The sequence below is a fragment of the Anolis sagrei genome, chromosome 4 (assembly GCF_037176765.1).
Source record: "Anolis sagrei isolate rAnoSag1 chromosome 4, rAnoSag1.mat, whole genome shotgun sequence".
In the NCBI taxonomy this organism is placed as follows: Eukaryota; Metazoa; Chordata; class Lepidosauria; order Squamata; family Dactyloidae; genus Anolis; species Anolis sagrei.
This window is the reverse complement of record NC_090024.1, coordinates 241,581,439-241,725,617: the sequence shown is the minus strand read 5'-3', so window position 1 is coordinate 241,725,617 and position 144,179 is coordinate 241,581,439. Positions and strand designations below refer to the sequence as shown.

General features: G+C 44.3%; 4 protein-coding genes across 5 annotated transcripts; 3 read left to right on the top strand and 1 right to left on the bottom strand.

Moving 5' to 3' along the window:
• Positions 1-12,000: 12,000 nt before the first annotated feature.
• NRSN2 (neurensin 2) lies at positions 12,001-18,146 on the top strand. The gene is made up of 2 exons (XM_067467068.1): positions 12,001-12,183; positions 16,414-18,146. The coding sequence occupies exons 1-2, from the start codon at positions 12,001-12,003 to the stop codon at positions 16,777-16,779; spliced, it is 549 nt and encodes a 182-aa protein (XP_067323169.1). The 3' UTR covers positions 16,780-18,146.
• Positions 18,147-44,852: 26,706 nt separating this feature from the next.
• On the top strand, positions 44,853-61,011 carry TRIB3 (tribbles pseudokinase 3). The gene is made up of 4 exons (XM_060771861.2): positions 44,853-45,420; positions 51,258-51,545; positions 54,509-54,801; positions 57,438-61,011. The coding sequence occupies exons 2-4, from the start codon at positions 51,258-51,260 to the stop codon at positions 57,919-57,921; spliced, it is 1,065 nt and encodes a 354-aa protein (XP_060627844.2). The 5' UTR covers positions 44,853-45,420; the 3' UTR covers positions 57,922-61,011.
• A 5,691-nt stretch (positions 61,012-66,702) lies between these two features.
• Positions 66,703-97,935, top strand: RBCK1 (RANBP2-type and C3HC4-type zinc finger containing 1). 2 transcript variants are annotated; one of them, XM_060771862.2, is made up of 13 exons: positions 66,703-66,940; positions 75,745-75,811; positions 78,530-78,674; positions 79,222-79,315; positions 81,236-81,434; positions 83,942-84,084; positions 84,190-84,363; positions 88,747-88,907; positions 89,646-89,757; positions 91,415-91,594; positions 95,060-95,158; positions 95,488-95,631; positions 97,267-97,935. In XM_060771862.2, exons 2-13 carry the CDS (start codon positions 75,790-75,792, stop codon positions 97,345-97,347), a joined length of 1,554 nt encoding a protein of 517 aa, XP_060627845.2. In that variant the 5' UTR covers positions 66,703-66,940; positions 75,745-75,789; the 3' UTR covers positions 97,348-97,935. The 2 variants fall into 2 exon arrangements, with proteins under 2 accessions (XP_060627845.2, XP_067324373.1); XM_067468272.1 differs by having other exon boundaries at positions 75,742-75,811.
• A 7,959-nt stretch (positions 97,936-105,894) lies between these two features.
• TBC1D20 (TBC1 domain family member 20) lies at positions 105,895-138,849 on the bottom strand. Its single transcript, XM_060771863.2, has 8 exons — positions 138,699-138,849; positions 124,011-124,196; positions 121,093-121,173; positions 116,916-117,102; positions 114,639-114,740; positions 109,693-109,834; positions 108,987-109,171; positions 105,895-107,683 (listed from the first exon to the last, which is right to left on the bottom strand). Exons 1-8 carry the CDS (start codon positions 138,739-138,741, stop codon positions 107,425-107,427), a joined length of 1,185 nt encoding a protein of 394 aa, XP_060627846.1. The 5' UTR covers positions 138,742-138,849; the 3' UTR covers positions 105,895-107,424.
• Between the last annotated feature and the right edge of the window lie 5,330 nt (positions 138,850-144,179).

Genomic DNA, 144,179 nt, shown 5'->3' with positions numbered 1-144,179 from the left:
GACATTTGGGAGTTGTAGCTGCTAGGATTTACAGTTCATTTACAATCAAAGAGAATTTTGAACTCCACCAACAATGGCATTGAACCAAACTTGGCACACAGAACTCCCATGAACAACAGAAAATACTGGAAGTGTTTTTGGGCACTGACCTTGAGTTTAGGAGTTGTAGTTCACCTACATCCAAAGAACACTCTGAACTCAAACAATGATAGATCTGGACCAATGATTGATCTGGACCACGAATCCTCAGTATGCCCAAATGTGAACACTGGTGGAGTTTGACATTTGGGAGTTGTAGTTGCTGGGATTTATAGTTCACCTACAATCAAAGAGAATTCCGAACCCCACCAACGATAAAATTTGGCCAAACTTCCCACACAGAACCCCCATGATGAACAGAAAATACTGTGTTTTCTGATGGCCTTTGACAGCATATTAAACATCCCCTCACTACCCCTCTAGGGGTCCTGACCCCCAGGTTGAGAAACACTGATTTAGTGGATGGTGAGAAGGCTGGAAGGAGGCAAGGAAAACATAATCGGTGGACATTCATGCTCAGAAGGATGAGAAAGAAGAGATGTTTGCCTCCTGGGTTGAGTCTAGGTCAATGGTTCTCAACCTGTGAGTCCCCAGATTTTTTGGCCTTCAACTCCCAGAAATCCTAACAGCTGGTAAACTGGCTGGGATTTCTGGGAGTTGTAGGCCAAAACACCTGGGGACCCACAGGTTGAGAACCACTCGTCTAAGTGATTATGGTCCTTTCTCATAGACAGGAATAAGAGAGAAGTGGCAAGTATAAACTCATGGAATCCTAGAGTTGGAAGACACTCCAAAGGCCATCCAGTTTGATCCCCATTCTGCTAGGTAGGAAGACACAACCCAAGCACTCCCAACAGATAGCAGTTCAGCCCTTGTTTTAAAATTTCCAGAGAAGGAGACAGGTCTGTAGTTTCCAGGGTCTTCTCTTTTTCTGGGGGTAAAGAAGGACAATGTTTAGCTTTCTCCATAACTTTGACAGCTCCAAGAATTCTCAGAAATGATGGCAAGTGGTTCAGAGGTCCGTTCCACATAGCCATAAAGTAAAAGGTAAAGGTTTCTCCTGACATTAAGTCCAGTTGTGTCTGACTCTTCTAAGACGAAGAGCTGTTGTTGTCCATAAACACCTCCAAGGTCATGTTGCCAGCATGACTGCATGATGCACCGTTACCTTCCTGCAGAAGCGGTACCTTTTGATCGACTCACATTTGCATGTTTTCGAACTGCTAGCTTGGCAGGAGCTGGGCCTAACAGTGGGAGCTCACCCTGCTCCCCATATTTGAACCACCTACCTTTCAGTCAGCAAGTGCAGCAGCTCAGTGGTTTAACCTGCTGTACCACCTGGGGGCCCTTATACACAGCCATATACTTACTTACTTACTTGGGCGATCCCTCGTTGACCAAGTAGGATAGTCTTCCAGGATCAGTATTCTGGTGGGTCCGTAGGTGACTGTGGAGCCCTATTCTTGACCTGCATCTTCTCCTGCAGTGAGGGCATTGGTTTCCAGATGGAAGGCGGTCTCGGTCGGGGTTGGCCTGATGCGCCTTCCTCTTGGCACGTTTCTCCCGTTCACCCTCCATTCGTGCCTCTTCAAATTCTGCAGCACTGCTGGTGACAGCTGACCTCCAGCTGGAGCAAGGGCCAGGGCTTCCCAGTTCTGAACACAGCTATATAACCCAGAATATCAAGGCAGATAACCCACAATATGTGCTTTGAACTGGGTTATCTGAGTCCATACTACCATATAATCCAGTCCAATGTGTATTTTGCACAGCTGTGTGGAAGGGTCCAGAGAGAACACCAGCAAGTTCCTGGCATGCAGTTCATTTGGACCTGCAGATTTGAATTGGTTCAGGTCAGTGGTTCTCAACCTGTGGGTCCCCAGATGTTTTGACCTTCAACTCCCAGAAATCCTAACAGCTAGTAAGCTGGCTGGGATTTCTGGGAGTTGTAGGCCAAAACACCTGGGGACCCACAGGTTAAGAACCACTGGTTTAGGTTAACTACCTAATTCCTCATCAAGGTTGATTTTGTAAAACCTGATCCTTTGCCAAGTTCTCTGCAAAACACCCGGAGGGCCAAAGTTTGCTCGTGCCTGCAATATAAGGATAAAACAATCCATCTTTCTTTCTTCTATGTGACTCGGTGAGAGTATCTGCCTGCGTTGTATGTGACTATCTGATGACTCTGAGAGGGGAAAGGAAAGGGTCCAAGGCTGTTAGAAATGGTGGGAGTTGAAGTCCAAAACACCTGGAGGACCCAAGTTTGCACATACCTGATCAACACTGTAGAATGAATGCAGTTTGATACCACTTTTACCACCATGGCTCAATGCTTTGGAATCATGAGAGATGAAATGTTTGTTTGGCACCAACATTATCTGACGGAGATGACTTGTAAATAATACCATATTTCTGTAGCACTGAGTGATTGCCATAAAATGCTTTCAAACTGCATTCATTCTACAGTGTAGATCAGTGGTTCTCAACCTGGGGGTCGGGACCCCCGAGGGGGTCGTCAGGGGATGTGAGAGGGGTCGCTAAAGACCATCAGAAAACACAGTATTTTCTGTTCGTCATGGGGGTTCTGTGTGGGAAGTTTGGCCCAATTCGATTGTTGGTGGGGTTCAGAATGCTCTTTGATTGTAGGTGAACTATAAATCCCAGCAACTACAACTCCCAAATATCAAGGTCTATTTTCCCCAAACTCCACCAGTGTTCACATTGGGGCATATTGAGTATTTGTGCCAAGTGTGGTCCAGATCCATCATTGTTTGGGTCCACAGTGCTCTCTGGATATAGGTGAACGACAACTCCCAAACTCAAGGTCAATGCCCACCAAACCCTTCCAGTGTTTGGCCATGGGAGTTTTGTGTTCCAGGTTTGGTTCAATTTCATCATTGGTGGAGTTCAGATTGTAGGTGAATTATAAATCCCAACAACTCGAACTCCCAAATAGCAAAATCAATCAATCCCCCCTCCTCCCAATCCCACCACTATTCAAATTTGGGCATATCAGGTATTTGTGCCAAATTGGATCCAGTGAAAATACATCCTGCTTATCAGATAATTACAGTACCATTCATAACAGGAGCAAAATTACAGTTATGAAGTAGTAAAATAATGTTATGGTTGGGGGTCACCACAACGTGAGGAATTGTATTAAGGGGTCGCGGCATTAGGAAGGTTGAGAAACACTGGTGTAGATGCACTCGTTGTCTCCTTCATCATTCTCTGGCCTCAGATATATATAAATAATCCTTTTGTTGCTCTTTGCTTTCCTAGCCAGATCGTATTCAATTTCCTGATAATGTTCCTGCAAGATTTAGCCATACATCCTGATGTTTGTGTGCCTGCTTTTCCCTTTTCCTCTTCCTCCTTGGGTTTGCATTGCAGCCACAATTGGCTTTTCCCCCCTGAATGTTTCCTCTTTCTCTTCCCCGCCGCCACTCCTTTCTGCCTCTCCACATGGCCATGGGATGGATGCCTCTGCTACCTTCCTCCCTCATCCCTGCGTGAGGCGGTTCCCATGGCAACAGCCAATGGGAAGGGAGGGATGCTGCCAACCCAGAGCTGGCTCAGTGTGCATGGGATGGGTTGAGCATGAGAGAGAATGGAGGGGAGCAGAAGGAAAAGAAGAAAAGGAGGAAGGAAGGAAGGCAGGAAAGAAGGGGGAAGGGTGGGGAGTCATCTTCTGCAAAAGGGAAAATGAGGAGGAGGAAGAAGAGAAAGAGATAAGCTCCTTGCTTTCCTTTCCAAGCTTTGGCACCTGGCAAAATGGCTTGGCTGCAAGCACTGGGTTGGAATTGGAGGGGTTGGGAGGAGAAGTCTCTTCCTGGAAGCCTATTCCTCTCTCACATACACACAGATACACACACACACTATCTGTCCCCTGCCACGCATTGCTGTGGCCCACATGGGGGTTCTGTGTGGGAGGTTTGGCCCAATTCTATCATTGGTGGAGTTCAGAATGCTCTGTGATTATAGGTGAACTACAACTCCCAAATGTCAAGATTCTATTTTCCCCAACTTCACCAGAGTTCACATATAGGTATATTGAGTATTTGTGTAGAGTTTGGTCCAGATCCATCATTGTTTGAGTGCACAGTGATCTCTGGATGTAGGTGAACTACAACTCCAAAACCAAAGGACACTGCCCACCAAACCCTTCCAGTATTTTCTGTTGGTCACAGGAGAACTGTGTGCCAAGTTTGGTTCAATTCCATTGTTGGTGGGGTTCAGAATGCTCTTTGATTGTAATGTGAACTATAAATCCCAGCAACTACAACTCTCAAATGACAAAATCATTGAGTGAAGGACATACATTGGGTTCTTAGGTGTCTTGTGTCCAAATTTGGTGTCAATTCGTCCAGTGGTTTTTGGGTTCTGTTAATCCCACAAATGAACATTACATTTATATATATATATATATATATATATATATATATATATACACACACACACACACACACACACACACACACACACACACGCACACTCCACAATTATAATGTATCACCCACATTCTGAACAAGCACCTGAGCTGTTAAAGCACTTGCATTGGATGGTAGAAGGCAACCACGTTTGGAAAGCATCCCTGTACCTTTAAGGTTTGTGCAGAAGTGGGAACTTTTTCAGCCTTCGTGCAACCAGGTAAACAATATAAACCAATTTTCCTAGTTTCCAACAGACCTCACAACCTCTGAGGGTGCCTGCCATAGATGCAGGCAAAACGTTAGGAGAGAATGCTCCTAGAACATGGCCATATATCCATCTAAAACACAGACATGTGCTTTTCACCTTAAGAATAGACAAGCATCCCGAGCTCTGAGGATTATTACCTGGGAAGGAATCCCACTGGAGCATTGCAGCGCACCCAAATACCTGGGAGTCACTCTGGACCGTTCTCTGACCTACAAGAAGCACTGCCTGAACATCAAGCAAAAAGTGGGCGCTAGAAACAATATTATACGAAAGCTGACTGGCACAACCTGGGGATCACAACCAGATACAGTGAAGACATCTGCTCTTGTGCTGTGCTAATCTGCTGCTGAGTATGCATGCCCAGTGTGGAACACATCTCACCACACTAAAACAGTAGATGTGGCTCTTAATGAGACATGCCACATTATCACGGGGTGTCTGCGCCCTACACCACTGGAGAAATTGCACTGCTTAGCCGGTATTGCACCACCTGACATCCGCCAGGAAGTAGTAGCCAATAGTGAAAGGACCAAGGCAGAGACATCTCCAGCTCATTCCTTGTTTGGGTATCAGCCAGCACGTCAACGACTTAAATCAAGAAATAGTTTTCTAAAATCTACAGAGACACTCGCTGGAACACCTCAGCAAACGAGAGTCCAAAAGTGGCAGGCTCAAACCCAGAACCTCAACCAATGGCTGATACCAAATGAGAGACTCCCCCCTGGGCACACAGAAGACTGGGCGACTTGGAAGGCACTGAACAGACTGCGCTCTGGCACCACGAGATGCAGAGCAAACCTTAAGAAATGGGGCCACAAAGTGGAGTCCATGACTTGCGAGTGTGGAGAAGAGCAAACCACTGACCACCTGCTGTAATGCAACCTGAGCCCTGCCACATGCACCATGGAGGACCTTCTTGCAGCAACACCAGAGGCACTCCAAGTGGACAGCTACTGGTCAAAGGACATTTATTCAACTACCAAGCATGCAATTTTTGTGTTTTGTATCTTTGTTTGCTTTGTTCTGTTAGAAATGTAATACAATTGTCTGGTTGCCCTGACACGATAAATAAATGGCCATATAGCCCGAAAAAACTACAGCAGCCCGGGTAAACAAGCTTTCAACACAACAATTAAAAATACAGGAACACCGTCCAGTGTTTAGTCTGGCAACCCAAAAATGAATTTGATGGTGTCTCCATCTGTTGAGAAGGTTTGGATTTTGTCTTCTTGTCTGGCAGAAGTGGGTTGGATTGGATGGATGGCCTTTGGGATTCCCTTCTAACTCTAGGCGGACCAATATAAGAGATATATGGGAACTCATAATTTGGGAGCCCTCAGTGGTGCAGTGGGTTAAACCATTGAGCTGCTGAACTTGCTAACCAAAAGGTCGCAGGTCTGAATCCAGGGAGCGGGGGTGAGCTCCTGCTGTTAGCACCAGCTTCTGCCAACCTTGCACTTCGAAAACATGCAAATGTGAGTAGATCAATAGATACCGCTTCAGTAGGTAGGTAATGACTCTCCATGCAGTGATGTTGGCCATATGACCTTGGAGGTGTCTATGGACAACACCGGCTCTTCGGCTTAGAAATGGAGATGAGCACCAACCCCCAGAGTCAGACACAACTGGACTTAATATCAGGGGAAAACCTTTACCTTTACCTATGAGAACTGAAGTTGTAGAATCAAAGAGTTGGAAGAGACCTCATGGGCCATCCAGTCCAACCCCCTGCGAAGAAGCAGGAATATTGCATTCAAATCACCCCTGACAGATGGCCATCCAGCCTCTGTTTAAAAGCCTCCAAAGAAGGAGCCTCCACCACACTCCAAGGCAGAGAGTTCCACTGCTGAACGGTTCTCACAGTCAGGAAGTTCTTCCTCATGTTCAGATGGAATCTCCTCTCTTGTAGTTTGAAGCCATTGTTCCGCGTCCTAGTCTCCAAGGAAGCAGAAAACAAGCTTGCTCCCTCCTCCTCCCTGTGGCTTCCTCTCACATATTTATACATGGCTATCATATCTCCTCTCAGCCTTCTCTTCTTCAGGCTAAACATGCCCAGCTCCTTAAGCCGCTCCTCATAGGGCTTGTTCTCCAGACCCTTGATCATTTTAGTCGCCCTCCTCTGGACACATTCCAGCTTGTCAATATCTCTCTTGAATTGTGGTGAATTGTGGTAATCCTACCCTGAACAATGGTGCAGCTGGGCAGTGTTTAGGTAATATATTGCCTTTTTGGACTACAACTCCCAGAATCCGCCAACTATTTATGCAGGTTGCAATCTATGTCAAAGGGTTGACTTTTAGGTTAGTGGGTCATTGAGCCTGTCCTGGGATTTAGCATAAACTCTGGTGGAGCCACCCACAGTGCCGAAGCTATAGAGTTAAGCACTTTGGGTAAACGCCTTTCAATCTAGAGTACAAACCAGAGCAGATTCGCAGGAATAGAAGACACATGCTGTGTTTACAAGTGTCTGAATTAAAAGGAAGGAAAGGAAATTCTCTGCTGGCCTAACTCTAAAAAGGCTTCCTTCGGAATGAACATAGCATTTTCCAGGCAGGTATCATTGATTCTTTCTCGAGAAAGAGTAAACAAATACTGCTTTTTACTGCAGTCACATAAAGTACCAATTTGGCAATAGCCAGAGGCAAAGGGAATACCCGTGAAATAGAGCAATTTCAAATCGTTGTGGATAGTGAAATCCAAGCTGTGGGTAGTGAAACCTGAAGTGCAGATACCGAGACCCAATATGTGGTTACTGGTACTGGCAACAGGCCACTCTAAAGATTCGTGTGCCTGGTGAGACGAAGAAGCCCAATATCTCCAAATAAATCTCACCAAATTGAAGAAGAAGCCACCGAAGTAGTGTATTAAGTCAGCTGAAGTGATGCCAGCCTGCTGTTGCACTCCAGGACAGGAAAAGCCCTCTGACTGTAAACACCACACCGTTGATTGGAAAACAATCCTTTTATTGAAGATAATTAAAAAGCAGCAAGTAAAAAGCACTTAAAAGAAATAGGTAAATCCAATTAGGTAAGAAGATTTCAGTAAGGCCTTCGACAAGGTCCCCCATGATCTTCTGGCAAGGAAACTAGTCCAATGTGGGCGAGGCAAAACTACGGTGAGGTGGATCTGGAATTGGTTAAATGGATGAACCCAGAGGGTGATTCTCCCCAATGCTTCCTCTTCATCCTGTAAAGAAGTGACAAGCGGAGTGCCGCAGCGTCCCGTCCTAGGCCCGATCCTGTTCGACATCTTTATTAATGACTTAGATGAAGGGCTAGAAGGCAGGATCATCAAGTTTGCAGATGACACCAAATTGGGAGGGAGAGCCAATACTCCAGAGGACAGGAGCAGGATTCAAAACCATCCTGACAGATTAGAGAGATGATGGGCCAAAAGTCACAAAACGAAGTTCAACAGGGACAAATGCAAGAGACTCCACTTTGACAGGAAAAACGAAATGCAAAGATACAGAATGGGGGACGATGCCTGGCTCAAGAGCGGTACGTGTGAAAAAGATCTTGGAGTCCTCATGGACAACAAGCTAAACATGAGCCAACAATGTGATGTGGCGGCAAAAAACGCCAATGGGATTTTGGCCTGCATCAATAGGAGCATAGTGTCTAGGTCCAGGGAAGTCATGCTACCCCTCTATTCCGCTTTGGTTAGAACACACCTGGAATATTGTGTCCAATTCTGGGCACCACAATTCAAGAGAGACGTTGACAAGCTGGAATGTGTCCAGAGGAGGGCGACTCAAATGATCAAGGGTCTGGAGAACAAGCCCTATCAGGAGTGGCTTAAGGAGCTGGGCATGTTTAGCCTGAAGAAGAGAAGGCTGAGAGGAGATATGATAGCCATGTATAAATATGTGAGAGGAAGCCACAGGGAGGAGGGAGCAAGCTTGTTTTCTGCTTCCTTGGAGACTAGGACGCAAAGGAACAATGGCTTCAAACTACAAGAGAGGAGATTCCATCTGAACATAAGGAAGAACTTCCTGACTGTGAGAGCCATTCAGCAGTGGAACTGTCTGCCCCGGAGTGTGGTGGAGGCTCCTTTGGAAGCTTTTAAACAGAGGCTGGATGGCCATCTGTCAGGGGTGATTTGAATGCAATATTCCTGCTTCTTGGCAGAAGGGGGTTGGACTGGATGGCCCAGGAGGTCTCTTCCAACTCTTTGATTCTATGATTCTATGATAAGCAGGAGCAAAAATAGTCTAGGGTAAAGTTCAGCGAAGTCCATAAAAACAAAGTCCACACTTCTCTAATATAATTCAGGAAAACAGGAAACATTCATCCAAGGCATGAGTAGGCATTCATGCATTCCAAAAGTCCAAACCATGGACAAGAAATACTTAGACAAGAATCTTCCAAGCAAAGCTTCCATGGAAAAAAAGGACGAGAACTACACTTGATTCCAACGATGCTTCATCTGACTATATTTCCCATACTTGAAACTTTTATCCCCTTGTTAAGCTATTCCACACACTCAGGAATTGGTTTCATTTTAATTGCAATCCCTTTATCTTTTTCTATCGGAACCTGGCAGACTGCTGAAGGCACTGTTCGGCCTGTCTGTTTGGACCTCTCGCCTATCTATTTGCTCATTAAATTTTGCAGCTGGGCCAGGTGCCCAGTTGTTTTCAAGACCCAAATCCTGGGAACCCTCTGGTAGCAATTCAGGGAGTACACTATCACCCCACACCCTTCAGGGACATTCCCTCTTTCTCTCCTTTCTTTCTCTCCTTCCTTCCCTCCCTTCCTCTTTCCTTCTCTCCTTCCTTCCTTCCTTCCTTCTCTACCTCTTTCCTTCCTTCCCCTCCCATTTCCTTTCTCTCCTTTCTTCCTTCTCTATCTATTCTTGGACTGTAACTCCCAGCAGTCTTCCTGATTGATTTGTCTACCTACTATCTATCTCTATCTATATATCTTATCTATCTGGAGGACTGCTGGGAGTTGCACTCCAGGAATAGGAAATAGGAAGTATGTATGGATTGGAATGCTCTCAAATAACTCCAAGGAGAAGAAAGCTTGCAGTTTGGAAGCAGTGCATTTGGATCATCCTCCCCTAAAGGGCCTGGTCTAGGGGATGCTGGGGGCTGTCGTTTTCGCACATGCGCTGTATTGTCATTTCGTTTTTGGCGTTTTTAAAGTCCTTTCCACTGTTTTTAGGAGGGGTTTATAAGTGATGGTCACTCACTGGTCTGTTAGGGGTGTAGTGTCCAAATTTTGTGTCAATTTGTCCAGTAGTTTTTGAGTTATGTTAATCCCACAAATGAACATTACATTTTATTTATATAGATACAGTAGAGTCTCGCTTATCCGACAAACAGGATAAGCGAGACTCTAGACTGCCAACGCATAGGTCCATAACTTCCATAACGACATAAGTTCAAAAGGCCGAAATGCCAAAACGTCTTTCCCTAAGAACAATGCCATGGGCCAGATCTCTGTTTTCCGTACAGCAGAACCTGACTCCCTGCACAAAATCTAAGACTCCAAAAGCACACTTCTTCCTCTTCCCTTGAGAAAGAAGCTCCAAAGTGACCAGACTGCTCCCATGCAAATCTGCCACTCTCCAAATACACCATCTCTCTCCTTCCCATGGAGCAGAGCATGGCGGGTGAACCAGACTCCTCAGGTCTGCCACACTTTAAGCATTATTAGATTGAGTCTTTTATAGGAATATTCTGCTGATGTAGTCCCAAAGTTGTAAATTAATAATAGGCATCTTCCATCCTGGATCCATCTTCAGTTTCCTGGCCAGATGTCGACTCTTCTTGATTGGTGTTGATCTTATGTTGACTTCCTTCTTAACATTGTAAACATTTCTGTTATCACTGTCCCAATTCTTATCAGCGTTTACTTTCCACTTCTTATTAGCAACTTTTAATTACAGTCCAGCAAGCAGGCAGATAGTCATTGCAGGTCTTAATATTATACTGGTGTCTCCAAAATTATTGGCTCCATCCAAACATTCATCTTCCATTCTTCCATTCATTCCCACACATCATATTAAATTCACATTGATCAAATCTGCGCATTGAATTTCTTATTACACACCCCTGAAATGCTGAAGGAAAAGGGGGGTGTCGGTAAGAGCTTCGGATAAGATGGAATGTCGGATAAGTGAAGGTTGGATAAGCGAAACTCTACTGTATGTATGTATGTTAGTGTGTGTATTACTTACTTACTTACTTACTTACTTACTTACTTACTTAGGTGATCCCTCGTTGGCCGAGTAGGATAGTCTTCCAGGATCAGAAGTCTTGTGAGGCTGTAGGTGGCTGTGGAGCCCTATTCTTGATCTGCATCTTCTTCCGCAGTGAGGGCATTGGTTTCCAGGTGGAAGACCCATAACGTTGGATGGACCTATGGAGCAGCTGCAGTGAATGCAGGGGGAGAAATGCACCAGAATTGGCTGCAAAGGGCTAAGCTGCAGCAGCTGCCCTTGAGCGCATGCAATGCATCCTCAGGTCAGGATGCGTTTGGCACCACCTGCAGACAAGCCTTGGAGCATCATGGATGCCACCCAAAAAAGATGCCCAACTGTCATTGGGTTGGAGAGGTCACTGGAAGGGCCCCAAAGGCCACCCATTCAACCCCCTGCCATGCAGGAAAATACCCAGTCAAAGCATTCCTGACTGATGGCCATCCAGTTCATGACCCACTCCCTGCTTCCACCCATTGAGCCTCAACATCCATTGAGTTCTGAGACTGCAGTTGACAGTACTTTGGCTACCTTTGCAACAGGTACAACTTTAGTCGTATCTGGGTTGGCTTGACGCGCCTTCCTCTTGGCACGTTTCTCTCTTTCACCCTCCATTTGTGCCTCTTCAAATTCTGCAGCAATGCTGGTCACAGCTGACCTCCAGCTGGAGCACTCAGGGGCCAGGGTTTCCCAGTTCTCAGTGTCTATATATATACACACACACACGGTTCCATGGCATTCAGCCATGGCAGTTAAAGTGGTGCCAAACTATATCAATTCTGCAGTGTAGATGTACCCCTAGAAAAGAATGTGGTTGGCTTGAGCTAACAAGAGGCATGCTTCACTCCACACTGCGACACTTCATTACAAATCCAGATCAGATTATTTGCTTCATAGCTAGCTAACAAAAGGCAATGTCACCGTCCACAAATACATTAAGCTGCTCCTGTTTCTACTTGGTCTTGAGACTACGATAAATAGGCTTTCTCCAAACGTAAACAGACTTATCTACAGTGTTGTTGTCATTCTGTATTCAATCCCCTAAAAGGTCCAATGCCCACCGCCACCTGTGAGCACCTGTGTGGCTGCCATCGGGGCCCAAACGTAGAAGAAGGGAAGTGGTATGGCGTCCGCTCCTATCTGCACCTTTTCTACGAAGACTGCGCCGGTTTGGATGATCTTGGGAGGCCCCCAAACTCTCCATCCAGCGGTGGATGGGCTTCCATTCTTTGGAAGGTAAGTCGAAATTTCGTTTCATAGTAAACCTTGAAGGAACAATTGCTTTAGAGCAGGTGTGGGCCAACTTGGGCCCTCCAGGTGTTTTGGACTCCAACTCCCACCATTCCTAACAGCCGGTAGGCTGTTAGGAATGGTGGGAGTTGAAGTCCAAAACACCTGGAGGGCCCAAGTTGGCACATGCCTGCTCTAGAACAACAGGGAAAAAATAGACTAGAAAGGTGCGTCTACACTGGGAGTTGTAGTTTGGTGAAGGACTATTTTGACCAAGAAGGATCAAGACCTTGCAAAACTACAATTCCCAAGACTCCACAGCATTAAGCCATGGCAGTTCAAGTGGTGACAAACTGCACTGATACACACTAGGGCCCCTTCTACTCTGTCATATAATCCAGATTATCAAAGCAGATAGTCCACATTATCTGCTTTGAACTGGATTATTTGAGTCTCCACTGCCAGATAGAATCATAGAATCAAAGAGTTGGAAGAGACCTCATGGGCCATCCAGTCCAACCCCATTCTGCCAAGAAGCAGGAATGTTGCATTCAAATCACCCCTGACAGATGGCCATCCAGCCTCTGTTTAAAAGCTTCCAAAGAAGGAGCCTCCACCACACTCCGGGGCAGAGAGTTCCACTGCTGAACAGCTCTCACAGTCAGGAAGTTCTTCCTCGTGTTCAGATGGAATCTCCTCTCCAGTTCAAAGCAGATAATCTGGATTTTATATGGCAGTGTAGATCCAGCCTTGATCTCCTTGCTGAAATTCCCCAGGAAACTTAGACCAAGTTACATTCTCTCAGCCACAGAGAAAGGCAATGGCAAATGTCCTCTGAATGCATCTTGCAAGGAAACTCGTAGGATAGGGTTTCCACAAGTCCAGTTTGGCTTGAAGACCCATAAGGACAGTATGGAACTGTAGAGGAGCAGCAGTGAATGCAGGGGGAGAAATGCACCAGAATTGGCTGCAAAGGGCTGAGCTGCAGCATCTGCCCTTGGGCGTATGCAATGCATCCTCAGGTCAGGATGCGTCTGGCGCCACCTGCAGACAAACATTGGAGCGTCATGGATGCCACCCAAAAAGGATGTCATTGGGTTGTAGAGGTCATTGGAAGAGACCCCAAGCGCCATCAAGTCAACCCCCTGCCATGCAGGAAAATACCCAGTCAAAGCATTCCCGACAGATGGACATCCAGTTCATGACCCACTCTCTGCTTCCACCCATTGAGCCTCAACATCCATTGAGTTCTGAGATTGTAGTTGACAGTATTTTGGCTACCTTTGCGACAGGTACAACTTTAGTAGTATCCCATGCATTGTGACTTCTCTCAGTTAGGGCTGGTAGTCCTATCTAAAATCTGATCAAAGCCTGGAAAAGTAACTTCTCTGACAATGACTTCTTAGAATCATAGAATCAAAGAGTTGGAAGAGACCTCATGGGCCATCCAGTCCAACTCCCTGCCAAGAAGCAGGAATATTGCATTCAAATCACCCCTGACAGATGGCCATCCAGCCTCTGTTTGTAATTTTGTGCTTCCAAGTCATTGTCCTGGAAAGAAGTGACGAGCGGAGTACCATCAGCAGGGTTCCGTCCTGGGCCCGGTCTTGTTCAACATCTTTATTAATGACTTAGATGAAGGGCTAGAAGGCAGGATCATCAAGTTTGCAGACGACACCAAATTGGGAGGGATAGCCAATACTCCAGAAGACAGGAGCAGGATTCACAACGATCTTGACAGATTAGAGAGATGATGGGCCAAAACTAACAAAATGAAGTTCAACAGGGACAAATGCAAGATACTCCACTTAGGCAGGAAAAACGAAATGCAAAGATACAGAATGGGGGACGATGATGCCTGGCTCGAGAGCAGTACGTGTGAAAAAGATCTTGGAGTCCTCATGGACAACAAGTTAAACATGCGCCAACAATGTGATGCGGCGGCAAAAAAAGCCAATGGGATTTTGGTCTGCATCAATAGGAGCCTAGTGTCTAGATCCAGGGAAGTCATGCTACCCATGCTCTATTAGACTACACCTGGAATATTGTGTCCAATTCTGGGCACCACAATTGAAGGGAGATGTTGACAAGCTGGAATGTGTCCAGAGGAGGGCGACTAAAATGATCAAAGTCCTGGAGAACAAGCCCTATGAGGAGCGGCTTAAGGAGCTGGGCATGTTTAGCCTGAAGAAGAGAAGGCTGAGAGGACACATGATAGCCATGTATAAATATGTGAGAGAAAGCCACAGGGAGGAGGGAGCAAGCTTGTTTTCTGCTTCCCTGGAGACTAGGACGCAATGGAACAATGGCTTCAAACTACAAGAAGGGAGATTCCATCTGAACACTAGGAAGAACTTCCTGACTGTGAGAGCTGTTTAGCAGCGGAACTCTCTGCCCTGGAGTGTGGTGGAAGCTCCTTCTTTGGAGGCTTTTAAACAGAGGCTGGATGGCCATCTGTTGGGGGTGCTTTGGATGCAATATTCCTGCTTTTTTGCAGAATGGGGTTGGACTGGATGGCCCATGAGGTCTCTTCCAACTCTAGGATTCTTTGATTCTATATGCAGACATGGGCAAATATGGGTCCTCCAGGTGTTTTGAACTTCAACTCCCACAATTCCTAACAATCTACCTTATATACCTTGCTCCTGGCATGTTCAAGCTCGGCCCTATGTCAAGCCCACCCTTCAAGGTCATTAATCACATCTTCAAGACTCAAGCATTTGGCAAATGGACATGATACATGATTTTATCAAGAAGCAAAGCCAGCATGTATTCATCTCTAAGCAGATCAGGGAGACAGAGATGGCGTGAAGGGACAACTAGGCAGCAGGCCACTATCTCTTCGAGATGACAATAATCTTCTGGCAGTTGCCTATACAAATACAAGCCAAGAGAGACCTTTTGGCTAATCTGAAAGGGCTGCCCTTGAGCTCTTCTGCAATCCGATGATGATGATGAAGATGATGATGGCATGAACCTAAAGGCTGTCCTTCTCCTTCTCCTCCTTTGCTTTCTCCCTCTTCTCTTTCCTCTTTTTATCCTTCTCCCTCTTTTCCTTCTTCTCCTGCTTCTCTTTTCCTTCTCCTTCTTTTCCTTCTTCTTCTTCTTCTTCTTCTTCTTCTTCCTCTTCTCATTCTTCCTCTTTTCTTTCTCCTCTCTCTCCCTCTTATTCTTCTCCCTTTTCTTCTCCTTTGCGTTTTCCTTTCCTCCCATCTCCTTCTTCCTGTTCTCCTTCGTCTTTTCCTTATCCCTCTTCTCCTTCTCCCCCTCTTTTTCTCCTCTTCCCTCTTTTCCAACTCCTTCTTCCTCTTCTCCTTCTCCCTCTTCTCCTTCCTCTTCTCATTCTCCCTATTTTCCTTCTTCTCTCTCTCCCGCTTCTCCTTCTTGCTCTTTTCCTTTTCCTTCTCCTTTGCCTTCCCTCTCATCTCCTCCTTCTCTCTCTTCTCCTTCTTCTTTTCCTTCTCCCTCTTCTCCTTCTCCCTCTTTTTCTTATTTGTCATCTTTTTCTTTCTCCCTCTTCTCTCTTTCTCCCTCTTCTCTCTTTCCCCCTCTTTTCCTTTTCCTTCTCTCTCTACTCTTTTTCTTCTCCTTTTCCCTCTTTTCCAACTCCTTCCCCCTCTTCTCCTTCTCCCTCTTCTCATTCTCCCTCTTTTCCTTCTTGCTCTTTTCCTTTTCCTTCTCATTTTCCTTTTCCTTCCCTCTCATCTCCTCTTTCTCTCTCTTCTCCTTCTTTTTCCTTCTCCTTCTTCTCCTTCTCCCTCTTTTCCTTCTCCTTATTTGTCATCTCCTTTTCCTTCTCCCTCTTCTCTCTCTCCCTCTTTTCCTTTTCCTTCTCCTCCTTTTTCTTCTCACTCTTCTCCTTCTCTTCTCCTTTTCCCTCTTTTCCAACTCCTTCTCCCTCTTCTCCTTCTCCTCCTCCTCATTCTCCCTATTTTCCTTCTCTCTCTCCCTCTTCTCTTTCTTGCTCTTTTCCTTCTCGTTTGCCTTTTCCTTCCCTCTCATCTCCTCCTTCTCTCTCTTCTCCTTCTTCTTTTCCTTCTCTCTTTTCTCCTACTCTTCTCCTTTCCCCTCTTTTCCAACTCCTTCTCCCTCTTCTTCTCCCTCTTCTCCTTCTCCCTCCCTCTTTCCCTTTTCTTCTCCGTCTCCTTCTTCTCCTTCTCCCTTTTCTCCTTCTCCCTCTTCTCCTCCTCTTTCTCCCTTTTCTCCTTCTCCTTCTCTTCTCCTTCTCTTCTCCAGGTGTCTCTCTCTGCTGGCAGCCTTCTCTTGCTCCTTGGAAGCGCGGCACTAGCCACCGGCTACCTCCTCCCCCCTAAACTGGAAGGCATTGGGGAAGCCGAGTTCGTGGTGCTGGACCAACAAGCGGTGGAGTACAACCATGCCTTGGGCACCTGCCGGGCGGTGGGCACGGTCCTGTGTGCCATGGCCGGAGCCCTCCTGGTCACCTGCGTCCTGTCGTCCGGTTTGGCCAGGATGACCCAAGCCGAAGGGGGCCACGAGGAGAAGGCATGGCAGGAAAGCCTCCCTGGGAAGTGGGGGGCCGCCATCACAGAGCCCCCAGTGCCCTTCCGAGCCTCATGGGTCCAGCCCAAGAGAGAGATGTGACCTCTCATTCCCACTGGGCTTCAAGCACATCCTTATCATAGATTTGCACCAAATTGGGAGGGAGAGCGGATACTTCAGAAGACAGGACCCAAAATGACCTTCATTGATTGGAGACAGGGCCAGAACTAATAAAAATTGATCTTCAACATCGAGAAATGCACAGTACTAGACTTAAGCACAGATATAGGATGGGGGGCACCAAGCTTGGAAACTGTCCATGAGAAAGGGATCTAGGACTCTTAGTAAACAACAAGCTGGACATGAGCCAACAGTGTGATGCAACTAAAAAAGCCAATGTAATTCTAGGCCAGTGTTTCTTAACCTTCCTAATGCTGCAACCCCTTGTGGTGACCCACAACCATAACATTAGTTTTGTTGCTACTTCACAACTGTAATCTTGCTCCTGTTATGAATTGTATTGTAAATACCTGATATGCAGGAAAAAGTTACAGAGAATGAATATGTCAAACCACTCTGGCACAAATACACAATACACCCAAATTTGAATCATGGTGGAGTTGGATGGGAGATTGATTTTGTCATTGGGAAGTTGTAGTTGCTGGGATTTATAGTTCACCTACAATCAAAGAGTATTCTGAACTCCACTAACTATGGAAACGAACAAAACTTGGCACACAGAACTCCCATGACCAACAGAAAATACTGGAAGGGTTTGGTGGGCATTGACCTTGAGTTTTGGAGTTGTAGTTCACCTACATCCAGAGAGCACTGTGGACTCAAACAATGTTAGACCTGGACCAAACTCTACACGAATACTCAATATGCCCAGGAATCGAACCAAACTTGGCACACAGAACTCCCATGACCAACAGAACATACTGGATGGGTTTGGTGGGCATTGACCTTGAGTTTTGGAGTTGTAGTTCACCTACTTCCAGAGAGCACTGTGGACTCGAACAATGATGGATCTGGACTAAACTCTACACAAATACTCAATATGCCCAGGAATCGAACCAAATTTGGCACACAGAACTCCCATGACCAACAGATCATACTGGAAGGGTTTGGTGGGCATTGACCTTGAGTTATGGAGTTGTAGTTCACCTACATCCAGAGAGCACTGTGGACTCAAACAATATTAGACCTGGACCAAACTCTACACGAATACTCAATATGCCCAGGAATCGAACCAGAACTCCCATGACCAACAGAACATACTGGATGGGTTTGGTGGGCATTGACCTTGAGTTTTGGAGTTGTAGTTCACCTACAACCAGAGAGCACTGTGGACTCAAACAATGATGGATCTGGACCAAACTCTACACAAATACTCAATATGCCCAGGAATCGAACCAAACTTGGCACACAGAACTCCCATGACCAACAGAAAATACTGGAAGGGTTTGGTGGGCATTGACCTTGAGTTTTGGAGTTGTAGTTCACCTACATCCAGAGAGCACTGTGGACTCAAACAATGATGGATCTGGTCCAAACTCTACACGAATACTCAATATGCCCAAATGTGAACACTGGTGGAGTTTGCAGAAAATAGATATTGACATTTGGGCGTTGTAGTTGCTGGGATTTATAGTTCACCTACAATCGAAGAGCATTCTGAATCCCATGATAGAATTGGGCCAAACTTCCCAAACAGAACCCTCATGACCAACAGAAAATACAGTGTTTTTTGATGGTCTTTGGTGACCCCTCTGACACCTGCTCGCGACCCCCCTAGGGGTCCCGACCCCCAGGTTGAGAAACACTGTTCTAGGCGGTGTCGATAGGAGTCTAATGTCCAGATCAAGGGAAGTCATAGTCCCCTTCTACTCTGTTTTTGGTCAGTCTTCACCTGGAATAGTGTCCAGTTCTAAGCAGTACAAATTCAAGAAGGAGATGGACAAGATGGAAAGTGTCCATGACCTTTGTGGCCTCTTCCAACTCTAGGAATCTGTTGGCCCTTCCACACTGCCCCTCTATACCAGAATTTGATCCCAGATTATCTGTTTATCCCAGGTTATCTGGAGGTGGGGACTCAAATATTCCAGTTTAAAGCAGATAATTCTGGGATCAGATTGTGGGATATAGGGACCCTAAGATTCAAAGTTCTCTCCTGACCCAATGTTCTGTCGCGCACTGGGCCTGTAACAGCTGTCTTTTCTATAGGACGTATACTTTAAGCCCAACGGGAAGCCAGGGTGCCTCAAAGAGAGGTTCTCAGGGATTTTTCTGAAGTGATGGTCTTTAGAGTCTTTAATGATACAACAAAGTCTTTATTATGGAACAAACAACAAATCTTCAATGGTTCAGATAACACTTCAAGGCTGTCTTAGTCTAGTCCTCAATGGACTAGACTAAACTTTCTCTGTAGGAAAAACCTGTTTAACCTCTCCCAGGCTGTTTACTATCTATGCCTCATCGGTGTGGGTCCTACTACCAATTCCAAATGCGTCTGGGTATCGAGTAGACCTACCAGCCGAGGCTTGAAGATGTTTCAGATGGGGTTCAGTGGATCTGTAGTGCTGTCCTCCCTCAGAGAGTTCTTTGAAACTTCAGGGCTGTTTTCCCTCTGGTTGCTGTGAGGCTGAGAGGCTGTGATCTTCAAACTACAAGAGAGATTCCATCTGAACACGAGGAAGAACTTCCTGACTGTGAGAGTCGTTCAGCAGTGGAACTCTCTGCCCCGGAGTGTGGTGGAGGCTCCTTCTTTGGAAGCTTTTAAACAGAGGCTGGATGGCCATCTGTCAGGGGTGATTTGAATGCAATATTCCTGCTTCTTGGCAGAATGGGGTTGGACTGGATGGCCCATGAGGTCTCTTCCAACTCTTTGATTCTGTGATTCTATGATTCTCAGCCAGAGCCTTGGGGCCTTTTCCCTGGAAGCTCTTTTTCCCTGGACAGTTTTGAGAAAAGAAGCTTTTCTATGGGACAAGCTGGTCTACGTCTTATAGTCTAGCTTCCTTGTGTGAGACTGACCAAAAAAATGGCTCCTTTCCCTCCCAGAGCCCTGAACAAGGGGCGGAACCAAAGCTTAATTATGATGGACAGGAGGCCTGCCCTATGACTGCAAACAGACAACAGAAAGAAAATGAAGTTGGAGCTCCTGGTACAGCCGTACCAGCACACCCAACCTGGCAAATTATTCCAGTGATTGCTGAAGCACAGAATTGGAAGACATCCCCAAGAACCCTTTAGCTGTGCTTCCTTCACAGAACTATGGAATTAGAAGAGACCCCCAGAGGTCATCCAGCGCAATCCCATTCTGGGTTGCTATGAATTTTCTGGACTGTATGGCCATGTTCCAGCTGCATTCTCTCCAAACATTTCGCTTGCATCTGTATCTTCAGAGGTCTGTTGGAAATGAAGCGAGTGTGTGTGTGTGTGCGCGCGCACACATACATACACACACACACACACACACACACCTCTGTGAAATAATGTCCAGGATGAGAGAAAGAATCTTTATTTGTGATTGGGTTGCTATGAGTTTTCCGGGCTGTACGGCCATGTTCCAGAAGCATTGTCCCCAGCATTCCTGGGGAATTCCAGACAAGAATAAATCATGGCCAACTAACACCTCCCAAGAAATGATCCACCCAGGCAGCAATCAGCCAGGCTTTGAAGCTGCAAGACCATTAAATGCTAATCGAGGTGGCCATGTTCTGTCACGTGCTGGGCCTGTAAAGAATTGCCTTTAAATAGGACATGCAACTTGAGCCCAGCGGGAAGCCAGGGCCCCCCGAAGAGAGGTTCTCAGAGATTTTCCACCACAAATGGTCTTTAGATGGCTTGTGATGTATAACAAAGTCCTTTATTAATGAACAATCAAACAAAAACTTCTCTTGTCTTCAGTAAAGTTAAACAAATGCTTCCAGGCTTTTATGCAACTGGTGGCTTCCTAATCTTGTCCACGAAGGACAGGCAATTGTCTTCAATAGCTGATTCTTTACTTTAAAGGAAAATCCCTTTTTAGCTTCTCCCAGGCTGACTGTAATCTAATCCTTACTGATGTGGGCTCCGCTACCGGGTCGAACTGCGTCTCGAGCACCGAGTGGACCTACCAGTAAGGCCAATAGATTCTCCAGCTGGAGTTCTTTGGTCTTCCAAACTGTTTACCCTCCGAAATTCCTCAAAGCTTTAGGGCGGTTTCCCTGGAAATCTTTGGAGATCTTTGGATGCTCTTAAGACTGTTCTCCCCCAGAAAGTCTTAAGGGTTGAAGCTTTTGTACAGGAGAAGCTTGTACACGTCCTCTAAATTAGCTTTCCTTGCTGAGACTAACTAAAAATGGCTCCCTTCCCAATTGCCCTGAGCAAGGGGCGGAACCAAATCTTAACAATGATGGACAGGTGACTTGCCCTACGACTGCAACCAAAGGAAGCCACCTTTCTGCAGAATCCCTGAAACCTTGGCCTGCAAGCAAACATTTAAAACAAAGCAAATAGAGTTGGAGCTCCTGGTACAGCCGTACCAGCACATTCACACTTGTCTCAAACAGACCAAAGATGCTTGGTAGCAGGAAAGTGAGAAGACTGAATTGCAGATGGATGGATGGAAGAAAGGAAGCTGTGGTTGCATTGACTTTGAAGGCTTTGACTGCATCTATACTGTAGAGTTAATGCAGTTTTATACCACTTTAAAACGCTCCCCAAAAGTGCTGGTGACTCAGCAAAGATACATACTTATATGAATGTGTGTGTGTGTGTGTGTGTGTGTGAACTCCAAGTCTTACCAACCGTATGTTAAAATGCACACAAACACAGATATGAAACATTTCCCATAAAACGAACCACAAAATCCCACTCAAATATGTGTATCTTTTTTTTTTAAAAAAGGAATATCCATATATAGATCTTACCATATGGATGTCTGAAGGCAAATTTAATAATATTAGTCAGCATTAGCCTGGAACTGTTGGTATTTAAAGCATTTCACATGTATTACCATAGACTTATCTAATGTCTGCAATAACACAGTTGGGCAGGCCAGATTGATTCTCAGCACATCTCCACTAGGGGGAGCTCTGCACCAAAGTCTAGAGGAGGAACCTTACAATGCAAGCTGCAGGAAAAGGGTGCACTGGGAAGTTGTGTGTTGCCAGCAAAACTCCATTCTATTTTCCTTTTCCATTGGTTCTTCCACACCCAAAACAGTTAGCATTCTGCTGTCAAGGACAGAGGTTTCCCTATACATTGTTTTCATCCACTAAATAATAATAATAATACTTACTTACTTACTTAGGCGATCCCTCGTTGGACGAGTAAGATGGTCTTCCTTGATGACTATTTTTGTGGGTTTGTAGGTGGCTGTGGAGCCCTATTCTTGACCTGCATCTTCTCCCGCAGTGAAGGCATTGGTTTCCAGGTGGAAGGCAGTCCCGGTTGGGGTTGATTTGACGCACCTTCCTCCTGGCACGTTTCTCTCTTTCACCCTCCACTCGTGCCTCCTCGAATTCTGCAGCACTGCTGGTCACAGCTGACCTCCAGCTGGAGCGCTCAAGGGCCAGGACTTCCCAGTTCTCAGTGTCTATGCCAGAGTTTTTAAGGTTGGCTTTGAGACCATCTTTAAATCTCTTTTCCTGTCCACTAACATTCCGTTTTCCATTCTTAAGTTCAGAGTAGAGCAACTGCTTTGGTAGATGGTGGTCAAGCATCCGGACAACGTGGCCGGCCCAGCAGAGTTGATGTTGGAGGACCATCGCTTCAATGCTGGTGGTCTTTCCTTCTTCCACCACACTGACATTTGTCTGCTTGTCTTCCCAAGAGATTTGCAGGATTTTCCGGAGGCAGCGATGATGGAATCGCTCCAGGAGTTGCATGTGACGTCTGTAGACAGTCCACGTTTCGCAGGCATAGAGCAGGGTTGGGAGGACAATAGCTTTATAGACAAGCACCTTGGTATCCCTACGGATGTCCCGGATTATTATTAATATTATTAATAATATTATTAATAATATTAATATTATTAATAATATTATATAATAATAATAATAATAATAATACTTTATGTGTACCCCGCTACCATCTCCCCAAGGGACTCGGTGCGGCTTACATGAGGCCAAGCCCACAGCACATCAATAAACAAAGGCGATAACAAATAATCAATACAAACAGTTAAAATAAAACTCAAAAACAAAAATACACAATAAGCAATAAACAATAACAATAACATACAGCATTTAAAAACCTATGGCCAGGCCAAATGTAATAATTAAAATTTCAAATGCTGGGCCTGAACAAGGTAGGGTAAACTAGGATAGGGTTTTCAGAGAAAGAGGAAGGCGCGCAGACAATCCTAATCAATATTAAAGTGCATTTGAGGACATATTGCTAAGAGTTTTCCTTATTCTGGGAAGGCACACTGGAACAACCACGTTTTCAGGCTTCTCCTAAAGACTGCCAGCGTTGGGATATGCCTGATGTCCTTAGGGAGTGAATTCCAGAGTCGAGGGGCCACCACCGAGAAGGCCCTCTCCCTTGTTCCCACCAATCTCGCCTGTGAAGGAGGTGGGAGTGTGAGCAGGGCCCCTCCAGATGATCGAAGAGATCGTGTGGGTTCATACACAGAAATGCGTTCAGGGCTTTGTAGGTAAGAACCTGCACCTTGAATTGGGACCGGAAAATGAACGACAGCCAGTGGAGTTCCTTAAACAGGAGGGTTCACTGCTCCCTGTAAGAAGCACCGATTAGTAACCTGACTAAAAACACAATTTTGCAATATAATTCTAGGAATATAGAATTATATAGGTCTTCCAGCACAACTGCTGGAAACTGACCATAACATAACACTAGAAGAACTAAACATGTATTCCTAGAGAGGTTTTCCTCAAAGCCATGAATATTCAACTCTGCAAATGTCAAAACTGCAAATGTGGAGGGGCAACTGTAGTGTATAGCAGCCTTTCTCCAACTATAGATCACCAAGTACTTCTGCAAAGTCAGTTCAAAATGGATGTGAAAAGCAAGCAGCAAAGTTGGTGAAAGTCGCAGCAATACTATAATAATAATAATAATAATAATAATAATAATAATAATAATATAATAATAATAATAATAATGGGTCGTTGTAGGTTTTTTCAGGCCATACGGCCATGTTCTAGAGGCATTCTCTCCTGACGTATCGCCTGCATCTATGGCAAGCATCCTCAGAGGTAGTGAGGATGCTTGCCATAGATGCAGGCGAAACATCAGGAGAGAATGCCTCTAGAACATGGCCGTATAGCCCGAAAAAACCTACAACAACCCAATGATTCCGGCCATGAAACCTTCGACAATACAATAATAATAATAATAATAATAATAATATAGACTCTGCAAGAAAACAGATGAAACAATACACCCCATCCTCAGTTTCTGCAAGAAGATTGCGCAGACAGACTACAAGCAGAGGCACAACACCATTGCTCAGATGATTCATTGGAACTTGTGCCACAAATACTATCTGCCTGCGACAAAGAACTGGTGGAACCACAAGCCAGAAACAGTTACAGAAAATGAACATGTCAAGCAGAAAATGAACACGTCTGGGGTTGGTATGGGGTGAGGGACTGCCTCACCCCCTACCAACCCCAGAGATCCCTCCGTTCTGAGGACCAAGATTTGTTGGAAATTCCCAGTGTCAAGACCTTGCATCTAACAGTAACCAGATGCAGAGCCTTTACAGCAGTGGCACCATCACTCTGGAATACTCTGCCACCTGAAGTCCGTGCCTTGCGGGACCTATCAGCTTTCCACGGGGCATGTAAGACATACCTGTTTCGACGGGCCTTTGACTTTTAATATGTCTGTTTTTAAATTGTTTTAAATTGTTTTTAAATTGTGTTAGATTTTAGCCTGTTCTTGTAAGCTGCTCCGAGCCCCAGGGGAGTGGCGGCATATAAGTTTGAATAATAAATAAATAAATAAATAAAAGCTCCTCTGGGACTTCCAAGTTCAGGCAGACAGAGTTTTGGAGCACAATACTCCTGACCTCACGATCATGTTAAAAAACAAAGTATGGATTGTCGATGTTGCAATTCCAGGTAACAACAGGATTGAAGAGAAACAACTGGAAAACCTGGCACGATATGATGATTTAAAGATCGAACTGCAAAAACTCTGGCACAAGCCAGTCAAGGGGGTCCCAGTGGTGATCGGCACACTGGGTGCAGTGCCTCAAGACCTTGGCCTGCACTTAAACACAATCGGCGCTGACAAGATTACCATCTGCCAGCTGCAGAAGGCCACCTTACTGTGATCTGCACACATTATTTGCAGATACATCACACAGTCCTAGAGACTTGGAAAGTGTCCGACGTGTGATCCAATACAACAGCTAGCAGAGTGATGTTGTTTGCTGTAGACTCATCTTGTTGTGTTTCTAATAATAATAATAATAATAATAATAATAATAATAATAAAATTTTATATCCTGTTTTTCTCCCTAAATGGGACTTACAACATCATATAAAAGACCACACAAAACATACAAAGCAATATGCATATATAAAACCATAGCCTATAAAAACAAATATACAATAAGAAATAAATAAACGTATTTAAAAACATTTGATTAATACAATTATTGCAGGCAACTCAACAAGACAGATGGTAAACATTAGCATGACTCTATAAAAGTTAGCCTTCCTGTAATTACAGATAAGTGTCTTCATCAAAAACTTGCATGAACAGGATGGTCTTTATCTGCTTTTGAAAAGATGTCAGGGAACGGGCTGTTTTAACCTCCTTGGGGAGGGAGTGGCAGCTCCAAAGAGTTGGAGCTGCCACTGAGAAGGCCCTTTCTCTTGTCGCCACCAACAGCATTTGGGAGGAGAGGTGCCCCCGTGGCGCAGTGGGTTAAACCCTTGTGTCGGTGGGACTGAAGACCAGCAGGTTGCAGGTTCGAATCCAGGGAGAGCACGGATGAGCTCCCTCTAACAGCTCCAGCTCTCCATGCGGAGACATGGAGAAGCCTCCCACAAGGATGGATAATAAAACATCAAAACATCTGGGCATCCCCTGGGTAACATCCTTGCAGACGGCCAATTCTCTCACACCAGAAGCGACTTGCAGTTTCTCAAGTTGCTCCTGATACGACAAAAAAAAAAAAAAAAGCAATGAGAGGAGGAAGTCATAGGGAGGAGGGAGCAAGCAAGCTTGTTTTCTGCTGCCCTGGAGACTAGGATGCAATGGAGCCATGGCTTCAAACTACAACAAAGGAGATTCCATCTGAACATGAAGAAGAACTTCCTGACTGTGAGAGCTGTTCAGCCGTGGATCTCTCTGCCCTGGAGTGTGGTGGAGGCTCCTTCTTCGGAGGCTTTTAAACAGAGGCTGGATGGCCATCTGTCGGGGGTGCTTTGAATGCGATTTTCCTGCTTCTTGGAAGAATGGGGTTGGACGGATGGCCCACGAGGTCTCTTCCAACTCTAGGATTCTATGATTCTAGGTTCCTCAAAATCACATAATAATAATAATAATAATAATAATAATAATAATAATTTTTTGGTTGTGTCAGGAGTGACTTGAGAAACTGCAAGTCGCTTCTGGTGTGAGAGAATTGGCCGTCTGCAAGGACGTTGCCCAGGGGACGCCAGGATGTTTTAATGTTATTATCATCCTTGTGGGAGGCTTCTCTCATGTCCCCGCATGAGAAGCTGGAACTGACAGAGGGAGCTCATCTGCCTCTCCCTGGATTCGAACGTGCGACTTCAGTCCTGCCAGCACAGGGGTTTAACCCACTGCGCCACCGGGGGCTCCAAATAATAATAATAACCACAACAACAACAGTAATAATCTTATCTTGTTAACAAGAAGTGAAACCCGGACTTCTTTGGACTCCTGGACCACAGGAAAGGAGATCTTTGTGCAACAGATTCCTTGGATTTAAAAAAAAGGTTTCCACAAGATAGATAGATCGATTGATTGCTCAATCGATCAATCGATTGATCAAAGAGTTAAATTCCACCTTGCAAAGGGTTTCAACTAGAATAACTATGGAGTGTTTCAACAGAGAGAAATTTATTTCCAAAGTCAAAATGCCATTGAGTCATGCAACCTGCCAACAGAGCGAGGCTCGAATGTCTGGAAGCATGAGTCATAATACCCTTCCTCCGAGGTTGCAAAGTTACTCAGAACAAGTAATTACCAAGAGGAAAAAGTTACAGCCGCAATGGCAGCCCGTTGCCTTGCCCACAATGGCAACATCTCCACTGCCATACATTGCAAGTTTTTTTCCCTCTCTCCTTCTTCTTTCTCATCCTTTCTTTCGTTCTTTTTGTCTATGGTGTTTATTTTGGTTGATTGTTTATGGTATTGTAGTTTCTTGTCGGAAGATATGTATCGCCTTTTTACGTTTTGGTTGAATTTGATATGTTTTTATGGATATACTTACCGTATATACTCGAGTATAAGCCGACCCAAATATAAGCCGAGGCACCTAATTTTACGACACAAAACTGGGAAAACATATTGACTCGACTATAAGCCGAGGGTGGGAAATGCAGCCACTACAGGTAAATTTCAAAATAAAAAATAGATACGAATAATTACATTAATACCAATAATTACATTAATTGAGGCATCAGGAGGTGAATTTTTTTTAATATTTACATAAAACTGTAATTTGAGATAAGACTGCCCAACTCTGATTAAATCATGACATATCTTCAATGTAAATGTACTTACGGATTCTCCCAACAATAATAGAGTAAAATAATAATAATAATAATAATAATAAAGTAAAATAATGCAAATGCAATAATAACAGTAATAGAGTAGAATAATAAATGTAATAATAAAGTAAAATAATCAATTTAATAATAACGATAAATAGTGTAAAACAATAAATGTAATAATAGAGTAAAATAATAAATGCAGCAATAATAAAGTAAAATAACCAATGTAATAATAATGATAAATAGTGTAAAATAATCAATGTAATAATAATAATAATATAATGTAATAATAATAATAAAGTAAAATAATGGAAATGCAATAATAACAGTAATAATAGAGTAGAATAATAAATGTAATAATAGAGTAAAATAATAAATGCAGCAATAATAAAGTAAAATAATCAATGTAAAAATAACGATAAATAGTGTAAAATAATCAATGTAATAATAATAATAATAATGTAATAATAATAAAGTAAAATAATGGAAATGCAATAATAACAGTAATAATAGAGTAGAATAATAAATGTAATAATAGAGTAAAATAATAAATGCAGCAATAATAAAGTAAAATAATAAATGTAATAATAATGATAAATAGTGTAAAATAATAAATGTAATAATAATAATAATAATAATAATGTAATAATAATAAAGTAAAATAATGGAAATGCAATAATAACAGTAATAATAGAGTAGAATAATAAATGTAATAATAAAGTAAAATAATAAATGTAAAAATAACGATAAATAGTGTAAAATAATAAATGTAATAATAATAATAATAATAATAATATAATGTAATAATAATAATAATAAAGTAAAATAATGGAAATGCAATAATAACAGTAATAATAGAGTAGAATAATAAATGTAATAATAAAGTAAAATAATCAATTTAATAATAACGATAAATAGTGTAAAATAATAAATGTAATAATAATAATATAATGTAATAATAATAATAATAAAGTAAAATAATGCAAATGCAATAATAACAGTAATAATAGAGTAGAATAATAAATGTAATAATAAAGTAAAATAATAAATGTAAAAATAACGATAAATAGTGTAAAATAATAAATGTAATAATAATAATAATAATAATGCAATAATAATAAAGTAAAATAATGGAAATGCAATAATAACAGTAATAATAGAGTAGAATAATAAATGTAATAATAAAGTAAAATAATTAATTTAATAATAACGATAAATAGTGTAAAATAATAAATGTAATAATAAGAATATAATGTAATAATAATAATAATAAAGTAAAATAATGCAAATGCAATAATAACAGTAATAATAGAGTAGAATAATAAATGTAATAATAAAGTAAAATAATCAATTTAATAATAACGATAAATAGTGTAAAATAATAAATGTAATAATAATAATATAATGTAATAATAATAATAATAAAGTAAAATAATAGAAATGCAATAATAACAGTAATAATAGAGTAGAATAATAAATGTAATAATAAAGTAAAATAATCAATGTAAAAATAACGATAAATAGTGTAAAATAATAAATGTAATAATAATAATATGATGTAATAATAATAATAAAGTAAAATAATGGAAATGCAATAATAACAGTAATAATAGAGTAGAATAATAAATGTAATAATAGAGTAAAATAATAAATGCAGCAATAATAAAGTAAAATAATCAATGTAATAATAATAATAAATGTAATAATAATAAAGAGAGTAAAATAATACATGAAATAAAAATAATACTAATAATAGAGTAAAATAATAAATCACCTTGACTCGAGTATAAGCCGAGGGGAGCTTTTTCAGCCTAAAAAGGGGGCTGAAAAACTAGGCTTATACTCGAGTATATACAGTAATAAACAGTCATTAGAGGGTAAAGCCAAGTTACCTTCAATAACATACTAAAACACACTAGTACTATTTGGCAGAAAAAGATAAAGACCTTGGAAACTACAATTTCCAGGATCCCATGGCATTGAGCCATGACAGTTGCACAAATTTAATAGTGTAGAGGAACCTGTATGTTACTAATAGAGCTAGTAGTTTATTTTGGTTTTAGTGTGGACTGTTTGCAGGTTGTACTCTGTTTAATCTGTATCTACCTTGAGTTTGGAAAGGCAGGATGTAAGGGGAATGAACAAGCCTCAAGGACCTGCCCAAAGTGTAATGCAACCTGTCTGCTGCGTGCAAAACGTAATCCTGGTTTGTAATCCATCTTTCCCGTGTTCCCTGCCTGACTCTGGGAGTGCAAATATAGACGTTGAACTCACCAGCAGTATTCCTTCCCATTGCAACATGGGGCTGGTTATGAATGGGATCAATTGCTATGGTGAGTCATGGCTTCCTTGGAGGGTTCGGACCTCTCCATAAATAGGAAATGTGATTCACTGAAAACAAGAAAGAGAAACCCAGGAAGGAAGGAAGGAAGGAAGGAAGGAAGGAAGGAAGGAAGGAAGGAAGGAAGGAAGGAAGGAGGAAGGGAGGTTAGGAAGGAAGGAAGGAAAGGAAGGAGGGAAGGAAAAAAGGAAGGAAGGAAACCAGGAAGGAAAGAAAGAAAGGAACAAAGGAAGAAAGGAGGGAGGGAGAGAAAGAAGGAAAGAAGGAGGGAGGGAGGGAAGGAAGGAAGGAAGGAAGGAAGGAAGGAAGGAAGGAAGGAAAGAAGGAGGGAAGGAAAGGAGAGACGAAGGAAAGAAAGAAGGAAGGAACAAGGGAAGGAAGGAATGAGGGAGGGAAGGAAGGAAGGAAACAAAGAAGGAGGGAGGGAGGGAAGAAGGGAAGGGAGGAAGGAAGGAGGGAGGGAGGCTGGTAGGCAGGCAGAAAGGAAGGAAGGAAGGAAGGAAGGAAGGAAGGAAAGGAAGGAAGGAGGAAAGGATGGAAGAAGGCAGGAAGGAAAGGAAGGAGGGAAGGAAAGAAGGAAGGAGGGAAAGAAGGAAGGAAGAAGGCAGGAAGGAAGGAATGAGGCAAGCAGGGAGGAAAAAGGAAGGAAGAAGGCAGGAAGGAAATGAAGGAAGGAAGGAAGGAAGGAAAGAATGAAGGAGGGAAGAAAGGAAGGAAGGAAGCAGGAAAGAAAGGATGGAGGGATGGAAGGAATGAAAGACAAAAGGAAGGAAGGAAGGAAGGAAGGAAGGAAGGAAGGAAGGAAGGAAGGGAAAAAGGAAGGACAGAAGGAAGAAAGGAAAGATGCAAGGAAGGAAGGAAGGACAGAAGGAAAGAAGGGAGGAAGGAAAGAAGAGAAGAAGGAAGGAAGGAAGGAAGGAAGGAAGGAAGGAAGGAAGGAAGGAAGGGGGAACTAGAAGCAACCCTCCAAATCTGGAAGTTTGTTTCATGCACAAAATAATTAACAACTATTGTGCATAAAATTAGCTGCATTATGTGCATAAGGTGCTTATGAACCTCAATATGACAGAAATCTTTGACTATGCTGGATATACATTGCCATTGCATTATATTGCAGTGTGGACTTATATAATGCAATTTTACTCCATTGAACTGTAATATATGAGAATAAAATTTGGGTCGCATCTACACCGACTTCTTAATGCAGATAGAACTGCATTATATGGTAGGTGTGGACCTATATAATGCAGCACAATACAATATGAGTCTACACCAGGCATGGGCAAACTTGGGCCCTCCAGGTGTTTTGGACTTCAACTCCCACAATTCCTAACAGCCGATAGGCTGTTAGGAATTGTGGGAGTTGAAGTCCAAAACACCTGGAGGGCCCAAGTTTGCCCATGCCTGGTTTACACTGACCATATAATGCCATCTACACAGTGGATCAAGAATAGGCCTCCACAGTTACCTACTGACCCACCACCAAGACTTTACACTTGGAAGGCTATCATACTTGGCTACGAGTGATAGGCAATGATGATTCAAACTGCATTATATGACAGTGTAGATGGGGCCTATGCCTCTGGAGACTGGGGTTCGAATCCCTACTCGGATATGGAAGTCCACCCTCTCTTAGCCTAACCCACCTTCATGCCTCCGCAGGTTGGAAAAGGCTCGAAAGTATACAATAACAATGATTTTCTAGTGAAACCACTTCTCCATCTTTCTGTGGAATTTCCTAAAAGCCCCTCTTTTCCGTCCGGTCTTTGGTGTGACCTCCTCATCCGATTCCCAAGGGCTCAGCTGGCGGAAAGCCCAGAATCTGGACAGAATGAATGCCTCCCAGCCCTGAGCAGAAAACAGGGATGGACTGCTTCCAAGTCTTGCAAAAAAGGCCCTGCCCTGAACTCCAAATGTTTTGGAAGGCAAGGGTCAAGGAAACGGATGTCCTCCCATGTGGGAGAGTTTACTTGGAGTGCAGGAAGTTGTCTCCCAAGGGACCTTGTGCTGCTGTTTCCTGACATAGAAGAGTTTGGAAATATTTGTTGTTACTACATCTCCCATTATCTAGAGGCTGTTGTTATTATTCAAGTCATATTTCACTAATGGTGGCTTTAGGGCAAACTTTCCACAGAGTTTTCCTTGGTAAGATTTATCCAAAAGAGGCTGAGAAAGTGTGAGTTTCCATGGTTCAATGGGGATTTGATCGCAGAGCCCCCAATGCTATAGGAAGGTTCTCAACCTTCCTAATGCGGCGACCCCTTAATTCAGTTCCTCATGTTGTGGTGACCCCCAACCATAAAATTATTTTTGTTGCTACTTCATAACTGTAAGTTTGCTCCTGTTATGAATCGTCATGTAAATCTCTGATCTGCAGGATGTATTTTCATTGACTGGACCAAATTTGGCACAAATACCCAATACACCCAAATTTGAATACTGGTGGGGTTGGAGGAGGAGGGGTGATTTTGTCATTTGAGAGTTGTAGTTGCTGGGATTTATAGTTCACCTACAATCAGAGAGCATCCTGAACTCCACCCATGATGGAATTGAACCAAACCTGGCACACAGAACTCCCATAACCAACAGAAAATACTGGAAGGGTTTGGTTGGCACTGACCTTGAGTTTGGGAGTTGTAGTTCACCTACATCCAGAGAGCACTCTGGACTCAAACAATGATGGCTCTGGACCAAACTTGGCACAGATACCCAATATGCCCAAATGTGAACTACAACTCCCAAATGTCATTGTCTATTTTCTCCAAACTCCACCAGTGTTCACATTTGGGCATATTGAGGATTTGTGCCAAGTTTGGTCCAGATTCATCATTGTTTTGAGTGCACAGCGCTCTCTGGACTACAACTCCAAAATTCAAGGTCAATGCCCACCAAACCCTTCCAGTATTTTCTGTTGGTCATGGGACTTCTGTGTGTCAATTTCATCATTGGGACTTCTGTGTGTCAATTTCATCATTAGCGAAGTTCAGAATGCTCTTTGATTGTAGGTGAACTGTAAATCCCAGCACATACAACTCCCAAATGTCAAGGTCTATTTCCCCCAAACTCCACCAGTGTTCACATTTGAGGATTCATGCCAAGTTTGGTCCAGATCTATCACTTTGTGAGTTCCCCGTGCTCTCTGGATGTAGGTGAACTACAACTCCAAAACTCAAGGTCAATGCCCACCAAACCCTTCCAGTATTTTCTGTTGGTCATGGGAGTTCTGTGTGTCAAGTTCAATGCCATTGTTGGTGGAGTTTCGAATGCAATTTGATTGTAGATCAACTATCATTCCCAGCAACTACAACTCTCAAATGACAAAACCACCCCTTCAACCACACCAGTATTTAACTTTGGGCATATTGGATATTTGTGCCAAATTGGGTCCTGTGAATGAAAATACCTCCTGCATATCATATATTTACATTCATAATAGTAGCAAAACTACAGTTATGAAGTAGCAATGAAAATAATGTTATGCTTGGGGGTCACCACAACATGAGGAACTGGATTAAGGGGTTGCGGCATTTGCAAGGTTGAGAACCACTACTCTACACTACAGAATTAATGCAGTTTGGCACCCACTTTAGCCACTATGTCCGAAAGCTATGGAATTGTAGGAGCTGTCATTTCAAAAAGTATTTAACCTTCTCTGCCAAAGAGTAAAAGTGCCTCAGCAAACTGCAACTCTCATGGGTTGGTGTAGGTTTTTTTGGGCTATATGGCCATGGTCTAGAGGCATTCTCTCCTGACGTTTCGCCTGCATTTATGGCAAGCATCCTCAGAGGTAGTGAGGTCTGTTGGAACTAGGAAAAAGGGTTTATATATCTGTGGAATGACCAGGGTGAGACAAAGGACTCTTGTCTGCTGGAGCTAGGTGTGAATGTTTCAACTGACCACCTTGATTAGCATATAATGGCCTGACAGTGCCTGGAGCAATCTTTTGTTGAGAGGTGATTAGATGTCCTTGTTTGCTTCCTCTCTGTTGTTGTGCTGTTGTAATTTTAGAGTTTTTTAAATACTGGTAGCCAGATTTTATTCATTTTCATGGTTTCCTCCTTTCTGTTGAAATTGTCCACATGCTTCTTGTGGATTTCAATGGCTTCTCTGTGTAGTCAGACATGGTGGTTGTGAAAGTGGTCCAGCATTTCTGTGTTCTCAGATAATATGCTGTGTCCAGGTTGGTTCATCAGGTGCTCTACTCTGGCTGACTTCTCTGGTTGAAGTAGTCTGCAGTGCCTTTCATGTTCCTTGATTCGTGCTTGGGCAATGTTGCTGCGTTTGGTGGTCCCTATGTAACAGACAAGAGATCTTTGTCCCACCCTGGTCATTCCACAGATATATAAACCCTTTTGCCTAGTTCCAACAGACCTCACTACCTCTGAGGATGCTTGCCATAGATGCAGGCGAAACGTCAGGAGAGAATGCCTCTAGAACATGGCCATATAGCCCGAAAAAAACTACAACAACCCAGTGATTCCGACAATGAAGGATTTCGACAATGCATTCAACAAAAGATTGCCCCAGGCACTAACAAGCCACACCAAACAACTTGCCAGGCCATCAAATGCTAATCAAGGTGGTCAGTTGAAACATTCACACCTAGTTCCAACAGACAAGAGTTCTTTGTCCCACCCTGGTCATTCCACAGATATATAAACCCCTTTCCTAGTTCCAACAGACCTCACTACCTCTGAGGATGCTTGCCATAGATGCAGGCGAAACGTCAGGACAGAATGCCTCTAGACCATGGCCATATAGCCCGAAAAAACCTACAACAACCCAGTGATTCCGACCATGAAAGCCTTCGACAATACATTGCAACTCCCATGGTTCCATAGCACTGAAGAATGGCTGGTAATGTGGTGTCAATGTGTGTTATTTCTGCAATGTGGATAACACCCAAAAAGTGCTACACTGCGTTAGATCTAGCTGTGAAGCAAAGTGCCAATTCCAGGCATATATTTCTGGAGGAAGGATGAGGAACAAGGCAGCATTTGTCTCCCTCTCTACCCAGTCTCCCACTTCCTAAAACATGATGTCTGAGGTTTCTGGAGGAAGGAAGCCCTCTCCGTGCGGGTCGCGCTCTCTGGCATCTGACCTCCTCGTTCCCAGGAATGTTCTTCTGACATCAGGCCCCACTGGCTGCTTGCGTAAGGGCTCCTGATGCAACTTGCATACCGCTGGCACTGCCTCCAATGGCTGCCTTTCCCAGAAAAGGAGGGCTGAGAGATCAATGTCCGGTCTTTAAAAAGGCAATGGCAGGCAGCCAGCCAGGAGGAGAGAGGAGGTCGCTGTTTGCAAGAGAAGCTGGCTCCCAACCCTTGCATGACACTTCTTTGCATCACATGCCATGGGAAGCAAAGCTGTCTGACAAAAAGGGACACTGTCCTGGCATAGTATGGCAGAGGCAGGCAATATATCGTATTTTGGATGTGATTCTCGGATGTGTCTCCCCAGAAATGCTCCTTTTTCTGGCCAAAAAAGAGCTGAATTGCATCTGCTAGGGTGCATCTACACCAGTGTTTTTCAACCTTCATAGAATCAAAGAGTTGGAAGAGTTGGGCCATCCAGTCCAACCCCATTCTGCCAAGAATCAGGAATATTGCATTTAAATCACCCCTGACAGATGGCCATCCAACCTCTGTTTAAAAGCTTCCAAAGAAGGAGCCTCCACCACACCCCGGGGCAGAGAGTTCCACTGCTGAACAGCTCTCATAGTCAGGAAGTTCTTCCTTGTGTTCAGATGGAATCTCCTTTCTTGTAGTTTGAAGCCATTGTTCCATTGCGTCCTAGTCTCCAGGGAAGCAGAAAACAAGCTTGCTCCCTCCTCCCTGTGGCTTCCTCTCACATATTTCTACATGGCTATAATATCTCCTCTCAGCCTTCTCTTCTTCAGGCTAAACATGCCCAGCTCCTTAAGCCACTCCTCATAGGGCTTGTCCTCCAGACCCTTGATCATTTTAGTTGCCCACATCTGGACACTTTCCAGCTTCCTAGTGGAAAGTGAGAGAGATGGGCCAAAATTAAAAAAATGAAGTTCAACAGTGACAAATGCAAGATACTCCACTTTGGCAGAAAAAATGAAATGCAAAGATACAGAATGCGGGATGCCTGGCTCGAGAGCAGTACGTGTGAAAAAGATCTTGGAGTCCTCGTGGACAACAAGTTAAACATGAGACAACAATGTGATGTGGCGGCAAAAAAGCCAATGGGATTTTGGCCTGCATCAATAGGAGCATAGTGTCTAGATCTAAGGAAGTAATGCTACCCCTCTATTCTGCTTTGGTTAGACCACATCTGGAATATTGTGTCCAATTCTGGGCACCCCAAGCCCTATGAGGAGCGGCTTAGGGAACTGGGCATGTTTAGCCTGAAGAAGAGAAGGCTGAGAGGAGATATGATAGCCATGTATAAATATGTGAGAGGAAGCCACAGGGAGGAGGGAGCAAGCTTGTTTTCTGCTTCCTTGGAGACTAGGACGCGGAACAATGGCTTCAAACTACAAGAGAGGAGATTCCATCTGAACATGAGGAAGAACTTCCTGACTGTGAGAGCCGTTCAGCAGTGGAACTCTCTGCCCCGGAGTGTGGTGGAGGCTCCTTCTTTGGAAGCTTTTAAGCAGAGGCTGGATGGCCATTTGTCAGGGGTGATTTGAGTGCAATGTTCCTGCTTCTTGGCAGAATGGGGTTGGACTGGATGGCCCATGAGGTCTCTTCCAACTCTTTGATTCTATGATTCTATGATTAATGCCACGACCCCTTAGTCCAGTTCCTCATGTCGTGGTGACTCCCACAATCTAAATCTGGATCATGTTTTTAATGATGAGGCGCTAGTGAATGGCTATTGTTGTTAATTGTATATTATTGTATAATGTTAACTGTTTTTATATCGTGTTATTGTAGCATTGAATTTTTGCTGTTCTGTTATTAACTGCTGTGAATCGCCTAAGGGCTGAGAATAGCGGTATACAAATAAAGTAAATAAATAAATAAATAAATAAATATTCAGGTGACCACACCTGGAATGTTGTGTCCAATTCTGGGCACCACAATTGAAGGGAGATATTGACAAGCTGGAATGTGTCCAGAGGAGGGCGACTAAAATGATCAAGGGTCTGGAGAACAAGCCCTATGAGGAGTGGCTTAAGGAGCTGGGCATGTTTAGCCTGAAGAAGAGAAGGCTGAGAGGACACATGATAGCCATGTATAAATATGTCAGGGGAAGTCACAGGGAGGAGGGAGCAAGCTTGTTTTCTGCTTCCCTGGAGACTAGGACGCAAACTACAAGAGAGGAGATTCCATCTGAACATGAGGAAGAACTTCCTGACTGTGAGAGCCGTTCAGCAGTGGAACTCTCTGCCCCAGAGTGTGGTGGAGGCTCCTTCTTTGGAAACTTTTAAACAGAGGCTGGATGGCCATCTGTCAGGGGTGATTTGAATGCAATATTCCTGCTTCTTGGCAGAATGGGGTTGGACTGGATGGTCCATGAGGTCTCTTCCAACTCTTTGATTCTATGAATATCTTTTCCTGCAATGTGGATCCATGTCTCCAATGTGTCCCAGTCTCTAGATCAGCAGAAAGCAAGCTCGCCCTCTGCTCAGCATGACATCCTTTCAAATATGTATTAAACATAAACATGGCTCTCATGATTAATACATAAGCTTTTGAACCTTCTCTCAAGGTTGCCTCTGGAGCCTGGAATAGACAATAAAGGACACCTTGTTCTTCTGAGCACTGTGCAGAATGTTTTTTCCCTGCACACTCTTGTAAAATTGCAAACCCTCTTGAAGCTTCAAGATTTGCAGGCTAGATGGGATCTCAGTTCCACTCTGTTTCTCTGCAGTCCTGATATTTTCTTCAAGGCTCCACCTTGCAGCTTCCATCCTCCACTCCAACACACAGCCGGATCTACAGCTCCCTTTTTTGGCTTCCAGCAACAAGACAAGGACGGCGTGTGCTGGCCCTGGGCCTTATCATTTGCCGTCCCCACCCTTCCCTTCCTTTTCCTTCCTGAAGTTCTTGGCCAAGACTCCAAACAGAAGCCAGAAAGCTGGAGACAGCTAAGAAGCTGGGAGGAGATTGGCATTTCTGATGTTATTGTCTTCCGCGGGAGGCCAATCTGTATCCGGAAAGGAGTGTCTCATCCTCATTGGTGATCCCTCGTGTCCAAATCTGATCGCCTTCCAAGTATAGGGTCTTGGTGGTCGGTCCGTAGATGACTGTAGAGACCTATTCTTGATCTGCATGGTCGTCTGCAGTGAGAACATGGATTTCCAGGTGGAAGGTGGTCCCAACAAGGGTTGGCTTGGCGCACCTCCTTTCTCCTGACATCTTCCTCCCTTTCACCCCCCTTTCATGCCTGGTCACAGCAAACCTCCACTTCCAATGATGAAGGGCAGGAGCTTCCCAGATCTCAGTGTCTATGCCAAAGTTTTTAAGGTTGGGTTTAAGCTCACCTTTAAATCTCTTTCCCTGACCACCAACATTCTGTTTTCTATTCTTGAATTGGGAGTAGAGTAACTGGTTTGTTGTTGTTGTTCATTCGTTCAGTCGTTTCCGACTCTTCGTGATTGGTGTAGACGCTGAACCCTTGGACAAGAACTTTCATTAGGCAGTCAATGTGTCTACTACAATTGTGTTTCTCAGTACCAAGTGTCATACACATAATGTCAATGGGCCCAGGAACGTCTTTCCTGGATTTTCTATCTGTAGCATGGACGTGTCAGGTTGTTAACCTGCAGTAACCTGGCAAGGTGCATGACGTGACTCCAAGAATGTGCTATCTTTGCATATCTCTCTCCCAGGTTGAACACTAGTATTTGTTGTTTTCGGTCCCTGATGCCTGAACTTTGACCATTCAACTGGGAGGCCATCCTAAAGCCACAGGAAAAGACTAAATGGTTTTAATGATCCTTCCAGGAGCTTCTAACTCCGGACGATGGGATCTTCCCATCTATGTTTCCAGGAATAAAAACTCTCCAGTTATATAAAGTGTGCTTTATACAGTCATCGAAAAATGGAAAGGTTGAGCTTTGCATTACACAGGGGAATGGTGTCGGAGGCCACATTTACACTGTCCTGTACTCCAGTTTCTGAATCCAGATTAACTGGATTATATGGCAGTGTGGATACAGCCAGAGACACCACTTGCATTGCCATGGGATATATCTAAAATTGAGGAAGCAAAATGGTTGAAATGATACCCTGGAATCCATGCCAAACACACACTCTGCCATCTGCAAAGAACTGGTGGGAACATATGCCTGCAAACACTGTTGATTCTGGTGGCCTTAAATCCCTATGAGAGTTTAAGGTGCAAACTGACGAGCCATTAGAGCATAATGTGCCAGCGACAGTCAGAGGCAGCCCTAGGTAATTTTCAATGGTAAGCAAACAGTATTTTGCCCCTCCAACCAATCACTGATATATATTTTCTGTTCGTCATGGAAGTTCTGTGTGCCATATTTGGTTCAATTCCATCATTGGTGGAGTTCAGAATGTTCTTTGATTTTAGGTGAACTATACATCCTAGTAACTACAACTCGCATATGTCAAGGTCTATTTTCCCCCCCAAGAGCGCCTCAAGAGCACCTCTGGGCAAAATCAACTATACTGCAAATGCTTACTTTGCGTAATGGTTGAGCCGGCCCTGGCGACAGTGCTTCAGAAAGAGAAAATTTAGAGTAGCAATATGGTAAACCCAGTGGACAGGAGATTGGAAACAAAGGATGCATCTACAGTGTAGAATTAATGCAGTTTGGGAAAGCAAGATCCTTGAGTACGTAAAAATCCATGAAACTAGGCACTTGTATCCATTAAATTAGACAGCAGGAAAATCTCATAGACAGATCTTGAGCTTGGCAAAAACTTGGTACACGAAACTCAGAGCACCTGAAGGCAAGACTGTGATAAAATAACAACGTTGACCCGAATGAGGCAACTCTCTCCCATGAAGCATTATAAAGTTTTTTCAGATCCCAAAAAGCATTTTTCTTAACCTTCTCACCAGATAATGGTTTGTTATTTCTTTTTTGCTGTAGCCAAACTGATTATCTCAGCCTCTGAAGACTTTGCCTCTGTTTACTAAAACTTTGCTTTCTGTCCGAGCTTTCATTATCTTCTCCCTCATTAATTCCTGTACCTGACAAATCATGGTTCAGACAGGGTTGTTGAAGGTTTTTCAGGCTATATGGCTATGTTCTAGAAGCATTCTCTCCTGATGTTTCACCTGCATCTTTGGCAAGCAACCTCAGAGTTGTGAGGTCACAAAACCTACATGTCCAGACAGTTGTTCTGAGAAAAGCAGAACCTCTCTCAAGAATGTGGCCTTGTGAATTTTCCTGAAACAGCTCAGGCCTCTTTTCTGAACTTAACTCAGGCCCAAGCAAACCCTCAACCCCAAGCCCATCATCAGGAATACCATCCCTATTCCCATCATGAACATCAACATGAACATCAGACACAATCACAGGCTGAACAGGCTGACATACAACATTTCATGACAAAAGTGAATGAAAAGATTATAAATGTTGAGACCTGCAAACTGTGATTCAGCATCTCTGTGATTCAACAACTGTAATCCCAGTGATGAGATGTACTTTGTGAGCTACATATTCCTAATGGACTTCCTAAATATCTGAATTAAATTACTTTAGATCAGATTGCAAAAGTGCAGTTACAAAAAAGCCAGACTGTTGAGAACGTGACCTAAGTTGAAATGAGATTTCATGAAATCCTAAATGCTTGTACAGAATCCGAATCATGCGTTATTTCCAGTCAGTAACACCTGGTACCAGAGGTATCTTGACTTTTTTTTTCAACTAGCTATCCCTTGCCATGCGTTGCTGTGGCCTAGTCTGTGCATATGTGCTTTGTCTGTGTATATGTGTATATATGTGTGTTTGCGTGTGTATATGTGTGTGTGTGTGTGAGTGATTTTGCACATGCGTTGCAATGTATTTTTTTATTTTTTTGACTTTTTAAGTCTCTTCTGTTGTGTTTTTCAGTGTTTTTATGAGTGATGGTCACTTGTTGGCCTGATACATGTATTATGTCCAAATTGGTGTCAATTTGTCCAGTGTTTTTTGCATTACGTTAATGAACATTACATATTTATTTATATATATTTTGAAGGGCCTGCATTTTCGTTTGCATTTGCTTGTTGTTGTTGTTGTTCATTCGTTCAGTCGTCTCCGACTCTTTGTGACCTCATGGACCAGCCCACGCCAGAGCTCCCTGTCGGCCGTCACCACCCCCAGCTCCTTCAAGGCCAGTCCAGTCACTTCAAGGATGCCATCCATCCATCTTGCCCTTGGTGCATTTGCTTACATAATGAGATATCTTGGAGATGGAGCCCAAGTGTAAACATGAGAACCATGTACGTGTCACATACACAAAACCAGAAAGAACCTTTGGGCACAGTCATATAAATCATTTTGTGCATGAAACAAACTTCAGCCATCCGAAAGCAAAGGTATCCTTATCTCAGCCACTCCTGTGCACAATATTGGAGTATTTTGGAATTCCAGATAAGGGACAATCAACATTTATCAGTTTAAACAGTTTAATAATCTCAAATGCTTCTTTCCCAGGCTTTTGTCCCATAAATGAAAGTCCGCAGAGGCTTAGGCCAGAAAGGTGCCCGTCCCATTTCCTTGTTGGTTTGGTCATAATCTCCTATGCAAGAGACCAGCAACCTCTCAAGCCACCATGAAACTCAGTGTAAGAGCAAAAACACCTCTGACTCAGCGGTGGGTAAGTAACTAAAACCTTTGCCAGGTTTCAAGGGTGGAAGATAAGAAACAGGAAGGATGTAAACCAGGCAGCTTGGAACTTTGTCTTCTGCAACCACCGCGGCATCTAAAGTCTCTTGGGGGTGAAGAAGCCGCTCTGGTTTTAGTCAGAACTTGAAAGGAACTTTAACCTTACTCTCCAGCACCTCAAGGCTGGGTTTACACTGCCATATAATTCAGTTTGATGGCGTAGATCCAGCCTGAGTAATGTTATGAATAACTTTCTCACTTTTGACACCAATTTGTCATGAATGACTTTTCAAAAACTCTAAAGCATAGGTTCTTTTTATTGCAATTTCCAATGTTAGAGGGTACATCAGATTACCGAACTTTTGCACAAAGAATGGCATTAGACATATAGCCATATAGATTCTATGCAACTACACTGGATTTACAATTACATGGCTAACAAACAAACAACAGAGAATTACATTTTCAATCACCATTCACACACCTGAGGATGCACCCATCCCTGTGTATCCAAATATTACCATATCCTTTTCTCCCTCCTTGGAGAAGCCCCTGTTAGGCCAGACCCTGCTTTCCTGCAGCCTGCCAATACATAATTCCAAAACTTCCATAATGCCAAAGCTTCAAAATGCATCCTTTCTCTAAGCACAGCGCCAAGGACCAGATCTCTGTTTTCCATACAGCAGAACCTGACTCCCTGCACAAAATCCAAGACTCCAAAGGCGCACTTCTTCCTCTTCCCTTGAGAAAGAAGGCCAAAGTGATCAGACTGCTCCCGTGCAAATCTGCCATTATCCATAGGTACACTATCTCTCTCCTTCCCATGGAGCAGAACATAGTGGGTGAACCAGACTCCTCAGGTCTGTCACAATTTAGGAATTATTAGATTGAGTCTTTTATAGGGATATTCTGCTGGTGTAGTCCCCAAAGTTGTAAATGAATGATAGACATCTTCCATCCTGGATCCATCTAAGTTTCCTGGCCAGATATTGACTCTTCTTGATTGGTGTTCACAAGCACAAGGCTTGTGTTGTCTTCCTTCTTAACATAAGGAATGTTGCAAACATTTTTCTTCACTTGAAAGAACCATTGTCACAATTCTTATCAGAGTTTACTTTTCAGTAACTTTTAATTACAGTCCAGCAAACAGGTTGTTAGACATTGCAGGCCTTAATATTTTACTGGTGTTTTCAAAATTATTATCTCCATCCATACATCCTTCCATTCTTCCATTCATGCCCACACATCACATTAAATTCACATTTATCAAATCTGCACATTGAATTTCTTATTACAGTAACTCATTTCAAATTCAGGTTAAAAACCACTCCCAAGGTACATCTACACCAGGCATGGGCCAACTTTGGCACTCCAAGTGCTTCTGACTTCAACTCCCACAATTCCTATCATTCTATCAAGTGGAATGGGGCTGGACTAGATGGCTCATGGGGTCCCCTTTAATTTTATGATTCTAGGATTTCTATTCATCTATCTAACTCTGGAGCCCCCGGTGGCGCAGTGTGTTAAAGCACTGAGCTGCTGAGCTTGTTGATCGAAAGGTCGCAGGTTCGATTCCGGGGAGTGGTGGGAGCTTCTGCTGTCAGCCCTAGCTTCTGCCAACCTAGCAGTTCGAAATCATGCAAATGTGAGTAGATCAATAGGTACCGCTCTGGTGGGAAGGTAACGGCGCTCCATGCAGTCATGCCGGCCACATGACCTTGGAGGTGTCTACGGACAACGCCGACTCTTCGGCTTAGAAATGGAGATGAGCACCACACCCCAGAGTCAGACATGACTGGACTTAATGTCAGGGGACTACCTTTACCATTTATCTATCTATCTATCTATCTATCTATCGCAACAATGGACAAACTTGGGCCCTCCAAGTGTTTTGGACTTCAACTCCCACAATTCCTGACATTCTGACTGGAGGAATGGGGTTGGACTAGATGGCCCTTTGGGTCCCCTCTAACTTTATGATTCTGTGATTTTATTTATCTATTTATCTATCTAGAACAGACATGGGCAAACTTAGGCTCTTCAGGTGTTTTGGACTTCAACTCCCACCATTCTTAACAGCCTCAGGCCCCTTCCTTTTCTTCTTTTCCTTCACTTAAGCGGCTGAAGGGGGAAAGGGCCTGAGGCTGTTAGGAATGGTGGGAGTTGAAGTCCAAAGCACCTGGAGGGAGGCACAAAGTGCCCTATGCCTCCTCTACAAGATCATCCCCACAAGAACCCAAGTTGGCCCGTGCCCAGGGGCGGCTCATCCATTACGCGAAGTAAGCGGTCGCAGAACACATTTTTTTGCCAGGGGCGCAGAGGCGCCTCTGTAAATGCCCCTCGATCGCCCCCTCAGCTCACACCAGCCCTAGCAGTCCGGGGGGGGGGAGCCTTGGTTTCTTGCCTCGCTACCGGGCGATCCTCTTCCCAAAGGGGCCGGGCCCTTGAGCCTCGCCTAGCCCCTCTCATTCCTGCTCCACCTGGCCACCGGGTGCGTGAGCAGAGCCGGCGCTCAATTGTTCTCTGCGTTCGATCCCTTCCCCATGACTGGCTCCCTTTCCTGATCCCCTGGCGCTCCACCCGCCTCCTCTCCTCTCCTCGCCGTGCCTGGCCAGCTTTGGGTCCGGAGGCGTGTCTGAAGACCCCAGCGTGCACACCAAAAGTCGCCTCTTCTCCTGACTTTCTCTTCAGCCATTGGGACTAAGAAAGAGAGAGAGAGAGAGAGACCCTCCGGCTGGAGGTATCTCCCACCTCCGCTCCTTCCTTTGTTTTTGCGCCTACCTTCAGGAAAGGTGGGCATCTCCAACTCTGTCTCTCTCTCTTGGTCCCAATGGCTGCAGACAAAGTCAGGAGAAGAGGGGACTCTTGGCGCACACACCGGGGTCTTCAGGCACGCCTCCGGACCCAAAGAGGGCCAGGCAAGGGAGCAAGTGTGGCAAGTGTAGTTACTAGGATGTATAGTTCACCTACAATCAAAGAGCATTCTGAACTCCACCAATGATGAAATTGAACCAAATATGGCACACAGAACTCCCACGATGAACAGAAAATATATATCAGTGATTGGTTGTTTTTTTTTGGGGGGGGGGGGCAAAATACTGTTTGCTTACCGTTGAAAATTACCTAGGGCTGCCTCTGGTCTCAACCAATTCAACTTAGTTTGTGGCATACCCAAAAACAAACTTTCTGGAGTTGAACAACTACTTTCAAAGTAAAGACCGCACTTTGAAACAGGAAATTAGACTTTCAAACCAGGAACAGAACCTTTCCAAAGCAGGAGAAAGAGAGAGAGCTGGTGCAACCAGAGCGCAATCCCTGCCGGGGAGGAGGAGCCAAGGGAGGGAAGGAAGGAAGGAAAGAAAGAGGGAGGAGAGAGAGAAAGAAGGGGGCTGTCCGACTGGTGCAATCCGCGTTGAGCTCCGCATCATCATCACCCTTTGGGCACAAGGTTACATCATCACCACCCCCGACGGCAGGAAGGAAAGAAGGAAAGAAGGATCCAGAGGCGCAAAGGCGCAGAGTCGCAAATCTCGGATCTCTGGAAGATCATGGATCCTCGATGCTGTTGGTGTTGCCTCTGCTGAGAGCCTGGGATCCCATCCCTCCCTCGGGGAGGATCCCTTGCTCTCCTGCCCCGGGTTCAAGACCCTCCAGGCCAAAGCAGCAACAGAGGAAACCAAGCTGCAACCGGGTTTGCGCCCTTGGAAGGAAGCCATCCAACCAACCAACCCAGGCGCAGCTGCTTGTGCGCCTTGCAAGAAACCAAACCAAACCCTGCTTCCTCTGGGCAAAGAAGGAAACCCTTTTTAGGAAAAGACTTGGAAGAAGGGCCAGGAAGAGAGAGAGAAGGGCCACTCCATTGAAGAAGCAGCTCAGGACACCCTTTGCAGGGCCTTTCCATCGGTGGCTCCTCATTCTCTCCAAAGGTAAGAGCAGAGGGATGGAGAGAAAGAGGGGTTGTGTGGGTCTTTGGGCTGCAAAGTCATTCGTTATCCTTGCCAGGCCCATTGGGTCTTCTGAGGGGACCCCATAAGGTCATCTAGTCCAGCCCCTGAGTGCACGAATCCACAGGATAATAATAATTATAATTATAATAATAAAACTTTATTAGTACCCCACCACCATCTCCCTCGTCCCTGTGGCTTCCTCTCACATATTTATACCTATCATATCTCCTCTCAGCCTTCTCTTCTTCGGGCTAAACATACCCAGCTCCTTAAGCCGCTCCTCATAGGGCTTGTTCTCCAGACCCTTGATCATTTTAGTCTCCCTCCTCTGGACACATTCCAGTAAAAGGTAAAGGTAGTCCCCTGACATTAAGTCCAGTCATGTCTGACTCTGGTGTGGTGCTCATCTCCATTTCTAAGCCGAAGAGCCAGCGTTGTCTGTAGACACCTCCAAGGTCATGTGGCTGGCATGACTGCATGGAGCACCATTAACTTCCTGCCGGAGCAGTACCTATTGATCTACTCACATTTGCATGTTTTCGAACTGCTAGGTTGGCAGAAGCTAGGGCTGACAGCGGAAGCTCACGCCGCTCCCCGGAATCGAACCTGCGACCTTTTGATCAACAAGCTCAGCAGCTCAGTGCTTTAACCCACGGCGCCACCGGGGGCTCCACACATTCCAGTAGTAACATGTTTATTATGGTAAACATGTTATTACAATAAAAGTATAATAATAATAGTATTATTATTATTATTAACGTATTATTATTATTTGTGTCAGGAGCAACTTGAGAAACTGCAAGTTGCTTCGGGTGTTAGAAGAATTGGCTGTCTGCAAGGATGTTGCCTAGGGTGCATCCAGATGTTTTACTATCCTGTGGGAGGCTTCTCACATGTCCCCACATGGGAAGCTGGAGCTGACAAATGGGAGCTCACCCCTCTCTCTGGATTCAAACCGCCAACCTTTCAGTCAGCAGTCCTATTGGCACAAGGGTTTAACCCAGTGGTTCTCAACCTGGGGTCCCCAGATGTTTTTGGCCTACAACTCCCAGAAATCCCAGCCAGTTTACCAGCTGTTAGGATTTCGAGGTGTTGAAGGCCAAAAACATCTGGGGACCCCAGGTTGAGAACCATTGGTTTAACCCATTGCACCACTGGGCTATTATTATTATTATTATCATTATTATTATTATTACCAGTCTCTCTTTGCAGCCCCTTGGTAGGCAGAAAGCACAACTCTAGGGCTGATGGGACACCTGGCATTTCTTTTACCGCTTGGAGGACAGTCCTTCTTGCACAGTGTTGACTTTTCGGAGCTGGGCTTTTGCTTTCTATGAGAAAACTGGTTCAGGCTTGCAGGCTTCGCTTCTCCATCCAACTTGCCCACTTTTGTAGTTGCGTGCCTTCCAAATGGTTTCAGATTTACTATTGGAGATGATGTGTGTCGGAATCCCAAGAACATATAATTCTGGGCACCACAGTTCAAGAGAGATATTGACAAGCTGGAATGTGTCCAGAGGAGGGCGACTCAAATGATCAAGGGTCTGGAGAACAAGCCCTATGAGGAGCGGCTTAAAGAGCTGGGCATGTTCAGCCTGAAGAAGAGAAGGCTGAGAGGAGATATGATAGCCATGTGTAAATATGTGAGAGGAAGCCACAGGGAGGAGGGAGCAAGCTTGTTTTCTGCTTCCTTGGAGACTAGGACGCGGAACAATGGCTTCAAACTACAAGAAAGGAGATTCCACCTGAACATGAGGAAGAGCTTCCTGACTGTGAGAACCATTCAGCAGTGGAACTCTCTGCCCCGGAGTGTGGTGGAGGCTCCTTCTTTGGAAGCTTTTAAGCAGAGGCTGGATGGCCATCTGTCAGGGGTGATTTGAATGCAATATTCCTGCTTCTTGGCAGAATGGGGTTGGACTGGATGGCCCATGAGGTCTCTTCCAACTCTTTGATTCTATGATTCTATAACTTTCAGGAAGAGCAGCTGATATGTTTTCAGGAAGAGAAGCTGTTGTATTTTCCTGCCTGGCAGAAAGGTGTTGGTTGGACTGGATGACCCTTGGGGTCTCTTCCAACTCGGTGATTCTATATATGATTCCTAAACAGGCGTCAATAGACTTGAGTAAGTTCAGGTGGATCATTCACCATTCAGAGCTGCATCACACCAATGACTCGCGCATGAATGTGCCAACTTCCTTCATTGGCTAAAAAAACACCAGTTGTGGTTGGTGAGGTGAAGCGAGGTAAATTGGAAACTGTGCCAGGCAGGAGGTTGCATTATGCATGGAGAGCGGGGAGTGGCCACACGGGACCTGGACGCATAGGAAGAGCACACAATTTCAGGGCCTGATGCAATAGTTTGGAAGAGCTGTTTCAACCGAGCCTCATTGAATTACTCTGCCTTATACGAGGGTTGAATGAAAAGTAATGCCTCCACCTTCGTAACTCCTCAACAGATGGCAGTACTGGTATGCAACAGGCACGGGCTTGTTCAGTGGACTCTCTTATACAGTTTCATTTTGCCCTTGCGCTTTGCCACTCTGCTGCTGAGTACGCATGCCCAGTGTGGAACACATCTCACCACGCTAAAACAGTGGATGTGGCTCTTAATGCAACATGCCGCATTATCACAGGGTGTCTGCGCCCCACATCACTGGAGAAATTACCATGTTTAGCCGGTATTGCACCACCTGACATCCGCCGGGAAGTAGCAGCATCTCCAGCTCATCCCTTGTTCGGGTATCAGCCAGCACGTCAACGACTTAAATCAAGAAATAATTTTAGTTTCCAATATACCCCACAACCTCAGCTTTGGGTTGTTGTAGGTTTTTCGGGCTATATGGCCATGTTCTAGAAGCATTCCCTCCTGATGTTTCGCCTGCATCTATGGCAAGCATCCTCAGAGATTGTGAGGTACCTCACAACCTCTGAGGATGCTTGCCATAGATGCAGGCGAAACATCAGGAGAGAATGCTTCCAGAACATGGCCATACAGCCTGGAAAACTGATAGCAATCCAGCTTTGTAACCGTCTAATTTAGTGGCATCAATGTGAGTAAACACTCTGTGCATGCTCAGAAGCTCTTGTTGTGTAACTCAGGCATGGGCAAACTTGGGCCCACCAGATGTTTTGGACTTCAGCTCCCACAATTCCCGACAGCCAAAACACTTGGAGGGACAAAGTTTGCTCATGCCTGGTATAGATGCACCGCTTGTGGTTGAGAGAGTGTGACTTTCCAAAGGCGAGCTTTCAGTGGCTGATTGGAGATTTGAATTCTGGTCTCTGAGTGTCTGGCCTAACTCTGAAACTGCTGCACTACATCATACTGTTTCTCCCCGTTTCGTGCCTCATTGTTCACAACTATTTCTGCAAGGAGCAGGATTGATTGCTCCGAGTTTGCATCATCCGCACTATTTGCACTGTTGGCAGGCGGTGAAAAAGTGATTGCAGGAGACTCCTCCCCTCTGGGCATTTTGGCCAGAGTTAGGAGCCAACTTGGGCACTTTCCGGATGTTTGTGGCCATTGATCTCCTTGGCAATGGAAGGAGGTCCTTGCCCTCATATGGCACATGCTTCCCGTCGTTCACAGCCTGGGCAAACAATTGACTCGGCATTTAAAGCAATGTCAATTGGCCAGCTGTGTGACTTGATTTGGGCTTTTATTCACATGATGTGCTTATTGACAAGCTGGAATGTGTCCAGAGGAGGGTGACTAAAATGATCAAGGGTCTGGAGGATAAGCCCTATGAGGAGCGGCTTAAAGGTCTGAGCGTGTTTAGCCTGAAGAAAAGAAGACTGAGAGGAGACATGGTAGCCATGTATAAGTATGTGAGAGGAAGTCATAGGGAGATGGGAGAAAACTTGTTTTTTGCTGCCCTGGAGACTAGGACACGGAACAATGGCTTCAAACTACAAGAAAGGAGATTCCATCTGAATATGAGGAAGAACTTCCTGACTGTGAGAGCCATTCAGCAGTGGAACTCTCTGTCCCGGAGTGTGGTGGAGGCTCCTTATTTGCAAGCTTTTAAACAGAGGCTGGATGGCCATCTGTCGGGGGTAGTTTGAATGCAATTTTCCTGCTTCTTGGCAGGGGGTTGGACTGGATGGCCCATGAGGTCTCGTCCAACTCTATGATTCTAATTTCAGGTGGGATGCTAGAAATCCTTTTCATATTTCCACAATTACGAATTGTTGAGGCCACTTTAAAGGACAGGGCTGTGTCCTATGCAATCAGGATGGGAAGTGTGACTTTCCCAAGACTACCCAATGTATTTCCATTGCCAAATAGGGATCTCAACACTGGAGTCCTTGGGTGCATCTACACTATAGAGTTAATGCAGATTGATGACACTTTAATAGCATATAATAACTTTTATTATCATTGTAGATTGTACAATGAAATTAAATTCCATCCCCTCCAATCACATTATATATATGTTGAATTACAAAACTAAACACACATCCTTCCAACTGTTGTGACTCAATGCTATGGGATCCTGGGATGTGTAGTTTGGCGAGGCACCAGCAGCACTCTTTGGCAAAGAGGGCTTAGACCTTGTGAAACTACAGCTTCCACAATCCCAAAACATTGAGCCATAGCAGTTAAAAGTGGAGTCAAAGTACATTAATTCTATGGTACAGATCAGCATTTCTCAAACTGGGCGTCGGGACCCCTGGGTAGGGGTCGTCAGGGGGATGCTGGAGGGGTCACCAAAGACCATCAGAAAACACAGTATTTTCTATTGCTCGTGGGGGTTCTGTGGCGGAAGTTTGGTCCATGGGGTTCAGAATGCTCTTTGAATGCTCTTTGAATGTAGGTGAACTATAAATCCCAGCAATCACAACTCCTAAATGTCAAGGTCTATTTCCCCCAAACTCCACCAGTGTTCACATTTGGGCATATTGAGTATTCATGCCCAGTTTGATCCAGATCCATCATTGTTTGAGTCCACAGTGTTCTCTGGATGTAGATGAACTGCAACTCCCAAACTCAAGGTCAATGCCCAACAAACCCTTCCAGTATTTTCTATTGGTCATGGGCATTCTGGGTACCAAGTTTGGTTCAATTCCAGCATTGGTGGAGTTCAGAATGCTCTTTGACTGTAGGTGGACTATAAATCCCCACAACTATGGGGATTTATGATCTATGTTAATTTTATCAATATCTGTATGTATGTATTTTTATCCTTACAATTTTAGCTTGTAAATCGCCTAGAGCATCTTGGATGGAGGGCGATTAATAAGTAATTAAATTATGATGATGTTGATGAACTACAACTCCTAAATGTCGAGGTCTGTTTTCCCCCCAACCCCACCAGTACTCAAATTTGGGCATATTGGGTATTTGTGCCAAATTTGGTCCAATGAATGAAACTACATCCTGCATATCCGATATTTACATTACAATTTATAACAGTAGCAGTATCATAGTTATGAAGTAGCAACGAAAATAATTTAGTGGTTGTGGGTCACCACTACATGAGGAACTGTATTAAGGGGTTGCGGCATTAGAAAGGTTGAGAACCACTGGCTTAGACCTTGTGAAACTACAGCTTCCATTATTCCAAAGCATTGAGCCATAGCAGTTAAAAGTGGAGTCAAATTTCATTAATTCTATAGCATATATGCACTCTTGGACTCTGAGGACTCTGGTTCAAATTCTCACTTGGCTACAGATAATTCAGTGGGCAAGTCACACTCTCTCAGCCTCCTTTGGATAAATCTCGCCAGGAAACAAACTTAAGGGCCATCCAGTTGTGCTCCCTGCTTTCTGCTTTGGCATGTTGTGATACTTTGTGCTTTTTCTCCCCTCCTAGATGAGCCTGCTCACTCAGGAGCACCATATAGTGGCCGCACTGCGGAAGAAACGGCTGGACATTGAGGATACGACGTCCACAGCGGAGAATCCCCAGCCCAAGCGCCGATGTCTCGATCCGGTGGAGGGACCAACCCCTTGCCTCCAGCCCTTGGTTTGCTCCCCACCTGCCCAGGATCAGGACCCGAGGGTCTCCCAGATTGGCTCCTACGTCCTTTTGGAGCCCACCGAAGGGGGACGCTGCTTCCGGGCGGTGAATAGCCAGACCGAGGCGGAATACACCTGCAAGGTAGGAAGCCCCATCAGAGAGCGTCCTTTGTCTCACCTGCTTGTTTGTAGCAAAGAATGATAAATTTGGAAGAGACCCCAAAGGCCATCTAGTCCACCTCCCTTCCGCCATGCAGGAAGACACCATCCAAGCCCACCTAACAGTTGGCCATCTAGCATCTGCTTCAAAGTCTCCAGAGAAAGAAACTCCAAGGAAGCATATTGCACGGTTGAGCTGCTCTTATAATCAGGAAGGAGCCGTGGCGGTGCAATGGGTGGCGCAATGGGTGCAGTGTGCCAGCTGAACTGCTGACCTGAAGGTCAGTGGTTCAAATCCATGAGACGGGGTGAACTCCCATGTGCCAGCTGATCTGCTGACCTGAAGGTTGGCGGTTCAAATCCACGAGACAGGGTGAGCTTCCATGGGTTAAACCCTTGTGCCGGCTGTACTGCTGATCTGAAGGTCGGCGGTACAAATCCACGAGATGGGGTGAACTCCCATGGGTTAAACCCTTGTGCCAGTTGATCTGCTGACCTGAAGGTCGGCGGTTCAAATCCACGAGATGGGGTGAGCTCCCATGGGTTTATACCCTTTTGCCGGCTGATCTGCTGACCTGAAGGTCGGCGGTTCAAATCCACAAGATGGGGTGAGTTCCCATGGGTTAAACCCTTGTGCTGGCTGTACTGCAGACCTGAAGGTCGGCGGTTCAAATCCACGAGATGGGGTGAGCTCCCATGGGTTAATCCCTTGTGCCGGCTGATCTGCTGACCTGAAGGTCGGCGGTTCAAATCCACGAGATGGGGTGAACTTCCATGGGTTAAACCCTTGTGCCGGCTGATCTGCTGATCTGAAGGTCGGCGATTCAAATCTGTGAGGCGGGTGAGCTCCCATCTGCCAGCTCCAGCTTCCAATGCGGGGACATGAGAGAAGCCTCCCACAAGATGGTAAAACATCCAGGCGTCTCCTGGGCAACGTCCTTGCAGAGGGCCAGTTCGCTCACACCAGAAGCGACTTGCAGTTTCTCAAGTAGCTTCTGACATGGAAAAAATATCATCAGGAATTTTTCCCTATTGTTAAGGTGGAATCACTTTTCCTGCTGCTGGAACCCATTGAGTCCTTGTCTCCATAGCAAGAGAAAACAAACTTGGCACCTCCTTTCAGTATTTAAACATGGCTGTCCAATGCAGAAAGGGCATTAACCAGGAAAATAAAGAAATATGTCAATATAGCTTTGTAGCAGCAAGAGTGGTTGTAGCAAAATCTTGGAAGGGAGATAAAAGAATTACTCATGAGATTGGGGAGCTGTCTAATGGACTTCGAAGTAAAAGTCATGAAGAATTTGCAAACAAAGGGTGGCTGGCTTTTGTGTATCTTGGAAAGAAAGCAAAGGGAACGATTTAGGGAACTTGTAGGGGTGAGTATTATAAGGTATAGATACCGCAATGAGCAGGAATGGAAGTAAAAAAGGCTTGTAAAACTATGATTCCATAGCGTTATGGTTAAAGTGGTGTCAAACCGTATCCATTCTACAATGTAGATGTGCACCTACTCCAAGGTTCAAAGCATTATGCCACACTGCCACAAATCTCTGGCTTTTCATGGTAATCAACACTAATATAGCTTCCAAGAGCAGCATTATGCTGCCACCTGCAGACTAAACATGGAATGTCATTCTTCTCTTTATGCAAAGGCACATCAAGTTGTATGCACCCTGTTCTAATCTCAAGAATCATAGAATCATATAATCAAAGCGTTGGAAGAGACCTCATGGGCCATCCAGTCCAACCCCATTCTGCCAAGAAGCAGGAATATTGCATTCAAAGCACCCCTGACAGATGGCCATCCAGTCTCTGTTTAAAAGCTTCCAAAGAAGGAGCCTCCACCACACTCCGGGGCAGAGAGTTCCACTGCTGAATGGCTCTCACAGTCAGGAAGTTCTTCCTCATGTTCAGATGGAATCTCCTCTCTTGTAGTTTGAAGCCATTGTTCCTTGTCCTAATCTCCATGGAAGCAGTAAACAAGCTCGCTCCCTCCTCCCTGTGGCTTCCTCTCACATATTTATACATGGCTATCATATCTCCTCTCAGCCTTCTCTTCTTCAGGCTAAACATGCCCAGCTCCTTAAGCCGCTCCTCATAGGGCTTGTTCTCCAGACCCTTGATCATTTTAGTCGCCCTCCTCTGGACACATTCCAGCTTGTCAATATCTCTCTTGAATTGTGGTGCCCAGAATTGGACACAATATTCCAGATGTGGTCTAACCAAAGCAGAATAGAGGGTAGCATTACTTCCTTAGATCTAGACACTATGCTCCTATTGATGCAGGCCAAAATCCCATTGGCTTTTTTGCCGCCACATCACATTGTTGGCTCATGTTTAACTTCCTGTCCATGAGGACTCCAAGATCTTTTTCACACGTACTGCTCTCGAGCCAGGCGTCACCCATTCTGTCTCTTTGCATTTCGTTTTTTCTGCCTAAGTGGAGTATCTTGCATTTGTCTCTGTTGAACTTCATTTTGTTAAATTACCTCTGTGTCTGTATTTATATGTTGTATGTCCAATTGGCATTGAATATTTGCCGTGGATATGTGCATTGTAATCTGCACTGAGTCCCCTGTGGGGTGGGAAGGGTGGAATATAAATACTATAAATAAATAAATAATAAGAGCTGTTCACCAGTGGAACTCTGCCTGGGAGTCTGGTGGAAGCTCCTTTTATGGAAACTTTTAAACAAAATCTGAATGACCATCTGTCAGGGATACTTTGATTGTGCTTTTCCTCCATGGCAGTGGGTTGGACTAGATGGCCCATGGGGTCCCTTCCAACTCTATTATTCTATGATCTCAGTGCTTGGACCAGAATTTCCAGTTTTTGTGGTGTCAGTCTCTCAAAGTCTGCAATGTGCTAGCTCAGCCAAAAAGTCAGGGATCATTGGCATATAATGTAAAGCCTACATTTTCCCTCTTTTGTGTGTTAAAACACTAGGTTTATCCATCCAAGAGCTATCGAGAGGTGATGGCCCCTTACAGCCTCCTCCCTCCGCATCCGAACATCGCTCGCCTGGCTGAGGTGATCATTGGGGAAGAAAATGCCTACCTCTTCTTCGAGGCAGGAAGGGACGACATGCACAACTATGTGCGGCGTTGCAAGCGCCTTCCGGAGGACGTGGGAGCGGCCCTTTTCCAGCAAATGGTGGAAGCGGTCTCCCATTGCCACCAGCACGGCATCGTCTTGCGGGACCTCAAGCTGAGGAAGTTTGTCTTTGCTGACCGGGAAAGGTGAGAACATCTTGACCACACTCTGGTGTTGCTTGTACACACACATTCTGATCTTGATAGAAACAGTTTCTTAGGGATTCCTCATCTTCGGAAGAGGAAGGGGAGCAGGGAAGTGCTCAGGAATTGGAAGGAGAAGAACAATCAGATGAGGATGTGATGTGGTGGCAAAAAAAGCCAATGGGATTTTGGCCTGCATCAATAGGAGCATCTTGTCTAGATCCAGGGAAGTAATGCTACCCCTCTATTCTGCTTTGGTTAGACCACACCTGGAATATTGTGTCCAATTCTGGGCACCACAATTCAAGAGAGATATTGACAAGCTGGGATGTGTCCAGAGGAGGGCGACTAAAATGATCAAGGGTCTGGAGAACAAGCCCTATGAGGAGCGGCTTAAGGAGCTGGGCATGTTTAGCCTGAAGAAGAGAAGGCTGAGAGGAGAAATGATAGCCATGTATAAATATGTGAGAGGAAGCCACAGGAAGGAGGGAGCAAGCTTGTTTTCTGCTTCCTTGGAGACTAGGATGCGGAACAATGGCTTCAAACTACAAGAAAGGAGATTCCACCTGAACATGAGGAAGAACTTCCTGACTGTGAGAACCGTTCAGCAGTGAAACTCTCTGCCCTGGAGTGTGGTGGAGGCTCCTTCTTTGGAAGCTTTTAAACAGAGGCTGGATGGCCATCTGTCAGGGGTGATTTGAATGCAATATTCCTGCTTCTTGGCAGAATGGAGTTGGACTGGATGGTCCATGAGGTCTCTACCAACTCTTTGATTCTATGAGGGTTTGAAAGTGCCCAAATTTCTAGAGAGACAAAAAGAGACAGAGCACCGACGGCATTCAGCCAGAATAGCTGCTAAAAACGCTGAGCTAATTGGGAGACGCCCTAGCACCTCCTGCGTGGGGAATTCAGGGTTATAAATCAGTAGCAGGAGCAGTCCGCTTTCGCTGGTAACAACGACCCTGATACTGATGTTTTCACTCCAATGGAATCTGCTTTGTGTCTGCTGCTAAGGACTTAGTTCATTGCCCGCTGTCTGATGGAAGACTGGTGTTTCTTTTGGGTCTTTGTAAGAGACTTTAATTTGTGTCTGGATTAAGACTTCCTTGTTTTCTTTTGCACTTTTCAATTGCATTTGCTTATCCTTTGTGTTTGCTGAAGTAAAGCATTTTTCTTTTACGTGCAACATTGTCTAAAAGCTGTTTTTGAAGGGCAATTCAGGAAACAGTTGTGCTTTTAACACAGTATGGGACTGAAGTCAGCTTGCAACAAACCCTTACATTCCTTGACATCTTGTATCTATCTCAGCCAGTGCTGTGAGTTGGTTGAACTGTTAGTGCTGCTAGGGCTTGGTAGGTCCTTCGGCCAACGTTATTGTTCGTTGTCTGTCATTACCAAATTTGTAGATGATACAACTGTGGTGGGGCTTCTTATCTCTGAAGGGGATGAGCCTACCTATTGGGATGAGGTGGATCAGCTGCCCTCATGGTGCAGGGACAATAATCTGGTTCTGATAGAATCATAGATAGAAGAGACCTCATGGGCCATCCAGTCCAACCCCATTCTGCCAAGAAGCAGGAAAATTGCATTCAAAGCACCCCTGACAGATAGCCATCCAGCCTCTGTTTAAAAGCCTCCAAAGATGGAGCCTCCACCACACTCCAGGGCAGAGAGTTCCACTGCTGAACGGCTCTCACAGTCAGGAAGTTCTTCCTCATGTTCAGGTGGAATCTCCTTTCCTGTAGTTCCATTGTATCCTAGTCTCCAGGGCAGCAGAAAACAAGCTTGCTCCCTCCTCCCTTTGACTTCCTCTCACATACTTATGCATGGCTGCCATCATGTCTCCTCTCAGCCTTCTCTTCTTTAGGCTAAAGATGCCCAGCTCTTTAAACCGCTCCTCATAGGGCTTGTTCTCCAGGCCCTTGATCATTTTAGTCACCCTCTGGACACATTCCAGCTTGTCAATATCTCTCTTGAATTGTGGTGCCCAGAATTGGACATAATATTCCAGGTGTGGTCTAATCAAGGCAGAATAGAGCATGGGTAACATGACTTCCCAGGATCTAGACACTAGACTCCTATTGATGCAGGCCAAAATCCCACTGCCTTTTTTTGCCGCCTCATCACATTGTTGGCTCATGTTTAACTTGTTGTACAAAAGGACTTCAAGATTTTTTTTCACGCGTACTGATCATCAGCAAGACCAAGGAGCTCATAGTGGACTCTACTCTAGGAAGAACTTCCTGACTGTGAGAGCCGTTCAGCAGTGGAACTCTCTGCCTCGGAGTGTGGTGGAGGCTCCTTCTTTGGAAGCTTTTAAACAGAGGCTGGATGGCCATCTGTCAGGGGTGATTTGAATGCAATATTCCTGCTTCTTGGCAGAATGGGGTTGGACTGGATGGCCCAGGAGGTCTCTTCCAACTCTTTGATTCTATGATTCTATGAGTGTGTTGTTTTGTGATGTGTGCTGGGGAATACTATTAATTTCGTTATACAATGTACAGTGACAATAAGGCTATTATATTTGCTTTTCTACAGTTTCAGGACTCATCCCAGATCTGTGTCTCATTAGGGATTGAGAGATCTTTCAATGATCGCTAATCCTCTGTCTTATCATCTTGTTTCCTTTGTTTACATAGGTCCAGATTGCTACTAGAGAACTTGGAAGACTCCTACGTGCTGAATGGCCCCGACGACTCCTTGGAGGACAAGCACGGCTGCCCGGCTTACGTAGGGCCCGAGATCCTCACCTCAAGAGGCTCCTATTCGGGGAAGGCGGCCGATGTGTGGAGCCTGGGGGTGGCTCTGTACACCCTCCTGGTGGGGTGCTATCCTTTCCAAGGCACCAAGCCGGCCTCCCTGTTTGGCAAGATCCGCCGCGGACACTTTGCTGTCCCTGAGGACCTGTCGCCCAAAGCTCGGTGCCTCATTCGGTGCCTCCTTCGGAAAAACCCATCAGAGAGACTGACCACCAAGGAGATATTGCTGCATCCATGGCTGGCCACGGTGGACAACTCTGGGAGCTCACGAAGTAACACTGGCGAGGAGCAGGTAGTGCCAGAAATAGGACGCATACAGAGAGCTGAAGCCAAAGAAGAACCAGAGGAAGGTCTGTACAGCTGAGTTGGACAACGTGGCCAAACTCGGACTGTGTCTTGACCTAACTTCTTCTATGTGGTTCCATCAAACTTTCAGTTCTATTGGACTGTTTCCAAAGGTGCCTTTGAAATGGGAAAGAGGTTCTCATTTGCCAGCAGGTGCTTTTGCGTCTAAATCAGGGAAGAAGGGAATCAAAATCTCCTTTGTAGGAGCTCAGCACTGTGCTCTTTCGCCTGCACCAAAGAACCATTTCTGAACTCTCAGCCAGCACAATCTCTTGCATTCAGAAAGAGGAACTCTTCTATACTTTGGACCCTTTCAGCTCTTAAGTTGGAAATCCAAGATCCAAAGTGCAGACTGTGCAAGGGTCATAAACAGGGCTGGAGGAAAATTCACCTGGGATTTCCTGGAAAGAAAGTTCTAGGTTGCAAAGGGAGGAATTGCATAAAGTGTCCTTCCATGCCCAAAGGCTGGATGTTAGCATTGTTGATTTCAGATGAAGACTCTGAGTAAATCTTGGTTGGGGCTTTTTGATCGGGTGGCTCTCAAGAGGGACCTCTGCTCCCTCCTGCCTTGAGTACATTGTAGTTTTTCTTTGTGCCAAATGGAAAGGGTTGCACTCCTTCTTGGACTGAGACTGTGTAGTGAGGAGACAAGAAATATTCCAGGCTGCCATTTCCCTTATTGTTGTGTGCCTTCAAGTCATTTCCAACTACCGTTGACTATCACAAGGGTTTCTTAGCCAGATTTGTCCCTTTGTGCCTTCCTTTGAGAACGAGTGCAACTTGCCCAAAGGCACTCAGTGGGTTTCCAAATTTTCCATCACTGAGAAAGGATTTGAATCCTTGGAATGGGTCCAGAGGAGGGTGACTAAAATGATCAAGTGTCTGGATAACAAGCCCTATGAGGAGCGGCTTAAGGAGCTGGGCATGTTTAGCCTGAAGAAGAGAAGGCTGAGAGGAGATATGATAGCCATGTATAAATATGTGAGAGGAAGTCATTTGGCCCTTGGTAACCACTGAGGTTTGATCCCAGGGACCTCCACAGATCTTAAAATCCATGGATGCTGAAGGCTCATTACATAGACTGACATATTAAAATGGTGTCTCTTATATAAAATGACAAATCAAAGTTTGCTTTTGGGAATTCCAAGTAAAAGATCTGTATTAACAAGGGCACCAAAGTTGGTATTTTGTTTAAAAAAATCCAAACTGAAAAAGAGTCTGGTTTTCAAGTCCTTAGAGAGGAGATGCAGCAATTGGGCAAATCCAAGACATTTTAATGTATTGCTGCTCCCAAAATAAAGGGAACGGAGTGAGTCATCAGGTTACCAATAACCTTGACTGTAGAATCTGTTCACAGTTGGCTGACACTGTGCTTGGATGCATTTCAGAAAGAGAGAATTTCTGAATCCTGGATGAGGGATACTCAGCGTATTTTACATCCAATTTACCTTTTTAAAAGTCATTATACGAACTGAAAGAGATCAACAAGTTGAGGCGCAACAAGTGGCCAAATCCCGCCCATTTTAATTGATTGCTCCTCCCTGAAAAATCAGATTATCTGTTTTCCCCACACTCCGTTTTTTCCTGAGCTCCCATAATATTCTTGAACAACACTAACCTCAAAGTCCAAAGCATTTCCTTCTCTTCCCATGTCCTCTGCAGTCTTGCATTGATTGGTTTTTGCTGCTCATTTCAGGCCAATATGAAGGAGTGCAAGGAAGAGGCAATGGCTGGTTTGTGGGGAAGCAAATGATACTTGGATTGCTGTCCCTATCAAGCCTCTCTGCAGTGGCCCAGCAGGGTGCATCTGTACTGTTGAATTAATGCAGTTTCACCCCACTTTAACTGCCATAGCCAGTGCTGTGGAATCATGGGAGCTGTAGTTTCCCAGAGAGTGTTTGAGGACTGGGACATCCGTTGGGAGACCAAGGTGCTTGTTTATAAAGCTATTGTCCTCCCAACCCTGCTATATGCCTGCGAGACGTGGACTGTCTACAGACGTCACATGCAACTCCTGGAATGATTCCATCAGCGCTGCCTCTGAAAAATCCTGCAAATCTCTTGGGAAGACAAGCAGATTTCCCAGAGAGTGTTTGAGGACCAGGACATAGGTAGGGAGACCAAGGTGCTTGTTTATAAAGCTATTGCCCTCCCAACCCTGCTATACGCCTGCGAAACGTGGACTGTCTACAGACATCACATGCAACTCCTGGAACGATTCCATCAGCGCTGCCTCCGAAAAATCCTGCAAATCTCTTGGGAAGACAAGCAGATTTCCCAGAGAGTGTTTTGAGGACTGGGACATCCATAGGGAGACTAAGGTGCTTGTTTATAAAGCTATTGTCCTCCCAACCCTGCTATACGCCTGCGAGACGTGGACTGTCTACAGACATCACATGCAACTCCTGGAACGATTCCATCAGTGCTGCCTCCGAAAAATCCTGCAAGTCTCTTGGGAAGACAAGCGGACAAATGTCAGCATGCTGGAAGAAGCAAAGACCACCAGCATTGAAGCAATGGTCCTCCGCCATCAACTCCACTGGGCCGGCCATGTTGTCCAGATGCCCAACCACCGTCTCCCAAAGCAGTTTCTCTAATCCGAACTCAAGAATGGAAAACTGAATGTTGGTGGACAGGGAAAGAAATTCAAAGATGGGCTCAATGCCAATCTTTAAAACTATGGCATAGACACTGAGAACTGGGAAGCCCTGGCCTTTGAGCACTCCAGCTGGAGGTCAGCTGTGACCAGCAGTGCTGTAGAATTTGAAGAGGCACAAATGGAGGGTGAAAGGGAGAAATGTGCCAACAGGAAGGTGCATCAAGCCAACCCTGACTGGGACAGCCTTCCACTTGTAAATTAATGCCCTCACTGCGGGAGAACATGTGGGTAAAGAGCAGGTCTCCAGGGTCACCTACGGACCCACCACGAGGACACCGATCTTGGAAGACTAACACAGTTTCCCAAGCTCTGCCCTATTGCATCAGTAAATATGTAGCAAACCTGTGTGCCTTTTCAGATTTGACCAAACAGAGACCTTGATTTCCTTTTTTTTAATGAATTGAGTTTGATTATGGTTGGAAAATAAATCAGGACTTTGTGTTGACTTGCTCTTCGTGTCTCATTGTCATGACTTGCAGTAACTTGGAACTCTCTCTCGGACAAAAGCAAGGCTTGCATCGAGCTCAGCCTCCCTGCAAGGCTGGACATCCATGACTCCAAAGCATGATCAGTCAGTCTCTGTGTTTGTATGTCTTTGCTCATTGCAGGGGTGGGAGTTGTAACATCTCCCAATGCGTTTGGAGGACAACTCTCAGCAGCTTTAGCCAGCATAGTCAAAGGTGAGGAACGCTAAGAGTTGCAATCCAGTATCTGGAAAGGTTGTATAAGTCCTTATTTTGCACTTCTTTTAATCTGCTGCCTTACAATTTGGGGACTCTTGCTCTCTACTAGACTCTCGACTTGGATAGATAGTATTTAGAGGGCTCTCTCTCTCTCACTGCAAGGTATCCTTCATTATTTCCTGCTTTTGGTGGGGAAGGGGTCACTCCATAAGACAGTGTTTCTCAACGTAGTGTCAGGAGCCCTGGGGGCTGTCAAAGGGATCACCAAGGACCATCAGAAAACACAGTATTTTCTGTTGGTCATGGGGATTCTGTGTGAGAAATTTGGCCCAATTCTATTATCGGTGGGGGTCAGAATGCTCTTTGATTGTTGGTGAACTATAAATCCCAGCAACTACAACTCCCAAATGTCATGGTCTATTTTCTCCAAACTCCACCAGTGTTCACATTTGGGCATATTAAGTATCCATGCCAAGTTTGGTCCAGATCCATCATTGTTTGAGTCCACAGTGCTCTCTGGATGTAGGTGAACTACAACTCCCAAACTCAAGGTCAATGCCCACCAAACCCTTCCAGTATTTTCTGTTGGTCTTGGGAGTTCTGTGTACCAAGATTGGTTCAATGCCATCGTTGGTAGAGTTCAGAATGCTCTTTGTCTGTAGGTGAACTATAAATCCCAGCAACTAAAACTCCCAAATGTCAGGGTCTATTTTCTCCAAACTCCACCAGTGTTCACATTTGGGCAAATTGAGCATCCATGCCAAGTTTGGTCCAGATCCATCATTGTTTGAGTCCACAGTGCTCTCTGGATGTAGGTGAACTACAACTCCAAAACTCAAGGTCAATGCCCACCAAACCCTTCCAGTATTTTCTGTTGGTCTTGGGAGTTCTGTGTACCAAGATTGGTTCAATGCCATCGTTGGTAGAGTTCAGAATGCTCTTTGACTGTAGGTGAACTATAAATCCCAGCAACTAAAACTCCCAAATGTCAGGGTCAATTTTCTCCAAACTCCACCAGTGTTCACATTTGGGCAAATTGAGCATCCATGCCAAGTTTGGTCCAGATCCATCATTGTTTGAGTCCACAGTGCTCTCTGGATGTAGGTGAACTACAACTCCAAAACTCAAGGTCAATGCCCACCAAACCCTTCCAGTATTTTCTGTTGGTCTTGGGAGTTCTGTGTACCAAGATTGGTTCAATGCCATCGTTGGTAGAGTTCAGAATGCTCTTTGACTGTAGGTGAACTATAAATCCCAGCAACTACAACTTCCAAATGTCAAGGTATATTTCCCCCAAACTTCACCAGTGTACATATTTGGGCATATTGAGTATTTGTGCCAAGTTTGGTACAGAACCATCATTGTTTGAGCCCACAGTGCTCTCTCTGGATGTAGCTGAACTACAACTCCCAAACTCAAGGTCAATGCCCACCAAACCCCATCCTCCAACCAATCCTCCCATCCCAACCCCACCAGTATTCAAATTTGGGCATATTGGGTATTTGTGCCAAATTTGGCCCAGTGAATGAGAATACATCCTGCATATCAGATATTTACATAACGATTCAGAAGAGTAGCAAAATTACAATTATGAAGTAGCAACGAAAATAATTTAATGGCTGGGGGTCACCACAACATGAGGAACTGTATTAAGGGGTCGCGGCATTGGGAACGTTGAGAACCACTGCTCTAGAACATGGCCATACAGCTCGGAAAAACCTACAACAACCCAGTGATTCCGGCCATGAAGGCCTTCGACAATACATCTGCTGAGATTTGGTTCCAGGATGCCACTGTGTGTGCCAAAATCTGTGGATGGATTTATATCCCTTCTACACTGCCAATAAAATCCAGATTATCTGCTTTGAACTGGATTATATGGCAGGGTAGACTCATAATCCAGTTGTGGATTATTCACTTCGATAATCTGAATTATATGGCACTGTAAAAAGGGCCTAAATGGCCAAAGAGAGGTTGGTTGTCAGATGCTCCGGCTGGAAATCCAGTGAGTAACCCAATCCTCCGGATTTTAATGTATTGCAGCTTCCAAACTACGTAAGGGGAATGGAGTGAGTCGTGAGGTTATTGAGATCCTTGTCGTAGATTTGGATCACAGCTGGCTGTCACTGTTGGGAAGCTTGGATGAATTGCAGAGACAGAAAATGTGCAAATTCTGACATTCATCAGTCTGACATGGCACTAGACAGTTGGAAGCGAGGAGAGGCAGCAAGAAAGGTCATGGATGCTATTTGTGGGAGAAGCAAAAGACATGGCCGAAGGGGCTGGGAGTGACCCATTTCAGAGACCCCAAATGCTACTTATGCTGGGTTGTTGTAGGGTTTTTCAGGCTATATGGCCATGGTCTAGAGGCATTCTCTCCTGACGTTTCGCCTGCATCTCACAACCACCATGTCAGACTAGACAGAGAAGCCATTGAAATCCACAAGCATGTGGACAATTTCAACAGAAAGGAGGAAACCATGAAAATGAACAAAATCTGGCTACCAGTATTAAGAAACTCTAAAATTACATCAGCACAACAACAGAGAGGAAACAAACAAGGACATCTAACCACCTCTCAACAAAAGATTGCTCCAGGCACTGCCAGGCCTTCTAATGCTAATCAAGGTGGTCAGTTGAAACATTCCCACCTAGCTCCAGCACACAAGAGTCCTTTGTCCCACCCTGGTCATTCCACAGATATATAAACCCTTTTTCCACAGATATATAAACCCTCTAAAATTACAACAGCACAACAACAGAGAAGAAACAAACAAGGACATCTAATCACCTCTCAACAAAAGATTGCTCCAGGCACTGCCAGGCAATCAAATGCTAATCAAGGTGGTCAGTTGAAACAGTCACACCTAGGTTCTTGTGGGGTTTTTTCGGGCTATAGGGCCATGTTCTAGAGGCATTTCTCCTGACGTTTCGCCTGCATCTATGGCAAGCATCCTCAGAGGTAGACTACCTCTGAGGATGCTTGCCATAGATGCAGGCGAAACGTCAGGAGAAATGCCTCTAGAACATGGCCCTATAGCCCAAACCCACAAGAACCTAGTGATTCCAGCCATGAAAGCCTTCGACAATACATAGTCACACCTAGCTCCAGCAGACAAGAGTCCTTTGTCCTACCCTGGTCATTCCACAGATATATAAACCCTTTTTCCTAGTTCCAACAGACCTCACTACCTCTGAGGATGCTTGCCATAGATGCAGGCGAAACGTCAGGAGAGAATGCCTCTAGAACATGGCCATATAGCCCGAAAAACCCTACAACAACCCAGTGATTCCGGCCATGAAAGCCTTCGATGCTACTTATGCTGTTCAGAAGCTTCAAATGATCTGCTTAAGCAGCTGAGGGGGGAAAGGAAGGGACCTGGGCCTGTTAGGAATGGTGGGACTTGAAGTCCAAGACACCTGGAAGAGTCACCATTGTCCGTAGACACCTCCAAAGTCATGTGGCCAGCATGACAGCAAGGAGCGCCATTACCTTCCTGCTGTAGACCTATTGATCTACTCACATTCACATGTTTACGAACTGCTAGATTTGCAGAAGCTGGGGCTAACAGCAGGAGCTCACGCTGTTCCCTGGATTTGAACCATTGACCTTTTGGTCAGCAAGTTCAGCAGCTCGGTGGTTTAACCAGGAGCACTGTGGTTTGTAAATGACCCCAAATTGGGAGGGAGAGACCATACTCCAGATGAAAGGGTCAGGTCGAAAAGACCATGAATCCCTATGACGAGCGGCTTAAAGACCTGGGTCTGTTTAGCCTCCAGGAGAGAAGGCTGAGAGGAGACATGAGAACCATGTATAAATATGGGTGTCACAAGGCAGACCATGAATACCTATGAGGAGCGGCTTAAAGACCTGGGTCTGTTTAGCCTACAGAAATGACGGCTGAGAGGAGATATGAGAACCATGTATAAATATGGGTGTCACAAGACAGACCATGAATCCCTATGAGGAGCGGCTTAAAGACCTGGGTCTGTTTAGCCTCCAGGAGAGAAGGCTGAGAGGAGACATGAGAACCATGTATAAATATGGGTGTCTCAAGGCAGACCATGAATACCTATGAGGAGCGGCTTAAAGACCTGGGTCTGTTTAGCCTACAGAAATGACGGCTGAGAAGAGATATGAGAACCATATATAAATATGGGTGTCACAAGGAAGACCATGAATACCTATGAGGAGCGGCTTAAAGACCTGGGTCTGTTTAGCCTCAGGGGAGAAGGCTGAGAGGAGACATGAGAACCATGTATAAATATGGGTGTCACAAGGAAGATCATGAATACCTATGAGGAGCGGCTTAAAGACCTGGGTCTGTTTAGCCAGAAATGACGGCTGAGAGGAGACATGAGACCCATGTATAAATATGGGAAAGGGTGTCAAAAGGAATAGAGAGTGGGCTTGTTTTCTGCTGCCCTGGGGACTAGGACTCAATAGAGCCATGGGTTCAAACTGCAGGAAAGGAGATTCCACCTGAAGAAGAGGAAGAACTTCCTGACTGTAAGGAGAGCTGTTCAGCGGCGGAACTCCCTGCTTCAGCGTCCCCTGGATGCTCTTTCTTTGGAGGGTTTTAAACAGCCGCTGGATGGCCATCTGTCGGAGGCACTTTGATTGTGCTTTTCCTGCATTGCACACCTTCTCTTCCATCCTCAGGATGAGGAAGAACTTCCTGACTGTAAGGAGAGCTGTTCAGCGGTGGAACTCTCTGCCTCAGAGTCCCCTGGAAGCTCTTTCTTTGGAGGGTTTTAAACAGAAGCTGGATGGCCATCTGTCAGAGGCACTTTGCTTGAGCTTTTTCTGCATGGCACGCCTTCTCTTCCATCCTCAGGATGAGGAAGAACTTCTTGACTGTAAGGAGAGCTATTCAGCGGCGGAACTCCCTGCCTCAGAGTCCCCTGGAAGCTCTTTCTTTGGAGGGTTTTAAACAGAGGCTGGATGGCCATCTGTCAGAGCCACTTTGTCCTTTTCCTGCATGGCACGCTTTCTCTTCCATCCTCAGAATGAGGAAGAACTTCCTGACTGTTCAGCGGTGGAACTCTCTGCCCCAGTGGCGTGGAAGTTCTTTCTTTGGAGGGTTTTAAACAGAGGCTGGATGGCCATCTGTCAGAGGCACTTTGTGCTTTTCCTGCCTGGCACGCCTTCTCCTCCATTCTCAGGATGAGGAAGAACTTCTTGACTGTTCAGCGGTGGAACTCTCTGCCTCAGGGTCCCCTGGAAGCCCTTTCTTTGGAAGGTTTTAAACAGAGGCTTCCAGGAGGAAGAAAGAGGAGACTTTGGACAGAGAGGCTGTTAGGAATTGTGGGAGTTGAAGTCCAAAACACCTGGAGGGAGGGCCCAAGTTGCCTGGTCAGCCAGACAGTGACGTCACGGCGGGAATTCCCTGGCCCCGCCCCCCAGGGGATGTCCCTGCCTGTTGGCCCCGCCCTCCTCCTCCTTCCTCCTCCCTCCCCCTCCTCCTTCGCTTTCGCTTTCTCCTCCGGATGGGTGGAAGTGGGCGCCCAGGAAAGGATCGATGCACCCGCACAGAGGGCCAGACCCTTCCTCTCCTCCCTCCCAAGAAGCCGGAGTTGGACTTTGTCAACTTTCCCCATCAAGCCTTGGCTCCATTCAGCTCCATTCGAGGGCTGTCCGGTCCGGGTTTTGCTCCCAACTTGGGACGGAGACTTGACTGACCCCAGATCGGCAGGTAGGTGTCTGTGAGGAGGCGGGTAGAATCATAGAATCATAGAATCAAAGAGTTGGAAGAGACCTCAAGGGCCATCCAGTCCAACCCCCTGCCAAGAAGCAGGAATATTGCATTCAAATCACCCCTGACAAATGGCCATCCAGCCTCTGCTTAAAAGCTTCCAAAGAAGGAGCCTCCACCACACTCCGGGGCAGAGAGTTCCACTGCTGAACGGCTCTCACAGTCAGGAAGTTCTTCCTCATGTTCAGATGGAATCTCCTCTCTTGTAGTTTGAAGCCATTGTTCCCTTGCGTCCTAGTCTCCAAGGAAGCAGAAAACAAGCTTGCTCCCTCCTCCCTGTGGCTTCCTCTCACATATTTATACATGGCTATCATATCTCCTCTCAGCCTTCTCTTCTTCAGGCTAAACATGCCCAGTTCCCTAAGCCGCTCCTCATAGGGCTTGTTCTCCAGACCCTTGCAGAAACTACAGATCCCAGGGTTGACATGGCATGGCTCAGTGCGGTGGCTTCCTGGGAGTTGTAGTTTGCCAAGCCAGGGGAGGGCTCATTGCCTTGTGAAACTGCAACTCCCAAGAAGCAACAGCATTGAGTCAGGCAGGCCATGGCACCCAGGGAGTTGTAGTTTGCCAAGGCAAGAAAGACCCAAGTCCTTGTGAAACTACAACTCCCAGAGTGACATAGCATTGAGTCAGGCAGGCTATGGCATCCCAGGAGTTGTAGCTTGCTAAGACAGGGGAGGCTCAAGGCCTTGTGAAACTACAACTCCCAAGGTGCCACAGCATGAGTCAGGCAGGCCATGGCAGTCTGGGAGTGGTAGTTTCCCAAGGTCTTGTGAAACTACAACTCCCTGAGTGCCATAGCATTGAAGTGGTGAATAGACCTTGCGGAAACTACAAATCCCAGGGTGATATAGCATTGAGTGAGGCAGGCCTTGGCAGTCTGGGAGTTGTAGTATCCCAAGGTCTTGTGAAACTACAACTCCCGGGAAGCCATAGCATTGAAGTGGTGAATAGACCTTGCAAAAACTACAAATCCCAGGGTAGTGACATAGCATTGAGTCAGGCAGGCCATGGCAGTCTGGTAGTTGGTAGTTTCCCAAGGTCTTGTTAAACTATAACTCCCTGGGTGCCATAGCATTGAAGTGGTGAATAGACCTTGCGAGAACTACAAATCCCAGGGTGACATAGCATTGAGTCAGGCAGGCCATGGCAGTCTGGGAGTTGTAGTTTCCCAAGGTCTTGTGAAACTACAACTCCCTGGGTGCCATAGCATTGAAGTGCTGAATAGCCCTTGAGAGAACTACAAATCCCAGGGTGAGATAGCATTGAGTCAGGCAGGCCATGGCAGTCTGGGAGTTGTAGTTTCCCAAGGTCTTGTGAAACTACAACTCCCTGGGTGCCATAGCATTGAAGTGGTGAATAGACCTTGCGAAAACTACAAATCCCAGGGTGGTGACATAGCATTGAATCAGGCAGGCTATGGCATACCAGGAGTTGTAGCTTGCTAAGACAGGGGAGGCTCAAGGGCTTGTGAAACTACAACTCCCAAGGTGCCACAGCATGAGTCACGCAGGCCATGGCAGTCTGGGAGTTGTAGTATCCCAAGGTCTTGTGAAACTACAACTCCCTGGGTGCCATAGCATTGAAGTAGTGAATAGCCCTTGAGAGGACTGCAAATCCCAGGGTGAGATAGCATTGAGTCAGGCAGGCTATGGCATCTCGGGAGTTGTAGCTTCTTCCTTCTTTCCTTCCTTCCTTCCTTCTTTCCTTCCTTCCTTCCTTCCTTTCCTCCTTCCTTCCCTCCTTACTTCCTTCCCTCCTTCCTCCCTTCCTTTCTTTCTTCCTTCCTTCCTTCCTTCCTTCCTTCCTTCCTTCCTTCCTTTCTTTCTTCCTTCCTTTGCTTCTTCCTTCCTTCCTTCCTTCCTTCCTTCCTTCCTTCCTTCCTTCCTTCCTTCCTTCCTTTCCTTCTTTCTTCCTTTCCTTCTTCCTTCCTTCCTTCCTTCCTTCCTTCCTTCCTTCCTTCCTTTCTTCCTCCCTCCCTCCCTCCCTCCCTTCCTTCCTTCCTTCCTTCCTTCCTTCCTTCCTTCCTTCCTTCCTTCCTTCCTTCCTTCCTTTCTTCCTCCCTCCCTCCCTCCCTCCCTCCCTTCCTTCCTTCCTCCCTTCCTTCCTTCCTTCCTTCCTTCCTTCCTTCCTTCCTCTCTCTTCTTTTCTGTCTCCCTTTCTCTTCCCTTTTCCCTTCCTTTGCACATTAGCACTCTTCGAAGCCTCAGGTGGTAAATATGGGGCTCTGATGGAGAGATTCCTGCTAAATGCAAGTTGCAGCTCGTTTAATCCCCTGCGTCCCGTTTCTCTTTTGTTTCGTTTCATGCAAAAAGCGAGATTCAAAGCCTTTCCCCAAAAAGCCAACAAAATCACTTCTTTGCAAAACTAAGAACAGTAAGAGATTCAAGGCAGATTTTCGCCAAGAGACTAAACTGTGGAACTCACTGCTGCTGGATGTAGCTTGAAGGGATTTAAAAGAGGATTTGGTAAAGTCATTGGCTTTAGCAGACATGGGCAAACTTCAGCCCTCCTGGTGTTTTGGACTGCAACTCATGGTGTTTTGGACTGCCGGTAGGCTGTTAGGAATTGTGGGAGTTGTAGTCCAAAACACCTGGAGGGCCCAAGTTATGTCTATCATTGGGAATTGTGGGAGTTGTAGTCCCAAACACCTGGAGGGCCCAAGTTATGTCTATTTTTAGGAATTGTGGGAGTTGGAGTCCAAGACACCTGGAGGGCTCAAGTTATGTCTATTGTTAGGAATTGTGGGAGTTGAAGTCCAAAACACCTGGAGGGCCCAAGTTATGTCTATTGTTAGGAGTTGTGGGAGTTGAAGTCCAAAACACCTGAAGGGCCCAAGTTATGTCTATTGTTAGGAGTTGTGGGAGTTGTAGTCCAAAACACCTGGAGGGCCCAAGTTATGTCTATTGTTAGGAATTGTGGGAGTTGAAGTCCAAACACCTGAAGGGCCCAGTTATGTCTATTGTTGGGAATTGTGGGAGTTGGAGTCCAAAACACCTGAAGGGCCCAAGTTATGTCTATTGTTAGGAATTGTGGGAGTTGGAGTCCACAACACCTGGAGGGCCCAAGTTATATCTATTGACACATACAATGTTTGCCTTGGTGTGTTTGTGTGAATAGGGATCACAACTCTCGACGCTCTGGAACTCCCTTGGAAGTCAGCCAGGTCTTGTCAATGTAAACAAGGCCATCCGCGAGTGTCTTTCTGCCAAAGTTCACTATTATTAAAGCACCTGCGTTTCGTACCTGGGCGAGTTCGGTATCAGGGGTGTGGAGGTGTTGCCAGTTCAATGTGCATGGATTCTTTTGTTCAAGGATAGGTGCAAGAATCCAGTGCAACAATGAGAAAGAAACTAAAGCAGTGTTGGTTTGTGGTAGGTTTTTTCGGGCTGTATGGCCATGTTCTAGAAGCATTCTCTCCTGACGTTTCGCCTGCATCTACGGCAAGCATCCTTAGAGGTTGTGAGGTCTTCAGAGGTTGTGAGGATGCTTGCCATAGATGCAGGTGAAATGTCAGGAGAGAATGCTTCTAGAGCATGGCTATGTAGCCCAGAAAACCTGCAACAACCCAGTGATTCCAGCCATGAAAGCCTTCGACAATACATTAAAGCAGTGTTTCTCAACTTGGAGGTCGGGGTGGTCGCAAGAAAGCTTCAGAGGGGTCACTAAATACCATCACAAACTCATATTTCTGATGGTCTTTGTTGTTGTTCATTCGTTCAGTCGTCTCCGACTCTTCGTGACCTCATGGACCAGCCCACACCAGAGCTTCCTGTCAGCCGTCACCACCCCCAGCTCCTTCAAGGTCAGTCCAGTCACTTCAAGGATGCCATCCATCCATCTTGCCCTTGGTCGGCCCCTCTTCCTTTTACCTTTCCCCTGATGGTCTTAGGAATCACTTTAGCATAGTCGTTTGGGTTCACAGTGCTCTCTGGATGTAGGTGAACCCCACCTCCCCTAAATCACTGTCAATTCTTCCCAAATACCTCCAGTATACTCTGTTGGGGTCTCTGTGTTGGAAGTATGGCCTAATTCAGTCATTGGTGGAGTTCAGAATGCTCTTCCATTGTTGGTGAACTATAAATCCCAGAAACGCCAACTCTCAAACGTCAAGGTCTATTTCCCCCCAAACTCCACCAGTGTTCACATTTGGGCATATTGAGTATTCGTGCCAAGTTTGGTTCAGATCCATCATTGTTTGTGCCCACAGTGCTCTCTGGACGTAGGTGAACTACAACACCAAAACTCAAGGTCAATGCCCACCAAACCCTTCCAGTATTTTCTGTTGGTCATGGGGCTTTGGTGCCAAGTTTGGTTCAGTTCCATCGTTGGTGGAGTTCAGAATGCTCTTTGATTGTAGGTGAACTATAAATCCCAGCGACGACAACTCTCAAATGTCAAGGTCTATTTCCCCCCAAACTCCACCAGTGTTTACATTTGGGCATATTGAGTATTCGTGCCAAGTTTGGTCAATATCCATCATTGTTTGAGTCCATAGTGCTCTTTGGATGTAGGTGAACTACATCTCCAAAACTCAAGGTCAATGCCCACCAAACCCTTCCAGTATTTTCTGTTGGTCATGGGAGTTTGCTGCCAAGTTTGGTTCAATTCCATCGTTGGTGGAGTTCAGAATGCTCTTTGATTGTAGGTGAACTATAAATCCCAGCGACGACAACTCTCAAATGTCAAGGTCTATTTCCCCCCAAACTCCACCAGTGTTCACATTTGGGCATATTGAGTATTCGTGCCAAGTTTGGTTCAGATCCATCATTGTTTGTGCCCACAGTGCTCTCTGGACGTAGGTGAACTACAACACCAAAACTCAAGGTCAATGCCCACCAAACCCTTCCAGTATTTTCTGTTGGTCATGGGGCTTTGGTGCCAAGTTTGGTTCAGTTCCATCGTTGGTGGAGTTCAGAATGCTCTTTGATTGTAGGTGAACTATAAATCCCAGCGACGACAACTCTCAAATGTCAAGGTCTATTTCCCCCCAAACTCCACCAGTGTTTACATTTGGGCATATTGAGTATTCGTGCCAAGTTTGGTCCATATCCATCATTGTTTGAGTCCATAGTGCTCTTTGGATGTAGGTGAACTACATCTCCAAAACTCAAGGTCAATGCCCACCAAACCCTTCCAGTATTTTCTGTTGGTCATGGGAGTTTGCTGCCAAGTTTGGCTCAATTCCATCGTTGGTGGAGTTCAGAATGCTCTTTGATTGTAGGTGAACTATAAATCCCAGCGACGACAACTCTCAAATGTCAAGGTCTATTTCCCCCCAAACTCCACCAGTGTTCACATTTGGGCATATTGATTATTCGTGCCAAGTTTCAGATCCATCATTGTTTGAGTCCATAGTGCTCTTTGGATGTAGGTGAACTACAACTCCAAAACTCAAGGTCAATGCCCACCAAACCCTTCCAGTATTTTCTGTTGGTCCTGGGAGTTCTGTGTGCCAAGTTTGGTTCAATTCCATCATTGGTGGGGCTCAGAATGCTCTTTGATTGTAGCTGAACTATAAATCTCAGTGACAGCAACTCTCAAATGTCAAGGTCTATTTCCCCCCAAACTCCACCAGTGTTCACATTTGGGAAGATTGAGTATTCGTGCCAAGTTTGGTCCAGATCCATCATTGTTTGAGTTCACAGTGCTCTTTCAATGCAGGTGAACTACAACTCCCAAACTCAAGGTCAGTGCCCAACAAACCCTTTTAGATTTGTGTTTTCTGCCCAAAAGTAGCTCTTGTGTTGCTTAATGTGAACATTTAATGTGCTGTTTTGTAGGGGATATTATCGTATTTTTGCAAACATTGCCTTTGGGAAACTCTTTTGTAACCGAGGAAGAGCTTTTGCAAGACTTTTGGCCGTCTTCATCCTTCCTGTTTGCATGGAGCAAATCACGTGAATTTGAATAAAAGCAACTGAGGTTGGATCTACGCTGCCATATAATCCAGATTATCAAAACAGATAATAAGGTTCTCTACTTTGAACTGGATCACCTGAGTCTACAATGCCATATAATCTGGATTTAGTATGGCATTATAGTTGGGGTCTGGGATATATCATTGAATCGCAGAATCATAGCATCGTAGAGTTGGAAGAGACCCCAAGGGCTGTGCAGAAAGACACAATCAAAGCACTCCTGACAGATGGTCATCCAGCCTCCTGAGATGGAGACTCCAGCAGACTCCCAAGATCAGTACTAAACCGCTCTTCCTATTAGTATGGCATTATAGTTGGGGTCTGGGATATATCACTGAATCGCAGAATCATAGCATCGTAGAGTTGGGAGAGACCCCAAGGGCTGTGCAGAAAGACACAGTCAAAGCACCCCTGACAGATGGTCATCCAGCCTCCTGAGATGGAGACTCCACCAGAACTCCCAAGATCAGTATATTCAACTTCCTATCAGGAAATTGTTTCTAATATTCAGGTGGAATCTCATTTCCTGCCATTTGAATCCACGACTCTGTCCCAGTCTGTGGAGCAAAAGAAAGCAAGTTTGCCCCTTCCTCAATGTCATCTCCTTTCGGATATTTCAACATGGCTCTCGTGTCCCCTTTCCTTAAGTCAGTGGGTCCCCAAATGTTTTGGCCTTCAACTCCCAGAAATCCTAACAGCTGGTAAACTGGGATTTCTGGGAGTTGTAGACCAAAACACTTGGGGACCCACAGGTTGAGAACCACTGCCTTCGCTAAATATCCCCAACTCCCTCAGCCGCTCCTCAAGGGGATTGGCTTCCTGACCTTTGATCATGTTGGTGGCCCTTCTCTGGACACCTTCCAGTTTGTTCGTATCTTGTGTTGGGGTTCAGCCTGCTCTGTGTGAACCTGAGCCCCAATCTCTGTGTGAACCTGATTCTCTGATTGTATTTCCAACTGAGTAAGCCACTGAACATGTATCTCTCCCTGATAGTGTTGAAACTGTTGTTGATGCTGAGCTCAGTGGCAAGGAAAGTGAAACTGAACAACCTGATGAAAATGTTTTGGAATCCAGCCATGATAGCTCTCCACCTGGGTTTTTTAATGAGGACCGAAGGGAACAGATAGCTAGAGACAGGAGTGATTCACAGTTTCTACGAAGGTCAAATAGATTACAGGAGAGACAGGCCCAGGCTTCAAAGTCAAGGGGCGTTTCAAGGAATAGTTTATTTGGCTTAAGGGGCCTCCTTCCGGGTGTCTCGTTAGATCAAGCAACGTTTTGGACCGCGGTTGTGCCTTGGCAGAATTCCTGTGTTCCATGGCCGGTAATCCCAGAGGCTTCTAGTTTTCAAGCACATGGTTAGTGAGATGCTAACAGGTTCCTGGTTTTTGTATTCTGGTTTTTGGAATTTTGCTCAAGCTCAGAGATTTTCCTGACTGCTGTGTTTCTATTGTGGCTCTTTGACTTTGCATTTGCCTTTCTTTTGTAACCAATTTTTCATCAATAAAAAAGGATTGTTTTTCCTACAGTCCAGTGTGGTGGATTTAATCTTATGGTCTTGTTTCCTGATCTGGGATGCAACATCTTGTCAGAATAGCGTTAGCAGCCTGCAGAATGTCTCAGCCCCTTTTACTCGCAGTGTGATAAAAACTAACAAAATATACAGGAGTTGCATGTGACGTCTGTAGACAGTCCACGTCTCGCAGGCATATAGCAGGGTTGGGAGGACAATAGCTTTATAAACAAGTACTTTGGTATCCCTACGGATGTCCCAGTCCTCAAACATGCTCTGCTTCATTTGGAAAAATGCTGCAATCTCAGAGCTCAGGCGGTGTTGTATTTCAGTGTCAGTGTTGACGTCTGTAGACAGTCCACGTTTCACAGTTGTATAGCAGGGTTGGGAGGGCAATAGCTTTATAGACAAGCACCTTGGTATCCCTATGGATGTGCCGGTCCTCAAACACTCTCTGCTTCATTTGGAAAAATGCTGCACTCACAGAGCTCAGGCGGTGTTGTATTTCAGTGTCAGTGTTGATGTCTGTAGACAGTCCACATTTCACAGGCATATAGCAGGGTTGGGAGGGCAATAGCTTTATAGACAAGCACCTTGGTATCCCTACGGATGTCCCGGTCCTCAAACACTCTCTGCTTCATTTGGAAAAATGCTGCAATCGCAGAGCTCAGGCGATGTTGTATTTCAGTGTCAGTGTTGACGTCTGTAGACAGTCCACGTTTCGCAGGCATATAGCAGGATTGGGAGGGCAATAGCTTTATAAACAAGCACCTTGGTATCCCTACGGATGTCCTGGTCCTCAAACACTCTCTTCTTCATTTGGAAAAATGCTGCACTCGCAGAGCTCAGGCGGTGTTGTATTTCGGTGTCGATGTTGACTTTGGTGGAGAGGTGGCTGCCAAGGGAGCGGAAATGTTTCTGCTCCATATGTTTAAAGATGGAAGTGTTCCTTTGTTGAGCTGCAGTTCCCAGACTCTGGATTCTGGGAAGTGCAGCCCATAAATAAATACAGTATATTCTGGTGTATAAGACTACTTTTTAACCCAAGAAAATCTTCTCAAAAGTCAGGGGTCGTCTTATATGCGGGTGTAGTCTTATGCCTGGGAGTCGTCTTAACTCTATATTTTAACTGGAAAAGTTGGGGGTCGTCTTATACGCCCAGTCGTCTTATATGCCGGAATATACGGTAATCTCCGAAGATCCTGGACAGAAGTACTTAGAGCAAATTGAGCTGGATGCTGGAGAGTGCAGAGGCGCTGTCCAGCAGGAGATATGAAGGCATGACTTTCGAGTTTTTCTTTTTCAAGCAGATTCTGAATTCCCTGGGCCTGGATGCAGCTGGCAGGGCAGCGTTTATGGAGGAAGAAACCAGAAAAGGTAGGATTGCATAAGGAATCATGTGCATGTTTGGGGGGAAAGTGGAGGAATCAGAGAAGTACTGTGGGGTTTTTGTGGCCGAGTGGGGATTCCAATTCTGTTCTCTGGTGACAGCTCTCGCTATACAGGTAGTCCCCAAGATACGAACAGGAAAGGTTCCGTAGGGTTGTCCTTAAGTTGAATTTATTATTACGAGGGTTGCATGAAAAGTAATGCCTCCACCTTTGTAACTCCTCAACAGATGGCAGTACTGGCATGCGGCAGGTACTGGCTTGTTCAATAGACTCTCTTCTACAGTTCCATTTTGGCGGGAAGCCTTAACATTGAATGGTTGTGTTGTTAAAGCGTGAAGTATGGAACCCTGCACAGGTAATCGGTCAATGCGACTTAAGCAACGTGCAGTCATTGAATTCTTGAAAGCAGAAGGTGTCACCTCAAAGGAAATTCATCAGAGAATGCAAGCTGTTTATGGTGATTGTGTTGATGTGAGTACTGTGCGTCATTGGGGTGACACCTTCTGCTGTCAAGAATTATATAACTGCACATCGCTTCTTAAGTTGCATTGACCGACGGTCTGCGCGGGGCTCCATATTTCACACTTTAACAACAAAACCGTTCAATGCTAAGGGTTCCCACCAAAATGGAACTGTAGAGGAGAGTCTACTGAACAAGCCAGCACCTGCCACATACCAGTACTGCCATCTGCTGGAGAGTTATGAAGGTGGAGGCATTACTTTTCATTCAACCCTTGTACTGGGTGAAATGGCAGTAGTGGTATGCTGTCAAGAATTCCATGACTCCGTGTTGCTTATTTATTTATTTATGAATGACATTTATATGCCGCCCTTCTCACCCTGAAGGGGACTCAGAGTGGCTTACAAGGTACATATACATACAATACACTATATTATTAGAATATTACAACATCAGCACTAAAGGTCAGCTGAAACATTCACACCTAGCTCCAGCAGACAAAAGTCCTTTGTCTCACCCTGGTTATTCCACAGATATATAAACCCTTTTTCCTACTTCCAACAGACCTCACTACCTCTGAGGATGCTTACAATCATAGAATCATAGAATCCAAGAGTTGGAAGAGACCTCACTGGCCATCCAGTCCAACCCCATTCTGCCAAGAAGCAGGAATATTGCATTCAAATCACCCCTGACAGATGGCCATCCAGACTCTGTTTAAAAGCTTCCAAAGAAGGAGCCTCCACCACACTCTGGGGCAGAGAGTTCCACTGCTGAACATCTCTCACAGTCAGGAAGTTCTTCCTCGTGTTCAGATGGAATCTCCTCTCTTGTAGTTTGAAGCCATTGTTCTGCATCCTAGTCTCCAAGGAAGCAAAAAACAAGCTTGCTCCCTCCTCCCTGTGGCTTCCTCTCACATATTTATACATGGTTATCATGTCTCCTCTCAGCCTTCTCTTCTTCAGGCTAAACATGCCCAGCTCCTTAAGCCGCTCCTCATAGGGCTTGTTCTCCAGACCCTTGATCATTTAGTCGCCCTCCTCTGGACACATTCCAGCTTGTCAATATCTCTCTTGAATTGTGGTGTCATAGATGCAGGCGAAACGTCAGGAGAAAATGCCTCTAGGACATGGCCATATAGCCCGGAAAAACTTACAACAACCCAGTGATTCTGGCCATGAAAGCCTTCGACAATACATCAGCACTAAACATTGCTATATTGTACCATACCAATTATATTGTAATATTATTAGTAATATTACATGTAAAATAAATTTATTTATTTATTTACTTTATTTGTATACCGCTCTCTCTCAGCCCGTAGGCGACTCAGAGCGGTTTACAGCCAAGTCAGTATACAAAGTGGACAACATTAGCATTAAAACAATAACCATGGCAACTACATCAATATAACAATACATCAATACATCAATATAACATCAATACATCCATATAACTAATCCATCACGTCTCATCAGCAAAATCGTAATCCGATCTCTTTGTCCATTATTCCATGTTCCATGATCAATCAATTAATTGCACTGCTTAATTAAACGCCTGTTCAAAGAGCCAGGTCTTCACTCTTCTCCTGAACGCTAGCAGAGAGGGGGCCGATCTAATGTCTGCTGGAAGGGCGTTCCACAGCCGGGGGGCCACCACTGAGAAGGCCCTGTCTCTTGTCCCCGCCAGCCATGCTTGCGAGGCTGGCGGGATCGAGAGCAGGGCCTCCCCGGACGATCTTAATGTCCTAACTTAATGACCTAACGGGGTGATGCGTTCAGACAGATAGGTCGGGCCAGAACCGTTTAGGGCTTTAAAGGCTAAAGCCAGCACTTTGAATTATATAATTACAGTATCATATTATTATTATTATTATTATTATTATTATTATTATTATTATTATATTGCATAACATTATAATATTATGAATATTATATGTATATACAATATATTATATTATATTATTAGAATAGCACAGAATAGCTATTAAAAATAGCTTAAGTCGCATTGACCGATTGTCTGCACAGGGTTCCATACTTCACACTTTAACAACACAACCATTCAATGCTAAGGCTTCCCGCCAAAATGGAACTGTAGCGGAGAGTCTACTGAACAAGCCAGTACCTGTCACATACCAGTACTGCCATCTGTTGAGGAGTTACGAAGGTGGAGGCATTACTTTTCATTCAACCCTCCTATGTCGGAACAAATACCTTTGTAAGTGTAACTCTTCCTCCTACCCAGCTGAGCAACAGGCTCTGGGGCTTTCGGAAGCCATCCAAAGTGGAGACGAGGCGGTGGCCAGAGAGTGTGCCTCCTGGCTGGCCGAACGACGCGTCCCGGTGACAGTGCAGGTGAAGCCGGAGTTCTATGCTAAGCCTGACATCAGGTGAGACGTGATGCAACCACGTTCTTGTGGGGATGATTTTGTAGAGCAGGCATGGGGCACCTTGTGCCTTCCTCCAGGTGTTTTGGACTTCAACTCCCACCATTCCTAACAGCCTCAGGCCCCTTCCTTTTCCCCCTCAGCCGCTTAAGCGGCTGAGGGGGAAAAGGAAGGGGCCTGAGGCTGTTAGGAATGGTGGGAGTTGAAGTCCAAAACACCTGAAGGGTCAAAGTTTGCCTATACCTATCCTAAAAGTAAAAGCCAAACTGTTACACATTTGCAGATATTATGTGGGTGAGGTTTTAGAGTCATTTGGAAATTGTGCCCAAAATACAGGGTTAGTCAAAATGAATAGGCCAATAAGAAAATTAATTGTATATCTTATTGGCCTATTCATTTTGACTAACCCTGTATATTTCTAATATTATGGTAGAATTCAAGGGTTTGGAGGACCTTTGGGGACCATGAGAGTCGGATCCTGAGATTACTTACATTGAGAAGTTCGCTTTTTCTCTCCTGTTTTAATATGTTGTTTACTCTCTTTCTTCAGGCTGTGGGTCGGGGTGGAAGATGTCCACATGAGCACCATCCCCATCTACCTGAAGGTCCGCCCTTGCATGACCTTGGCTTCCCTCAAAGACATGGTAGGGACGGTTATGTAGTTTTTCAAGCTCTTTGAATCTTCTCTGCTAATGAGTGCTCGTGCTTCACCAAACCAGAACTCTCAAGATTCCATAACACCGAGCCATGGCAGTTACAGTGGTGTCAAACTGCATTAATTCTAAAGTGTAGATGCACCCTTGAAGTCCAAAACACCCGGAGGACCCAAGGTTGGGAACTAATAGCCATTTGGGCCGAGGACGTAGAGTCCCCATCCACACTGCTATATAATGCAATTTGAAACAGCATTTTCTGGTCAGTTCAATGCATGATATGACTCTATGCCAGTGGTTCTCAACCTTCCTAATGCTGCGACCCCTTAATACAGTTCCCCATGTTATGGGGACCCCCAACCATAAAATTATTTTTGTTGCTACTTCATAACTAATTTTGTGACTTATGAATCGTAATATAAATAAAAATAAAATCTGATATGAAGGATATATTTTTATTCACTGGACAAAATTTGGCACAAATACCTGATACATCCAAATTTGAATCGTGGTGGGGTTGAAGGGATTGATTTTGTCATTTGGGAATTGTAGATGCTGGGATTTGTAGTTAACCTACAATCAAAGAGCATTGTGAATTTAACCAACAATAGAATTGGACCAAACAGGAAATACTGGAAGGGTTTGGTGAACATTGACCTTGAGTTTTGGAGTAGTAGTTCACCTACAAACTCTAAACACCTACAGTTTGGGAAAAATATACCTTGACATCTGGGAGTTGTAGTTCACCTACATCCAGAGAGCCCTGTGCACTCAAGCAATTATGGATCTGGACCAAACTTGGCACAAATACTCAATATAACTAAATGTGAACACTGGTTGAGTTTGGGGAGAAGAGGCCTTGACATTTGAGAGTTGTAGTTGCTGAGATGTTTTGTTCTCCTGTAATCAAAGAGCATTCTGAACTCCACCAACGATAGAATTGGGCCAAACTTTCCACACTGAACCCCCATGACCAACAGAAAACATTGTGTTTTCTGATGGTCTTTGGTGACCCCTCTGACACCCCCTCACGACCGTCCCCAGGGGTCCCGACCCCCAGGTTGAGAAACACTGCTCTATGCTGACCATGTAATGCAGTTCAATGCATGATATGACTCAATGCTGACCATATAAAGCAGTTCAATGTATCATATGACTCTGCACTGACCATATAATGCAATTCTGTTTTAATGTATTGTCGAAGGCTTTCATGGCCGGAATCACTGGGTTGTTGTAGGTTTTTTCGGGCCTATATGGTCATAGTCTAGAGGCATTCTCTCCTGACACTTCACCTGCATCTATGGCAAGCATCCTCAGAGGTAGTGAGGTCTGTTGGAAGTAGGAAAAAGGGTTTATATATCTGTGGAATGACCAGGGTGAGACAAAGGACTCTTGTCTGCTGGAGCTAGGTGTGAATGTTTCAACTGACCACCTTGATTAGCATATAATGGCCTGACAGTGCCTGGAGCAAACTTTTGTTGAGAGGTGATTAGAAGTCCTTGTTTCCTCTCTGTTGTTGTGCTGTTGTAATTTTAGAGTTTTTTTTAATACTGGTAGTCAGATTTTGTTCATTTTCATGGCAATGTCAGGCTATTATAAGAGTTGCGTAAAGATACTTCCTCCGGCAACTTCAGAAAAATAATTACAAATTTGTGTAATCCTTAGCTTTGCAAGCCTAAGCCACCGAAAGCAAATCTGGCTTTTGCTTGTAGCAAGACAGTGAGATGTGTGTACCCAACCTGTGGCAAGAATTGCAGATCATTCTTCACACACTCTGGTCATTCCCAAATGTGCTCACACTAAATTAATATGTAGTTTGCAAAAGTCCAATCTGATCTAACATGATCTCTTCCAATTCTATGATTCTATAAGTATCTTCCAATTCTATAACCCACCTTTCCCCTGCTGCAGATGTTCCTCCATTATGGCTTCCCTCCTGGCATTCAGAAATGGGTGGTTGGACAACGTTTGCCTCGGGACCACGAGACTCTCCACTACCACGGCATCCAGAGAGACGGCGATGCCGCGTACCTCTACCTCCTTTCAGCCAAAGCAGCCAAACTCAGCAAAGATGCCTTTGAACAGGAACATCAACGCAGGCAGCTGGAGGGTGAGTTGATGCCACAAACTGGGATCCCTACATCCCAATGTCTATCCAGTACAACCCCCTGTTGCCACAGAGAAATACACAATCAAAGCCGTCTAGGCAGATGGCCATCCAGCCTCTGTTTTAGAACTTTATGGGAAGGAGACTCAGGCAGTATATCCCACTGCTGAATGGTTCCCAATTTTTTAAGTGGGATCTCTTCTGCAGTGTGGATCTGTTTAAGTTGCAGGAAAGGCCTAGTCTCTGGGGGTTGAGAAGGGTGGGGTACAAATATCTGAAATAAAGAAATAATAAATAAATCTGGGGTAGCAGAATTATTTATTATTATTATCCTCAGTATGACCTCCTTTGAAATATTTAAATATGGTTATCATATTTAACTGTGAAAAACTGTCCAGCAGACAAGAGTCCTTTGTCCCACCCTGGCTCGAGAGCAGTACGTGTGAAAAAGATCTTGGAGTCCTCGTGGACAACAAGTTAAACATGACCAACAATGTGATGTGGCGGCAAAAAAAGCCAATGGGATTTTGGCCTGCATCAAGAGGAGCCTAGTGTCTAGATCTAAGGAAGTAATGCTACCCCTCTATTCTGCTTTGGTTAGACCACATCTGGAATATTGCGTCCAATTCTGGGCACCACAATTCAAGAGAGATATTGACAAGCTGGAATGTGTCCAGAGGAGGGCGACTAAAATGATCAAGGGTCTGGAGAACAAGCCCTATGAGGAGCGGCTTAGGGAACTGGGCATGTTTAGCCTGAAGAAGAGAAGGCTGAGAGGAGATATGATAGCCATGTATAAATATGTGAGAGGAAGCCACAGGGAGGAGGGAGCAAGCTTGTTTTCTGCTTCCTTGGAGACTAGGACGCAATGGAACAATGGCTTCAAACTACAAGAGAGGAGATTCCATCTGAACATGAGGAAGAACTTCCTGACTGTGAGAGCCGTTCAGCAGTGGAACTCTCTGCCCCGGAGTGTGGTGGAGGCTCCTTCTTTGGAAGCTTTGAAACAGAGGCTGGATGGCCATCTGTCAGGGGTGATTTGAATGCAATATTCCTGCTTCTTGGCAGAATGGGGTTGGACTGGATGGCCCGGGAGGTCTCTTCCAACTCTTTGATTCTATGATTCTATGATTCTATGATCATGGCCCTTCTTTTCTTCCTCAACCTAAATACACCTAGATGTTGGGGTTCAGCTTGAGTTTGAACTTGAACCTGATTCTCTGTTTGTTCCTCCTGATGCTAATGAAAATATATTTACTGATGCTAGTGGAAATGTACCTTTTGATGCCAATGCTCCTGAAATTAGTGAGGAAGGAACTTCTGTAGATTTGGAAAATGAAAGTACCAGTGTTCATGAGAATGTTTCAGAGGGAGACCTTGAACTTTCCCTCCCTTCTGCACCTGTTAACTGTAATGACAACAGAAGGGGCAAAATTTGGCAAGATAGAAATAAATCACTCAGCTTGCGTCGATCCTCCTGAATTCAAGAATTAAAAACATTGGCTTCAAAGAAGAGGGGCGGTTCACGGAATCAATTCTTGGGTTTTAATTGCCTTCCGCTGGGCTGACTGTCTCAGTTCAGGCATCGTTTCAGAATTGATGAAGACCTTGGCAGTTCTCCCGGTTCCCTGGCCATAGCTTGGGAAGATTTCTAGGATATCAAGTATGGTTAGTGAATCACTAAACAGGTTCCAGTATTTTGCAGTGTGGCTTTGGGTTTTGTTCTTGTGCATTTAAATTCATGTTTGCTGATTTTGCTGTGGCTTTTGACTTGCATTTTTCCTTTATTTTGTAACCATTTTTTCTTCAGTAAAAAAGGATTGTTTTTCACAGTCAAGTGTGATGGATAGTTATCTTAGGGCCTCGTTCCCTGCTCTGGATTGCAACACTAGATCTCTAAATCTGGATCGACACTGTCCTTATATCCCAGGATCTGATTCCAGATGATCTGGCAGTGTAGACTAATATAATCCAGTTCAAAGCAGATAATCTGGGATCAGATGCTAGGACAGAGGGCAGTGCAGATCCAAACTAAGATGCTCCTCAAAGGGATTCATGGTTCCCAACCTTTGGCCATCTTGGTGGCTCTTCTCTGGACACCTTCCAACTCATCCATCTCCTTCTTGAATTGCTTTACCCGGAACTGGATGCAGTCTTATTTCAAATGAGGTCTGACCAAAACAGAATAGAATGGGACTATGACATCCCTTAATCTAGATCAGGCATGGGCCAAGTTGGGCCTTCCAGGTGTTTTGGACTTCAACTCCCACAATTCCTAACAGCCGGTAGGCTGTTAGGAATTGTGGGAGTTGAAGTCCAAAACACCTGGAAGGCCCAACTTGGCCCATGCCTGATCTGGATACGATAATACTATTGATGCAACCACAATGACTTTTTGTCTTGATGTTTCTACAACTAATCATACGTTGGAAGTCCACATCTGGTCTCGAGGTCGTGCTTCTTCCATGACTCCTCTTGCCAATTGCATTCTTTTGTTTTGTTTGCATTAGAGCTGGGCATCAAAGATGGCATCCTGCTGCCCAGAGGGACGTCAAGAGTGGCAGCCGCGGCTGCAGAAGTGGTCCCAGACCACATGGATCTGAAGGAGGAGAGGGACGAGGCTCCTCCTCCTCTTGTTGCTGTGCCTCCAATGGTAAGAGATATCATTGTACATGATGGTGGAGCAGAAGGGGAACATGCCCCTCCCCAAGTTGTGTTGTCCTCCATCGTTCTTCTTCCTCTGTTGTTGCGGATATAGGTCGGCTGGGAGTGCCCCACCTGCACCTACCTCAACAAGCCCACGCGGCCCGGGTGTGAGATGTGCTGCACGGAGCGGCCCAAGGGGTACGTCATGCCGGAGGCCTACCAGCCGGACGAGGAGGAACAGCAGCGAATGCAGCGGGAGGAAGAAGCCCTACGGCAGTACGAAAGGGTGAGAGGCTGAGACCTTGGTGTGTGCTGGACCTACTTACTTAGGCGATCCCTCGTACCCAAAGATGATGGTTCCCCAAGTGTAGTGTCTTGGCGGTGGACATGTAGGTGGCTGTGGAGACCTATTCTTGATCCACAAGTTCTTCCATCTGTTTCCAGGTGGAAGGTGGTCCTGGTCAGGGTTGGCTTGACATGCCTTCCTCTTGGCATGTTTCTCCCTGTCATTCTCCATTCATGTCTCATCAAATTCCACAGCACTGCTGGTTACAGCTGACCTCCAGTTTGAGTGCTCAAGGGCCAGGGCTTCCCAGTCCACACTCGGTGTCTATGCCACAGTTTGTAAGGTTGGCTTTCAGCCCATTTTTAAATCTCTTTTCCTATCCACCAACATTTTGGGTTGTTGTAGGTTTTTTTTGGGCTATATGGCCATGTTCTAAAGGCATTTTCTCCTGACGTTTCGCCTGCAATGTCAGGAGAAAATGCCTTTAGAATATGGCCATATAGCCCGAAAAACCCTACAACAACCCAGTGATTCCAGCCATGAAAGCCTTCGACAATACACCAACATTTTGTTTTCAGTTCCTGAGTTGGGAGTATAGTACCTGCTTTGGGAGATAGTGATCGGGCATTTGGACAATGTGGCTGGTCCAGTGGAGTTGATGGCGGAGGAGCATCACTTGAATGCTGGTGGTCTTTGCTTCTTCCAGCATGTGACATTTGTCTGCCTGTCTTCCCAAGAGATTTGCAGGATTTTTCAGAGGCAGCGCTGATGGAATCATTCCAGGAGTTGAGTGTAACGTCTGTAGACAGTCCATGTTTCGCAGAGTTGGGAAGGCAATGGCTTTATAAACAATCACCTTGGTATCCCTACGGATGTTCCAGTCCTCAAACACTCTGCTTCATTTGGAAAAAAGCTGCACTTGCAGAGCTCAGACAGTGTAGAATTTCAGTGTCAATGTTGACTTTTGTGGAGAGGTGGCTGCCAAGGTAGCGGAAATGGTCAACATTTTCTAATGTTACACCGTTAAGCTGTATTTCTGGCATTGCAGGGGAATAGGCTGGTGCCTGCTAGAAGAGCACTTTGGTTTTCTCGATGTTCAATGAGAGGCTGAGCTTCTCATATGTTTTTGCAAAGATGGACTACAAGCATAGAAGCCTAGAATTGGAAGAGACCCAAAGGCCATCTAGTCCTGCTCCATTGTGCCAGGTAGCAATAGCCACTTTCAACAGATGGCCATCCAACCTCAGCTTAAAAACCTCCAGAGAAGGAAGGAGACTCCACTGGACTCCTAGGAAACATATTCTACTGTTGAAAATCTCTAACCATCAGAAAGGTCTTCCTAATGTTTAGGTGGAATTTATTTTTCTGCAATTTGAATCATAGCATCATAGAGTTGGAAGAGACCCCAAGGGCTATGCAGGGAGACACAATCCAAGCCCTCCTGACAGATGGCCATCCAGCCTTTGCTTAAAACCCTTCAGAGAAAGCGATTTCACTGGATTTCCAGGAAGCATATTCCACTGCCAAATAGTTCCAAACATCAGGAAGTTCTTCCTAATGGTCTTGGATCCCTTTCCATGAGCTATTTTTAGCTCAAAGATGTCTCCCATCCATTATCTTTGAGTCTCCTTTGTGGAGAGAAAATGGGCGGTATAAATAAACACACTATGAAAATAATAATAATAATAATAATAATAATAATAATAATAATAATAATCAATCTGCACACATCATTCGCCCATACATCACACAGTCCTAGACACTTGGGAAGTGTCTGACGTGTGATCCAATACAACAGCCAGCAGAGTGTCTGCTGTGGACTCATTTTGTTGTGTTTCAAATAATAATAATAATAATAATAATAATAATAATAATAATATCTATGCATTTTATTTCCTCTGGTAGTATTGTAAAACTTCATTCTGTTAGTTTTGGCCCAGCTCTCTAACCTGTTAAAGCATCCATGGGCAAACTTTGGTCCTCCAGGTGTTTTGGATTTCAACTCCCACAATTCCTGCTTAGCACCCAGTGGCTGTTTCCCATCCAAGTCCGAAACTGGTCTGGACCTGCTTTGCACCAATTGGGGGTCTCCCATTGAAGTCTAAACCTGGATCGGCCCTGCTTAGCACTCATTGACATTCTCCCATCCAAGTTCGAACCGGGGCCATTCATTCTTATCAGTCTTGGGCGGTCTCCCATTCATTCAGAACCAGGGCCATCCCTGCTTAGCACTCAGTGGTGGTTTCCCATCCAAGTCTGAATCTGGGCTGGCCCTGCTTGGCGCCGATTGGTGCTTTCATCTAAGTCTAAATCTGAATCTGCCCTGCTTAGCATTCATTGACGTTCTCCCATCCAAGTCCGAATTGGGGCCGTCCATTCTTATCAGTCTTGGGCAGTCACCCATTCATTCCAAACCAGGGCCATCCCTGCTTAGCATGCAGTGGTGGTTTCCCATCCAAGTCTGAATCTGGGCTGGCCCTGCTTAGCGCCGATTAGTGGTCTTCCATCTAAGTCTAAATCTGAGTCAGCCCTGCTTAGCATTCATTGACGTTCTCCCATCTAAATCCAAACCGGGGCCGTCCATACTTATTGATCTTGGGTGGTCTCCTATTCATTCCAAACCAGGGCCATCCCTGCTTAGCATGCAGTGGTGGTTTCCCATCCAAGTCTGAATCTGGGCTGGCCCTGCTTAGCGCCGATTGGTGGTCTTCCATCTAAGTCTAAATCTGAATCTGCCCTGCTTAGCATTCATTGACGTTCTCCCATCCAAGTCCGAACCAGGGCCGTCCATTCTTCTCAGTCTTGGGCGGACTCCCATTCATTCCGAACCAGGGCCATCCCTGCTTAGCATGCAGTGGTGGTTTCCCATCCAAGTCTGAATCTGGGCTGGCCCTGCTTAGCGCCCATTGGTGGTCTCCCATCTAAGTCTGAATCTGGGCTGGCCCTGCTTAGCGCCCATTGGTGGTCTCCCATCTAAGTCTAAACCTGAATCAGCCTTGCTTAGCACTCATTGACGTTCTCCCATCTAAATCCGAACCGGGGCCATCCATGCTTATTGGTCTTGGGTGGTCTCTCATTCATTCCGAACCAGGGCCATTCCTGTGTAGCAAGCAGTGGTGGTTTCCCATCCAAGTCTGAATCTGGGCTGGCCCTGCTTAGCACCCATTGACATTCTTCCATCCAAGTCCTAACCTGGGCCATTCCTGGAGGGCCCAAGTTTGCCCATGCCTCATTTAGGGTGCCTTTCATGTGCCTTTTCACCTTAAGAACAGACAAGCATCCCGAGCTCTGAGGATCACCTGGGAAGGAATCCCACTGGAGCATTGCAACACACCCAAATACCTGGGAGTCACATTGGACCGTGCTCTGACCTACAAGAAGCACTGTCTGGATATCCAGCAAAAAGTGGGTGCTAGAAACAATATCATACGAAAGCTGACTGGCACAACCTGGGGATCACAACCAGACACAGTGAAGACATCTGCCCTTACGCTATGCTACTCTGCTGCTGAGTATGCATGCCCAGTGTGGAACACATCTCACCACACTAAAACAGTGGATGTGGCTCTTAATGAGACATGCCGCATTATCACGGGGTGTCTGCACCCTACACCACTGGAGAAATTACACTGCTTAGCCGGTATTGCACCACCTGACATCCGCTGGGAAGTAGCAGCCAGTAGTGAAAGGACCAAGGCAGAGACATTTCCAGCTCATCTCTTGTTTGGGTATCAGCCAGCACGTCAACGACTTAAATCAAGAAATAGTTTTCTTAGATCTACAGAGACACTCGCTGGAACACCTCAGCAAGCGAGAGTCCAAAAGTGGCAGGCTCAAACCCAGCAACTCAATCCGTGGGTGATACCAGATGAGAGACTCCCCCTGGGCACACAGAAGACTGGGCGACTTGGAAGGCGCTGAACAGACTGCGCTCTGGCACCACGAGATGCAGAGCCCTAACCTCAAGAAATGGGGCTACCAAGTGGAATCCTCGACATGCGAGTGTGGAGAAGAACAAACCACTGACCACCTGCTGCAATGCAACCTGAGCCCTGCCACATGCACCATGGAGGACCTTCTTGCAGCAACACCAGAGGCACTCCAAGTGGCCAGATACTGGTCAAAGGACATTTAATAGAATGCCAAGTTTGCAAACTTTGTGTTTTTTTTATCTGTTTGCTTGTTTTGTTCTGTTAGAAATGTAATACAATGTTCTGGTTGCAGATGACACGAGAAATAAATAAATTTAGGGTGTTCTCTCAGGTTTTTTAATTGACATTTTCCCACTTCTGCAAGGGCCAACCTTGGATACAAAGATGTTAGGCAAACAAATCCCTTTGTTCTGCACCTCTCAGCTTGCCCTTTCTGTCTTTCCTGACTCAGGCCAAGGAGCAGCAGAAGCAGAAGAACTACCAAGAGCTCCTGCAGCTGGACGGGCAGAGCTTGGTGCCGTCCGACGAAGGGGTGGAGTGTCCCATCTGCTTCGTGGGCCTGGAGGCTGGCGAAGGGGTGACCTTAAGAGAATGCCTGCACGTCTTCTGCAAGTAAGCTCTGTAGCAGGGCCTTTCTTGGGGGTGCCCCACGGACCACTGGAGAGATGTGTTTTAGCATTAATCAAACATCTCTGCCCTGGAGTGTGGTGGAGGCTCCTTCTTTGGAAGCTTTTAAACAGAGGCTGGATGGCCATCTGTCAGGGGTGATTTGAATGCAATACTCCTGCTTCTTGGCAGAGTGGGGTTGGACTGGATGGCCCATGAGGTCTCTTCCAACTCTTTGATTCTATGATTCTATGATTCTATGAACTGAAACTATGGGAGTTGGAGTACAACCCAACTAACCTTCCAGCATCCGTATACAGTGGGCAACTCTTGGCTCCAGGGCTGGGGAAAGGGAGCAAAATTGCTCTGGGATTCATTCTGAACTTTAAAGACTATCTCCAAGATGCTGACTCTTGTTTGAGATATAGTCTTCCCCACCTTGGTTCGGATTAAAATCCAAAATCAATTCACTTTCTTTTGCTCCTCATGTCAGAACCACTGATTTCCAAGCTAATACATTTGTGGGTATGAAGGGGAGCAGTTTCTGATTAGTTGGATTGCACCTCCCAAGATGGGTTGAGAATGATGGGAGTTATAGTCCGTCCAACGTACTAGGAAGCTGCCAGATAGAGGATGGATTGTGGTAAATCCTGGCCTGTTTTCCCCGTTTGTAACCACCGAGAAGACCCTATCTTGCATTGCCACCTAAGCATTTCCTGCATTTCTGCCACTATCTATATGCAGGGATTGCCTGAGAGGGACCATCCTGAACAGCCAGGAGCCAGAAGTTCGATGCCCTTACATTGATGAGAAATACTCCTGTCCGTCGCAGCTTCTGGAGCGGGAGATCAAGGCGGTAAGTGGCCCAAGAGGAGCTTCATTTCTTGCAGACCCTTCCTTAAAAGGCTGTGAAAGCACCGTGGATGCAGAGGTCCAACATGGGTCTCTAATGCTTCCCATCTCCAGACCAGATGTGGGCATGAACCAAGGTTATTTGAAGCAGCTCCAGAGTTTCAAACAGTCAATCACTGAATCAATGAATTAGTGAGCTTCAAGCAATCAATAATAATAATAATAATAATAATAATAATAATAATAATAATAATGTATTGTCGAAGGCTTTCATGGCCGGAATCACTGGGTTGTTGTAGGTTTTTTCAGGCTGTATGGCCATTGTCTAGAGGCATTCTCTCCTGACGTTTCACCTTCATCTATGGCAAGCATCCTCAGAGGAAGTGAGGTCTGTTGGAACTAGGAAAATTGGGTTTATATATCTGTGAAAAAGGGGTTTATATACATTCCACAGATATATAAACCCCTTTTTCCTAGTTCCAACAGACCTCACTACCTCTGAGGATGCTTGCCATAGATGCAGGCGAAACGTCAGGAGAGAATGCCTCTGGACAATGGCCATACAGCCTGAAAAAACCTACAACAACCCAATAATAATAATAATAATAATAATAATAATAATAATAATAAGTTGCAATCTACACTGTGGAATGAATGCAGTTTGACATGACATTAACTGCCATGGCTGAATGCTGTGGAATCCGGAGAACTATTTTTACTATTATTACTATTGTTATTATATTTATGTCCCACTTTCCTCTCTCTTCAAATGAGACTCAACGTGGCTTACAACAACAAAAACAATACAATTTAGATTAAACTGGAATTAAGATTCTTAAAAAAACAAATATCTAAAAACCCCTAAAATCATGTAAAGGTAAAGGTTTCCCCTTGACATTAAGTCTAGTTGTGTCCAACTCTGGGACTCTGGTGTGCATCTCCATTTCTAAGTCGAAGAGCCTGTGTCCAATTCTGGGCACCACAATTCAAGAGAGATATTGATAAGCTGGAATGTGTCCAGAGGAGGGCGACTAAAATGATCAAGGGTCTGGAGAACAAGCCCTATGAGGAGCGGCTTAAGGAGCTGGGCATGTTTAGCCTGAAGAAGAGAAGGCTGAGAGGAGATATGATAGCCATGTATAAATATGTGAGAGGAAGCCACAGGGAGGAGGAGGGAGCACTCTTGTGTTCTGCTTCCCTGGAGACTAGGACGCAATGGAACAATGGCTTCAAACTACAAGAGAGGAGATTCCATCTGAACATGAGGCAGAACTTCCTGACTGTGAGAGCCGTTCAGCAGTGGAACTCTCTGCCCCGGAGTGTGGTGGAGGCTTCTTCTTTGGAAGCTTTTAAACAGGCTGGATGGCCATCTGTCAGGGGTGATTTGAATGCAATATTCCTGCTTCTTGACAGAATGGGGTTGGAGTGGATGGCCCACCAGGTCTCTTCCAACTCTTTAATTCTATGATTCTAGCCAGTGTTGAATATTGCTAGTGTGTCACCAGATTTCAGTTCTTATATTTCCATAGCACTGGGCCATGGGGGTTGCAAGGGATGTCAAGCTACATTTGTTCTACAGTGCAGATGTTAACTCAGAAGTAGTTCTGTAGCCAAAGAATTGGGAATTTACTCTGAGATGCTCCCATGTTTTGATCCCACAGCTCTTGAGCGAAGCGGAGTACCAGCGCTTTTTGGACCTGGGCATTTCCGTTGCCGAAAACCGCAGCCGCTCCAGCTACCACTGCAAAACCACGGACTGCCGAGGTTGGTGCTTCTATGAGGACGACGTCAACGAGTTCCCTTGCCCTGTCTGCCTGAAAGTGAACTGCCTGCTCTGCCAGGTGAGGTGCATATTTCACTGCCAAATAGTTCTTACTGTCATGAAGTCCTTCTTAATGTTTCAATGAAATATATTTTTATGCTATTTGAATCTATGGTTCCATTGTGTCCTAGTCTCCAGAGCAACAGAAAACAAACATGCTGCCCTCCCCAATGTGACATCCCTTCAATTATCTAAACATGGCTACCATGTCCCCTCTCAACTTTCTCTCATCTAGGCTAAACATACCTAGATTTCTATAAATAAACTAGTGGTCCCCTGCTACGCGTTGCTGTGGCCCAGTCTGGTGATCTGGAAAATAAAGTAACGAGAAAGTGTTGGTATCTAATATATGTAATGTCTTTATGCTTGCGGATAAACAGTATTTCTTGCTGTTTCTTTGCCAGTGTTGATGTGGAGATTGTCTGGTTTGCCTACTCTGGAACATGCCACATATTATTGTCCTTCTTTAGGGGTCCCTTTCAAATCTTTGATACAGCATCTGGCATATACATATATGTGTGTGTGTGAATGGCTGGATGGCCCTTTGTCAGGAGGGCTTTCATTATGTTTTCTTGCCCTGGTGAAGGGAGTTGGACTGGATGGCCTTAAGGCAGCATTTATCAAACTGGGGTTTGGGACCCCTTAAGGGGGGGATTGCGAGGGGGTGTCAGAAGGGTCACCAAAGGCTACCAGAAAACACAGTACTTTCTGGTGGTCATGAGGGTTCTGTGTGGGAAGTTTGCCCCAATTCTATCGTTGGTAGGGTTCAGAATGCTCCTTGATTGTAGGTGAACTATAAATCCCAGTAACTACAACTCCCGAATGTCAAGGTCTATTTCCCCCAAACTCCATATGTGTTTATATTTGGGCATATTGAGTATTCATGCCAAGTTTGGTTCAGATCCATCATTGGTTGAGTCCACAGTGCTCTCTGGTCGTAGGTGAACTACAACTCCAAAACCCAAGGTCAATGCCCACCAAACCCTTCTAGTGTTTTCTGTTGGTCAGGGGAGTCTTGTGTGCCAAGTTTGTTTCAATTCCATTGTTGGTGGAGTTCAGAATGCTCTTTGATGGTAGGTGAACTATAAATCCCAGCAACTACAGCTCCCAAATGACAAAATCATAATTTTTAAGTGATGATCACTCCTTGTGTAGTGAGACGCTTTGTTGCCAAATTTGGTGTGATTTCGTTCATTGGTTCTTTTGTTTTTAGGGTGTTCATTATACACAGCGCATTTAGATAGATAGATAGATAGATAGATAGATAGATAGATAGATAGATAGATAGAGTATTATTATTATTATTATTATTATTATTATTATTATTATTATTCTAAGCCACTTCTCAGAGGGATCCTTAGCTTCCAGATCTTTGACTGCTTTGGTCGTGCTTCTCTGGACACCTTTCAGCTTGTGCAATATTTTTCTTGGACTGTTTTGACCAAAGCAGACGGAGTCCAGCATCCCTCATATCCAGTGGTAGTATTGAGCCCCAAACAACTAATTCTACTGAGACTATTGCTGCAGGCAATTCAGTTCCAGTAGCTGGTTATACAAGGTATCAAATTGCATTAATTGCACAGTACAGATGCGCCCTGAGTCTACCTATTTGGTGATGAGCAATGCATCGGATAGGTTTGAAGGCTACCTTGAGCTACTTAGAGCGGGATGGAGCCAGGACACAACAATAAAGACTTAAAATGGGAACTACTCTAGTGTGATGTGGCAGCTATAGAAACAGTGTGATTCTAGTCTTCATCAAAAGGAGGGTAGGGTCTAGATCGAAGGAAGTCATAGTCCCACTCCATTCTGCTTTGGTCAGACCTCACCTGGAATATGACTGTGTCCAGTTCTGGGCATCATAATTCAAGGAGGAGATGGACAAGTTGGAAAGTGTCCAGAGAAGGATGACCAAAGTGGTCAACGGTCTGGAAACCATGAATCCCTCTGAGAAGCATCTTAGAGTTCTGGATATGTTTAGCTTGGAGAAGGGACAGTTGAGAGCAGAAATGAGAGCCATGTTGAAATATCTGAAAGGATGTCATATTGAGGACAGTGCAAGTTTGTCTTTTGCTTTGTTATTTATCGTATCAGGAGTGAAGCAAGGGTACAGTTAATGTATTTTTAAAAAACAAAGCTTGCAAACTTGGCATTCTATTAAATGCCCTTTGACCAGTATCTGGCCACTTGGAGTGCCTCAGGTGTTGCCGCAAGAAGGTCCTCCATTTTGTATGTGGCAGGGCTCAGGTTGCATTGCAGCAGGTGGTCAGTGGTTTGCTCTTCTCCACACTCGCATGTCGTGGATTCCACTTTGTGGCCCCATTTCTTAAGGTTGGCTCTGCATCTCGTGGTCCCAGAGCACAGCCTGTTCAGTGCCTTCCAAGTCACCCAGTCTTCCGTGTACCCAGGAAGACGTCTCTCATTTGGTATCAGCCATAAATTGAGGTTCTGGGTTTTAGCCTGCCATTTTTGGACTCTTGCTTGCTGAGGTGTTCCTGTGAGTATCTCTGTAGAACTTAGAAAGCTCTTTTTTTATTTAAGGCATTGGCGTGCTGACTGATATCTAGACAGGAATGGTCCGGAGATGTCACTGCCTTGGCCCTTTCACTATTGGCTTCTACTCCCCGGCGGATGTCAGGTGGTGCAATAATGGCTAAACAATGTAATTTCTCCAGTGGTGTAGGGTGCAGACAACCTGTGATAATGCGGCATGTCTCATTAAGAGCCACATCCACTGTTTTAGCCTGGTGACATGTGTTCCACATTAGGCATGCGTACTCAGAAGCAGAGTAGCATAGTGCAAGGGCAGATGTCTTCACTGTGTCTGGTTGTGATCCCCAGGTTGTGCCAGTCAGCTTTCGTATGATATTGTTTCTAGCACTCACTTTTTGCTTGATGTTCAGGCAATGCTTCTTGTAGGTAAGAGCATGGTCCAGAGTGACTCCCAGGTATTTGGGTGTGCTGCAATGCTCCAGTGGGATTCCTTCCCAGGTGATCTTCAGAGCTCGGGATGCTTCTCTGTATTTAAGGTGAAAGGCACATGTCTGGGTTTTAGATGGGTTAGGGATCAGCTGGTTTTCCCTGTAATAGGCAGTAAGAGCACCTAGAGCTTCGGAGAGCTTCTGTTTAACCATCTCAAAGCTCCCTGCTTGAGCAGTAATGGCACGATCATCAGCATTGATGAAGCTCTCTGTCCCTTCTGGCAGTGGCTGGTCATTTGTGTAAATGTTGAACATGGATGGAACAAGCATGCTCCCCTGAGGCAGGCCTTTCTTCTGTTTCTGCCATGTTTAAATATCTGAAAGGATGTCAAATTGAGGACAGTGCAAGTTTGTCTTCTGCTGATCTAAAGATATTAGGAAAATCTTCTCGATATTGCTAAGAAGGTGCATGAATGCTCCACAGGTTGAGCCCACGAAAAAGTGTTTAATAACCAGGACATGGGAGGTGCAGAGCTGGAATCCCAACAGTGTTTTCTCTGCAGGCGATCCACGAAAACATGAATTGCAAGGAGTACCAAGATGATCTCCAGATCCGGGCGCAGAACGACCAAGCTGCGCAGCAGACCACAGAGATGTTGCTGGTGAGAAAAGGGCTCCGTTTCGGAATCGTTCAAGGTTTTTATACATGGCTTGGATGATGGAAGAGAGGTTGCACTCATAATTTAGGAAGAACATCAGACTGAGAAGAGTAGATCATATCTTTGAGAACAAAACCTGGTTTCAAAACTAACAAATGGGAAAGTTTGGCCAGGGATAAATGAAAAGCTAAGTTGCACCAACAGAAGATGGGAAAGAGGTTTCTTAGTAGCATTGCATGGAAAAGTATCAGCGCATCTTTATAGACCCCAGGTCACCTCCTCCACTTGCATTTGAAAGAAATTTAGCTAATGTTGTCTTTCTTCCCTTTCAGAAAATGGTGCAAAATGGGGAGGCCATGTACTGCCCCACCTGCAAGATCATCGTCCAAAAGAAAGATGGCTGCGACTGGATTCGATGCACTGTTTGCCACACAGAGATCTGCTGGGTGACCAAAGGCCCACGCTGGGGCCCAGCGGTATGTACTAACCAAGTAGATAGTGGGATGTGGCCCTCATCTAAATGGGGAGTTATAGTGCCCCTATGGACAAAGCCTAATGAGTTGCGTTAAGAGCACATACTTCCTAAATCATTGTCGATTGTATGGCTTTGGAAGTCTTTGACATGAAATCCTAGAGTTCGAAGAGACCCCAAAACCCATCTAGTCCAACCCCATTCTGCCAGGAAGGAAGACACAATTCTCAACAGATGGCCAACCAGCCTCTGATTTAAAAGCTTCACGAAAAGGAGACTCCACTGGACTCCAAAGCAAATATTCTACTGTCAAACAGCTCTTCTTCCCAATGTTTAGGTGGAATATTCGGAAGCTGAAGGAGACCATGTAGACAGAGGATGCCTATGAGGTCTGCCAGCTAGGGAAGGCCCCATAGGCTTCCCATTTTTCACCGCATAACAGTCGCACCCGCTTTTTTTGAAGGGGAAAAAGTGTGACTATTATGCAATTAAATACGATAGCCTTGTGGTAACTTCGCATTATAGTAAGATCTCGTATCCATAGGGGATACATTTCAATGCAGATTGTGGTTATGTGAAACTATAGATACAATCAGATGCCACTGAATTACCTCCTGTAGTGAAATTGCTACTCTATGTTAAAGTTTTGATGTATAGCTCTATGTTTACATATGGCAGATAGGGAAGAATAAGTACAGACAGGGTAGCAACAGCAGATATAGGATTCATTTGCATATGTGAAGCCAATTGGTCATATGCAGATTAGTTTAGGCCCAGGATTTGAAAAGGCTGCTAGGCCAAAATGTCAGTTGGGGGGAGCAGAGATTAACATTCCAAAGGGGCGGAGCCAAGGTTCTGAAAGAGGCAGTTAGAGTGAGGGAGTTTGAAAATGACAGTTAGGGATCTGTGTGTGAAGAGGAGAGTTGGTTTTTGAGTGCTTGATAGAAATAAGCAGTTATTTCTCTATATCAGACTTCTGATATAGAGAAACACTTAAATAGAGCTCGAGTTTTAAGGAACATAAAGAAGGCTAGTGTTGCCTTAGTTCAGAATATAATTCAGCTAAGAGTGTGTAAAGCAAGTAACATGTTTGTGAATGTGAAACATTGATAGTTTATTCAGAAAAGTTAGCCAAGTAAATAATACTGACTGTAAGCCTCAAGATTGCAACAAAACACAAATGTAACCACAAGCGTTGGAGCCAGAAGTTATAAATAAACTGTGTTACTTTGTTATACACAAGAGTGTTTCATTGCCTATGATATAAAGTACAAAGGTTTAACAGCACACAGAAAGTCCCTGCCAATATAAAAGAAGAAACTGAATCAGTTTAAGGCAGCAAAGAGGTTTTTCAAAAGGAAATAGTCTCTTTCCCTCGCCTCACCTCCCTTCCTATTCCAGCATAATATTGAATTGTGTTAGTAGACTTAGAGGAATCACTTTTAGGAATGTGTTAGGTCCTCCAACACAACTCTTGAAGTTTAACTTCCTGGATAAGTATGCCACAGAATCACCTGAAATACCTTACAATTTCTTAGAGAGGTCATGTTAGTGTGTGTTTACAACTGTAGATATGGGTTCTGCAGTAACAGGGGTCTTCTTATGGGTAACCCCTTGCTGTTGTCCTCCTTTTTGGCAGGGTTCGGGTGACACCAGCGCTGGCTGCCGCTGCAAGGTGAATGGCGTTCCCTGCCACCCAAATTGCCAGAACTGTCATTAATGAAGTTGGAAGGAGAACTCTGAATGAATGAACAAGTTGCTTCCCTCGGTCCATGGATCTGATGCCCAGAAGGAAATCTGGATTTTCGACAAAGCTAAACTCTGGGTAACCGGGTTCTTCTGAAGCCATGCTGAATTAAACTTCCAGAATTGGTGCTTTGGATTCTAGGCCATTAACACCCTACAGACTGGTCATCCATGAACAAAAGGTGCCTTCCTTCTTTTTCCCAATCCATGAGAACCAGGTGATGGAAACGGAGCCTTTCCTTGGGGCAAGTTGTTATTTTAACAAAATTTCACAGACAGTGGCTTCTTTGAGTCTTTGGAAAGAAGGTCCATGTGAGGCATGAACTTGCCTTCTTCTCTTCACCTTCTTCACAAACAGCATTATATCCTGCACCCTTCGAGGCCTTTAGCTGAGAGCTGGGCAAAATGGGTGCTTAATGAGTTTCCAATCCCCTTCTCGCGAGATCAGAATTGCCCTACAGAGTATTAGAACCAGATTTTGGAGTTCTGGTTTCACTACAGAAAATGCCAACGTGATGTGTATACAATGTTTGCCCTAATAAAGAAGCATTTATGAACAGTGGCTGCATTTCTCGCCAGAATGATTTGCAAAGTAACTTCACATGATGTTAATTGGAAGGGGTCTCATGGGTCATCTAGTCCAACCCCCTGCTCCATGCAGAGTCTCCAACTCCATTCTCTTACTGAGAACATCCAGATGTTCTCCTAGGAAAAATAGGGTTTTTTTAAACGGTTTTCCACTTTCATAGAATCATAGAATCAAAGAATTGGAAGAGACCTCATGGGCCATCCAGGCCAACCTCATTCTGCCAAGAAGCAGGACTATTGCATTCAAATCACCCCTGACAGATGGCCATCCAGCCTCTGTTTAAAAGCTTCCAAAGAAGGAGCCTCCACCACACTTCGGGGCAGAGAGTTCCACTGCCGAATGGCTCTCACAGTCAGGAAGTTCTTCCTCATGTTCAGATGGAATCTCCTCTCTTGTAGTTTGAAGCCATTGTTCCATTGCGTCCTAGTCTCCAGGGAAGCAGAAAGGAAGCTTGCTCCCTCCTCCTCCCTGTGGCTTCCTCTCACATATTTATACATGGCTATCATATCTCCTCTCAGCCTTCTCTTCTTCAGGCTAAACATGCCCAGCTCCTTAAGCCACTCCTCATAGGGCTTGTTCTCCAGACCTGTGATCCTTTTAGTCGCCCTCCTCTGGACACATTCCAGCTTGTCAATATCTCTCTTGAATTGTGGTGCCCAGAAGTGGACACAATATTCCAGGTGTGGTCTAACCAAAGCGGAATAGAGGGGTAGCATGGGGGTTCTACACCCCTAACCCCAATTTTCCAAATACAGCAGCAACACAAGTCTTATGCTTTGGCTTTGCATTCAAGCAGCTGTCACATATTTGTACAATGTTTTGTCTGTAGGTTGTTAAGAGAGTTACTTTCTTGCTGCCCTACAAGATAAGAAACCTCCAACTGACATGGTGTCAAAACAAACTCTGAAGTGCTGTACTATGAAATAACCTTGTCCTTATCTTACTGTGGAAATTAGCTGACCTTTAGATGCAACCGAACACTTGGAGCATAGTGCAAGAAGCACTCCCTGTTCAATCACAACAGCAGGCTCTATTTGTTACAGCAAACCTTTTCCTTGTTTTCAGTGGGCCTTCTTCCCATGAGTTTGGAGAAGAGGATTGTAATTTTTGGGACATTTTATGTCCGTTAAACAGAATAGGCATCAAGGAAGTCTACTCCTAAACTTCCTAGATGCATCTGGGCACCACAATTCAAGAGAGATATTGACAAGCTGGAATGTGTCCAGAGGACGGCGACTAAAATGATCAAGGGTCTGGAGAACAAGCCCTATGAGGAGCGGCTTAAAGAGCTGGGCATGTTTAGCCTGAAGAAGAGAAGGATGAGAGGAGATATGATAGCCATGTATAAATATGTGAGAGGAAGCCACAGGGAGGAGGGAGCAAGCTTGTTTTCTGCTTCCTTGGAGACTAGGACGCAATGGAACAATGGCTTCAAACTACAAGAGAGGAGATTCCATCTGAACACGAGGAACAACTTCCTGACTGTGAGAGCCGTTCAGCAGTGGAACTCTATGCCCCAGAGTGTGGTGGAGGCTCCTTCTTTGGAAGCTTTTAAACAGAGGCTGGATGGCCATCTGTCAGGGGTGATTTCAATGCAATATTCATGCTTCTTGGCAGAATGGGGTTGGACTGGATGGCCCATGAGGTCTCTTCCAACTCTTTGACTCTATGATTCTATGATCTGCTGCCAAACTAAAATGGACAATAAAAAACCTTTGGGAAGTCTTAAGAAAGCAAGGAGAGCATAGTATATCTCTATGTAGATCAGTGGTTCCCAACCTGTGGTCTCTATATAGACCAGTAGTTCCCAAAATATGGTCCGCGACCTCACCACTACTACACCATTGCAACAAGAGCGACTGGTCTTGCAAAACCCTCTTATAGTGCCGAGACTTATTAAATATGGTTTTCTGTGGGCGAGCAGATGGCAACTACTGGATGGCATATATTCTGTATCAGAAACTAGAGCTGATGTGATCTATCCAATGCAGTTATCTGAATTAACACCCCAAATAACCAAACTGAATTGCTGCATTATCATGGGGTGTCTGCGCCCTACACCACTGGAGAAATTATACTGCAAAGGTGGGTGCTAGAAACAATATCATACGAAAGCAGACTGGCACAACCTGGGGATCACAACCAGACACAGTGAAGACATCTGCCCTTGCGCTATGCTACTCTGCTGCTGAGTATGCATGCACAGTGTGGAACACATCTCACCACGCTAAAACAGTGGATGTGGCTCTTAATGAGACATGCCGCATTATCACGGGGTGTCTGCGCCCTACACCTATGGAGAAATTACACTGTTTAGCCAGTATTGCACAACCTGACATCCGCCGGGAAGTAGCAGCCAATAGTGAAAGGACCAAGGCAGAGACATCTCCAGCTCATCCCCTGTTTGGGTATCAGCCAGCACGTCAATGACTTAAATCTAGAAATAGTTTTCTAAGATCTACAGAGACACTCGCTGGAACACCCCAGCAAGCGAGAGTCCAAAAGTGGCAGGCTCAAACCCAGAACCTCAAACAATGGCTGATACCAAATGAGAGACTCCCTCCTGGGCACACAGAAGACTGGGCGACTTGGAAGGCGCTGAACAGACTGCGCTCTGGCACCACGAGATGCAGAGCCAACCTCAAGAAATGGGGCCATAAAGTGGAATCCACGACATGCGAGTGTGGAGAAGAGCAAACCACTGACCACCTGCTGCAATGCAACCTGAGCCCTGCCACATGCACAATGGAGGACCGTCTTGTGGCAACACCAGAAGCACTCCAACTGGCTAGATACTGGTCAAAGGACATTTAATCAAGTACCAAACTCGCAAATTTTGTATTTTGTCTGTTTGTTTTTGTTCTGTTAGAAATGTAATACAATTGACTGGTTACCCTGACACGACAAATAAAATAAAACAAACCAAACCGAATCTAAAGTTGACCCAAAATGGATTCATAACCCTTTTGATACTAATGCTGGAAAGTGGTCCCTCGTCAGAGTGGTCTCTGGTCAAGTGGTTCCTGGTCAAAAAAGTTTGGGAATAACTGATGTAGACATTCTCTGAAATACTAATGTTCCAGTGATAATAAGCCTAGCAGGACAAACCATGATGCACTATAAAGATTTCTCCCCATCATAGAATCATAGAATCAAAGAGTTGGAAGAGACCTCATGGGCCATCCAGTCCAACCCCATTCTGCCAAGAAGCAGGAATATTGCATTCAAATCACCCCTGACAGATGGCCACCCAGCCTCTGCTTAAAAGCTTCCAAAGAAGGAGCCTCCACCACACTCCGGGGCAGAGAGTTCCACTGCTGAACGGCTCTCACAGCCAGGAAGCTCTTCCTCATGTTCAGATGGAATCTCCTATCTTGTAGTTTGAAGCCATTGTTCCATTGCGTCCTAGTCTCCAAGGAAGCAGAAAACAAGCTGGCTCCCTCCTCCCTGTGGCTTCTCTCACATATTTATACATGGCTATCATATCTCCTCTCAGCCTTCTCTTCTTCAGGCTAAACATGCCCAGTTCCCTAAGCCACTCCTCATAGGGCTTGTTCTCCAGACCCTTGATCATTTTAGTCGCCCTCCTCTGGACACATTCCAGCTTGTCAATATCTCTCTTGAATTGTGGTGCCCAGAATTGGACACAATATTCCAGGTGTGGTCTAACCAGAGCAGAAGAGAGGGGTAGCATTACTTTCTTAGATCTAGACACTAGGCTCCTATTGATGCAGGCCAAAATCCCATTGGCTTTTTTTTGACGCCACATCACATTGTTGGCTCATGTTTAACTTGTTGTCCACGAGGACTCCAAGATCTTTTTCACACGTACTGCTCTCGAGCCAGGCGTCACCCATTCTGTATCTTTGCATTTCATTTTTTCTGCCACAGTGGAGTATCTTGCATTTGTCACTGTTGAACTTCATTTTGTTAGTTTTGGCCCATCTCTCTAATCTGTCAAGATCGTTTTGAATTCTGCTCCTGTCCTCTGGACTATTGGCTCTCCCTCCCAATTTGGTGTCGTCTGCAAACTTGATGATCATGCCTTCTAGCCCTTCATCTAAGTCATTAATAAAGATGTTGAACAGGACCGGGCCCAGGACGGAACCCTGCGGCACTCCGCTCGTCACTTCTTTCCAAGATGAAGAGGAAGCATTAGTGAGCACCCTCTGGATTCATCCATTTAACCAATTACAGATCCACCTCACCGTAGTTTTGCCTAGCCCACATTGGACTAGTTTCCTTGCCAGAAGGTCATGGGGGACCTTGTCGAAGAAGGCCTTACTGAAATCCAGGTACGCTCCATCCACGGCATTCCCCGCATCTACCCAGCTTGTAGCTCTATCGAAAAAAGAGATCAGATTAGTCTGGCATGACTTGGTTTTGATAAATCCATGTTGACTATTAGCGATGACTGCATTTGTTTCTAAGTGTTTGCAAACCGCTTCCTTAACAATCTTTTCCAGAATCTTGCCCGGTATCGACGTGAGGCTGACCGGACGGTAGTTGTTTGGGTCGTCCTTTTTTCCCTTCTTGAAGATTGGGACCACATTGGCCCTCCTCCAATCTGCTGGAACTTCTCCCGTTCTCCAAGAACTCTCAAAGATGGTTGCCAATGGTTCCGAAATGACTTCCGCTAGTTCCTTCAATACTCTGGGGTGTAGTTGATCTGGCCCTGGGGACTTGAACTCGTTAAGAGCGGCCAGGTATTCCTGGACGACTTCTTTCCCAATTAGGGGTTGGATGTCCTCCAATCCCTCATCCACTCCATCTTGCTGAGCTACCTGACAATTGTGGAATTGGAATTTGAACTATGAGATAGCGAACGCTGACCGTCAATGAGGAGAAACTGGTTTGTATTGGTTTTATGGTTGTAATGCAAGAATTGTTGTTGTTAATTGATGTTATTTTGTTTTATTGCTGTTATGTGATGCGGGCATCAAATTGTGCCTTGCTTTTGTAAGCCGCCCTGAGTCCCCTTCGGGGTGAGAAGGGCGGGGTAGAAATAACCGAAATAAATAAATAAATAAATACCTTATTGGTTTCCTCCACACAAGTCAACGTCAACAGAGGGGATATTGTCCACAAAAAGAGCACTACAAACCACATCCTTTAGTAAGTGGATAAAGCATTTATTTATTTATTTTACACAATTACAAGACCTGTACAAATTTGCATTTTACGTACGTAATGTATAAGCTTTTCACACTGCTAAACCAAAGGAGAAGTGTTCTGCCCTGGTGGATGGGCAGACAGTATCCGCAAGAATGGAGAAAGAGACCATGTTTTTGCTCTCAGGACCCCTGATCTATTACCGTAGTCCAAGTCACAGTTGTAACAGTTCTATCTGCCAGAATATCAGACTTTCTTCTCTGAAAAACTTTTGTCTCATTATTGGGAACTGGTAAAGGTCAAGGCTGTACAACTTCTGGCAAAACCCACCCCAGCAGCTATGTATGATGACTCAGGAGGACCTCAACTCAATACCCTCGACTTGTTACCTGGACAAACAGGAGTTATTTCTACAGATCACAAAGGCTTGTCATGCTGACGGATCCTATGCCTTCATCTCTATGAGAATCTTCTGCTCAGCTTTGTTCTCACTGGAAGAATCTTTCCTACCCGTTCACCAAACCAACAGAGCCAAAGTAGAGTGCTCTTTCCTTTCAATGGGTAAGGATCTGATGGAAAGATCAACAGAACCAACCAGAAGGGGTTTTCCTCAACTGGAGAGTCCTCCCTCGAGAGAGAAAACAACAACTGGGTGGAGGGAGAGGAGACTATGCTTGGCCCTTCTCCAGAATATGCTGCTACTTTTTCATTTTTAATACAGAATATTGTTGAAGGCTTTCATGGCTGGAATCACTGGGTTGTTGTGTGTTTTCCGGGTGGTATGGCCATGTTCCAGAAGCATTGTCTCCTGATGTTTCACCTGCATCTAGGGCAGGCATCCTCACAACCTCTGAGGACACCTGCCATAGATGCAGGTGGAACTGTCAGGAGAGAATGCTTCTGGAACATTGTCAGACAGCCCAGAAAACACACAACAATCCAAAATACAGACCACTCAAACCCTGAAGCGGAGGAACTTTAGCTGTGGGTTTCAGCTGGCTGCATAGAATGGTTGAAAGACTTCGCCCTCATGAGATGTTGAACATGGGAAGAGCTTCCCCTCCGCACAGCTGCACAAGTTTCATTTCCTTCTACCAGCCCAGCAGCTTACGAAGTTGAGGCGTTTCTGGTTTTTAGCATAAGGTTAGGTCGTGGAGCAGGTGGAAGAAGTAGCTCTGCTCCCATTTCACTAAGAAGTCAGAAGCCCATCATAACAGATGTAAAATGCGGTGATTTAACCTTTTTTCTACTATCTTCAGTTCAAGGCAATGCTGTAGGGAGGTTTGGGTCTCAGGAGCAACTATCTTGGTGTACTCTGCCAACAGTCCTCCCTAAAAGCTTCACAGGTGAGCTGCTACAAATGCAAAGAGGCCATGTTCTGCTACAACGGCAAAGTCCACAAAGAGCCTCCTTTATGGTCTTCCTCTTTTGGCCTTCTCATAAAGTGCTTAGTGAACAATTTCCTATTTTATTCCCACTCTGTACCTTCTACCTGAAGAGGAGCTCCAGCCATCTTGGCGTATGGCAGCAGTTCTCAACCTGTAGGTCCCCAGATGTTATGGCCTTCAACTCTCCGAAATCCCAACAGCTTGTAAACTGGCTGGGATTTCTGGGAGTTGTAGGCCAAAACACCTGGGGAGCCACAGGTTGAGAGTCACTGGCGTACGGCATCTCTTTGCTCTCCTGTCCTCTGAGAGGACATCTCAGGAACGCATAGATTGAGACATCTCTTGTTCTCCTGTTCTCTTGAGGGGACATCTCAGGAACCCATAGATTGAGACATCTCTTGCTCTCCCGTTCTCTGAGAGGACATCTCAAGAGCCCATACACTGAGACATCTCTTGCTCTCCTGTCCTCTTGAGAGGGCATCTCAGGAACCCATAGATTGAGACATCTCTTGCTCTCCTGTTCTCTGAGAGAACATCTCAGGCAGAAGGAGACATTCCTTGCTCTCCTGTCCTCTGAGAGGACATCTCAGGAACCCATAGATTGAGACATCTCTTGCTCTCCTGTTTTCTGAGAGGATATCTCAGTAACCCATAGATTGAGACATCTCTTGCTCTCCTGTTCTCGGAGAAGATATCTCAGGAAAGATATGGGATCTCATTCTTTGCCTCCTGCTTTCTTTTGCTTGGGATAAACAATGCCACTCCATTCCTAATGTTTCATTCGGATGCTATAGAGCAGTGGTTCTCAACCTGTGGGTTCCCAGGTGTTTTGGCCTACAACTCCCAAAAATCCAAGTCAGGTTACCAGCTGTTAGGATTTCTGGGAGTTGAAGGCCAAAACATCTGGGGACCCATAGGTTGAGAACCACTACGATAGGGCAAGCATCCTCAAAATGCAGCCCTCCAGCTGTTTGGGCCTCTAACTCGCAGAAGTCAGGAATTCTGGGAGCTGAAGGCCCAAACAGTTGAAGGGCCATAGTTTGAGGATGCCTACTATAGAGCATATGGAGTATCCACAGTGGTTGGGCCAGCAGGCTCTTTCCACAGCAGGGATTTGTTACAAGAGGCTTTGAGGGTGGAGAACAGACTTCCTCTATGAAGTTGAGTCAAGCTGAGATGCTCCATCTGAGAGAAAAGGGTCCAAAATGGAGATCTTCCTTGAGTGCCTCATTTGGAGTAGCAGACCCCACACAGTTGGAAGGTCAGCTAGGATCCTTCTAGGGCAGGTATGGGCAAACTTTGGTCCTCCAGGTGTTTTGGACTTCAACTCCCACCATTCCTAACAGCCTCGGGCCCTTTCCTTTTCCCTTTCAGCCGCTTATGCGGCTGAGGGGGAAAAGGAAGGGGCCCGAGGCTGTTAGGAATGGTGGGAGTTGAAGTCCAAAACACCTGGAGGACCAAAGTTTGCCCATGCCTGTTCTAGGGCTTCTGAGACTCCATAAGCAGCAAGGGGAGAAGGCTTCTCTCTCTGTTCTTTGATCATCTTTTTCCTGCACATGCAAATCGAAATTTGTTAGTAAATTCAGCAAGACAAAGAGGGTGAAAGAAAGCATGCGCTGGTTAGTTCTCGATCTTGGTTACTGTGCAGCTCCGGGAATGGCAACTTCCCCTGGAGGTGGTCAAAAGGGAACCATGTGGGTGTCTCTTGCCGCCGTCGGAATGCGTTTGATGCAGCAAGGAAGTCATGCAGAGTGCAACCGCTGTGCTGCCGGATATTCGAGGCAAGCAACCCTTGGTATTTCGTTGCCAAGACTGCCCTTCAGAAAAGAGCCTTTCTGAAATCATTCCTGGCCCGCTTAAGGTTAGTGATGCCCAGGAACAGACTGCGTAACGGAGAAGCGGCAGTATGTGGAGTAGGCCACGTAAGGACACTTGTGAAAGGGTTTCTTAGCCGAGGAAGGAGGTAGTGGAACGTGGGAGCGGTGAGAGGGAGTTAATGCATGGAGTGCCCGGGACGACTTTGGATTCAGTGAGCAGTTCCTGGGAGAATCCTTCATATAGGCAATATAAAACATAAAGGAAGCATTTGAGGATGTCTTAAAGGGGGAATGGTTTGGTCCTGTTGGCAGGTTAGTCATCCCAAGAGGAAAGTCCTTCCCCTGCCCCATTTTGACCCAAAAATTATTGCTACTGTTTTTTTGTGAGATGGTGGCAACAGGAAGGACTCTGGAAGTCCCAATGAAGTACATTCTGTGGTGCAAAAGCTCATGATCCTGGCCCAAGGTTTCCTTCTCAGTCCTGGTTCACAGGAATGGTTGCTTGGAGCGTGACTGGATGCATTCGCTCCCCCTTTAAGACTGAAGATATTCCTTGGCTCACCAATTTGGAGAGCCTTGCCAGCCTCCAAAGCTGGATCCTAGGGAGTTCCTTGTGTGTTTACTTGTCAGAATCTGGTTGCAGGCCATGATATGGTTCTTGAGGAGAGCAGGGAAGAGTGCATCTCTGAAAACGTCCCCGTCACATCTTCCATCACTTCATTTCAGTTAATATTGCAAAAAAAGGGCCAAATTTTCCCTGAAAATTTCCAGCGTTTCTTCCCTCTCTGATTTCACCAAGTGGAAACCATAATGGAGAGTCCACTATTCCATCACTCCACAGGTTATAGGCCCAATGAATGGGCTGGAAGCACAGCAAAATTCTCTGACCTCACCTTAGCCCAACACGCCCCTCTTTCCTCGAAGGAAGGGATTCTGGATCATCAGGCTGGAGGCTGGTTCCCTCAGGCCAGAAAGCAACATCACAGCAGGGCCAAGTCTGGGCTGCTTGAAGTTCTAAGGCAAGTTGTGTGAGTGGATGGGGAGGAGATGCTTTGAAACCCAGTTTGCCTGCTACAAACATAGCTGTATCCCGGTCTTCCACATCAATCAGGGCACGATGGAGAGGAAACCACTCTCCTCGGCCTTCAGGGAAATATCTGCAGCTCAAACTTGGGAGCCCATTCCAGTGCGCTCTTCACCACGGCCAAGGCGGCTGCGCCCAGGGCCACTGTGAGCCCCATCACTGCCAGTTTGACAAAGCGGTTGGTCCTTGGTTTTGTCACCAAGAGCGACTTGGCTCGCTCCTCGGCACGAAGCCGGTCTCGAAAGCGTTGCCGGAGAACCGTGTCAGGCCGCTGCTGGGCCGAGGCCAGCTCAAAGTCCTTGAAGGTGGAAGCCGCCGTTCTGAATGGGAACAAGAAAAAAGAAGCAAAGCATGTCAATTCACAGCATCTAGCGGTGGGTAAGTTGAGTTCATTTATTGTTGTATTGTTGTTGTTTGTTTTTACTGATGTATTTGGGTTCGGCCTCTTGTAAGCCACACCGAGTCCTCTGGGAGATGGTAGTGGGGTATAAATAAGCTCATCTGGAAATATGCCCATTTTCGGGAGAGACACTCAAAAAGGAAAACAGGGCCTTACGAATGAAACAAACAGAAACGGAAAGTGATTCTATACAAATGCACAAGACTATTTAAAATCATGCTGTACTGTGCCTCCAACCAAAGGGAGAGGCGGGTAGTAAATACAAATTATTATTGTCGAAGGCTTTTCATGGCCGGAATCACTGGGTTGTTGTAGGTTTTTTCAGGCTATATGGCCATGGTCTAGAGGCATTCTCTCCTAAGGAGAGAATGCCTCTAGAACAAGGGTCCACGAACTTTTAAAAGAGAGGGCCAGGTCACAGTCCCTCAAACTGTTGGAGGGCCGGATTATAATTTGAAAAAAAACAACATGAATGAATTCCTATGCACACTGCACATATCTTATTTGTAGAACAAAAACCACTTAAAAACAATACAATAATTAAAATGAAGAACAATTTAAACAAATATAAACTTATTAGTATTTCAATGGGAAGTGTGAGCCTACTTTTGGCTGATGAGATAGGATTGTTGTTGTTGTGGTTGTTGTTGTGTGCTTTCAAGTGATTACAGACTTAGGTTGCCCCTAAGCGAGGGCCGGGTAAATGACCTTGGAGGGCTGCATTCGGCCCCCGGGCCTTAGTTTGAGGACACCTGCTCTAGAACATGGCCATATAGCCCGAAAAAACCTACAATAATCCATGATTATTATTGTTGTTGTTGTTATTCCACAAGGTCAATTTTCCTGTGTGAAGAAGCACTAAGGAGGAAGAGACACCTCAAAAAGACTGACCCCCTTCAGACCAGGGTATAGAAAAGCAGATCATTGAGTTGAAAGCACTCTTGAAGACACCTGACTTGCTCCACTCTCAGGCATACCTAGAAAGCTTCCCAGGCTTAAGTGGCATCTGCCAACTCCATTCTGAAGGAGTCTCCTAACTCCCAGAATTCCAAGCCTCTTGCTTACTGAAGGTCAACCCACAAAGACACCAACCTGGACCTCTTATCTGATCTCTTCAAGAACAAAAAGCAAGCACAAAGGTTCTCCACCGACTTGGCATGTTTGCTTCTGTGGTGTGACACATACCACAGCATTGCTCGCCAACAGAAGACGCCTCAACTCACCTCTCGGCCTGCTGCTGTGCAGCTTCCCGGGCAAGTTCCGATGGTGGAAATTGTACAAAGAGATCCCCAGCTCGGCTGATCAGGGTCTCATATGGCAGGTCCTGCGGGATCTGTGACAAGAGATGGTGGACGGAAGCCATGTCGCACTCGCAAGCCAGCACCTCCTCCGCTCGATGGAGGACAATCTGCAAAGAGAAGGAGGCAGGCAAGCTGTGATCCAGGTAAGCTGGTCACGAAAGGAACTAGCATTGCTCTGTCCTCAGACGATTGTTACAAGAAAACCCAAGAACTTTGCTGAAACATGTCACATGTGGATTCTCCTCTGGATCCTTAGGACCCACTTTACACTTTCTGAGGTGTACTAAGCTACAGGCACACTTGCTTATATTGGGAATGATAAAGTGTCTTGTATGGCACATACAGCCATGTGCCAACCTTGCTATTAAACATGAGATTGTTTCCTTTGGTGACTTACAATTTCACGTCAGCAACCATATATGATCTTCTGCATGTGTGAAATGCTATGAATACATGTAGGTATGGGTATACAAGAGAAGTCAGCCCTCACCTTTATGGAGAGCTCAACAAGTCACAAAATCTCCACAACAAAGAGTAGACTGCCCCACCTGCTATATATGTCCCTGCTGTAACTATTATTTTACCACCACCTGGCACCATCTTTTTTTAAGTGTCAATATAAACCTACCACAGCAGCAAAGTAGATTGGCATCAGTGGGTGGCATGCTAGGAAGAAGTCGTACAACCGCACCACGTGTCTGAAGTCAGAAAGGACATGCCCAAACCAGGTGATCAGCCAGCTCAGGGCAAAGATTGTCCCCACTTCTGCCCTATGCAAGAAAGAAACAAGACATACAAAGTAAAACACTTCATCTGGAAAACACCTCCTCAACTCCTTGTTGGGCAAGTGGGCTTATTAACAAAAGACCCTGCTCATAAATGTACAGCAGAGTAACTTTTTAGCAGCAGCGTGACCCAGCAACAGTAGCCAAAAGTGGTAAAAAAAACAAAAACACACAGACCAGCGTTCTCTCTTTCTGAGGAAGCTTTTCTTTATAGCAAAACAATAGGGTTGCACTATTTACAAGAACAAAGTTTCCATAATGCAAATAAAGTTCTTTATACTTCCTTCTTTGCTTCCATGCTGGGCTTCTTTCCCAAGCGGATAAAAAACTTGGCTCTCACAGAGCCTCTTCTCACGCTAAACGTATACAGAAGCTTCAGCCTTTTACACACAGCAGCCTTCATACTGGAGCTTTACACACAAGGCCTTCAACCTGGGGCTTCTCTCACCGAAACCTTCTCACACCACGCCTCTCACACACTGAGGCCTACTAACTCTGAGGCCTACCTCACACTGAGGCCTATTGACCCCGAAACATTCTCATGCTGAGGCAAACTAACACTGGAGCCTTCTCATACTGAGATCTTCTTATACCGAGGCTTCTCTCATACTGAGGCAAACTAACACTGAGGTATACTAAGCTGCAGGCACACCTGCTTATATTGAGGGCTTCTCTCACCAAAGCCTTCTCACACCAGGCCTCTCACACACTGAGACCTATTAACTCTGAGGCCAACCTCACACTGAGGCCTACTGACCCTGAAGCATTCTCATACTGAGGCAAACTAATACTGGATCCTTCTCGTACTGAGATCTTCTTATACAGAGGCTTCTCTCATACTGAGGCAAACTAACACTGAGGTGTACTAAGCTGCAGGCACCTGCTTATATTGGGGCTTCTCTCACCTAAGCCTTCTCACACCAGGCCCCTCACACACTGAGGCCTACTAACTCTGAGGCCTACTGACCCTGAAGCATTCTCATACTGAGGCAAACTAACACTGGAGCCTTCTCATACCGAGATCTTCTTATACCGAGGCTTCTTTCATACTGAGGCAAACTAACACTGAGGTGTACTAAGCTGAGGGCACACCTGTTTATATTGAGGGCTTCTCTCACCGAAGCCTTCCCACACTAGGCCTCTCACACACTGAGGCCTACTAACTCTGAGGCCTACCTCACACTGAGGCCTACTGACCCTGAAGCATTCTCATACTGAGGCAAACTAACACTGGAACCTTCTCATATGGAGATCTTCTTATACCGAGGCTTCTCTCATACTGAGGTGTACTAAGCTGAGGGCACACCTGCTTATATTGAGGGCTTCTCTCACCAAAGCCTTCTCACACCAGACCTCTCACACACTGAGGCCTACTAACTCTGAGGCCTACCTCACACTGAGGCCTACTGACCCTGAGGCTTTCTCATACTGAGGCAAACTAACATTGGAGTCTTCTCACACTGAGGTCTTCTTATACCAAGGCTTCTCTCATACTGAGGCAAACTAACACTGAGGTGTACTAAGCTGAGGGCACACCTGTTTATATTGAGGGCTTCTCTCACCGAAGCCTTCCCACACTAGGCCTCTCACACACTGAGGCCTACTAACTCTGAGGCCTACCTCACACTGAGGCCTACTGACCCTGAAGCATTCTCATACTGAGGCAAACTAACACTGGAACCTTCTCATATGGAGATCTTCTTATACCGAGGCTTCTCTCATACTGAGGTGTACTAAGCTGAGGGCACACCTGCTTATATTGAGGGCTTCTCTCACCAAAGCCTTCTCACACCAGACCTCTCACACACTGAGGCCTACTAACTCTGAGGCCTACCTCACACTGAGGCCTACTGACCCTGAGGCTTTCTCATACTGAGGCAAACTAACATTGGAGTCTTCTCACACTGAGGTCTTCTTATACCAAGGCTTCTCTCATACTGAGGCAAACTAACACTGAGGTGTACTAAGCTACAGGCACACCTGCTTATATTGAACTGCAGCTTTTGCTGAGTCACTGTATCCATTTAACCCTATCAGTGCTTGACTCACATTTTTGTAATTAAAAATACCTAGTTAATTTTTAATATTTCTGACACTCCCTCCCTCTGCATTGCAAAACTGACAAGAGATAAAGCTCTTCCTTATGTGATACTATAGTCATAATTGATGAGAGATGCCCACATGTGAGCACTGCTGGCTTTCCGCCTGCATTTAAATTGTTTAGGAGAAGTCAATGAGGAATTAATGGGCTAGATGGCAGCTCTTGCTCAATACGAACCACTTCCTTGAGGACAGTGCCAGAAACAGCAACCTTCTGGCCTAAGAAGAGACTGGCTGGATCAGACCAGAGGACCAGCTGATCCAGTATTCCCAGGGTTGCCAAATAATTGTTTAGGGGGAAGCCCACAAACACAGCATGACCACAACTGTGCCCTCTGTTGTGTTCTCCGGCAGACAGTACACAGAGGCACACGCCCTTTGACACTGGAGATCTCATACATCCAGAATGATAGCACCTGTTGATAACTTCATCCTCCACTAATCTGCCCAATCCCTTTAATTTGCTGCAGGTTGGCAGTCATTGCTACATAATCCAATCATAATCCTTCTGTCTGTCCTAATTCTAGCACCATTTAAAGGGTTTGGCTTACATTCCACCTTCCTCCCAAAACTAGAACTCAATAGATCACCGAGCTTTACGCAAAACTCTAGATTCCAAATGTTTTGTGGCATGCATAGTTTCACACATCTTTAACATGTTTTTCCTTACAACTTCTTTCCTAAGAAAAAGCCCCAATTATTGAAACCACTTGCCTCATGGTGTGCACATGCTCTAGCCCCCCGGTCATACTGTTGCCCAGTTTGAACATTGTCCTACTGTACAATATACATTTTTTTCAGGCTGGTGATCAGAACGATACATACTTTTCTAACTGTGATCACAACAGATTTACAGGCAGTCCCCAAGTTATGAACAACATTATTCGCTGATACATCACAGTCCTAGACACTTGGGAAGTGTCCAATGTGTGATCCAATACAATAGCCAGCAGAGTGTCTGCTGTGGACTCATCTTGTGGTGTTTCAAATAATAATAATAATAATAACAACAACAGCAATGCTTCTAGAACATGGCCATACAGCCCGAAATTCCTACAACAATCTAATAATAATAGTAATAATAATAATGAACAAGATAGGTTCTGTAGATTTGTAAGTTGAATTTGGATGTAAGTCAGAACAGATACATTTTAAAGTGTAACTTCAGCCCGTGTGCATTCGTGTATAAGCTTTGGATAGTATAGGGAAGGGTTAACACTTATATGACATTTGTTTTGCTGTCTGTGCCCCTGTTCAGAAGATTTCACTTCATTTTCTGTCCCTGTGGAAATTGGATTTTGAAAAAATGGCTCATTGTGGAAACAAGGATTAGTGAAAAAGGTTCAATGGAGACACCTTTTCTCCATGATAATTCTTTCAAGCATGAATTTTCCTTCTGAGGGGAAGATTTCTCTCACTTTCTGTTGCATCACCCCTGTTCTTAACTAGGAGTTGTTCATAAGTTGGAGGTTTATAACTTGAGGACTGCCTGTACATAAAACAACAACAACAACAACAACAACAGTAATATACATCACACAGTCCTAGACACTTGGGAAGTGTTCGACTTGTGATTTTGTGATACGAAATCCAGCATATATATCTCGTTTGCTGTGACATACTGTGTTTTTGTGTCAGTAAAATGATGATGATGATGATGCTTCTAGAACAGGGGTCCACAAACTTTTTAAACAGAGGGCGAGGTCACAGTTCCTCAAACTCTTGGAGGGCCGGATTATAATTTGAAAAAAACATGAATGAATTCCTCTGCACACCACATCTCTTATTTGTAGTGCAAAAATCACTTTAAAACAATACAATAATTATAATTAAGAACAATTTTAACAAATATAAACTTATTAGTATTTCAATGGGAAGTGTGGGCCTGCTTTTGGCTCATGAAGTAGGATTGTTGCCGTTGTTGTTGTGTGCTTTCAAGTCATTTCAGACTTAGGTTGACCCTGAGCAAGAGCCGGGTAAATGACCTTGGAGGGCCATATCCGGCCCCCGGGCCTTAGTTTGAGGATCCCTGTTCTAGAACATGGCCATACACCTCAAAAAACCTACAACCCAACAACAACAACAACAACAGTCTTGTCAATGTCTTTTATAGCCAGAATCACTGGGTTGCTGTGAGTTTTCTGGGCTGTTGAACACTTGCCTAGTTTCCAACAGACCTCACAACCTGTGAGGATGCCTTGCCATACATGTGAGTGAAACATCAGGAGAGAATGCTTCTGGAACATGGCCATACACCCGATAGCAACCCAATAATAAACAAACTTTATTTATTGACCATCCTATCTCCTCAGAAACTCAGGGCAGTTTCCAACACATATGGCAAACATTCAATGCCAACAAAGAGAAGTATAACAGATTACATCTAAACATGACACATTACAGAAAATATAACAACAATTACTATAAACTTAATACCAAATAGAAATTAACCAAAAAATAAAACTAGACAATTCTAACAGACATAATCTGTTAGGATAAAGAACTGTGCCAACAGAAGTTATGTTTTCTTTTGGATTTTCCCAAGTTGAAATCTACTGTTTCACAGCAGCTACATTGGACTCTCCACATTCATTGGGATTAGATAAAAGAGGAAAAACGATGGATTTTACTAATGCTATTTTTAACTTGTGAGAAGATCTCTTTAGGAAAGCACATCAGCTCTACCTACCTCTGCATGAAGTCATGCAATTCTGGATTCACCTGGTCTATAATGGGCATCAGGTAGTTCAGTATGTGCTTGGTGTTGTCCATTGTTGGGTCCATAAAATCCCTGCCAGGGAACACAGTAGGATTAGTCAAGTATCCATGGAACACTGATGACATCACGTTTCCATCTATCACAGAAGTTGGGCAATGTTATGCAGACCAGAACTAGAGAGCCACCAAAGCTGAATTCCACCAAAGTGCAATTGCCAGAACAGATGAGTTGCCCTAACTATGGCACATTCCCAAAAGGAAATTGCAACGTCAATGCTAGTCTCCATAGCCAAAACATTTTCTCCACTTTGAAAGCCCAGGGGAGGCAGGTGGAGCATTTTGTCATTAAATGAAGCCTAGCATGCAGGCAAAGAATGTGAATCAGAAAGACATGGGGACAGGAAGGTTGCAGTTCCACCTCCAAAGTGTCCTTTCTCTTGCGGGGCAGGGGTGAGAGACCGTGGATGTTGGGAGAGAGAGGGATCTGGAATTTAACCTCTGCTGGGAGTCTGCAATTCAAAACAAAGGAAAGTAGAAAGGAAACCAGTCCTAGAACTCAGAAAGCCAATTTCAAGCATTCAAAGAAAAACACACACACCTTCCTGTCTCAGGGATTGTAAGAAGAAGGAGCAGAGAGAAGATGCTTCTCAAGGAAGAGACTTGTGGGTATTTCTCTTGATGCAGCAGCTAAAAATGCAAATCTAAGCTGCACTAATACATAGAAACATAGAATCATAGAATTGGAAGAGACCTCATGGGCCATCCAGTCCAACCCCCTGCCAAGAAGCAGGAAGATTGTATCCAAAGCACCCCTGACAGATGGCCATCCAGCCTCTGTTTAAAAGCTTCCAAAGAAGGAGCTTCCACCACACTCCGGGGCAGAGAGTTCCACTGCTGAACGGCTCTCACAGTCAGGAAGTTCTTCCTCATGTTCAGATGGAATCTCCTCTCTTGTAGTTTGAAGCCATTGTTCTGTGTCCTAGTCTCCAGGGAAGCAGAAAACAAGCTTTCTCCCTCCTCCCTGTGACTTCCTCTCACATATTTATACATGGCTATCATGTCTCCTCTCAGCCTTCTCTTCTTCAGGCTAAACATGCCCAGCTCTTGAAGCCACTCCTCACATGTAGAGTGTGTAGATTGATGGAAGTCATAGTCCCACTCTCTTCCACTTTGGTCAGACCTCACCTGAAATAGCCTTGTGTCAAGTTTTGGGCAGAACAATTCAAGGAGGATATAGACAAGATGGAAGGTGTCCAGAGACTGACAAAAATGGTCAAAGGTTCAGAAGCCAAGCACAATGAGGAGCGGCTTAGTGAGCTGGGAATGTTGAGCTTGAAGAAGAGAAGGTTGGGGGACGTGATAGCCATGTTTAAATATTTGAAAGGATATCACATTGTTTTCTGCTGCTCTAGAGACTATTTATTTATTTATTTATTTATTTACATCACTTATATCCCGCCCATATCAGCCCGCAGGCGATAGAAACCTAAAGCGATAGGACCTAAAGCGATAGAAAAGAGATTCCACCTAAACATCAGGAAGACTTTTCTGACGGTAAGAGCTGTTGTACACTGGAATATGTGGCCTCAGAGTTTGATGGAGATCTGGGTTGTTGTGAGTTTTCTGGGCTGTATGGCCATGTTCCAGAAGCATTCTCTCCTGATGTTTCTCCTGCATCTATGGCAGGCATCCTCAAAGGTTGTGAGGTCTGTTGGAAACTAGTAAAATGGGGTTTATATATGTGTGGAAAGTACAGGGTGGGAGAAAGAACTCCCACCCTGTCATACTTACCTCAAACAGACAAGAGTTCTTTCTCCTACCCTGGACTTTCCATAGATATATAAACCCCATTTTCTAGTTTCCAATAGACCTCACAACCTCTTAGGATGCCTGTCACAGATGCAGGCAAAACATCAGGAGAGAATGCTTCTGGAACATGGCCATACAGCCCAGAAAACTCACAGCAACCCAGTTATTCTGGCCATAGAAGCCTTGATGGAGATCTGTTGTATCGATTTGGATTATGCATTCCTGAATGGCAGAAAGGGGCAAAACTGAATGACCCTTGTGGTTTCTTCCAACTCTATGTGATTCTGCAATTTTAATCTGGTGCATCACTTTGTGGTTGGATGGTCAGCTGTGGAAGCCAAAACATTAATCCCCAAATAGCAACCCAGCAGCTTCCTCTCAGACTCTTTCAGCTTCATGGACCAAAGTCATGGGTTCTCTCTAATCAAGGAAGGCATACCGGAGGTGATGGGTTGAAAGCTTTTCCACCAGGGCCGTTGCTAGTCTCTCTCCAACCACAAGCAGGAAGGTGACCACAATGTCATGGTAGCCCTGGTAGTAGTGCAGCTGGGGGTTGCGTTGCAAGACCTGCAAGATGCTGTCGATCAGCTCCTCCTGCAGCCCTTCCCTCTGCTCATCTGGCATCCCTGCAGAGAGAGCACCAAGAGAGCTGTGGTGAATTGCAGTCAAACAGGATCTGCCCCGCTCTCTCTTCCAACCCACACAGAAATGGCCACATTGCACTTGACCAATGGCCAGGCAGAACAACAGAGGAACCTGGATGCATAATGACTTATGACATATGCCCTCCCATTACTTTTTTTGTTGTTGTGAATATAGTGAACAACACTTCATGGCTGAATCAGGGAAGACTAGAAATTCCACATTTCAATCTAGGTACCCTTTTGCCCTGTATAATTAGGATATTAGCATTCTACTTTATCTGCCCTGGCTCAATACCATGGAATCCTGGGATTTGCAACTTAAGGAGAGATATTCAGCCAAACAGTTCTCAGACCTCACCAGACTACAAATCCTAGGATTGCATGGTATGCAGCCATGGCAATTATAGTCTTATGGAGCTATAGCTGAATACTGTGAAGTGGGTGTTAAATAGTATTGCTGTTGGGGTAGTGTGTGGTTTCTGGGCTGTGTTTCCATATTCTAGCAGCATATTCTCCTGACATTTTGCCTGAATCTGGGGCTGGCATCTTCAGATGCAGGCGAAATCTCAGGAGAAAATGCTGGTAGAACACGGAAGTAGAGCCCGGAAACCACACAACACCCCAGTGATTCCGGCCGTGAAAGCCTTCGAAAATACTTAGTATTACTGTTGAAATATTATTCTGCTTTAAGAAAACATGGAAGTTTTAGTCTGAGAGGCTGCCAGTCACAGGGGATTCAATCCCTGCATGAGATCTAGAAAATCTCCTCTGAGAATGCATCTTATGACACAGTAGAATCAATGCAGTTTGATCCCACTTTAAATGTCATGGCTTAATGCTATGGGATCCTGGGAGTTGTAGTTTGGTGAGGCACCAGCACTCTTTGGCAGAGAAGGCCAAAGAACATATGAAACTACAAATCGCATGATTCTATTGCACTGAGTCATGACATTTAAAGTGGTATCAAACCGCATCAGTTTTACACCATTAATCACAACAAACAATAACAGAATCAGATGGACCCACAGTTCAGTTCAGTAAAAGGCAGATCCATGTGTTCATGTATTTACAGCAAACCTGAAACTCAGTTCCAAATAGATAACTATATTACACTAGCTGTCCCCTGCCACGCATTGCTGTGGCCCAGTCTGTTGATCTGGAAAATAAAGTAATGAGAAAGTGTTGGTTTCTAATATATGTAATTTCTTTATGCTTGTGGGTAAACAGTATTTCTTGCTGGTTTTTTTGTCAGTGTTGATGTGGAGAGTGTCTGGTTTGCTCACCCTGGAACATGCAACATATCATTGTCCTTCTTTCAAATCTATGATACTATATCTGTGTGTGAATAATATCTATCTGTCTGTCTGTCTGTCTGTATCTATGGCTGGATGGCTCTTTGCCAGGAGAACTTTGATTACATTTTCTTGCCCTGATGAAAGGAGTTGGATTGGATGGCCTTAAGTATTTTCTCTTGGTCATGGGGGTTCAATGTGGGAAGTTTGCCCCGATTCTGTCGTTGGTGGGGCTCAGAATGCTCTTTGAGTATAGGTGAACTATGAATCCCAGTGACTACAACTCCCAAATGTCTAGGGCTATTTCCCCCAAACTCCACCTGTGTTCATATTTGGGCATATTGAGTGCTTGTGCCAAGTTTGGTCCAGATCCATCATTGCTGAGTCCACAGTGCTCTCTGGATGTAGGTGAACTACAACTCCCAAACTCAAGGTCATTGCCCACCAAACCCTTCCAGTATTTTCTGTTGGTCATGGGAGTTCTGTGTGCCAAGTTTGGTTCAATTCCATCATTGATGGAGTTAAGAATGCTCTTTGATTGTAGGTAAACTATAAATCCCAGCAACTACAACTCCCAAATGACAAAATCATAATTTTTTGAGTGATGGTCACTCCTTGTTCATGGGAGTTCTGTGTGCCAAGTTTGGTTCAATTCCATCATTGATGGAGTTCAGAATGCTCTTTGATTGTAGGTAAACTATAAATCCCAGCAACTACAACTCCCAAATGACAAAATCATAATTTTTTGAGTGATGGTCACTCCTTGTGTTGTGAGACGTTTTGTTGCCAAATTTGGTGTGATTTCGTTCATTGGTTCTTTTGTTTTTAAGGCACTCATTAAGCACAGAGCATTTTATATATATAGATAGATTGTTATTTGTCAATTGTTTGGAGGGGGAAGTATAATTATGTTACCAGATTCCAAGTGTGCTGGCTACAATTGTCCTGGGATAGCAGACAGCAAACATGGACACTTTCTAGCAAAGTGTAAGAATCTTTTTTGCCCAAAGAAGAACAGTAGCAATGCCAGCTACAAGGAAGTCACACTCTTCTCCATATAGAAATCCTATCTGTGTACAAGACTTGAAACAAAGTGACTCAGCAAACCAAGGGCAGGATAAGATGTGCTTCCTCTTTCCCTTGGGGCTTCTTAGTAAGAGCACAGTCTGATGTAAACAACAACCAGAGGAAAGCTACACAGCGTGGCACCAGCAAGCCCACAAACAATGCAGATAAAGCTGGCCTGGGCCTCTCCATAGAGCCACTTGTTTAGAACCACTGAGATATTAGTATAACCCAGGCATGGGCAAACTTCAGCCCTCCAGGTGTTTTGGACTTCAACTCCCACAATTCCTAACAGCCAGTAGTTGAAGTCCAAAACACCTGGAGGGCCAAAGTTTTATATGCCTGGTATAACCCACACTAGCACAAGAAACATATATACCATATTTACTTGAATATCAGCCAAGGCACCTAATTTTACTCAAAATTACTCAAAATACGTATTGATTCGAGTATAAACCGAGGTTGGGAAATGCAGCGGCTACTGGTAAATTTCAAAAATCAAAATATAAACCAATAAAATTACATTAATTAAGGCATTAGTAGGTTAAATGTTTTTGAATATTTACATAAAATTGTAATTTGAGATTAGACTGTGCAACTCTGATTAAATCATTATTCTAACCTTCTTCAATGTAAATGTGCTTACGTATCCTTCCAATAATAAATAGAGTAAAATAATAAATGTAATAAAAATAATAGAGTAAAATAATGTAAATGTAATAATAACAGTGATAATAGAAAATAGTAAATGTAATAATAATAAAGTAATAAAAGTAGTAAAATAATGTAAATGTAATCATAATGATAATAAAGAGTAAAATAATAACTATAACAATAATAATAAATAGAGTAAAATAATAAATGTAACAATAATAGAGTAAAACAATAAATGTAATAATAATACATAGAGTAAAATAATAAATGTGATAAGATAATAATAGAGAAATAATGTAAATGTAATAATAATATAGTGTAAAATAATAAAAATAATTATTATTACAGAGTAAAATAATAAATAACTTTGACTTGCGTATAAGCTGAGGGGAGCTTTTTCAGCCTAAAAAAAAGGGCTGAAAAACTTAGCTTATACTCAAGTATATGTGGTTAGCAATAAATGTAAGCTATCATGACTTTTTACCAGGGAGTCTTTGTTAAATCTGTTATGAGATTTAACTCTGTTATGAGTTATGAAGACGCATGCTGAGCCTATAATTAGTTTTAATGATTTTAATGATTGTGTTATATATGGACTGTGTAATTGTGATAAATGTTGATTGTTTTTATATGTATATGTACTCTATGTAGGCATCGAATTGTGCCTTTTTTGTAAGCCGCCCTGAGTCCCCCCTTGGGGGTTGAGAAGGGCGGGGTAAAAGTAACTGAAATAAAATAATAAATAAATCTCTCTTCAGGATTACAGTTTCCAAGAGTTCTTTGTGGGAAGTAGAAAGTAAACTAACAACCCCAATTTAACCCAGCCTGTCTGCCTGATACTGTCTTACTGTACTTTCTGCTCATTCTATAAACTAGGGCCAGGGCTTCACAAATACAGATAGAAGAGAAAGCCATAACTGGGTGGCATACTTGAAGAAATATTAAAAACATCTGCACGTACCTGGAGGGAAGCGACGGAGGGATCGCCTCACATCCAGCAACACTTGCTGGTAGTCTTTGTTGTCCTCCCGGAGATCCTCTCCTAGCAAGGAAGCAAAGAGTGTCACAATTTTAGTGTCATCTCTAAGAGGGATCTGCTTCTTTAAGAACTCAGAGAAGGGCATCATGTAGTACAAGTATGTGTAGGGAGCAAAAGGAATCATTCTTTATTCCATATCATAAGATATACCAGGTTATTCTTAGATTATGAATGTTTTATTTATTTATTTACATTATTTATATCCCGCCCATATCAGCCCGCAGCGACTCAAGGCAGTCACAATGTTAAAGAGTTTGTTGATTGGTTTAATATATACTGGTTTGATATGCTATTTTAACAATGTAATGTGTTTTATCTTTTATTGTGACTCATCATGACCACAAGGTAAGGTGTGTAAGAAATAAAAAGTGTTATCTTTCTCTCTCAAGCGCAATCGAATATAATGCATTTGTTGAGATAATCTATGTTAAGTTTACTATTTGTTACAGCAACTTGTTTGTAAAAACTTTTTTTCTTCCCATTATAGGCACAGAGTTTCTTTCAGTGGTACATTTAGCCCTCATGCAAACACTGGATACTGAAAACATTTGTGCAATTCGGTTTATTACAGTCAGAGTTTTACATTGGCATGTTCAACTTTTGCAGGTTTGATTACTCACAGATTGAGTAATCCAAAGAAGGAGCCTCTACCACAATCCAGGGCAGAGAATTCCACTGCTAAACAGCTCTCACAGTTAGGAAGTTCTTCCTTATGTTCAGATGGAATCTCCTTTCTTGTAGTTTGAAGCCATTGTTAGTGTCCTAGTCTCCAGGGAAGCACAAAACAAGCTTGCTCCCTCCTCCCTGTGGCTTCCTCTCACATATTTATACATGGCTATCATGTCTCCTCTCAGTCTTCTCTTCTTCAGGCTAAACATGCCCAGGTCCTTAAGCCGCTCCTCATAGGGCTTGTTCTCCAGATCCTTGTTCATTTTAGTCACCCTCCTCTGGACACATTCCAGCTTGTCAATATCTCTCTTGAATTGTGGTGCCCAGAATTGGACACAATATTCCAGGTGTGGTTAACCAACGCAGAATAGAGGGGTAGCATTACTTCCCTAGATCTAGACACTATGATCCTATTGATGCAGGCCAAAATCCCATTGGCTTTTTTTGCTGCCACACGACATTGTTGGCTCATGTTTAACCTGTTGTCCACGAGGACTCCAAGATCTTTTTCACACGTCCTGCTCTCGAGCCAGGCATTGTCCCCCATTTGTATTTCATTTTTTTCTGCCTAAGTGGAGTATCTTGCATTTCTCACTGTTGAACTTCATTTTGTTAGTTTTGGCCAATCATCTCTCTAATCTGTCAAGATCATTTTGAATCCTGCTCCTGTCCTCTGGAGTCTTGGCTCTCCCTCCCCATTTGGTGTCGTCTGCAAACTTGATGATCATGCCTTTTAACCCTTCGTCCAAGTCATTAATAAAGATGTTGAACAGGACTGGGCCCAGGACGGAACCCTGTGTCACTCCACTCGTCACTTCTTTCCAGGATGAAGAGGAAGCAGTCAGTTGCCAGTTTGAGTCTAACCAGCCCAAACTTTGTATCATTCAGTTATTACAGATGCTTATTTAAGTTCTTGTTTTAGTTTTCTCTCAACCTGAAATCTACTGATATCTCTCTCTCATGCATGTTTGACAGCAGTGGCTCCAACTCTTCAAACAGGGGGAAACCTGAATTGGTATTAACGTGTGATGATCATAAGATTCCAGTCTCCCGACCCCCGAGGGAAACGGACTCCTCAGAAAGTAAAATGAACCAATGAACCAAGGAACAAAAGAGACCTTGTGGTGCTTTTGCCTTGAGACCCATAAGACAGGCAATACTGTTAAGAAAAGAATTCAGAATCAGCTGCTTGAAATATTCAGAGTAAATTCAACTGGATAGTAAGTCACAATAACCAAGCATGACTTGCTTGGGATTTTGATTATTCTGGTTTAACAGAAAAAAACTATTTCAATAGAAAAGGGACACTCTTGATTGTGATTGTGCAAAAAGGGAGATAGATGCCAAGGCGATGAAATGGCTCAGGTTCACTGAAGGGAGTCAGTCCACTGGGGCCAACAGATGGTCAACTCGCATGGGAGAAATGAGTGGAAACTTGCTTTCAGGAATATTGTGACCCTGAGGATGGGACAAAAGCAGTTACTGATGTTCTGATTAGAGAACAGAGGCAACTAAAGGAAGAAGAGAGCAGGAAAAGGGCTTAGAAGCAAGAAGGAGACCTGGTGTTCAAGGAAGGAAGAGAACAACAAATGCTGAGAACAGAGCTTCCTGCACTGCGCCAAAAGAGTTACAAAATTAAAGTTAATTGAGATTTCAAAGGATATTGAAGTTTGCATCAGTGTGAAAGAACTTAGAGTGCCAGCAAGCCACGCTCTACCACTTAAGAGAACTCATCAATTATTTCACTGAGTGGATACTAGAAGCTTGGGCTCCTGCCAGAAACAGATCCTTGAACAGGACACATTTTGCCATGTGGCAGCTCTAGCGAGCAAGTGGCTCAGCCCCAGCTAGGCTTTCCAATGTATTTAGAATGAAAATGTGGGGCCTGAAGCTAAAAAGACACAAGACTCTGGAGAGCGTCTCTGTGTGTTTTAAAACATTCCTGGATCTGCTTTTAACAGCATTAAATATGTAATAAGGAACAGCTCTGCCCACTTACTGAAAGTAGGATTCATGGGGAAAGAGATCTCCATTTACACAAAGAAAATACAAGATGTACAAACTATACTTGTATTTGTTTTCTCTGTGTGTACCAAGCCCTGTGCCACACCTACACAAGCTCAAAGGTTCCCACAGCCCTTCCTCAAAGGGGAGGCGTCTGATGGTCTCACCTGGCGGAGGGGGCAGGTCCTCGGTGTTCACATTAAGGAGCTTTGGCCAGACTCTGCGGCGAATCTCATCCACCAGGAGACCCCCTTCGCTGATCGCCATGCGCCGGAGGGCAGCCACGTCCACAGGGTCACTGCTCAGCGCCTGGAAGATCTCGGCCTCTTTCCTTTTTTTCTTTGGATCACAGTCTGGGGAGAGAAATAAAAGCCATGTAGAGTAGCACCTGAGAAGCATTTTCCCTCAACAATTGTAATGGTCTCCATTCAGAGGCATGGACAACACCAAAACATGACTTGAACAGAGAGCTTCGCAAGCTATCTAGTGGAGAGAAACATTTTTTCCTAATGTGCCATGGAATCATAGAATCAAAGAGCTGGAAGAGACCTCGTGGGCCATCCAGTCCAACCCCATCCTGCCAAGAAGCAGGAAAATTGCATTCAAAGCACTCCTGAGAGATGGCCATCCAGCCTCTGCTTCAAAGCCTCCAAAGAAGGAGTCTCCACCACACCCTGGGGCAGAGAGAGAGATTCACTGCTGAACAGCTCTCACCATTAGGAAGTTCTTCCTAATGTTCAGATGGAATCTCCTTTCCTGTAGTTTGAAGCCACTGTTCTGCATCCCAGTCTGCAAAACAGAACAAAAAAAGCTTGCTCCCTCCTCCCTATGACTTCCCCTTACATATTTATACATGGTCATCATGGCTCCTTGTAGCCTTCTCTTCTGCAGGCTAAACATGCTCAGCTCTTTAAGCCGCTCCTCTTAGGGCTTGTTCTCCAGACTCTTGATCATTTTAATTGTCCTCCTCTGGACATATTCCAGCTCATCAACATCTCCCTTCAACTGCATTGCCCAGAATTGGACACAGTGTAATTCCAGGTGTGATTGGACCAAGGCAGAATAGAGAAGTAGCATGACTTTCCTGCATCTAAGCATTAGACTCCTATTGATGCAGGCCAAAATCATTGGCTTTTTTTAGCTGCTGCATGACATTGTTGGCTCATGTTTACCTTCCTGTCCATGAGGACGCCAAGGTCTTTTTCACATGCCCTGCTGTCGAGCCAGGCATCGTCCCCCATGTTGTATCTTTGCATTTCCCTCATTCTGTATCTTTGCATTTCATTTTTTCTGCCTAAGTGGAGTATCTTGCATTTTTCTCTGTTGAACTTCATTTTGTTCGTTTTGGCCCATCTCTCTTATCTGTTAACATTGTTTTGAATTCTGCTCTTCAAGTTGCTTTCAAGAGGACAATAATGGATCTGTTCTAGAAGAAACCATATTTGTTGTGGCTAACTGCCATCACATTGACTTCATCATATGGTGACACCATGAATAGGAGACTCCCAAATCATCCTATCATCAACCACTCTGCTCAGAGCTCTCTTGGTTGAGTCTTTCTATCTGGAAAGTGGTCTTCTTTTTTCTTTGTTGCTTTCTATCTTAGTAAGGATTATTGTCTTTTTGAGGGGGTCACCTCTTGTTAGGATATGGCCAAAGTACAAGAGCTTCAGTTTAGCCATCTTGGTTTCTAGGAATCACTCCGGTCTGATTTGTTCCAGGATCCATTTATTTGTCTTTTTAGCTGTCCACAGTATCTGCAGAACTCTCCTCCAGTATCACACTTAAAATGGGTTGATTTCCTTCCTTTCTGCTTTCTTCACTGTTCAGCTTTCACAACCATATGTGAAAGCAAGTATTTCACCATAAAAGCAAACACGTAACCCTTAACATCATGAATGTTTGTGACACTGTTGTGAACTAATAACTTTATGAATTCATCTGCAGTGTCGACTTACACCTCTCTCTATTATTAGAATGACCTTCTTAATTTGAAAACCACTTTACGACAAAAGACCAGCCACTAATGTCTTCCTTTCAGTTTTGTGTTATCCGCAGGCTGACTGTTTAGATCTATATTTAAAGCCGTCTCTCAGCTGTTTTCTGGGAAAATGAAAGATCTGTCAGTCAGGTTCATAGCCTAGTTTTCCAACAGCTGCTATTCCTGCGTAGCTGATAATTCCCTTCTGGCAACATGCATCTTAATAAGGTCACATCAGAAAATATTACATCACAGAAAGCGTCTTGCATCTTCATACGGGCATAACCTGATCTAAGTGAATTACGCACCATGTACTTGTAGTGTCACTCCAACAAGATGAATTGCCTTCATTCTGGTTGAAGGAGCTGGGAGTTATAGTCCAACAAATCTGGGTGGCCTAGGCAACGTTTGTTGTTTCAACTCTTAAAGATTAGCCTCTTTGTTCTTTCAGAACAATGCAAAACACCACATTAATAAATCAAATCTTTTAAAGAGCGAATAACTATCACATTGGATAGTAAATGAACCCAAAAAGCCAAATACATTGTGCACAATGTAAACAAACTCCCACCAGCCTATATCCTTTGCTCTTACATTGTGACTGTTGCTACAAATAGGATCAAAGCCAAGAAAAAGCTGGTGATAATCAGCTGCTTTATGTTTTCCTGAATGATGGACTAAATTATATACGGAAACTAAGAAGATTCTCCAACGCTGGGGCAAAACCTCACTACCTCTGAGGATGCTTGCCATAGATGCAGGCGAAACGTCAGGAGAAAATGCCTCTAGACCAGTGGTTCTCAACCTTCCTAATGCCGTGACCCCGGAATACAGTCCCTCATACTGTGGTGATCCCCAACCATAATATTGTTTTCGTTGCTACGTCATAACAGTCATGTTACTACTGTTATAAATCATAGTGTAAATATCTGATATGCAGGATGCATTTTCATTCACTAGACCAAACAGGGCACAAATACCCAATACACCCAAATGTGAATGCTAGTGGGGTTGGGGGAGGATTGATTTTGTAATTTGGGAGTTGTAGTTGCTGGGATTTATAGTTCACTTCTAATCAAAGAGCATTCTGAACTCCACCAGTGATGGATTTGAACCAAACTTGGCTCCCATGACCAATGGAACACACTGGAAGGGTTTGATGGGCATTGACCTTGAGTTTGGGAGTTGTAGTTCACCTATATTCAGGGAGCACTGTGGACTCATGCAATGGTGGATCTGGACCAAACTTGGCACAAATACTCAATATGTCCAAATGCGAACACTGGTGGAGTCTGGGGAAAATAGATCTTGACATTTGGGAGCTGTAGTTGCTGGGATTTATAGTTCATTACAATCAAATAACATTCTGAACTCCACCAACGATATAATTGGCTCAAACTTCCCACATGGAATCCCCATGACTATCAGAAAATACTGTGTTTTCTTATGGTCTTTGGCGACCCCTCTGACACCCTCTCGCGACCCCCTCAGGAGACCCCCAGGTTGAGAAACACTGCTCTAGACCATGGCCATACAGCTCGAAAAAACCTACAACCCAGTGATTTTGGCCATGAAAGCCTTTGACAATACAAAAGAGAAATGGCTGGAGGGGAAAAAACATCTCATTCTGAAAGCCAAGGACAAAGAGAAATGGGCACTTTGTTCGCACATTGCTGCTTCTTTCATAAGAGCCGGCCAGTCCCACTGGGATCCCACTGCTGAGCCTTAGATTTTGGATTTCAGCAATCTGACTTTCATGTGTTTACTTGGCATGGCTCTTTCTCATGCTGGTTGGAATTTTTTAATCTACCAACTGCCAAGGCGAGGAAGGGAAAAGGCCAACTTCCCCCAAATTATCTGAACCCCTGCAGTTTCCTAAATAGCACTGTGCTCCTTAACATTTCCACCTGCGTGCGTTAAGGGTGTTTGGGAATGGGATTTCTCAAGCATTTCCCTTCCACAGACAACCGCAGAGAAGCAAGTGAGAATTAGCTCTACTCGACACCAAAGCATCCCCCCAAATAAGTAGGTCAAGCAAATTGGAGGAATGCTAGACCTGAATTCTAAAAATAAAGGCTCTGAAGTGATGTTGGCACATCTACCTAGGCTGGTTACTCTGACAACTGTAATATGTCATTGGAATTTGGAGGTTGCCTAGAGCAAGAAATCCCTCTCCAAGCATCTCTCTTTCTCTTTCTATCACACAAACACACAGAGAGTTTCCCTCCCATACTGCATTGCCACATAGGAAAAACACAGCATTTTGTCAAGGTAGAGTGATTTCCCAACCCCGTCCCTACTATTCTGGATTTCCTGTTATATAGCAGCATATGGGCTGTCAGCAGGCATAGGGGGGTGACAGGAAAAGCACACCTTCTTAACAGAGCAGCAAAGGAATGGAAGAGAATGAAAATTAATTTGAAAGATTTTATTTATTTATTATTTTTTACTAGCTGTACCCGCCACGTGTTGCTGTGGCCACCCTTCTCTCTTTCTCTCCTTCTCTCCCTCCTTCCTTCACTCCCTCTTTCCTTCCCATTTTTCCTTCTCTTCTTCTTTCTTTCTCTATCTCTTTACTTCCTTTCCCCTTTTTCTTTCTCTTCTGCTGTCTCTCTTTTCTTCCTTCTCTTTCCTTCTTTCTCTACGTCTTCCCCCTTCTTTCGCTCCCTCTTTCCTTCCTTCTTTCCCTTTTTCTTTCCTTCTCTAACTTTTCTTCCTTCCCCCTTTTTTCTTTCCCTCCTTTCTTCCTTCTCTACCTCCTTCCTTCCTTCCTTCTCCCTTTCCCTCCCTCTTTCTTTTCTTTCTTTCCTCCCCTTCCCTCCCTCTTTCTTCCCTTTTTTCTGTATTGTCATTTAGCTTTTTGGGGATTTTTAAGTCCCTTCTGCTGTGTTTTTCAGTGTTTTTATGAGTGAAGGACATACATTGGGTTGTTAGGTGTGTTGTGTCCAAATTTGGTGCCAATTCATCCAGTGGTTTTTGAGTTCTGTTAATCCCACAAATGAACATTACATTTTTATTTATATAGATATTTATATCCCGCCCTTCTCAGCACAGCCTCACATGAGCATCAGAGGATGCTAACAACATAAATACCATAAAAATTACAATCCACACAAAAAATAATTTTAAAACATTGTTCAACATCATCAGTAAAATTTAACAATAAATAGATTAACGTGGCAGATTCTTACGAAAGAAGAGAAATCTGGATTTTCTAAGAGGCACTACAGTTTTGAATGGAGTACTGCAGTTGACTGTTGGACTTTCTTTAGTTTCTAACCTATTTTCCCACATTTGTTGTTTGCTTTGGTTAAATATCAAACTGATCACCTCCAAAAAAGCTTCAAAGACTCCAAAGCTGATAACAAATAAACAAACAAGGATGCCAGGTTGGGACAGGGGGAGGCACTCACTGATCACAATGCTTAGAAAGGAAGGCAGCATTATCTTACTAGCCTTTCCAAGAACCTTGTGAAGTCAGCTGACATGTCACCTCAGTATTATGTATTTGAGGAAGAGAAGATAAACAAATTACGAGAAGACAATAGTGACAGGAAGTGGCTTGCCTGAAACTTGGGGACGTTCTGGCCTATACAATCCTATACTAGTGCAGGCATGCTCAAGCCACCAAATGCAAACAAAAAGAGGGACACAAACATTTGTATTTGCAACTTTGGAAAAAGTACAAGGGTTGAATGGAGTATCACAGTTCAGCTTCCTATCAATTTATTTATTGTTTATTTATTTATTTAAAAAATTTATATTTCCCCCTTATCACCTCAAAGGGGACTCAGGGCAGACCACAGCATATATTCACACAAATTCACATACAATACATAAACATTAAAAAACATTTATCAAAATATTAAAATTTGCAGCCATCAGTAAAGAAAGCAGCAGGACAACTATGGTGAACTTCACATATCTGCTTTGTCTTCTCAAAACCACGAAACTATAAAGAATGAGCCTAGTATTTATTTATATATACAGTATATGTGTGTGGATGTGTGTATGTATATATACACTCACACATTAATGTGGATGTACTGTCATCAGCAGTTCAAGCCTGATTGGCTCTATGATCCATTTTTCCTAATGTTCACTTTTCTTCCTTGACTTTCTTCAGCAATTGCTTCATTTCTTTGCCATTTTCTGCTAGTAGAAATCTTCATATATTAAATGGTTTGTGTTCCTTTGTCATTTTCTGCCAGTAGAAATCTGCATATATTACATTGTTTGTGTTCCTTCCTCTAATTTCCACACTTCCTTCCTCTGAGTCTGAATCCTGCTTTACATATTAACATGTTCAGCATTCAAATTAAATAGGTAGGACGATAAAATGCAGCCTTGCCTAACCATCTTGCAAACTGGAAACCATTCCGTTTCCATATTCGGTCTCAATGATAGCCTTTTGTCCTGAGTACAGTTACAGATCAAGACAATCAAATGTTGAATTAAAAGTGATCCATAGTCTTTGGTGACCTATGTAATCATACATTGTACTTTTTAAATTATTTTTTTAAATAATTCTTAAAGCACAAACCGATTTTCTCCTGAAATTCTTTGCTGCACTCCATTACCCAATGAATGTATGCAATGTGATCTCTGCTGCCTCTTCCTTTCCTGAACACAGACTAAACATCTGGCATTTCTCACTCCATGGGCCCTTCCAGACAGGCCCTATATCCCAGGATCTGATCCTAGGTTTTCTGTTTAGCCCAGATTATCTGGCAGTGCGGACTGATATAATCCAGTTTAAAGCAGGGCCTGTCTGGAAGGGGCCCATATGAAGTAAATGTAGAATTTTGAGCATTACTTTGGTTGCATGGAAGATTAATGTGATGGTTTCTGTTGTTCCTATAGTCTCTGTTGTTCCCTTTCCTGGAAAGTATACTGGGTGTTTCTAATCTTGAGGCCATTCTTTTGTTTTCCATATCTGTTGACAAAATTTAGTTAGAATTAGAATAGATCCTGCCTTTGTAGCTTGAAGCATTTCTATTGATACACCACCTGCTGATGATTTATTTCTCCCAGGTGCCCAAAATACAGGTCCCATTTCTAAAATTGTAGTTTCATCTTCAAATTGTTTTTCTTTGAATGAATCTGTCATCTTTGTATCTCTTTTATACAGATTTTAAGTGTATTGTTTCCATGATATTGTAACAGTTTCCCCTGTTGGTCATACAGCATTCCCACTCTTTATTGACATTTCCCTTTGATATCTCGGATCTTGTGTAAGGCTTTTCCTGGGTTTTTTCTCTCCTTTCTGTTGTCCTTTTCTATTTCTTATGGTGGTTTTCTTAGTCCTTGTGCACAAGTTGCTGAACAGCTGCATTTGGGATTCCAACTCTACTTTTGCCACCTTTTACTCTGGCTTCTTGTCTGCCCTGAACTGCTTGAAGAGCTTCATCTGTCACCCACTTCAGCTTTCCTTTCTTTTTGGCTGTGGATAGTATCTTTTTACATTCTTTCCTGACAATATCCATGGCTTCAGCCCAGAGTTCTCCTGGCTGCTGGTCAATTAGGCTTCATCGTGCAAATCTGTTTTTCAAACCATCTTTGAATTCTAAAGAGATGTTATATAAGTTGTATGTTGGCACAATGTTCATTTTAGTGTCCTTCTTTAGCTTTACTCTGACTTTTGGTATTTGTAGTTTATGATATAGTTTTGCTTTGTACAGAAATAATGGAGCTTCTTCATCTTCTGCTTCCAATTGTGCTATTTGATTTCTACACTGGCCATTGGATGATGTCCATTTATACAGTCATCTCTTGGGTTGACTGAAGAATATGTTTGCAATAAACAAACTGTTTGGTCTCACAAAATTCAATTTCTCAATCTCTGAGACCCCATGTACACTGCCATGTAATCCAGATTATCAAATCAAATAATCCACATTATCTGCTTTGAACTGAATTATACAGTCTATACTGCCATGTAATCCAGTTCAGATAATCTGGATTTTATATGGCTGTGTAGAAGGGGCCTGAGAGATCCTCTAGCAATACTATTTCCCACTGCTGCTGACCAATACCTGTTTGGCACATTTAATCTGGCTCCTCAGCAAAAGCCTTCCTGACAAGGTAGACCCTACCAGCATGCCTCTCAGGAGTATGCAATCCCACCACCACAGAAAAGGAGGGTCATGGTGGGCCTACTGCATTTAGTTAAAGTTAATCCTACAGATGTGGGCTTGTGGTCTAATTTCTAAAACACTACAAATGGAAACACTTGTTTGTTTTAGCACGTCTCTACATAACTTTCACAAATACGGGAAAGAAAAACTGGATATCTGGCAATACCACCAGAACACATGTAGGCGGAGAATTTGAAATACTAGACAGTTTTGAACAACAATTCACAATCAGAAAGTACAACTAGAGGGGAAAAAACAGGAGGGAATATAAAGACTTTACAACAATACTCCCAGCTCGACCAATTCATGCTGGTTAGAATAAAGACATGCTCCTTAATTTATGTATAATTTTAGAGTGATTTTTCAGAGCGCTAGGCGAGTAAGCTACCGAAGTTCAGACAGGAGTAATCTTGCAGTACATTCAAGTATAATGGGATTTTGGCCTGCATCAAGAGGAGGATAGTGTCTAGATCTAGGGAAGTAATGCTACCCCTCTATTCTGCTTTGGTCAGACCACACCTGGAATATTGTGTCCAATTCTGGGCACCACAATTCAAGAGAGATATTGACAAGCTGGAATGTGTCCAGAGGAGGGTGACTCAAATGATCAAGGGTCTGGAGAACAAGCCCTATGAAGAGCGGTTTAAGGAACTGGGCATGTTTAGCCTGAAGAAGAGAAGGCTGAGAGGAGATATGATAGCCATGTATAAATATGTGAGAGGAAGCCACAGGGAGGAGGGAGCAAGCTTGTTTTCTGCTTCCTTGGAGACTAGGACGCAGAACAATGGTTTCAAACTACAAGAGAGGAGATTCCATCTGAACATGAGGAAGAACTTCCTGACTGTGAGAGCCGTTCAACAGTGGAACTCTCTGCCCCGGAGTGTGGTGGAGGCTCCTTCTTTGAAAGCTTTTAAACAGAGGCTGGATGGCCATCTGTCAGGGGTGATTTGAATGCAATATTCCTGCTTCTTGGCAGGGGGTTGAACTGGATGGCCCATGAGGTCTCTTCCAACTCTTTGATTCTATGATTCTATGATAAAGGGTTCAATTTGGCATGTCCTTTCATGGACGACAGTCCAGATCATCAGCAACACAGAAGAAAAGTCAAATAAAACTTCCTAGTCTTTCAACTACCACAACATTATTTAACGTAAGGATGGTTTCTCTCATTCTTTCAGTCTTTCAAGTACTAGAACATTATTTAAGGATGGTTTCGCTCATCCTTTCAGTCTTTCCTCGCTATTACTAACATGCATCAATGTCAAGGCAAGGGAACACTCTGACACAAATATATGACAGCAGCCTGTATAAGCTCTTTCTCATTCATGCATGCTTCAGTAGATCAATATATGCAAGATAATATGATACCTCTCCCTTATGACATGTCTCCCCTGATGGCGCAATCAAAAGTGAAACCAACCATAGATGTCGATAACTGCAGACTTCTCATTTTCATATAATCACAGAATTAAGCCTGAGACAGGGAATGGCTCAGCTATCACTACTCAGAGTAAGGGAATAGATAGACAAAAGCCTTCCTCTAACATGGCTTTCAAAAATATGGTGTGTGTGTGTGGGGGGGGGGGGCATATGAGCAAAGTCTCTTATCATTCCAAAAGAATATATACTTAATCATTATTTTCCAACTGTCTCATTTACTCTAGAAGGAAAGGCTTAAGAAGTGTGTGAATGTGTGTACTCAAATGCATTATAACAAGCTCACGTTCAATGTGAAGAAGTCAAAGAGGCTTCACCTGCTGAATTTCTGACTACACATTGCTTTGATTATGTTACTCGATTCTTCTAGGAATCTAATAATAATAATAATAATAATAATAATGTTCCAGAAGCATTCTCTCCTAATGTTTCAACCATATCTGTGGCAAGCATTCTCAGAGGTTGTGAAGCCTCACAACCTCTGAGGATTCCTGCTATAGATGTGAGTGAAACGTCAGGAGAGAATGCTTCTGGAACATGGCCATACAGCCTAGAAAACTCACAGAAATCCAGTGATTCTGGCCATGAAAGCCTTCGACAACACCATAATAATAGTATGTTATCTGCCTTTCCTCTCAGCTTGAAGCAGGGTACAACATAGTTATTAAAATACATAAATAAAATATATGACCATTAAAATATGTAACTTAAAAGACAAAGGGATTAAAACACATTCAAATCATGCCAATCCCTACACAACTATTGTTGTGTGTGCCTTCAAATTGATTTACGGCTATCCTAAGACAAAACTGCCTTAGAGTTTACTTGGCAAGAATAGTTCAGAAAAGGTTTGTTCTTGCCATCCTCAGAGGCTGAAAGAGTGTGACTTGTTCCGGTTCACTCAGAGAATAAAGGCAGTTTTATGCCTTTTTAAGGTCCATGGCTCCATTTTATGGAATCATGTGAGTTACGGTTTTAGAAGGTCCTTTAGCCTTCCTCTGTCAGAAAGGGCTGGTGTCCCACCAAACTATAAATCCCACAGCATTGAGGCAAGACAGTGAAAGTGGGGTGAAACCACATGAATTCTAGAGTGGAGTAGATGCTCCCTTGCTGTTCCATACACTTGGAATTCTTCCCCTGAATATTTGTAGACAGTTCTTTCCTTTGTTTCCTTTCAGTTAAAAACTTCCTCCCCACAACGCTTTTGCAATGTAAATGTAATCCTTGTTTATGTGGACTGGACAGCTTGATTTGCATGATATTGTATTCTTTTGTAATGTAACACAGAGTTAAAGACCTCTCTCTTTCAGCAGGCCTATCTTGTCAATTTTAAACTATATGTACATTTGATTGGTATCCATGATTTTAATGTATTTTAGTTTATTTATTTTAATAGTCTTGTATTTCATTTATGTATCTTTTAATGGTGTTGCATGCTCTTTCAAGCAACGAGGAAAGGCAAGTAACAAATAACATGTATTAGTATTATTATATTTACGTAGCACCATCAAACAGACATAATGCTTTACAATAAACAACTGAAATAGTGGGTCCTGCTGAAGGATAATTCATTTTACAATTGTATTATATGCAGTAGGATTTATATGCTAATGGTACTTCCTTCCCTGTGAATTTGTATATGTAAATATATATCTATTAGCATTTAAAATTATACACTGCTTTTGGTTGCTTTACTTGCAGAGCATCATGCACACTGAGTACACTATATAAATAAACAATGCCAATAAGTATTATTATAATTAGTGCAACAACAGACATATTATACACATATAATAATTAGTAATGTGTTTATTAGTACTATCGGTACTAGTACTGGATAACCCTAATACTTATTATAATTATAAAGCTATAATAATAAATGCTATTTTTACAATAGTCATAATTTCATGGCTGGAATCACAGGTTGTTGTAGGTTTTTTCGGGCTATATGGCCATGCTCTAGAGGCATTCTCTCCTGACATTTCACCTGCATCTATGGCAAGCATCCTCAGAGGTAGTGAGGTCTGTTGGAAATAGGAAAACTGGGTTTATATATCTGTAGAATGACCAGGGTGGGACAAAGAACTCTTACCTGTTGGAGCTAGGTGTGAATGTTTCAACTGCCCACCTTAATTAGCATTTGATGGCCTGGCAGTTTGTGTGTGTGTGGCTTGTTAGTACCTGGGAATCTTTTGTTGAGAGGTGATTAGCTGTCCCTGATTGTTTCCTCTCTGGAGTTTCCCTGTGTTTGGGTGTTGTTTTGCTGTTATAATTTTAGAGTTTTTTAATACTGGTAGCCAGATTTTGTTCATTTTCATGGTTTTGTCCTTTCTGTTGAAATTGTCCACCTGATTCTTATGGATTTCAATGGCTTCTCTGTGTAGTCTGACATGGTGGTTGTTACAAGTGGTCCAGCATTTGGGTTGTTGTAGGTTTTTTCGGGCTATATGGCCATGTTCTAGAGGCATTCTCTCCTTAGAGGAGAGAATGCCTCTAGAACATGGCCATATAGCCTGAAAAAACCTACAACAACCTAGTGATTCCAGCCATGAAAGCCTTCGACAATACACGGTGTTCTCAAATAAAATGCTGTGTCCAGGTTGGTTCATCAGGGGCTCTGCTATGGCTGACTTCTCTGGTTGACGTAGTCTGCAGTGCCTTTCATGTTCCTTGGACATTCCACAGATATATAAACCCAATTTTCCTAATTCAAACAGACTTCACAACCTCTGAGGATGCTTACCATAGTTGCAGGCGAAACGTCAGGAGAGAATGCCTCTAGAACATGGCCATGCAGCCCGAAAAAACCTACAACACCCCAGAGATTTTGGCCATGAAAGCCTTCGACAATACAAAGATCTGACGGTTTACCAACCTGGACACAGCATATTATTTGAGAACACAGAAATGCAGGACCACTCTCACAACCACCAGGTCAGACTACATAGAGAAGCCATTGAAATCCATAAGCATGTGGACAACTTCAACAGAAAGGAGGAAACCATGAAAATGAACAAAATCTGGCTACCAGTATTAAAAAAACCTCTAAAATCACAACAGCACAACAACAGAAAGGAAACAAACAAGGACATCTAATCACCTGTCAACAAAAGATTGCCCCAGGCACTGCCAGGCCATAAATGCTCATCAAGGTGGTCAGTTGAAACATTCACACCTAGCTCCAGCAGACAAGAGTTCTTTGTCCCACCCTGGTCATTCCACAGATATATAAACCCTTTTTCCTATATCCAACAGACCTCTCAACCTCTGAGGATGCTTGTCATAGATGCAGGCGAAACGTCAGGAGAGAATGCCTCTAGAACATGGCCATGCAGCCCGAAAAAACCTACAACAACACAATAACTATGACTTTGTATTTCTGGGCGCAAAGATTACTGCACATGCAGACTGTGGCCAGGAAATCAGAAGACGCTTCCTTCTTGGGAGGAGAGCAGTGTCCAGTCTCGATAAAATAGTAAAGAGTAGAGACATCAGACTGGCAACAAAGATCCGCCTAGTCAAAGCCATGGATTTCCCTGTAGTAACCTACGGATGTGAGAGCTGGACCTTAGGGAAGGCTGAGCGAAGGAAGAGAGATGCTTTTGAGCTGTGGTGTTGGAGGAAAGTTCTGAGAGTGCCTTGGACTGCGAGAAGATCCAACCAGTCCATCCTCCAGGAAATAAAGCCCGACTGCTCACTGGAGGGAAGGAGACTAGAGACAAAGTTGAAGTCCTTTGGCCACATCATGAGGAGACAGGAAAGCCTAGAGAAGACAATTATGCTGGGGAAAGTGGAAGGAAAAAGGAAGAGGGGCTGACCAAGGGCAAGATGGATGGATGGCATCCTTGAAGTGACTGGATTGACCTTGAAGGAGCTGGGGTGGTGACGGCCGACAGGGAGCTCTGACGTGGGCTGGTCCATGAGGTCCATGAGGTCCATGAAGACTGAACGAATGAACAACAACACACAAATATATACACACACATTCACACAAAACACATATTAAAAGACTGGGCCACAACAACAGGGGGTGACTAGTAAATAAATAAAATTCTTATTATCATAACTATAATATACCTTGAAGGCATAGCAAATAAAGTATTATTATTACCATGGCTACTAAAACAATAACAATACTTATTGCAACTTTAATCACAACATTGATTTATAGCTTTCATTAACAATAACAATTCTTACTATGACTATCATAACTATAAAAATCGTCATTATTACAGCTAGTAAGGTCTGGACAACAAGCCCTATGAGGAGCAGCTTAAGGAGCTGGGCATGTTTAGCCTGAAGAAGAGAAGGCTGGGAGGGGATATGATAGCCATGTATAAATATGTGAGAGGAAGCCACAGGGAGGAGGGAGCAAGCTTTTTTTCTGCTTCCTTGGAGACTAGGACGCGGAACAATGGCTTCAAACTACAAGAGAGGAGATTCCATCTGAACATTAGGAAGAACTTCCTGAATGTGAGAGCCGTTCAGCAGTGGAACTCTCTGCCCCGGAGTGTGGTGGAGGCTCCTTCTTTGGCAGCTTTTAAGCAGGGGCTGGATGGCCATCTGTCAGGGGTGATTTGAATGCAATATTCCTGCTTCTTGGCAGAATGGGGTTGGACTGGATGGCCCATGAGGTCTCTTCCAACTCTTTGATTCTATGATTACCCCAGGCACTGCCTGGCCATCAAATGCTAATCAAGGTGGTCAGTTGAAACATTCACACCTAGCTCCAGCAGACAAGAGTCCTTTGTCTCACCCTGGTCATTCCACAGATATATAAACCCTTTTTCCTATGTCCAACAGACCTCACTACCTCTGAGGATGCTTGCCATAGATGCAGGCGAAACGTCAGGAGAGAACGCTTCTGGAACATGGCCATACAGCCTGAAAAAACCTACAACAACCCAATAATAGTTCTTACTATGACTATCATAACTATAAAAATAGTTATTAATACAACTAGTATAACATTAAAATAGTAATTGCAGCATTACAACTATAACAACATTATAGCTACTGTAACAATAACTATCTTTATAATAATATTAATAATTCCCCTAAAAGGTCCCACTTGAGACTTCTGGAAATGGGGAGAGACATCACTCTCTCTCCATTTTCCAGAATCCTGCCCATTAATTGAACGGCCTCCTCTGATTGGCCTTTCTGTAAATCACTCAGCGTGGGGGGCGGGCTCTCCGCTTGGCCACGCCCCTCCCCTCGGGCCTAGTCTCCCCTTCGGACCCTCCGAGCAGCGGCTTGTCCTAAAGGCCCAGGCCCGTGGCTACCCGGTGGGGACATACCTCGCCTCCCGTTGCCATCCGGCGCCGGCCTCCGGAGGGCCATGGTTTCCGGGAACCGCCGAGGAGCATGCCTTTCCCTCTTCTCCTCTCAGCCGTCCGGCCCTCAGTTAGTTAGCCCCGCCCCCTTTCGCTTCTTCGCCTGGCCCCGCCCACACACGTCACCGCAGAGGAGTAAACAGCAGCTCACGCTTGGACGCCAGTGCGCATGCGCCTGAAAAATACCCGCCTCTGTTCTAGCTGGGTGGGGTTTGGGCGCCATAGAAGAAAGTTTAGAGTGAGCATAGAATCACAACTTCCGGGTAGCGTGATGAAATCTATATAAATAAAAAAGTAATGTTCGTTTGTGGGATTAACAGAACTCAAAAACCACTGGAGGAATTGATACCAAATTTGGACACCACACACCTAACAGTCCAACGAGTGCCCATCACCCCTAAACACACACACACACACACAACCCCAGCGGAACAGACTTAAAAAACCTCAAAATACACAATATACATATACACATACACTCATATACATATACACATGCACACATTCATACACACAGGTATATATATGCTCTGGCATAGACACTGAGAACTGGGAAACCCTGGCCCTTGAGCGCTCCAGCTGGAGGTCAGCTGTGACCAGCAGTGCTGCAGATTTCGAGCAGGCACGAGTGGAGGGTGAAAGAGAGAAACATGCCAGGAGGAAGGCGCATTAAGCCAACCCCGACCAGGACCACCTTCCACCTGGAAACCAATGTTTTCACTGTGGGAGAAGATGTGGGTCAAGAATAGGGTTCCACAGCCACCTACGAATCCACAAGAATATTGGAAGACCATCTTACTCGTCCAACGAGGGATTGCCTAAGTAAGTAAGTAAGTAAGTATGCACAAAGACACACAAATATACACACATACATATACACATGCACACACATATACATACACACGAATATGCATATGTGTGGTGGAGGCTCCTTCTTTGGAAGCTTTTAAACAGAGGCTGGATGGCCATCTGTCAGGGGTGATTTGAATGCAATATTCCTGCTTCTTGGCAGGGGGTTGGACTGGATGGCCCATGAGGTCTCCTCCAACTCTTTGATTCTATGATTCTATATAGATAAGCACACACATATACACAATATGCATGTACACAAATATATACACACATATATACATACATATTCATGCATAGACATATTCATATACACATACATACACACATATACACACAAATATGCATGTAGACAAGCACACACATATACACAATATGCATGTACACATAAACACACAAATACAGAAATATACACACACATATATACATACATACACATGCACAGGCATATTCATATACACATACATACACACATATACACACAAATATGAATGCAGATAAGCACACACATATACACAATATGCATGTACACATATAAACACACAAATACAGAAATATACACACACATATATACATACATACACATGCACAGGCATATTCATATACACATACATACACACATATGCACACAAATATGCATGTAGACAAGCACACACATATACACAATATGCATGTACACATATAAACACAAATACACAAATATATACACATATATATACATACATACACATGCACAGACATATTCATTTACACATACATACACACATATACACACAAATATGCATGTAGACAAGCACACACATATACACAATATGCATGTACACATAAACACAGAAATACACAAATATACACACATATACATACATACACATGCACATACATATTCATATACAACATACATGTACATACAAATATGCATGTAGACAAGCACACACATATACACAATATGCATGTACACATATAAACACACAAATACAGAAATATACACACACACACACACACATATATACACACACATAAACACACACAAAACACATATACACAGACTGGGCCATAGCAAAGCGTGGCAGGGGACGGCTAGTTCTAGAATAACAAGAGTTGGAAGAGACTCCATGGGCCATCTAATCCAACTTCCAGCCAAGCAGGAAAAGCACAATCAAAGCATCCCTGACAGATGACTATTCAGCTTCTATTTAAAAATTTCTGAGGAAGGAGCTTCCACGAGTCTCTGAAGCAGAGAGTTCCACTGCTGAACAGCTCTCTTTATGGTCAGGAAGTTCTTCCTAATGTCCAGGTGGAATCTCTTCTCCTGTAATCTGAACCCATGGCTCCATTGATTCCTAGTCTCCAGGGCAGCAGAAAGGAAGCCTGCTCCCTCTTCCTAGTGACATCCTTTCACATATTTACACATGGCTCTCATGTCTCCTCTCAGTCTTCTCCTTTGCAGGCTAAAAAGACCCAGATCTTTAGGGTGCTCCTCGTAGTGTTGCCAAACATGACCCCCCACCACAATAAAAGATAGTTTATAATCATGGAAATCTTAGTTTTGCCAAGGACACCAGGCTGAAATGCAATGATTCTCAAACAAAAGGATACCAATGCCTTTTGTCTGAGACTAGCAAAAGGGGAAATGCCAAGTAAATAATATTTTATTTGTAAATAATATTTTTATATATATTTTATTTGATAAATAATATTCCACCTCAGACATCAGAAGAGCTGCAAGACTGGGAACAAACCACGAGAGTCAAGACGAAGATCCACCCAGAGGAAAAGTGTTCTTGCCATACATCAAGGGAACCACTGACCGCAGAGGGAAGCTGATGAGGAAACACAACATACAAACGATCTACAGACCCACCAAGAAAATCCAACAAATGCTCCGTTCAGCAGAGGACAAGAGGGATCCTCTCGCTTCTGCAGGAGTCTACCGTGTACCATGCAGCTGTGGACAAGTCTACAGAGGGACCACCAAATGCAGCACCATTGCCCAAACATGAATCAAGGAACATGAAAGGCACTGCAGACTACTTCAACCAGAGAAATCAGCCATAGCAGAGCACCTGATGAACCAACCTGGACACAGCAGATTATTTGAGAAATGCTGGACCACTCTCACAACCACCATGTCAGACTACACAGAGAAGCCACTGAAATACACAGGCATGTGGACAATTTCAACAGAAAGGAGGAAACTATAAAAATGAACAAAATTTGGCTACCAGTATTAAAAAAACTCTAAAATTACAACAGCAAAACAACAGAGAGGAAACAATTTGGGACATCTAATCACCTCTAAAAAAGATTGCCCCAGGCACTGCCAGGCCATCAAATGCTAATGAAGGTGGTCAGTTGAAACATTCACACCTAGCTCCAACAGACAAGAGTCCTTTGTCCCACCCTGGTCATTCCACAGATATATAAACCCATTTTCCTAGTTCCAACAGACCTCACAACCTCTGAGGATGCTTGCCATAGATGCAGGTGAAACGTCAGGAGAGAATGCCTCTGGAACATGGCCATATAGCCTGAAAAAACTTACAACAACCCAATATTTTATAACATTGCTGTTATTTCTGAAATCCTGCCTCGAAATGGTGCCCCATGATGCCTGGATGGACCTTGGCTGCTTGTATGGACTTTGTATCAAGCTTCATGGGCTCTGAAAGACCAAGACAGATCTTACCCCAACCCGCATGTTCCCTTTCTGCATATGCCCCATTTATGATATGTATGTATGTCTATATAAAATATTAAGGAAGATGACCGCTTCATGAACTATGCCCAGCATCTCAGGATCCAGGTGTTGCAAGACTTCCTGCGTTATCATTCCTAAACAATGGACTTTGCAAAGACTCTTAAGCATGGAGAATAAGTAAATAACCCCTTTCCCTGGGCTTTGGGGGTCTTTTGACCAGACCACCTAAGGCAGGGGTCCTCAAACTTTTTAAACAGAGGGCCAGGTCACAGTCCCTCAAACTGTTGGAGGGCCGGATTATAATTTGTAAAAATAAAATAAAAAAAATGAATGAATTCCTATGCACACTTCTTATTTGTAGTGCAAAAACACTTAAAAACAATACAATAATTAAAATAAAGAACAATTTTAACAAATATAAACTTATTAGTATTTCAATGGGAAGTGTGGGCCTGCTTTTGACTGATGAGATAGAATTGTTGTTGTTGTTGTGTTGTTGTTGTTGTTGTGAACCCCTTCATCAAATTTTCACCCCCGTGGACACCCCAGGATCCTTATTTTCTTTCCTTCTTGCATGTTCCCTGCTTCACTTGCCCTGTATTTTACTATTTTGTTAATTTGTTTTTTATTGTTTTTATTGTTTTTATTATTTTATTATTTTTACTATTTTACTAATTCATTATTTTGTTGCTTTGCTATTTTATTATTTTTACTATTTCGTTATTTTGTCATTTTATTGTTTTGCTACTTTATTGTTATATTATGTTATTTTAGTTATTTTATATTCATACTAGCCGTCCCCTGCCACGCGTTGCTGTGGCCCAGACTGTGTATATGTGTTTTGTGTGCGTATATATGTGTGTATGTGTGTGTAAATATCTGTGTATATATGTGTGTTTGCATATATATATATATGTGGGTGTATATGTGTTTGTGTGTGTGTGTGTGTATTTGTGTGTTTTAGGAGCCCCCGGTGGCGCAGTGGGTAAAAGTGCTGATATGCTGTCGTACGCTGGGCCTGTGCATCACACTGTAGACAGGACATAAATTCTGTGTGCCCAACAGGATGCCGGGGCTGCCTCTGATTAAAGGCCCTTGTACCTCCCCAAAACAAAGTTCTTAAAGTAAGTCTAACAAAGTTTTTTATTGATGAAAACAAACAGGTATTTCAAGGCTTTCTTAACAGTCTATTGGCTCTTGCAATCTTGTTCACTGGGAACAGGCACTATCTTCATAACTGTGTACTAACTAATGGGGAAATCCTTAACTACTAATCTGGGCAGTCTGTACTTGCCTCTGTAGGCGTGGAGTCCCTGCACCCAGTACCAACTGCGTCTGGCTTCCGTGAGCGACCCTTGCCAAGCAGAGCTTTGTAGACTTCCAGGGGAAAAGAAGGAGTTCAGGTTGCTCTGATGGCTGGCTGAAGTCCCTCAGCAAAGGAGCTGTAAGGCTGCAAAATCCTCAGCCAAGCTGTGGGCCTTTTCTCCCCGGTCAAGCTGTAGGGCTGAATAACCCCGGCCAAGCTGTAGAACTGTATGTCTCCTGGCCGAGCCGTAGAAGATGAAGCTTTCTACAGGAGCTCTTGGTTTTATGTCCTGTGCGAAAGGCTTCTCTGTGAGAACTGACTAAAAAAGGCTCCTATTCCCTCCAAAACTCAAAAAGGGGTGGGACCAGGGAACCTAACTATAATTGACAGGTGGCTTGCCCTATGATTGCAGCCAAAAGAAGCCACTTATCTGCAGATTCCCTGAAACTTAGGACTATAACAAACATTCAATGCAAAGCAAACAAAATTGGAGCTCCTGGTACAGTTGTACCTGCACAGCTGAGCTGCTGAGCTTGTTGACCGAAAGGTCGCAGGTTCGATTCCGGGAAGCGGCATGAGCTTCTGCTGTCAG

Excerpts from the sequence above, each read along its gene's own strand:
- NRSN2 (XM_067467068.1), top strand. The coding sequence starts at position 12,001 with ATGCCCACCGCCACCTGTGAGCACCTGTGTGGCTGCCATCGGGGCCCA. Across the intron at positions 12,184-16,413 it reads GGGCTTCCATTCTTTGGAAG|GTGTCTCTCTCTGCTGGCAG; the intron begins GTAAGTCGAAAT and ends TCTCTTCTCCAG.
- TRIB3 (XM_060771861.2), top strand. The coding sequence starts at position 51,258 with ATGAGCCTGCTCACTCAGGAGCACCATATAGTGGCCGCACTGCGGAAG. Across the intron at positions 51,546-54,508 it reads AGGCGGAATACACCTGCAAG|GTTTATCCATCCAAGAGCTA; the intron begins GTAGGAAGCCCC and ends TTAAAACACTAG. Across the intron at positions 54,802-57,437 it reads GTCTTTGCTGACCGGGAAAG|GTCCAGATTGCTACTAGAGA; the intron begins GTGAGAACATCT and ends TTGTTTACATAG.
- RBCK1 (XM_060771862.2), top strand. The coding sequence starts at position 75,790 with ATGGAGGAAGAAACCAGAAAAG. Across the intron at positions 78,675-79,221 it reads TATGCTAAGCCTGACATCAG|GCTGTGGGTCGGGGTGGAAG; the intron begins GTGAGACGTGAT and ends CTCTTTCTTCAG. Across the intron at positions 95,632-97,266 it reads GCCCACGCTGGGGCCCAGCG|GGTTCGGGTGACACCAGCGC; the intron begins GTATGTACTAAC and ends CCTTTTTGGCAG.
- TBC1D20 (XM_060771863.2), bottom strand. The coding sequence starts at position 138,741 with ATGGCCCTCCGGAGGCCGGCGCCGGATGGCAACGGGAGGCGAG. Across the intron at positions 124,197-138,698 it reads GGATGGCAACGGGAGGCGAG|ACTGTGATCCAAAGAAAAAA; the intron begins GTATGTCCCCAC and ends TTCTCTCCCCAG. Across the intron at positions 107,684-108,986 it reads GCACAGCAGCAGGCCGAGAG|AACGGCGGCTTCCACCTTCA; the intron begins GTGAGTTGAGGC and ends GTTCCCATTCAG.